At 37.9% G+C, this 136,398-nt stretch overlaps 1 protein-coding gene and 4 pseudogenes across 3 annotated transcripts; 2 read left to right on the top strand and 3 right to left on the bottom strand.

The window, feature by feature from the left end:
- Positions 1-13,008: 13,008 nt before the first annotated feature.
- On the top strand, positions 13,009-13,127 carry LOC118608753 (annotated as a pseudogene).
- Positions 13,128-17,735: 4,608 nt separating this feature from the next.
- Positions 17,736-118,900, bottom strand: ELOVL6 (ELOVL fatty acid elongase 6). Of its 3 annotated transcripts, none has more exons than XM_036227620.1 (5): positions 118,882-118,900; positions 118,050-118,170; positions 60,273-60,404; positions 29,503-29,654; positions 17,736-23,056 (listed from the first exon to the last, which is right to left on the bottom strand). In XM_036227620.1, the coding sequence occupies exons 2-5, from the start codon at positions 118,136-118,138 to the stop codon at positions 22,632-22,634; spliced, it is 798 nt and encodes a 265-aa protein (XP_036083513.1). In that variant the 5' UTR covers positions 118,139-118,170; positions 118,882-118,900; the 3' UTR covers positions 17,736-22,631. The 3 variants fall into 3 exon arrangements, with proteins under 3 accessions (XP_036083513.1, XP_015996311.1, XP_015996312.1); XM_016140825.2 differs by lacking the exon at positions 118,882-118,900 and adding an exon at positions 118,314-118,523; XM_016140826.2 differs by lacking the exon at positions 118,882-118,900 and having other exon boundaries at positions 118,050-118,523.
- LOC118609249 lies at positions 34,587-34,705 on the top strand (annotated as a pseudogene).
- LOC118609203 lies at positions 75,527-75,645 on the bottom strand (annotated as a pseudogene).
- On the bottom strand, positions 85,088-87,965 carry LOC107508818 (annotated as a pseudogene).
- Positions 118,901-136,398: the final 17,498 nt, after the last annotated feature.

Below are 136,398 nucleotides of genomic sequence, written 5' to 3'. Positions count from 1 at the left end.
CATTTTACTTTTATCCCTAATCTAGATACTTACTCCTTGCTAGTGATATAGCGATATAGTGAAAACACTATATTGTGTTTTCCCATTCCGATTGGTTCCAATGTTTTTGTTGTTGTTGTTGTTGTTGTTGTTTAGCTTCAAGTTCATAGGTAATTTCTAAAGGTTGGAGTACTTGAAGAAACATGTAATGGAGGGGGAATGACAGGAATACATGAGATAGGATCATAAGGAAGTTCTCTGGCCTGATATTGGGGAGGGTAAAGAAATTACTCCAGCTTCGGGGGCTTCAATAGAAATCCTACAGCAATTTATTTCAACCCTGGATTGTCAGAGTTGGTCCCATTCTTCACTGACTTTTTAAAAACTAGTCCTAGAAAAATTATATGATCCATTTGGGATTTGCAACAGGTCTTCCATAATTCAGAGCACTGGCACATTAATTTAATCAGAGGCTTGACTTATTTTCCATTTCTTACTTTTGTCAATTAAGAGGCATAGCCACAATGTATAAGTTCATTTTGGAGGCAAAGAAAATCAAAGCACTCTCAGAGATTTGTTGAGCCAAGGAGACATTCACCTGGGACCACTTTAAAGATCAGTTTTCAAAACCCATGAAAAATAAATGGAAGTATCCTTGTGTAAGTCTGGTTAGCATCTGTACCAGTGCATTATTCATGATCTTGGCCATGTTCACGGCGCGTCTATTTGTCACACTGTTTTAACAAGAGTTTTCCATTTTTTGCCAAATGGTAGATATCAATACCAAATCCAGAGATTTCTGACTGGTTTTTTTTTTTTTGCTTTTTTTTTGTTTTTTTTTTTTGTTTTTTTTGCAAGAGCTACTCTTGTCCTTTTTAGGTTATCTGTAATTTATGTTTAGTATTGCCATAGACATTTGGCCTCTTCACTAAGGGGCACTTTGAAAGTTTATAAACATTTCCCTCATTTAATATTTGCTTGATAATTTTTCTGTTTTGCATCACTCATTTTTTAAAAAATTCAAATAAACTTATTGTCATTATTCTGCCTAAAAGTAGATCTCATCTAAGTAATTAATAAATATGACTCTCCTGTAGATATTAGAAGAAAAAACATAGATTCAATTCCCACTCTCTGTTAGCTTAAACACATATACACAGAAATAAGGCAAATAACATTGTGGGGTTTTTCCTTAACAGCAATTAATTTATTTATGTAAAATAGAAGCTTGCATTAGAATTATAGTTCCAATAAACTGAGTCATTATTGCCTAATTAGAATGATTTCTTCATTTTATAGGCATTGAATTTCTGGATATCATAGCGAGTAGAAAGCCTATGTGCCATTTTTCTTTTCTTCCACAGTGTTAATATTTCCTAGTGTTAATATTTGCTCAATAAGTTTTCTTTTTGCATCATAGTTACTTTTTAAAAATTCAAATAAACTCATTGTCAAATTTAGCTATTCAGATTTTTTCAGACTGCTGAATATTTGTCTTCAGGGTTTTTTTTCCTTTTGCTCAAGATTGTCATCATCATTGCCAAAAAAAGCAATAACTCATTTTTTTTATTCTGACTACACTCCAAATCTCCCATGCTAATTTGTTTTATAGTGCTTGCTCAGCTGTTTGAAGCAATAATTTCGTCTGATTAAGGACTGTTGTTTAATTTGTGAATGACTGTCCTTAATTTATCAGAAAAAAATGTTTTAGCCCAAATCACTATTGATGTGGGTCGTCATTGGATTCAAATAGCGGATAACTGCTTACAACGAAACCTTTTCTACTCAACTTCAGCAGTATCTCTCGTGTTGGGTTAAGTGGCGGCACTTATGAAACTTCTGAAGTTCCGTGATTGTCAGCTTTAATTTTTTCCATCATGCCTTTAAGTAAGAGACATATTTGTGCAGTGACCAAGACTTTCAGAAGTCAAATCTCTCTCTTTTTCTAAAGAATGTCTTTCCTGAAGGAGAACAGGGCCCGTTTACAAATTTTAGTCAGTTGTTCCTTTGTTTCAGAAAAGCTTGGAATTGAGACAAATTGAAGGAAATGTGTAAATTTTGACATGAAAAGTGAAAAGATGGATAGGAAACTAAATCATAAATTTTTCTCTCAGCTTTGTAGACTTAAATAGCGCTGGGATAAAGTTCTTTTGCTACTCTAGACATCAAGAAAAGCAAGTTTCTGCTACAGTAATGTTTGTGGGCCATGAACCTGCACTAGTGGAGGGAGGTGAAGAGCTTTCAAGGGGTACCTATGCCAACAGTTCCTTTACTGGCTAGGTGTTTACTTTCCATCCACCATTTTATTGTGGAAAATTAAAACAATAATAGTAATAGCCAAGTGGACAGATTTCTACAATGAACACCCACCCCCTGCCACCTAGGTTCTCCCATTAACATTTTACTATACTCACTTTATCTCATATCCAACCTTCCATCCGTCCCTCGGCCTAGCCATCAATTCATCTATTTTTAATACATTACAGACATCAGTACGTTTCTCCTAAAATCCTCAGTATGCAGGTGATGATGAGAGTTTATTCATTTATAGTTCATTTTTCTGCATGAGTAAAATTTGCTGACTTTGGCAAAATGCTTACATACACCTGTGTAACCCAAGCTCCTATAAAAATAGAAAACATTACTATCACCTCAATAAACTCTCAGTCTCTGTCCTTATCCCCTACCTCTAACCAACCACTGTTTTGATTTGTTTTGCCATAGATAAGTTTCCCAATTCTAGAACCTCCAATAAATGGAATCATATGGTATGTACTCTTTTACGTAAGACTTCTTTGACTCAGCCCATTTTTTCTTCATCCCTGCTGTTCTACATATCAATAGTTTATTCCTTTATGTTACTGAATAATATTCTATTATATGAATATGTCGCAGTTTGTTTTTGCATTCTCTTGTCTGTTTCCAATTTTTAGCCATTGTTAATAAAGCTGCTATAAATATTCTTATGCAAGTCATTTTGTATAAAGAGATTTTTATTTCTCTTGGGTAAGACTATAATTGTTGGGTTATAGGATAGGTGTATTATTTCATTTTATAAGAAACTTAGAGGATTTTTTTCTAAAATGGTGGTGCCGTTTTATATTCCCACCAATAACACATGAGTGATTTAGTTGTCCTAGAATCAATGGTTTTAATTTTACCCTTTCTGGCAATAGGAGTGGTATTTCATTGTAATTTGAATTTAATCTTCTAGGTGTTTATTTTTAATATTTTTTAGGAAAAAAGACAACTAGAACATCAAGTCCATGATTTCAGGTATATCAGGCTTAAGTCAGGACTAAATAAAAGGTGAGTAAATTTAAGATCGAGTTAAATAAAAATACCGGGTAAATAGTAGTCAGGGTAGTATATAGAGGTAGCAAAATTAGTAAAGTGGTTTGTGAGTAAGTGAAGTCTGGAAAAGCTGTTATAGAGGAGGTCGTTTTTCAGACTTTATTTCCACAGCTTTTTTGGTCAAGTCAAAAAATCAACACGTAAAAATATTTAAGAAATTGCAATTACCATTATTCATGACAGAGTCGATGAGCTCTGAATTTAGAATTCTATGTAAGCCTGGAGTGAAAGAAGTTTTAGGCATTACTCTTGCTTTTGAGTTCATGCTTTAAACGGTCTAAGTATACAAAACGGAAACAAAAGAAAACTGTATTACAAAGGCAAAATAGCAAGATGGATGTTAGTACCCATTAGAGCCTGGGTTCCATCACTTACCAGCTGTGTGACCTTGGCAAACAACCTTACTTCTCTGTGTTCAGTTTCCTCACCTATAAAATATAGGTATTGATAGTAACAACTTCATATAGAGTCGTGAGGACGTACGAGTAAAAACATGTGACAAGCACACAGTAAGTACCACAGAAGGGATGAGCTATCATTCTTATTGTTGTAGAAACAGCCCACTGAAGGAAAGACTCTGTGGGCTATTGACATAAGAAATGTCCAAACCTATAATTTTTATGAGTTTACTTGAGCTAAACTAATGACAGTTGCTGGGATGCAAAATCTCAACAACTTAAGACTATGCTCCAGAGAATGGCAGTTTTGCAATTTATTTTATACATTAGAATCAAAAAAGGAGACATAAGGAGGGTTACATGAGGTCCATTGGTGGTAGATTAAGGGAGAGGGAGAAAGCAAATCAGGGCAATCTTAGATTGGATAAAAAAGTAAAATGGAGAGACACAGTTCTTTCACATTGGTAGGTACAGGATAGACAATAATTAACATTTACAGCACAGAGATGGTTTTCGGGACGAGATAAGGAGGGATTCTGTGGTCTCGTGCTCTGATGCAGTGGGCGTGCTCTCAGGGGTCTGGAAAAGGAGATTACTCTGGCATTCCAAAGGTATGTTATTTAGATACAAAAAGGCAATGGACAGGCTCACTTAAGGTAAAGACTGACCTTTGTCAAGGAAGCTACATATCTAGGATGTGACTACCCGCCATGACCCTCTTTTAGCCACGAATTTTTATGTTCAGATCATCCTATGTGGTTACTTTTGGCCTCTGAGTTTTGAAGGCCTGCCATTCAGGCTTCCCCTGAGCTTGTCAGGTTCAGTATGCAGCCCCTTTTTCATCCACAGGACCATATCCAGCTGAGGGGGTAAGGCAGGGGAGTAAGTACCTCCAGAGCAGAGAGGCCTGGGCCTTCTGGATCAGGCAGATCTTGTTGTCAGCCTTGTTTTCATCTTCCTTTCTCTGGTGCAGCAACTTGCTCTTCTTTGGGGAAACAGCTTTTCCCAGTTTTCAATGTGGGTGAGGCCGACCCTATTCTTTGCCATGTGACCCAGGCCTGGCCAATCAGCGTTTCTCATCTCTCGGTTTACATTAATTGGTCCAGAGATGGACACTTGACCTCAATCAGAATAATACTTTCCACCACGGATTTCTGCTGGTGCTATTGAGAAAGAGTAACTCTCTTTCTCTGTCAGTTATTAAGCTGATAAGACATAATGATAGTACTGCTGAGAGTCATTTTGCCACTCCCTGGGAAGAGCTTGCCTAATACTGAATTCCACAGAGAGAAATGCAGAACTGGAGACAAAGAGAGAGGGAGGGAAGAAAGGAGAAAAAGAGAGGGAGAGAGAGAGATTGAGAGGGAGAGAGAATACAACAGCATTTTAGTAACTGGCTTCAGCTATATTCACCTAACTTTATCAGTAGCTGTGGACTAACACAGAACATTTTTTTGCCTCAGCCTGTTTGAGTTTGGTTTCTGCTATTTGCGAGGATCCGGGTGAATACATCTTTTACAATCAAGGACACGCTTTTGCAAGATAACTTCCTTGAGTTAGGAGTACTCTGCTGTGCTTATGTAAATGCCTTTCTCCACTGAAACTTCTGTAGGTGGTTTGCATAGATTACCTGGACATACTGGCAGAGCCAGGTTTAGGAAGTTCCCTCAACAGATCAGGGGGCAGGTTTGGAGAGAAATGATGCCAACCAGTTTCTTGTGCAGCAGCTGTGGGAACCAGAAGATGGCTCACTAGTTCTCAGGGTCATCTGATTCCATGGTCTGTGTGAGATAGAATGGAATGGGATGGGGAAGTGTGGCAGGGTAGAGAACTTGGACAAATCTATGCTCTGGAGATATTTCCCTGGTGCTGCAAATGGGTCCTTGTCTTTTTCTCAGTCTGCCTCTCTCAACTGTTGCTACAAAGACTACCAAACCTCTGCCTCTAATCCTCAATACTTTTTGATAACTTCTCTGATAATTATCCTTCCTTATATCCCAGAACTAAGACTCATAGAAACATGACATAATTATGTGATGTCAATTGGTTCAGCCATCAGGAAAAGGTGTCTTTCAATCATCTGGTCGCCCTGGAACAAAGCCTAAGATTACCGCATCTATATTTAGTAACTTCCTAATCACAGTATCAATAACTATGGCATCTCGTTGCAAAGCTGGATAATTGCATTTATTCTTGTTAATATCTAATGTGCCTCAATGAGTAATTACAGATGAGAAAGTTTAGGTTCAAAGGACTGTGCATATTACTGAATAATGAATGGAGGATGCTTGAAAGGTGTCATAGGATTAATCGCTGAGGGCTAACACTGCGTGCTCAGGCACAGCTGAAGGAGAAGCAGCAGGAGCTCCTCCATGGCACACAGCCATTGCAACTCCACCTAGGCCTAAGTTACTGAACCCTAACCACTCAGGAAAATGAAGAAAAGTGGTGCTGAGGAATAAGTGGGTTCAAGGAGTGGGAGGAACAGAAGCCAATAAAATTAGCGTGATGATTAGCAAGAATTTTCTGGCTGTGGCCCATTTTCTCTTCATCTATTCATGTATTTTTATGTTCATTCATTAGAAAAAATATTGAGACTTGCGTTGTAGAGACAGTACAAAGGGCTGGGTATAAAATGGGGCTGCCCTCACAGAACAAACAGTCCATCTGGGGAAACAGGTGTTAAAGTGAGATGATGATGATTACTACAGAGCAAAATTATGGTGTGAGATGTTGACATTAAATGCAAGGGTCAGAACAGACTGAGGATTTCACATTTAAGTTGAGAAGGAAAAGGAGGAAGAGTCAGATCAGGAGAAGCAAGCAGTTGAAAGACCACTTCTGACCACAAGGACAAGTGAATGTGAAGGCCCTGAGATGGGGAGTAGCTGGCTCCTTGAAGGAATGGGAAAAAAAACTTTAGAATGGTTGGAGGAAGGTGAACAAGGCAGGTGAACAAGGAGATGTGGGCTGGAGCTGGATCAGGTGAGGCGTCCTCAGTCATGTATTGGGCTTTATCTAAAGGTCAGCAGTGCCATGACACTGACACGTTTAACAGGAAATTGCAAATCTACCGATGATTGGCATTTATCTCATTTTAGATGCACGTGAGATTCTTTTCATTTTATTCGGTAGTTTTAATCACAATAAATAAAAGCGAGGCAGAGGAATTTATAGAAGACAAAAGAATTTACCAGTAGGTCAACAAGGATGATGAACTTAAAGGACGTATGATTTTCTTTGTTCCATTATGCCATTTTAGAAGTATTTTTTTTTCTCTCTTCATTTGCATGTTTTGGAAAACAGCAAACAAAAGCTGTTGAACTGTCTTGTGGAACAGTTGTCTTTCCAAACTTTATTAATTTTTTAAAGGTTATAACTGACTGTGAGATTTAATAGTTTATTCTAGAATAAGCCGATATTTATAAGATAGTAACTGGAATTCTAGAACAATGTAGTAATTAAGACCATGAACTTTGGATTCAGATTAATCAAGTTCAAGTCTAGTTTTTTTAATCATTAGACGTATGACATTGAATGTGTTGTTTAACCTCTTTCTCTTATTTTGCCCATAAGCGGCGATAATAATATTAACTACTTTATAGGGTTGTTAGAAGAATTAGGAAATAATGCAAGGCGGCAGGTAAATAAAATATCATATGACCAATCAATCAATCAATCATTAACTAATAATACATAAAAATTTTAGTGGGAAATTATCTTTCCCACTAAAATAGATCATGAAAAATTCCATGTTTATTGTTATATATATAGTTTTGTAAATACATATGTGACAAATACCAAAACTAAGTTTACACACATAAATAGTAGATAACATAAAAGTTGTGGAAGGCAACCTGAAGGATTAGAAATTTTGGTAAAAATAAATAAATATAAGGTTAATTTAAGTTAAGCTGTGATATAATTTAAATACAAAAAAAAAAAAAAAAAAACCCAGAAAAGTCTAAATGGGTACATAAGTTGGAATTAAAAGCCAAGAAGTTGTTTCAGAAGATTCAAGATGCTATGGAAAGAATTTTAATGGCCGTTGGAAAGCAAAGAGGAAAAGAGAAGAGCAGGACAACTAACAAGTGTCTTCAGGGGCCAGGAAAGTAAGGTGACCCCATAAAGCCACCACATGTGATAGGGTGGGGGTGGGGAGTCTTGGGGATTGTATAAAAGTCTTCAAGTTAAAAGATATATGTAAGGGAAAACATGCTGACCAGTTTACAACCCCAGGAATAAAGTGATAAATCCCCCAGATGAACAGAAAATAGCAACAGAAACCCAGAAGGAATTGTTTCTACCATGGAAATAAGTGATGTTCTGCACCCCATCTCTCTTCTGGGCATCTGCCTCGGCTCCTGCTGATCCTCGTTGGCCTGGTCCTGTGGCTGCTCAGGAAGATAACCCCCCTCTATCTTTAGCATGCCCAGCAGCTCCTCAGTTAGGTTATGCTGAAATTGAGCCTAATCATGGGTGCGATGGCCAGGAGAGAATGTGGGGGACAGATCATGAGAAAGGCAAGCATTGTCTAGTGAGGCTCTTGAGTAAGTGAATCCTCTACCAGAAAGGGTGTGAGCTAGGGAAGGGAGCTCTATCTTGCAACAATGGGGAGTTGGCCTCTACTGCAGACACTCAGGAGTGCAAGAGAAACTAGGGGGCAGGGCGTGTCAGGGTTCTCATGTGCATCTACCCAGACAGCCCCATCTCAATTCTTAGCCATTCCACTTCCTCCCCATCAAGGCCTTGACTTTGACCTTGCTAACCTTCTCTCATCTTCTGCCATTCTTATAATTAAATCTTCCCGCTGAAGGAGATGAGGGTTACTATAAAAACTGTCAGAGTTTCCTTCCTTTTTACTTTTATACTTTGCTCTAAATTGTTGATTAATAGGTCTGCCAGTCATTTTCTCTTTTTATTAAATCCGCCAGTCCTTACACTTACTGTTTCCAACAGACCTCAATGCCTATCTCATTGCACCAGCTAATGCACCTCTTTTCCACTTGTTTCCACACGTAAAAGTCTTTACCATGTCGGGAAGTAGCAGCACTCCACCTCCCACTAGTGATGTGCCTTCCTTTCCAACCAGGAGGCTAATGATGCCGAGTTTCACCTTCAGCGTTGCTTCCTGGGACCATATGCAATGCCAACCTTCTAAGGCCGGATTTGCTAGAAGGAGCCTGATGTGGACTGGAGTTTCTTGTTCAAGTTCTTTATTGGGAGAGTGCTCTCTAGAAGAGAAGAGTGAGAGAAGCAGAGATAAAGCAGGGAGGAAAAACTAAACAAGAGTGTGGTATAAGACTAACTTTCTCTTGTGAAAGATCTGGGTCCAGGAAGTGCACTGCAGAATTGGCCCTACCTGAGGTAAGGTAGAGCCAGTCTTTTGTTGCATCAACTTTAGTCAGTAATTGATCATAGTCTGCATTGTCTTCTCCTCCCATCCCCCTCCACACCTCTCAACACACACACATAAGGATTGGGCAATTCTTCACTGAGTAGCAAGATAAAATTCTACGCCCAAAATGGAGCCACTCCCATCCAGGAGCTTAGTCAGCAAACCGAAATTCGGGCAGCTTTCATGTTTCTTTAAATACTCCCCTTGACCAGAAACCCAGTCTATCCAGCCAGCCAACCCCCAAACACCAAGCGACCACGGGCTCTACACTTATTTCCATGTTTCTTCTCATTCTGAACACGGCTAACCATGTGGCCCCAGCCCAGCTGATATATACATTTTCTAGTTTTCTCTTTCTTGTTCTCTATTCTTTATCCTATGAAAGCTTCCTGCCTTCTGCCCCGTTTTGCGGTTCTCCAAATAGGGACTGTCCGCTTCATGAAGCATTAAATAAAGTTTGTTTGTATCTCCTAAATTGTCTTCTTTAACCGTTTTTCAACACAGCCAACACACAGCAGCTGGTGCGCTCCAAGTACTAAAGAGAGTGGGCCACCAACAACTCCTACTCTAGCCATCGATGTCACTGTTGTGACGGATCGTGTCACTGAAGAGCAGTTTGCAGTTTTACAATGAGAAAGCTTCTTTTTAATGGTGGTTGTGAAGCTGATGCTATTCTTTTTCCTTCTACAAAGATTGTGTTAAACTCTGTCTAATTTGAAGGGAAACGCAAGTGAATTTATCAAATGGAGTGCTAATAAAAAGGTTTATTGTAATAATTTTCTCTTCTCATTCTCCACAAGGCCCCCAAACACATTCCCACACACACTACCTTCTTAAGAATGTCTGTCTGTCGGCTTTTGAGGTGAGAACACCTCCCCGCTGCCCGCCCCCCACCTTTTTTTTGGTTAGCCATAATCCAGGCAAAGTTTTCCAAATTGATGAATTAATCCACTGTCTCCTGCTTACAACCAGCTAAGAAAGATACAGTATCACATTATTCAGTCACAAAAATATACACATTAATATGTGAACCAGAGTTAATATTTTGTGTAAAAAATCCATTTTGCCTCAATCATTTTATGTAAGCACCTGAGAAATTGTTTCCTAAAAGCTGCTGGGAAACTTCCAGAGTGATTTATTGAACTGTAAATGTGAATATATTTATAATTTACAAGCAAATAAGCCTCAGGCATGTTCTTATAGTTTCAAGCTAGTCTGGTTAGTTCTCACAGCAGAAAAGAAAAGTACTTTTCTGAAGGTGACTCTAATTCTCTTCCCACATTCAGCATACGTGAAGGAATTTGGAGAAATTTTGCATTTAGTGAAACTCATTTATAAATTTTTCTTATGAAAATATTATAACTATCACAGCAGTCATGGGGACAGGAAGTACTTGATCTTTGCTCAAGTCACTGGTTATGAATAGTGGAAGTGAAAGCTGCTTAAGACCTGTGGTGTTGGAGTTGTGGGCTGAAGTATCTTGTTTAAAGGGAAAGACTGACACATTACAGTATTCACATACATTTCTAAGGCCACAAACAGATATGACCTTTCAGGGAAAAAAAAAAAAAAAAGCTGAAGACGTGGATTGCTTCCCTTGCCAGGAGACAGAACTTTTGTGCAGCTCTCAGGAGAGCAATAATGACCCAGCATGGGTTTGATTGATTTGTAACTGGATAGGTACTAACTTGAGGAAAGTGTTCAAGAAATATTTGGAAGTCATGGTTTCTCTATTGAACTGCTTTGAACATTTAACTGTCCCCATAGGTGTTTTGTGATCTATAAAAAATGTAGTGACTTGTGAGCTTTTGGAGCTTTTGATGAAGGGTGATGGTGATATGTTGAAAGAAATAAAAATTTTCTTTTTTGGTCAGGAATGGTGGCTGGGTTTGATGCATACTAGTTAACATTTATTGAGGACTAAGGATGTACCAAGCACTACCTAAGAACTGTAATGCATTTATTTATAAGGGAGACATACATTTCATAGATAAGAAGATTGAGGCAAAGAACGGTTAAGTAACTTGCCCATACTTAGCTAGTTAGCGATAAGAGTAAAGTTTAAACCTGGATAGTTTGACTCTAGAGCACATGCTCTTTACTATTTTGCTATAGAGTTTTCAAACTTATAACCATAACCAGGTCGAGGAATCTGTAGGCTCACATCATTCAAGCTACTTTGAAACAAGTGTCCTTGCAAAAAAAGTTAAGGAACTGGATTTTTTTTTTTTTATGCATTCGGTCAGTTTTATCTGGCAGCCTATTTTGAAAAAGTCAAGTTGTTGATGGTGGTTTCTAAGTCCTCAATTACTGTTTTTTTCAGTCAGTTTTCCTAAATCCTCCACTTAATTTTATTGATTGAGTTTGTACCAGCTGAAAAGCACAGTGATGCAAATGAAGACCATAGGCTGGATCTGACCTTGAACATGTTTCCCTTTGCCAGTGTGGATTTATAGACGGATTTTGGAGAGGCACATGTAACTTTATTTGAGAAAAAAGTTAGCGTCATTCTGATCTTCAGAGATCGTCTGGAGATGAGCAAACTGAGGGTCACTGAAGGTCAGTGACTTGTGCGAGATCTCATACAATAGTTCAGAAAGGAGCTTAGAGGGAGCTAGAATGTTCGCTTCCTAGAACAGGGCTCTTTCCATAATTGTGCCCTGTAAATTAATGAAGAAAGCTGTCAGGCAACACTTGAAAAGTAACAGTGAAAGTAACAGCTCTAGTGACAAGGTGTTTGTTGACAAAGACGCGAAATCCAATGGAAAAATTCCCCTGCTGGAAGTCTCCTGGGCCATTCCACCATGGAGAGTCCTCTGGGGAAGAATACGTTTAGCTCAGGTTTACTCCTTGGTACAAGAGATGCCTGACAATGAGGTGGCTGGGGCTGACTGGGATGGTGATAATGACAAGTTGGCAACCAAAATGAGAATAAAACAGATTTATGGCTTGAAAATCTAACCCAAACCACAATGAAAAACAAGAGACTATTAATTGCCAAGCACTGAGAACCTCAAGGGACTTGATATCTTGGGAAATGAGGCCAATTTCTTCTTCATATGTTTAAGATTTTTTAATATATCATGATACTGTAATCCTACCTTTGACAGTTGTAGAATAGTTCAATTGTGATTGATTTAAAGTCACAGGAAAAAGTGTCCTATCTCTTGAAGTTAATTTAAAACATCACAACTATAAGTACTAAATGTTAGTGTCTCATATTTCTAGACACATAAATACTTATTGACTGAATAAATGAATGAATGTTTGTTCTAGCCAGGATATTACATCCCTGGTCAATCCTTACCTATTTTATGTGGAATAAAAATTTTAAACAATGATCGAAATACTTCTTTTAAATTATTTAACTGAAATTTAATTAAATAACTGCCAGTTAATATCAATTGCATAATAATTTGGGGGCTGTTTTGTACAATTTGTTGGAAGCTTTGACTAGCTTTTTGTTAACAGTGAGAGAACACAGCTAATACCTTAAGGTTTACATGCATCTAATAATCTGTACAATTAAACTTCTGCTTTTCTATTCAGATCTCCTTGTTAGATGGGGATAAATCTGTCTTGTACCAATTTAATGGGAATATTGCAGAACCAGTGAGAAAATACCCAAAGTGCTTTGATAAATCTTACTCGTGTGTGTGTGCCTGGTGATTATAATTAAATGTCTTTTGCGAGCAGCCCCAAAGCGGGTTTTTGGTTTTTGAAATAAGTTGATTTTTAACCTGACAATGTAGTTAAATTCAGATTAATTTCGAAATATATGTTTTTTAGAGTAAAAAATAATTGATAATTTCCCCCGCTAAAAGAAACTCTGACTCCTTAGATAGTTGATTCTTGATCTGCATTAAGAAAAGCATAAGGGTCTACGGCCATGCCACCCTGAATGTTCCTGATCTCGTCTGATCTCAGAAGCTAAGCAGGGTTGGGCCTGGTTAGTACTTGGATGGGAGATAACCTGGGAATACTGGGTGCTATAGGCATTAAAAAAAAAAAAAAAAAAAAAGCACAAGGTGAACATCCTATTGTGCCAAAGGAAAAAAGAAAGGAAGGAAGCTATCAGAGATTTCTGAGGACATGCCAAGAGGACCTAGCAACCTTTGTAAAGGGCTTCCACTGCCCTTAAACAGTCAAAATGTCTTGAACAGTTAAAAGAAAATAGTGACTACAATTGGTTGAAACCTATTAAGTATATAAAAATCCATGAGTTCATAAAGATAATGAGAAAGGGAAGAAAGAGAAAGGAAAAAAATCTCTCAAAACTCGTTTGTCACCATTAGAGGTGTGGTGCACCAAACTGATACCATGAAAATTGCCATTTAAAGGATTAAAGATTTATCCTACCTTAGCTATATCGTTTCCTACATAAATTGTATTTTGGATGCCTGAATTGTCTCAGTTGATGAAGAATGCTTTTTAATTATGTGAAAAAAATTTAGTTAATAAATGTGGAAAAATAATAGAATTATAAAATCTCAATTTTTCATACCCCAATGAAATAAATGAGGTAAGCAGTTATTATCAAAATGGATGGTAAAAGGATTAGGTGAAAAGTTTATCAGGACCTGGATCTTTGAAAGATCTCAGAGCAGTAGCCTACATTATAACGGGGTGGGGAAGCACATTGCCGTTTGAGCCACTTGGTCAATCCCTAGCTTCCCTAAGAGTGGGACACTCAGGCATTGTGCGCGTCCTTTGAGAAGTAATGCGAAACACACAATACTGCCTAAAATGTTCTTGCCAAAAACCTTAAGCTCGGATCTAATCAAACTTTAAGATTGGACTCCTCCTCATTGGTAGGCAATTCTAGGGATGGGAGTAAGACAATCAGAAAAATCCAGAATATGGGATATATCATAGGACTATCACCTCTGTCTCTTCAGTAAATCACTCATCATGGAAAAAAAGCAGGAAGAGCTCTCTGTGAAAAGCTATTTTCGAGATAACCAGGGAAATTTTAAAAATGGTCAGGATATTAGATGGTAGTAAGAAATTATCGTTAATTTTGCTAAGTGTCATAATATCAATATTGTGGTTATGTAAGAAAATGCATTTTTTTTTTCTTAGCAATGCTGCTTGAAATATTTAAGAACGAAATGCCATAATGGCTGGGATTTGCTCGAAAACAAATATAAATATGGTAAAATGTTAGTAGATGTTAAAAATCTAGGTGCTAGGAATATGGGGGCTTATCACACTATTCTCTCTACTTTTATGTATGTTTAAAAGTTGTCTGTGTTTCTGAAGTCCAGCTTCATTTACTTGAAAGCCTCATATTCTTGACAGACTTGCCCATCAAAACGATGATAAAGAAAGCCCACTCTATTTTAAATTCAAATGTTTGTGTTGTATTACTGGCCCTGGCAACTTCAAATTGCATTATGCTGAAAAACTGATATTTATAGAAGTGAATTTCTATATCCTTAAGAATTCTTTTTATTACAATATTCAAGCTAGAAGTGGACCTATGGTGAAAAAAGACCTCTTAAGATAGGTTAGAATACTATCTGGGCCCATACTACACACTCAGGTCAAATATTTTTTTCTTCTCTCAAGGGTCTTGGCTAATCACGTATGAATACCAAAACCAAGAAAAAACAAACCACAACAAAAATGTCAGAAAGAACTTTACGTTTGCCCTAATTGAAAGCAACTAGGTCCATTGAGTTTTACCCATGGGCAAGTTTTGCCCAGAGCTAAGGAAGGAAGAGACATTCTCATGCTGTGCCATGGCTGTTCCCCAATCTGTCCCCTGGCCCCCTGGATGCATATATGGCTCCTGAAAAGAGAAGCCGGGGAGGGGGTGGTGGTGTTAGCTTTCTCACACAGAACGTCTAACCAAGGGAAAAGAGCTTGCTTGCCCCACTTCACAGCGGGGGGCGCCCTGCCTTTCTAAGGGGTGGTGGAGGCCGGCTGGGAACTGCTAAACCTGGTCTGCTAGAGATTTCAGGGCCCAGTGAAGAGAGGCAATAGCCGCTGGGCTTATGCGGATGGGAGTAGGGGAAGAAGGGTGGGAAAGAGGTAGGAATGGGGGCGAGGCACAGCAGGAATGCCAGAGAGAGGCTGCAAGGCTTCCTTGGCAATTTCCAGATTTAGCTTTAGAGGACTTGGCAGCAAATCCCAGCTCATGCCTCACTGAGAGCTGTACACCGGCCGCAGTTTGCCGGTGCAGGCTGGTGGGTCCGAGGGGAATTCGGGGTACATGTACATGAACAAACGATTTGGCATGGCGGCCGAAGTCAATCTGGAAACTCATTAGGTTTATTTATGTTGTATTGATTTGATTTTTCTAAAACTAAGTTGAAATTAGAACTACTTCTAATTCCGAGACAAAGTACTCATTTGCAAAAGTGCTCTGGTGTTTTATAGTAACTCACATATAACTGAGCGGTGGCGGATTCAGGAATGGGAAATGCTGCCTTCTCTTCGCCGACAGATATTGGCTGCCTTAAGAAACACTCACTGATGTCTTCATAAATATAACATAGAGAAATACCCAGATGGGCAGTTTTTCTCTCTGGTATGAAAGGAATTAGTGTAGTGGATAGAAAAGGAAGCTGTGTATAAAAACCACCAGAGTGTATAGCACAGGGTTTTCACCCCGGGAGTCTGAAAACACCAAAGATTGGAATCCAGTGGTGAGATCTCAGGCGGTTGTCAGGAGGGGGCTGTCACGCGTGCACAGGGGGGTGTGCCACACGTGTTTAACCCTTAGGCTGCAATGTGATTTTCATGTGTATGCGTTTAAGATGTTTTCTGTATAAATGCATATTCTATAATGCATATATAAATAAGACAAAATACCAGTGGTTACTTCCCTCAACTGTTATACAGGTGAAGAGCAATGAAAAGCAGAAACAAAATGTAAAGGTTACAGTGTAAAATGGGATCGTCTCTTTTAGATCAGTGGGATCCAATCTTCCCTGATCCAGAGCTTCTCGTCCTGCCTGCAGTCCTTTATTAGGGATACAATGTTTCGGGACATCATGAGAGAGCGCATGCGCAATTCTGAATATATATATATATATATATATATATATATATATATATAAAATATATATTATATATATATATACACACACACACATACGCACGCGCGCGCATGTGTGTGTGTGTTCAGTTTTGTGGGGTGGAGGACACCCCTGGAGTTCCCTGTGATCACCATTGCCTCTTCAAGAAGTGTTTGGCAGTAACTGAGACCCTGCCCCAGGCCTGCCAGGGCTGGAGATTATCAGCTAATTGACCCACAAGTGGGGAGGACTTCCGGTTGTTCTAACTGTCCTGACCATTGACTTAGGACCCTTACTGTGGCTTCAATTAATTTCATTCATTTTGAAAAAACAACCAACCAACCAAGAATGATCATGTTGCTGAAATATTGGTATTCTGATCCCATTTTTATTTATTTTTTTACTCCTACGAAGTCTGTTATATTTCTTGGTTTTGAACTTACATTAAGTACGGCATTTTTGTTAGCCAGACAATGATATAAAATTAATGCCTGCTTTATTCATTTCTGAAGTTTGTGTCAGAAATGAGATTGTGTTTCTATCAGAAGCTGCATAATGGCACAGCTGTTTCTGTTGGGTTCCTGAGACAGCTGCCAAAAACACAAACATCTCCTAAGGTTTGCTTCTGCTCTTCCTTCCCTCTTTCCTTCCGTCCTTTTTTTTTGGGGGGGGGGGGGGAGTGGCATTAAAAATACTTTGCGGGCCATATGAGGTCCCCCTCCCACATTTTGCCTGAGTTAAGAACATACATTAAAGTACAAAAGAATAGAAAGCTTCATCTTAATTTATTCTGAGATGATATGAAAAGACTCATGTTCATTGTAATTTGGCTGTGGAAATTCTCCACAAACAACAGGCTCTTGGTTTTAAACATAAATGTACAACTTATCGAAATAGAAATACAACATTCGGTAGTACACAGTGTAGAGATGCCTCAAAGCCATGAAGAATGCCATAAACCATTGAACCTAAAAAGTATCCAATAGAACACACAAAAACACCAGAAGCTGAAGGCCAAATTTTCCAAGCAGGAAGTAGATGGCAGGAGGCTCCTTGCTAATAGCCGTCAGGAGCCTGTCAGTAACTTCCTGCCCCTTCTTGGGAAGGAACAGCTGTGTTTCCTAAATATCTTCCCCAACATACATTTTGGCCTGAAACACTTTGTTCAGTGACATGGCAAAGTGCTTCCTAGTTCAGCGCTCAATATTAGAATTTTATTCAAAAGACGTGACTAGCGAAATGAAATCAAAATGAAGGAGATTATGTTCAAATCTCATTCCTTCTACTTCTCTGACATTTGATCAAATGAGCGAAGTTTCCTCATCTATAAAATGGGGATCTGACTTAGGGTGTCTGCCCCACGAGTGCTTCTCTGGTGAGCTAATACGTCTGGAGAACATAAATTGTAAGGTGTCACACCCATGATATAGCATCGAAGGGCAGGACACCTGTGGGATCGTGAGCAGTAGTATTGGGGACAACATCGTTTTTGGGCTCTGCTCCTTTACGAGTAGCCCTCAGTGCCCTGAATGCCCCCTTTGAATTGCCAAGAACAAGAGATAAAAGAAACTAGAAACATAGTTTATTTTTAAGTCAAAAGTTATGATTTTATTTTTAATTTAATATACCAGAAAAAAATATTTCTTTTAATGTCATGAAGTAAGCACTTGAAAATAACAATTCCAACATTGCTGTAATTTGCTCTGTGAGGCTTATATGGATGGGCTTCTTTCTGAACATAGGCCCTAGGGACCCCAAGAAGCTGAATCTTCCAGTGGTTTTCAAGTTGACCACAAGCAACCTCCTGCCTGAACACGCCCAGACTGGCAGACCTGATTGAAGCCAGCATGCCTGGGCAGCGCTACTGGGCTGCTTCTGGAGTGTTCTTGATTTCTGTCCACTGGGATAAAAAGTCTCAAGAGCCACCAAGTATTGGGGAAAACAATAGCGTTTAAAAACCAGCATGAATCAGGCCCCCTCAATCCTTTCCTTAAAGAGGCTATAAATTTGGCTCGACTCTGATTGATGGGACCAGTTTCTTTAATTTAACCAGATGCTTCAGGAGTTTACCAAGTATAGTTTTGGGTTTGGATTTCCAGTGAAGTGTATCTGACCGCAAGATTTTTGCCTGCTCAGAGCCCACACCTGGTGTGCTCCCATTGTCTGACTCTTCAGTGCTAGGACTTGTTTACGCTTTTTGAAAAAAGCATAATTCAGGATGAAGGGAAGCCTGGGGATTTTTTCTCCTTGATGATTCAATAGACTTGTGAGTACTCTTCAATGCTCTGCACGGGTATACTTCACTGGCCTCTTTAACTATATGGGTTCTGCCATGTGGCTCTGGGATATTTAGAATTGGAGTCTGTCACAACTGGTATTCAAGGAAATGCTATACTTGTACCAACACTTGTTTTGCTAAAGTATCGGTACCAGCACACAAAGGCTGTTGGTTCACTGGAAAACTGGGATCTAACACTTCTTACTGATTGTCGGCACAAAATAGAGTATCGTTGCTTTAAGCTCTCACTTTATTGTGGTGCATTCTTAGCAAAATCTTTTGATGGTAATGGGTCTGAGGCACAAAGAATCAGGTTTTGTATATAAATATAAAAGGGATAGAAGAACAACTTTAAAAAGCTGCAGGAGACGATGACTCACAGCATAGACATACGCTCTATTGTCATTCTGAACTGATAACAAAATATTATCTAAACAAAAAGAATGGACTACTGGAAAGTTTGGGGCTATCATCACGAAATTCTCAATTGTACTTTTCAGGCTGGAAACTTTTTCAGGGAAATACGTGCCTAAGTGACAGACATGGACCATGCACATACTACTCAAAGCACTGAACTCCGGGAGGCAAAGTCTGTTTGATTATTTCCACCCTCCTAACAACTCAACTCTCTTGAATCAGCATGTGGGAACTGACTCAGTTATGTGACACATAGAGTCACTGAGAAGAAGCTGTTCTACTGGAATAAAGAAGATAGTAACCTGAGCGTGTTGTCTCTCCCAGGTAATTCAGTGGTCTGGGAATGAGGTCAGACTTCTAGAATAGTCTCCTCCAGTGTAATAGACTTCAGGTGATTTCTTACTCTGATGTGACAGGTTTTATGTCATCATCTGATTTTTAAAAAACTTCTGTGGGTCTCTTTCCTGCCAGCGTCCTTCCATTCTGCAAAACCCCACTCAAATGGAGTTCCTGACTCAGTCCAGAGCTGTTAGCCAAGAGGTGAAGTGATGGAGATGTGATCAATCTTTTCTTTCCCCTTAAGCAATGTATATCCATGTATTGTCCCTCCCCCGATTTTTGTAGTGGAGTGCGATTAGAAGGATGGGAATAAATTACCTGGAATCACGTCAAGTCAATACATGATTCGTTTGGTACTTTAACCTGGCACTGAATATGAATACATAGTAGTTGCTCTTTCCTCACTCGTAAAACTAGAAGGTCCAGATAAAACCTCCTGCTCTATGAATAGAGTAGTTCTCACTAGAATGTTTTTCATTGCAAACTCATAGACTTGGGTTGATGCTCAGACCTAGTGAATCAAATTACATGTATTTATATATGAAATAAAGAATTTTTTTTTTCAGTGTAGGAATTTTTCACCATACTGTTATTGGAAAGCAGTGGAAAATCTTCAATAGAAACATAATTGATTGCAGCATAGTGGGGCAGCTATAAAAACGTGTTTGTCCGAGTTTTCCTGGAATGTTAACTGAGAGCAGGATTATCTATGTGGCAGTCAATTCTCCGGCAGGTTTCAGATTTGCCACGAACTAGTGGTCTGGCTTCCCATCTTGATACAACAAAGCAGCTAAGCTGAGATGTTAAAATCATTGTACTAAACCTGTAATACCAAAATTTTGTTTCTAAAATGTTTTTCTCCTTCCATGATAAACATCAGAAATGCCTTCAGATATATTTAGCTAATTTAAAACTATTAGACATACAACCTGTAAACAAAAATTCTAAATTATTTCACAAGTGAAAATAGTATGAACCTACATCAAAACGAAAGTACTTGGGAACCACTTAGAGTCTATTTAAGGTCTATGCTCACTTCCTTATTCTAACCTGCATTAAAGGATCGATAATAAATCAATAGATTAAACAATCAAATCAAATCAACAAGATGAGCTCCAACTGGTCCTTCGATTAAACTCAAGTCAGCTGTTATTCAACCTTTTCCTCATTTTAATAATTCTGCTTATTTTCTGTTATAAGAAAAAAAGCTTATTGCACAGTATCATGTATTTTCAAAGTTCAAAATAACATTGTTTGCATCCTAAGAATCTATTAACTGTTATAGCAGGACCTATCTTTTCAGCTCATGTCAGCTTTTGCCTTAATAATAATACATTCCTCCATCAATTGTTCCCCAACCAATGTCAAGACATCATAGACTTCACGATAATTTAACACAGGTGTAACAGCTTCCCTCCCTGCACACCCCCTGCCCCGTCCCTGGTCTGTCAGTCATGACTTGGTTTGCATGGATTCTTTGTTCACTGTTCAAACCATTCACACAGAATGGAATAAAACTTTATTCTTTTAAATTCCATACATAAATGAGATGCTGAGAAAGCCCTTGTCATTTCTGACAGAGAAGCAGAGCAGCTGTTTCATGAATGACAGCACAATTAAAGCTAAAATAATACAAAAATAATTTGAAAAATCCCTTTTACTGTACTCTCAAATAAAGCAAGAAAGATAAACGAGTTTCTTTTTCTGCTAGCCAGAAAATGTGTTTCTATTCATTGGGCTTTGAAGTTCTGTGTACCTCACATTTGTGTGCATACATGTGTGGTTATACGTTTGTAATCTATGCAGTGTAGAAGCCCCTAATCTTTTCAACTAGTTTGTCTAATCATTAAGCTACTTAACCAATTAGAATACTATTATATCACATTGAACAACTTCACATAATTGCTTCTTTGAAATACTAAGAACGTTTACACATTTATTTGGCTTGTAAAGGACTGAAATATTACCAATAAATTATTATCTAGCTTTTTAAAAAAAGTATATGGCTCTTAATAAATTGATTTTCTGAGTTCCAGAGTGAAAGTTTCTTTAAAAAAATTTCTGAAGCTGACTTGAAGCGTGAAGAATGTCTTCTGATTTGGCCAAAAATATGATGCGTATTTTATAACATTTAAATTTGAAGGATAAGTCTATGGGGGCCCTTTGTTGTCAACTGTTCCAGCCTAACTTCCCATAAAGTGTTTGGAGTATCTCCACCTGACCAGCAGAGGGCACTTTACACACCTCTACATTGCATAGGGAGCAAAAGCAGATGATGCAGAAACACAGTGTTCACCCAATATCAGGAAGAGCCCTGCAGATTTTTTTTTTTTGAAATTCACAAAAATATAGAAAATATGGACTGTACCAGAGGGTGATGTGTAGAAAGTTATGAGTATGTGTGAAGTCCAATTAGGGAGGGGTATATATCATATTGATCTTCGGCTCACTTCTTTTCCCCATCTGTTCCCTTTCCCAGCTTAAGAATGGTATGGGGTTGAACATTTTTACATGAAGTACAAATTCCATTTTCAAACCATTCAGCTGAGGTTTATCTTTTCTATCCTGTATTCTGTACTCTTCTATTCAAAAGCTTAGGGCACCTGAACCAAGGATAATGCTTCATATCTCATGTAAGAGTAGAAATTACAGTCAAACTATCAGAAATGTTCTTAGATGGAGCTGCCTCTTTTGACACTGAGCTGCATTATTTCGATCCTCCCAGGAAGAAGCTTGGAAAACTATTGTGCCCCGTTTGGTTTTGGCAAACTCATAGCCTGAGGCTGTATTATAAAGGGAAAAACAGCAGTCTTTCTTAGTCGAAATATAATTGTTTATGTCCATTTTCATAAGAGATGATTAAGACATCTTTTCTCAAGAGGACTACAATTAGAACTAACCTTTCTTAAAAGGCTTTAATTTTTGCAAAAGCATTAATGTTCCAGATATACAGCCCGTGCCTTTTTCATTTTTATCTATTCTATTGGCTCCAGTTTAGTTTCTAAAAAGATCAGAAAGGATTGTGTGCATGTGCTTGCACAGTTTTTTTTTTTTTTTAAAGTAAACTGTCATCCTTAGAGAAATATAACTCTTAGTAAATACTTTTCGTACAGTGTTAATAGCCTTCATTGGCCTTCTATTTTTCTCTCTCTGCCTCTGGCTCACTTTTGCTCTCATTTTTCCTAAAGTTGACAGATAAAGAGGGAATGGAGTCTTCTAGCAGCAGTCCTTTGACATAGAGGTGCACTCAGTGAAGTCTTTCCCAAAAAAGATCATAAACTTACTGGGTTAAGTCAACCTAATTATCCCTAAGCTGCCTTAGGTTTTGTGTTTGCTCATGTGTTTTGTTTTAGCTGCACCATATGTGAATCCTTGTGCCATTTTCTTTTGTCTATTATTTTTCTTGATGACCCTGAGCTATGGCTTCCTCCTCAGTTCCAACACTATTCAGCCTTCATGGTTTTCCTCATCTTGCCGATGTAGGCCTCAAAGAAGAAGTGGCAGAAGAGCACAAGGTAGCTGAGGTACATGAGTGAGGACCAGAAGATGTTCTGAAAGTGAGAGTAACACTGGTCATGCTGCATCCAGGAGAAGACCAGGTAGTTAACGACACAGCCCATCAGCATCTGAGTGATCTGGGACAAGGTAATTAACATGGCAAACTTCTGGGAGACTCGGAAACCCGCTGCTCGCAAGGCATAGTAAGAGTACATCACGGCGTGCACGCCATAGTTCATAGTCATGAACCAACCACCCCCGGCGATCATGTCCTTATAGGAGTACCAGGAGTACAGGAGCACAGTGATGTGGTGGTACCAGTGCAGGAAGATCAGCTTCTGCTTCCTCAGAATAATGAATATTGTATCTCCTAAAAGACAAATGAGGGAAAGACTGTACGTGAGTCCCTGGACCACGACATTTTATATTTCTGCACGAAAAGTAGATATCTTGAACTAGTCCTTGAGAGGGAGATGAACTGGGTTAGAATCCTGGACTGATATTTACTAGCTCTGTGACGTTGGGCTGGTTGCTTGTTCTCACTATTTTCCAGTTTCCTCATCTATAAAACGGGGATAATAATAGGGGATAATAATCCTCGGAAGTGTCCGAGGATTAAACAGGATAGTCAACATGCCCTTTAGGCACCTGGTAAGAACTCAATGTTACTTTCAGAGAGGTGTTTTGCACAAACTTTTATCGATTATCAACCTGGAAGGGACATTAGTGACCAAGTTGCCTGATTTTCAACTGTACCATGCATTTTAGGAAATATCACATGGAAGAGTCAAGTGACTTGTCTCAGGTCAGTTATCAATCAAGAGAAGCAGATTAGAATTCAAGTGCCCAGCACAATATTCTTAGACCTCTCTGGAGCAATAAACTATTTTTTCTTTGGTGCATTGCAAAGGTTTCCCTTAAAAACATATCTTTGTAAGCTCCCTATAAAATGTGATGCCTCTACATACGTCAGTTAGAAAAGTAAAATTTAAACAAAAGGCAAAACAGAAAAAGGGAACAAAAGTCATCTATCATATTTGCTCAAGAGGTAATAGGAATATTTTATCCCAATAAGTCAAGTGATAAAAAACTGAGATTGACATATATTTTGATGAAATTAAATTTGAAAAAGTTCTCCAGAGCTATCAAAAATTTTACTAACATTATCTCCTTTAAGAAAAAGATCACTGTTATTAAAGTAGGGCATTCATATTATAGAAGCTAGAATTATGCTCAGATAGGTTGATGTTATATATCTATAATCATTCTCTAAGAAGTCTAGGGATTCTGAAAACTATACTGTAGAATGCTTACATAAAAATGGATAAAGAAGAAATACACCCAGTTCCATCAATGAGTACCAAAAAAAAAAAAAAAAAAAAAAAAGGGAAGAGACACTGGAATGTGGGACAGAAACAGGGTTTATGCAGGCAAATGCTTCATTCTCTTTCTTATCTCTATGGTTCTCAGATATGGGTAAAACCAACTTCCTTCATAACTTTGGATGAACTTGACTTCTTTTTGTATAGCAAGGAGAACTAGGTGGCCTCTCTTCTTATTCTGAAATTTAATTAAGTACAAAGGGAACTAGTATTTATCCTTGTCTTATCTATCCTTCTTACTTCAAGGGTCCCTAAGATATTTGGCAGAAGGGAAGGTCAGAGAATGCTGGACTTTGGAATGACTTTTAATGTTCTGATGGCCATGGTTGACATTATAAAGGTTGTGCTCCATTCCATTCAGGAGGAGATATTAATTTATTTCCCTACTGAATTGTTAAACATTATTATTTCATATTTGCTTAGATTAGAAAAGTTGCCAGTTGCTGCATAAACCTATTAACAAAATTTTCTTTGAAGTCTTCTTCTCTCTTGTGAGATACCTGACATTATTATGCCTATAAATGTCAGACAGGCTGATAATGATCAATGGTGATGGTAATTCTCACTTGTATACTTAAGGGACAAAACGCAATAATTCCAGCCCACCTTTGTTCATAGTGGAAAGAAGGTAGAATTCCAAAGAATTGTATGTTAAAAACAAATTTAGTCATTCATAATTGACATATCTTTTATGAGCCTTTAAGCAAGAACTAAAATATTAATCTCACATACACTGTAATAAGTCATTTTCCATAAAGTAATAAACATTATACTTTTAACTCTATCATCACTTTTATATTAAAACTTTATTGTCTACAGAATGATTTCATTATGAAGAGAGTAGTAGGAGACAAAAGGCAGACCCTGTTAGGATGGGCTAATGTGAATGGAAAGTGGAACCGGAATTAAAAATCGCTTTGCATTTTTCCTGAGTGGCGGTCTCAGGCTGGAGTGTTTCCATTTAATGTGGGGAGATGGGGTGAAGGTCATGTCATGAGAGCTCCAAAATGGAATTACTCCGAATTCATTTAAGAATTTTTTTCAGAACAGAGATGTAGGATGGTAGATGGAGTAATAAAGATAACGTATATCTTTCAATGATAACTCTGGAGCCTCTCAGAAGTACTACTCCAATGTTGTATCAAGGTTACTGTTCCCAAGGCCACTGACCTAAAAAGTGGTAGTTTCTCTTGGGCGACAGGAAACTGGTGGGGTTCCAGAAGGGTTCCCCAAGACCTCCCATGGTTCTTTTGATATTGGAGCTAAGACGCACCAGTCAATGCCATTCTGGCATTTTTTTCTTCCCCTCTGGAAAAGCACATATTACCAGTCATGCCAAGTCATGGTACTTACTGGCTTGCCAAAAGCTACAACGTCCTAGAAATGCAAATTAAAGATGGGGATTGTGTATGTGTGTGTTGTTGGCCAACCAATCTTTTTCAGCCAGAGGTCTGGATGGCAGAATGGAAAAGATTTTGGTTAAGTATGGAAAAGATTTTGGCTAAGTATTTGGGACTTCTGACTTTTGAACGTTTCAGCCACGTCACATATTTTAGCCTCCCCTGGTTTGTGCTCTCTTTACAACAGTTTCACTAACATCGGGTTGAACTACTTTCATTCAAGAGGCAGGCTGCAGGCAGGGCACGGTGTTTTCATAACTAAGTATGTCTTCAGCATTTGGAATTCCCCAGGGCATGTGCATGGCCACCAAGAGTCACAGAGAGCTCGCTGTGTGTGTGGTTTGTCACAGATTACTGCATTCCTCTTCGCAGAGTTAGCTGGAGCTCTGCTGAGTCAGAGTTTCAAAAATAAAGACAAGCTCAACTGAGCAAAGACCTAGACTCAGAGCAGATGTTTCCGAATTTTAACAAAACCAAATCTCAGCAAGTTTTAATATAATTCAAACAGGAGGTGTTCCAGAATTTTGGCACACAGGGCAGGTTGGTGGTTCTCTTCCCTGCACTTGTTTTGTAGATTGTAGCCCTATAATTCACTGACATGAGCTCACTGATTTCTGCTGAAACAAAACAGCCTTCTAGCTATTAAGAGTTTAGTAAAGGGGGAATGGTGACATAGTGTTTAACGGGTAGAGAGTTTCGGTTGGAGAAGATGAAAAATGCTGGAAATGGATGGCGGTGATGATTGCACAATGCAAATGTTCTGAATGCCGCTAGCCCTGTTTACTTAGAAATGGTAAATTTTATGTATATTTTGCCACAGCAAAAAAAAAAAAAAAAAAAAGTTTACCGAAAATTGCAGGTATGTGGGTTTTGGGGAAAACATAGTTTCAGTATTGAACATGGAAGAACTATTCTTTTTTCTCTCAAAGGCTTTTCTTCCTGGTACACATAAGGGAGTCCAGAATCTTAGAGTAATAAAAAACAGAACTTGGGACCTAAAAATAAGGAAAGTTCTAAACAATTCCAATGGATACATCTTTCTTAATTAAATGGTTGTGACAATTTTTTTCTAAGAAGAAAAAACTGAGTAAGAATTTAACTTTCAAAACAATCAAAAAGGCATCCAAGCAAATATGTTTACTAAATGAGGGCTGAGGCTGGTTGTCCCCAAGATACTCATTGGCGCTGATTTTTGAATCTGTTTCGATTCAGTACTACCTTGGGAAGGCTGTTATCAAATGGGCTCCAGAATATTAAAAAAAAAAAAAAAAAAAAAAAAAAGTCAGACTTTAAAATTGAAAAAGGGTACTCTGACCATGGATATATCTGTATAATGGATCTGAAACTGTATGAAGAATTTGTATCACTAGCATCATTGAAGAACTGTGTCAAGATTAGGATTTTATTTTTTTCCCAACTCTCAGCCTATTGCTGAGAGTTGTCAATCCCATATTTTAACAGTGAGGGGATCGCTCCTTTTTCATCCAGCCTACAAACTACTGTGGTGAGGGAGGATTCTCTAGAAAAGGGGCTATCAAGCCAATGGCACAAGGAGCTGGAGTCCAGCTCCTTCTGAGGTCAAGAGGGAAGATGCCATGTCTAATTATAATGTTTGTACTGGGGAGTAGGGTGTGGCAATCTCAGGCCTAGATTAAGTTAAGACAGGGGGATTAATCTTCAGCATTAGGACCAATACTAACGAAAGAGAAGACAAGGGCATGAATACCTCGGAGGATGCACTGATAGTTCCTGTCTAGGAATCCTAACTCAGTATTCCATCCTAAAACTTTTATTTCAATATGGGATAGAAATCGTGAGGGCAGAGAACACAGGTCTAGACATGTCTTTGAAGGGAAGTGACCACCACAGATAGCTTGGAGTGGCTCCTCAATAAATTATTCCATCAAAAAGGTGGAAGGGACAATTTTTATTCTCAAGTCCCTCAAATACAACTGGAGAAAACTCAGACCACAGATAAGCGGTCCTTGCAGGTTCAAGGCATTTCTAGAAACAAAGACTGAGGCTGCTCCTTTGTAGTTTGAGGCTTAAGGTGCAGATGCATTAAGGCACCACTTCTGATTTTTTTTTTTAAATGTTGAGGGTAATAAGTATAAATTATGAAAATGCTGAGATGGCATGTAAGAGGGGTCACGTGTTTCATGCATTTACTGCTTTTACGCATCTGCAGCCAGTTCTTTATCAGAAAAGACAGGGGGACTCATAAGGATACTTACTATGCAACATAAATTAAAAGTCAGTGGGATATGATAATAATATTATGAATTTATTTTAAAGAAAAGTACTGCAAAACCCCAGGAGTAAAGAAGACATGCTCACATTCTCAGACCAACTCCAGTTTGAGACCATGTGATCTGACTTAAAAACTCTAAGTAAAAAAAGACTCACTGTGAAAAAAATATATCTGACAAGACAATCTTTTATTTTATCTATAAATAAAAACACAAAATCAGAATATTCTCATAGAATTCTAAAATTGCCCAAAATATAGCCACAGACTTTCAGGTACTGTCTATAGCTCCAGGTTTGAAAAAATACTTCTTGGGCCCAACTCAGATATCAAAATAGCCTTCTGGGGCCTGGTTCACAAAATTTGTATTATAAATTTCTTTTTAGATAAAGTAGCCATTCCATTCCAGTCCCTACTGAATGCACAGCTCATGGTAGGTGCTTAATATAAATGTATCGAATGAATGAATGAATCCATACTAATGCATTTCACTCTAAGACTACACAGCTTCTGCATGTGAGGATACATATATGACTGTGGTCTAATTATTGTGGACTGTGTAGAGGACCCATCTTCATACTCCTACCCCTTACTTAAGAAAGGTTTTCAGAAAAAGTTTTCTTCTGCTGCTCATTCCTTGTCTTTGACCTGGGAAGACACTGGTCAAACCAATAGTTCAAACCAACTGGCAGCTGCTCGTAGGCAGCAGGTGTGCAGCACTCAGTGGAAAGTACGTAGGTTGCTGACACATAGCACAGAGACCTCATAACCTTTGTGAATAGATACGAGATGTGAACTAGGGACACCTTACAGAAAGACCTGTTACTATCTTAGAGTGTAGGTAGCCTAGTGAAATTAAAACCTCTAACCCCATTTTTTGAGAAAATGGAAGCAGGAACACAATCTATAAACAAACAAATATCTGTCACTTAATACATATAATTCTCGATTTTGGATAAAAAATTAAGAAACCCAGAGGAGGGCCAGGTTTTCCCTATGGATATATACCAGTTTGTGAGACGGTGGTCAGCACTGCTCATGGATGACCTCGGAACTTATCATCACCAGCAGATCCTTATCTCTGGAAATAAAGATGTTTTCCAGGAGAACTGTGCCCATGTCAAATCATTGCCAGCTAATTTTTCAGTGTTTCTGTGAACCTGTGCCACAGTTAAAGTCAAGTTCATCAGAGTTGAAGAGAAAACCTTAGAAATCTACAAATATAGCCAGTTAGTTTAAATATTAGTTTCTAGAAGGTGAACTACATTCTTCTTCTCCAAGGCCTGTCTCTTTGATGATTAAAATCAAACAACACCAGAAACCAACCTTTAGTATATGTTAACAATAATATCCAAATGAAAAGTTTAATTTCTTAGTCTGAATCCTAACTCCAGAGATGGAAGGATGCTTTAATATGGGACTTGGAAGTAGTCATATTGCTAATTTTCCTCATATTCTAATATGAGCTGAGCTGCTCCTGGGTCTGAGAGAAGGGGCCATGTGTATTTTACAACCCCCCGAAATGCATATTCAGCAGTGCTTGAAAATCTGCATGTTTTATGTAAACTATATTGTTTTTCATATACATAATGCACAATTATTTAAAAGGAGAGATGGAAGGGAGAAAACTCAAGAACCCACATTCATTAATTGTAACTTTCCTGCAACCAATAAAACAGGACCTTCAAATTATGTTTTTCTGCGTGTGTTTTTAAATACTATAGCTATGTAGCTACAAAGGGGGAGTGGATGGGGAGGGGAACATGGAAGGAGACAAGACACTCACCTAGTTCGGGTGCTTTGCTTAGCACAAATGCATAAGCCCAGAATTTGGTGATAGGTCCATTGTAAAAACTCTGGTCACAAACTGACTGCTTCAGGCCTTTGGTCATCAAAATGTACACCATGTAAGCACCAGTTCGAAGAGCACCAAATATACTTCACAATGAAAAGAGAAAAGAAACAACATTTAGGAAAATAATTTCGCTTCTGACATTAACCATACTTAGAAGACTCTGCTAATGGCAGTGAATCAGCACGGATGAATCAGAATAATTTGCATTTACCCAGAAGCATCTTAAAATGTTCCGTGAACAAGAATAAACATAATACCACTTGTTCTTCTTCCTCAGTGTTCCAAAAAGAGGTCATGGGAAAGGAGTGAATCCAAGGCAAGACCTCACGAAGAACTCTGGTGGTGTCTGTGTTTCAGCTTGAGAACTATGCTTTGACAGGGTTGGCTGAAAATTCTTGGAATTATCTCAGTTTTGTGCTATGGCCAATCATTCTCCATGTCCCCCGGCTCTATTTCTGGAATATCTCTGTTTATTTCTTTCAGCCAACTCCTCCTCAGGCCTCCATGGCCTCTCCTAGGCCTGCTACAGAAGCCTCTAAACAATTGTCTTTGGTTATGTCTTTCTACTCCCTAATCCATCTTTCTCACAGAAGCCAGAAGCAGCATCCTTCAAGGCTTAGCTTTACTGTCATTTCGTCCAGGAAGTCCATCCAGGCTCACTGTTCTGAGCTCCTCCAAACCATGTACTAACACTGCTTAAGTACTGTTCTTCAATGCCTGGTTACGTGTCTGCCACCAGATAGGCAAAGGTACTCAAGGATGGCTGAAAGGGAACAAGATTGTTGAGAAATAAACTGACATGAAATTATTACCAAGGAACTGACAAAGAAGGTGGAGAGCTCTGGGATGTGTTGAGCTCACTGACGTAACCTCAAGTGTGACTGGACTTGGTGACTGTAATGAGGGGCCTTCACTGTGAAGTAAATTCCTCAGGCAGAGGTGTTTGTCCACCTTTTTTTCTCGCAGCATGTCCTTGTAGGTTTTAGAAATCTACAACCTACAAGTTGTATCTTAAGAGATACACTAGTGAACAACTATCGAAATGATTAGCAGCTCCACCAGACTAGGAAATAGGAGCATTTGTTTCTCTTCAGAAGCACCATCTTTTAGTTAAAATGTCTTAGAGCTGCTCCAGAACAAGTCATTTTACTAGGCTCCCCTGTCCATAAACACAATCCACCACTAGAACTAAAAGTAAATTTTGTGTAGAACCAAGGTAATGAAGTTGATTTCCTAGCCAACTGTCTGTTAAATTGGGGCTTTGTTAAGTAGCTTCTCTAATGACATATATCTTAAATTAAATGAAGTTATTCTTTCCAATATGCAAAATGACTCTGCATAGGATTATGGGTGTCACTGAATACTTGTCGATCCTATTTAATCCTTCAGTGGCTCCCCACTGCACTTCAAATGAAACCCCCAACTCCTTACCGTGACCTACAAGGCTTTAATTTTTAATGGCCCCTCTCTCCAGCAGCTCCACCCTCACCTCCTACGGTTCTCTTCCTGCTCCCTGTGAGCCAATCATTTCAGCACTGTCATATCTGATCAGTTTTCTATCTCAGGATCTCTGCATATATGTCCTCCTCTTGGGGAGCATTCCTCCCGTGTTGACTGTCCAAGGCTGTCCCCTTCTTCCTTCCTTATCTTAAAGAAATGCCTCCTCCTGATAGAATGGCCTAAGTCTTTTCAGTCGATAACCTGTCATGGTTTGGGAATAGGGAGTTGAATCATTGGTGACATCAGGTAATGGAGATTTTTCTGTCTTATCTGAATTTATTTTTTATGTTTTATATTTACCTCATCAGATAATGGCTAAATTTTAACATGAAACCACCAGATTAAGGTTACGAGCATTTGGGGCACTTTGATTCACCACTGTGAAAGGTAGTATGGAAATGTGAACGCGGCATCTCCACCGAGCTTATATGTAACTGGCACGGTTGGCTGCCTGTTCGAGAGCCAAAGTCCCTTCCTCCTTCTCCATGTTAAAAGAATCCTGATTTAGTTCCAGTTCTCCCAACACCTTCCCAAGGAAGGTAAACTCATTTTCAATTTAGGGGTAAATCTTGATTGCCTAATCAAATTTTAGTAATCCCATTTCCCTTACAATGATTTGTGATGATAGACACTGGCCTGAGACTTCTTGTTGAGACAAAGCTTCCTTACAGTATAAGCCATTTGCAGTTCTGTTTCTTATTATTTGCAGCCCAAAGTGAGACACAAGACACAAGATTTGATATTCAGTAGACTTTTGAACATTAGACTTTTGAACATGTGAACACCAGTTAACATTGTGTGGCTATCGAATGCATCTAATTGTAGATATGGCTGTTGAACTACTTAGTAGTACATCACTTACCTGCTTTTCGGAGACATGTCAATGACTTTCATACACAGAAAAAGGAAGGAAACACATAAATGACACACGTTCAATATGTATCAGTCTCCGCTCATTAGCCTCAGATTAATGATTTTTCTGAACCATCAGTACATTTTACAGAGCATGCCTCTTCCTGTTGACTGCAGCCTACCATACCCAGGAAGCAGAGCCTTTCCCTCTACTACATTTTGCTGCTAAGCTGCGTGTTTCACACACGATCAGAGTAAATCCAAGAAAAGTTCCTTTGGAATAGTTACTATTTTTTCACCTTCAGTCACAAAAATCATTGCACTTTAGCTATATCCAATTTCTTAAGTATTGGCACAACTTAACTTATTCTTTCAATTGTTAGAGATTTATTGGCACTGCCCTAGATGCTGAGGTGACAAGAATCAATAAGCCAACTCTGCAGCTGGTGGTAGTGGTAGTCCTGGAAGACTTCAGAGGAAGTGCCACTTAAGTTAGGGACAAATAGGTATTATACTGTGAGGGTTAGGGTGTGAGGAGGTCATTTCTGAGCATTGTGGACTAGGTATCATGGTGACACACAACATTGCTGTCAACAAGAATAGAGCACATATCATTGTCCCATATCTGGACATAAGCCTCACTCCCTCAATTCTGAATTAATAAGGTTGACTCAGAAAAGAAGATAGTGTGTTTCTCAGGGAAACTGTCAGTGCCAGCCATTGGTCCTATGTGCCTTCTTTGGGCAAAGGCGCTTTGTTGGGATGTGACAATGCTACTGCTGGGAAGCCATTGGTGAGCTGCATGGCCAATGGAATAATCGTTATTTGTGGGAAGTCAGTAGCTCTGTCCCTTGCACATCTAGGCCACTGCACACTTTGGAACCATGTGACTTTTTATTATAACTGAGTGCAGGGCCCTTAGACTGTGATACCTTACCAAAATGTACTTTAAGGGTTGGGAGGGTGGTGACTTGTTTTTCCTTCTTAAGTTATATCATCTTGAGAGACACTGTGATGCAAGAGTGCAGTTTACGTCCTGCTACCCCCAGTCCGTCCTTATACTCATGGCAATACTCGTGGCTAACCAATCCTGACACTCTTTTTGGCCATGCCTGGATATAGCATTGAAGTTCTTGACCACTTTAGGCCACTACCAATAAAATGGAGCTGCAAATGCCAATCACAGTGTGCTCACTTAGTAGTTTCATAAATGAACAAATTACTCAACCTCTCAGTCTTTCTTCACCTCGAATGATAATATTGCAAGACAATATTATGTAAATATTTAATTAGCATAGAGCCTCCAATATATAGGTGCTGAATATAAGTTATTAATATTTTTCGTCATTACTATTTTGTTGTCATTACTATTTGTTGTCATTACTATTGCTGCTTTACTTGGTCTATCCTTCATTGCTGACAATCACTTTACCTCTCTCATCTCTTTGTGTCAGACAGGAGAGGTAAAAGCTAATCAACCCTACTTAAAAGCCTAGGAAACTGATACACAGAGAATTTGATTTCACTGAAGATTACTCATGTCATTAAGTGTTTTATTGTTAAGTGTTTCATTTCATGAGCTAATTTTTCACAAAATAAGTGACAGCTACCAAAAGTTCATAATAGGATGTGAAATGAGTATTTTCCATAGAACATCTTGAAGGAGAGACTGTAAAAAAAAGATCTGGTTCATATGAAATTTATCTGTCAGTCAGATGATAAAGATTATTCTAATTCTAGAGGCTCAAAGAAGTTGAGTCTGGGCCATTGTATTTAATGAGGGCAGATGACGATTCCATCACATGCATTTTCTCAGTTGTAAGGTCACACCAGCATCCTTTTTTTTTTTTTTTTTTTTGAAAAAATGTGTCATTTTTCTTGTCGAAGCCTAGTTTTGATGGTAGCAGTTAATGGAATAGGAGGAGCTCAGTAAAGGGAGCAGTGGCTGTCTCTGCCCACCTTTGACTACATTAGGCGCCACGCAGCAAGATGGTCTGGAGTAAAGCAAGGCCCTGAGTAACCGAGCTGCTTCTTCTCAAATTAATGTTCTGGATTTCTAGTCTAGATGAAGGATGTTTTTTCATCATTAGCTATTTGCCATGCCATGTATGTACTCAAGGAGGTGCCAACAATGCGCATTGAACTGTTGTGATATTCTGGGGGTCGGGGAGGGAAAATTCTAGTTTGTACTATATACATTTCTGCACTGTTTGACTGTTGCAAAGAAAGTATGTATTAGATTGCCAGTTCAAAAAATATGTATTTTAAATAGTTGACTAGCTACAGTTGATTGATATAATAAGCAATCACAACGAAGCCTGCATGCACGGCTTTACCACACCGGCACTGGGATGGGTGGAAGAGACGAGACGGAGCCATTTACTGAATCAACACTTGTATCATCAATATCCACCAAGTGTCAGATATCATAGAACTCATTGGGCAGGGAGAGAATCTCTACAGTTGATTGCAGAAGACAATAAACATGTAAATAAGCAAATGTAAATGTATAATATAAATAAATTCAAATTATGACACATATGATTCATGGTGGTGACAGATTACTGGGAGAACATTTATGTGTTTGAGACTAGGAATCTCCTTTCAACACACCATGTACTTACACAGATGTTAAGACATCTAGAGTGAAGGTCTGGTAAACAGTCTATAGCCATGCCACCCTGAACAAGCCCGATCCTGTCTTATCTTGGAAGCTAAGCAGGGTCAAGCCTGGTTAGTACTTGGATGGGAGACCACCTAGGAAGACAAGGTGCTGTAGGCATAAAAAATAAAAAATAAGGGGTTGTAAACTGATGAGGTCCTTGCAATCTGTGAGGTCAGGTGGTAGTCAATCCTCCCGCCCCCTTTTACAGGTATAACTATTGAAAGCCTGTGAGAGACATGACTACTTTTCTTTCAAACCAGGCTTTTACCATGAGGTCTGACCATTTATCAACTTGAGAAAAGGTTGAATGACTGACTGTATTCTAGCTTTCCAATTTTATAGCCATCTGGAAGTCAAGGCAGAATATCTCAGTAATGACTATAAGATTTCTAGAATTCTGCCCTGGGAGTAGAGTGTCTTAGGTATAAACCATCAATGATACTTTCAATTATTTTAATATGAACACCGATGGCTGATAAAACTGCTTTTACATTGTTCCTTTATTGGCCCTCAGTTTAAATGCAAGGTATTTTGGAATCAAAACCAAGTCTTCTGAAGAATCTTTCATCTGAAGTACCAACCACTCTGAGTCCCCAACCCTGCTAACTCAATAACCCAAGGTGCTATTAGTTACTTCCAGGACTGGACAATAAAATTGTTTTATTACACTTATATCCTATAAACAGAAAAAGAAAAATAAAAGTCGTGAGATTTTGTTGGTTAAGATATGGCAACACTTGATCCAACTGTAGCAACTCTTAATAAACATAGGAGAGGTCATTGATTTTTCTGATAACAAAACTTGAACTGCCATTTGTCTTAGACTTTGACAGTTTCCACAGTAGGAAGAATGCGCCACGATCCCAGAACAGGTTAAACAAATTAAACGACCAGAAAAAACCCACACTAATGCCTCTAGGCTAGGATTACAGTGTTAAAGACGTCAGTATCAAGTCTTTACAAAGTGTGACTCAACTTCTAAAACCTTTTCACACCTGATCATAGGCATCTTTAATAGAAAATGTCTACTTTAATTTGGCCTAGTACCTGGTCTTTGCTGAAAACACGTTTTTTAATAATAATAATATGACGAATAATCAAAGTGTGGATTTTTCTGTCCTATAAATCAGCATTTAAATGGGGAAATACATTGTAGTAATTTGGTAATTTACTTCCTCTATTCTTCCACTAGCAATTCAGAGTGTTCGATTTCACTTTCCCTGACAGACAAACAGAAGGCAGGTGTGTACTGTGACTGCTCTCTCTACTCACCACCAATCACCTTGGTAAGTTAGAAAACTTCTCTAAAATAGATGTTCTTATTGAATGTTTGGTAAAATGGGTTGGCTTCGATTCACTTTCTAATGCATCAGTTTATTCTCTTAACTTGTGTGGTCACCCTGACTCTCAGACCGCACAATGCCAGCTTCAGTTTGGGCCGACAAGTACTTGACTCCATGCAAGTATTATGCTAGATGCTGGCGTTGTTGTTTCACGTTAAAAGAACTTTATGAAGCTTTGATATTACGAAATTTGATTCTCACACCTTCATGGCACACTGTTATCCTGGTCATATAAATAAAAAAGAGGCATGGAGAGAGAGGGTAGGGGACTGGCTCTTGGACACAGAGTTACTAAGAATCTTCTGATTATAGCTTTAGTGCTTTGCCTTTCACCCAGTGCTGAGCTCGAACCGTCATCAGGATTTCATTTAGAATAGTGGTTTTCAACCTGACTAGATATTACAACCACCAAGAAGCATTAAAATAATTCCAATGCCTAGGACCGATCTCATAGCATTTGACTCAGAACCTCACGTGTGTAAGAAATCTATGGGTCCTCGTTCTGTGTTAGGGACACCCTAGAGACTTCACCCTCCAAGATGCTTTCCTGCTGCCCTCCCTCCCCCCCCCCCCCGACTCCATGAATCTTTGGATGAAGTTGCTCAGGTAATTGAAGAATGTTGCCTGTCTATGCATCACTGCTGCCCTAGATGAGAACCCTTGTCCCTGAATTTTAAGTCAGAGTTCTGCTAAATCTTACAAAATTAATTTCTTCTAGTGGGTGTGCTTTCTTCCTTTGCCTTATCTTCTTTATTCAACCACCGATGAGATGCTACCTAATGCATTCCTGGGCCACTAGAGACCTGTCCTTGACTAAGGCATTATTGGCTTTCGACTACCTATGGAAAGAACAATGTGCTGGTTTCTGAACTTCTACAATGAGAAGAAAGACATAAAGTACTAGCATTAGTAACCCCAATTAAATGTTGCAGAAAATCAAAATAGGGGAGTAGTAGGAACTGAAAAGCACCTGAAAATAAATATGGGCAGTAGTAAAGATTAATGTTGAAGCCAAAAAACTAGCCAGGATTATAAAAGTGGCTAGTCATCTTGTCTCTACAGAAAACTTTGTTCCTTTGAGAAAACTTTTAATATCTTTTGAAATATTACCAAATTATTAGGACAGCGACAATTTCAGGGCCAAGATTAATAGCATTGCCCTATTAATTCCACTGTACAGTCTTAACTAGGTTTCACAGCTGCAGGAAGGAAAAACTCCTCGCCCCCCTTACCCCCCGCCAAGGACTGATTAATGAAAATTTCATTGGGAGACTACTTGAATCATGATATATAACATTATCTGTATACATAGCCTCTCCCCAACACAATCCAACTAAACAACCAAAAAAAAAACAAGCAAAAAACAAAACAAAATAAAATAAAAACAGAAAAAATAAAAAGGGAATGAGAGAGGGAAGAAGAAAGGGGAAAAAGTCATTATGAATCTCAGTTTTCCACATCCTTCTACTTGGGACTAGCAATGTCCTTTAGGATTCCAGTCCTAAACTTCTTTGAGCTCATATTACATGAAAAGGAGGACACATAGTCATAAATTTCTGTTCTTTATATGCCCAATTCCTTCCTTTAGACTTATCAACCTAAAAATCCATTAGATAAACTTTTACAACATTTTAAAGAAGCACGTTGGCATTTTTTTCTGAAATTTTCATAGCTGTTCACAGTAAGTGAATTACTATAATCATAAGATATACCAAAGAAAATAAAGTTGAACAATATTCATTTCACAAATATTAAGTATAAATGTCTACTAGGTGATAGGTCTGGGGCCATATATCATTCCTATTAAAAAGAGTTTATTTTTTAAAGAGATCACTCAAACACCACCACTCAAAAGAGACGGTAGAATGTCGGGAGCCATTTTGAGAAGCCATTATGAGGCACTGAAGAAGTCACGTAGCTAAAAGCCATGGTATGGCTGATGAGTTTAAAACAATGGTCACCTTGGTAAGCCTCATAAAGTCACCTTTATGAGGTGACTTTATGAGGCTTACCAAGGTGATGGAATGTTATATTACCATGGAAACAAGAACGTGTAGGATCTTATGTAATTGACAAGCATTGTTTTAGATATGTATGGTGTGCTTTGCTATGGTAACGTGGTGATTGATTATGGTATTCAAAAATCACATAAAAAGACTATGCTAAATAAACTCGGGGCTGCAGCTCTGACTGTATGCCCTCCCGGAAAGAACTTTTCTGTCTTCTCTTTTTGCCCTTAGGCTTCACCCCCCTCTTTCAGGTGCTGTTCAATCTCAGCCGGCTGGCTCCGGCAGTAGAAAAAAAAAAGATATTCCTTCCTAAATCATATTTTTTGTTAATAATGTTTTTTAAAGATAGAGATGAGACAGACCTCCAGGGACATTTCTTGGGGATTTCCCAAAGAATTACAGAGCCTGAAACACCTGGTGAGCTCTCTGGCAGGTGAACTTTATGATGTGGTAAGGGGAGAGTCAGTCTCCCTATTACTCAGGTCCTTTGCATCTGAAGTACAGTAGTTCTCAAAGGAGATCAATTCACCACTGCCACCACCATCACCATGAAATCAGAGGAAAGGACAGACTGATAGCCATCTTGACTGAAGTCCTTCAATGATAGCTATTGACTTGCCAGAGAGTGCCTGACTCCGTAGCTGACCAAAGATCTCAGAACACTGAGTCTGCAGGCAGTAAAGTGGCAGCTGTAAAAATCTTTTGTAGTGTTATTCCTAGAAACCATTGGGAATTTATCGTCCAGGTGAAACTCAATATTAAGCTCTTCAACTGCAAAGTGTTCACAGATGGTGCTTGGACGGGTCACACTTCAAATGTGTCGCACTGGCAGTGGATGGCAGTGACTATGTCAGAGTTCATCTGCTCCTCAAAAAAAAAAAAATGTCCCAACAAAAACCCCTAGGCAACACTTGCAATCTCTGAACTTGTAGCCAATTCAGATTCCCTTATCTTAAAATCACCAAGATGCCAGCTTGGCTATTCTGACATTTGTGAATATCCAGATGGTCTGCTCTAGGGCCCTCATTTCAAGAACTTCCTTTTGCTTAAAGGAAACCTGAGAATTTTCACTCTCCTGCACCTCAATGCCCAAATCAAAGCTTCTCGTAGTCCTGTACAATGAGGCGACAGGAACTCATTGTCCCGCTTTAATCACAAAATGATTCTGAAAACAAAAACCATAGCATTGATAAGCACATTTTTAATACATTTATGTATACCGGGTCTAATTAAAGAAAAAAAATTCACTCCTTTTAAAATTCTTCATTAGATCTTGGCTTGCTTCCTGTTTTTTTTGTTTTTTGTTTTTTTTTTTGAATAGAGAATTCAAACAGGACAACTTTCTTATCTACTAGCAGCAAAAAGTGGAGATGACCAAAATGACCGCCTTTAATTACTCTGTGTGTGTGTGTGTGTATAAAATTTCATCTATCTTGACACAATTAAACAAGGCAAGCACATTCCTCAGTAAGACTATTTCAGTAGAAAGGACTTAATAAGATGTTAATCTTTAATAAAATATATGCTATACATTGAAATAATACATGTGAAACTATTTCCAGTAACTAAGGTATCCTCCAGAAGTTTAAGGTATTATCACAGAGGCAGTCTGGTGTTAGGAAAAGAAAATTTGGCAGCTAGATTCTTAATCCTTCACTTAGCAAGTGCTTTTAGGCATGTCTCATAACTCATCTCACTCACTTTGTAAAATGGAGACAGCATTGACTAATATTCTGCCTACATTAAAGGTTGTCATGAGGATCACATAAAATGATGAATGTCAAAATTATTCACTTGACAACATTATTGATACCACTACAATCTCTCTTTTACCAACAAATCTTTTCCTGCCTACATCACTTTCATTTATAATACAAATTTCTGTCTAAGCAAACGTACTCATAGTAACTGCAGTCTGTGAATTTTAAGGGCTAAGAACATGCTTAAACTCTCCTACCTGTTTTGCTTCTCTTTCTTCCTCACAAACAAAATTTTAAGATCAATTGGTTTGATTTTAATGCCAACATTCTGGTAACTTTCAAGAAGACATCTATATGTATACATTTGTCTCAGTAAGAAATCGTATCTGACTACTAAAGATTAACAGTTGAAAACAACAATGTCAACCACAAAAATACAGAAAAGCATTAAAGCCCATTCAATCACTTCGTTGCGACCAAAAGTTCATGGAAATATTTCCATCACTTATATTTCCATACCACACGTGCTACCAAGTTTACAGGAGCTGAGAGTTAATAGACTTTGTGCTTGCTCTGGCCTGGCATTCTGTCAATCCTATCCTAGGAGTACAGTATTCTTCTTTACACAGAAGAATATATATGTATTGTTTAATCCTCAAGGCAGAAAAGGCATGATATCTTAAAGGTCTTTGGGACATATAGCTGGAAGTGAATTACCTTGGGCTCTATGCACTTATGAATAATAAGAACTCAATGGGTATTTTTGTTCTGACAGTTACGACTATGAGTAGAATTGGATAATAAAAACAAAGTTTCAAAAAGTCTGGAGACTTTGCTTTCTCTTCATGCCCAGGCTACTCAACTTTCCAAAGTGACCTCATCATGCACAGCTCAACCCTCCAGGGCTCTGTAAATTTCTTCGGGGGAGAAGGTCTTCTCGCTTCATTATCGAATGAGTGTGTTGAGTACTCCCTCCACCCTCAGCCCCTGACTTCCCAGCCATCCTATCAAAGAGGATGGGGCTCTTGAGGTTTTAGGGCTTTTTTTCTCTTGTAGAGGAGAATGCAGTTTCCATCTGATGATTGAGAGGAGAAATGAAAAGATATAGTCTAGAACACAAGTGGAAGGTAGTTGGTTTGTGGTTGGCCTTTCTGAGCTCACTTTCTAGCCTCCTCCCTTGTCCTTGTCCCTTTTCTTTGCCATTATCCACAGCCCTCAAAACTTTCGGTTTCTAAACACAGAGTCTTCTGTTTCTCCCTCTCTTCAGAAAATTTCCATAATTTCTCAATTAGACATCAGAAGACAAACACAATTAAAGGAAGAATGACTAAAACTCATTTACTCTTCCTGGAGTGGTAGGCAAATTTTCAACTGATAGAAACTGTAGATAGTCCTGGCCTCTAAAGAATTCCCGACGGAGGAGGGCCGGGAGTTTTAAATCATTCACTCATTCATTCATTCAACCAATTATTTCCTGGGTGTTTTATATGTGCCAGGAGCTATTTTGGGTGGAGAGGCCTAAAATTTTAGGGCCTGGAGAACTTTGGGTGAGACATTAGGTAATGGGGATATAGATAGGTCTTGTATTTCTTGTAGCTTGGTTTTAAGCAGGGAGAGATGCTATGTTAAGAAATTAATAATATATGAGACGATGATAAGGAGGATAGGAAGTGCTGGGTGCGGATGAGGCTTGCTGTTTTATACATGTCATATCAGAAACGTGATGACATCTGAGCAAAGACCTGAAGGAAGCGATGATGTTGAATCCTGTGATTGTTCCCCCTCCCATTACCCTGGCCTCCACTGGATCCCTAGGTCAAGTTGTGCTCTATTCCACTGTTTTTTGGAGCTCAAACTGCAACTGACTCACTAAGTCCCTTATGTCATCAAAAGCTTTATGTTCATGATTTCTGTCTCCAGTGGGCTAGAGTAGAATCAGAGAAGTAGACTCAAGCCCAAATCTTATATTGTCGCATCTTTATTACTTTGGGAACAAATTTACCCAAACCAAGAGAGTGCCAGAAGGGCCTTAGATGTCTCCTTGTCCAAACTCTCATATTCTGAGCAATCACGTCAGTAACAACAAATAAGTAGATTTCCCAGTTAACAACTTCTAAAATACTGGAACCAAAGACAAATCAAAAAGTCCAAACATAGGTGACATGTGACTTTGGTAAAAATGTTCAAACGACCTCTTGAAATAAATCAAAGTTTCGAACAATAAAGAGATAACAGAACGAAACCCAGCTAGATCAAAATTATTTCAGACATGGTGGTGCTGCGTGAAAGTACTGTGGCGCAGAGGTAGTGATACAGAATAAGTGGAGCCGAAAACTCAGCACCCCTTTCACACGGTCAGAGCCAGCAGCGACACCGGACAGAGCTGAAGAAACTGCCTGATGACGGCTCAGCGCCTGCAACTGTAAATTGAATCCACCTATAAGCCGAGATGAAGAATTAGTGATGACCGCTGAAGAAAGGAGAGCTGAACGTTAGTACAAATGTCGGAGACAAGAATGGTATGAATCACGAGAATGTGAAGATGACATCAGAATGCTTCTCTGTAATTTATTGTACATGACTATGTGTGATCAGCTGTATAAAGGTTTCATTATAGAATATAATGAATTCAACCACTATCCACTCGCCTCTTCAGTAGCTCCACAGAAATCTCAAATTAAGAAACCCTTTGGGTATTGTTATATGTGAATTTTAGAACTAGCAAGCCTTACTTAAGAGTTGAGACAAGTATCTGGTACCCAGCAAAATCAGAGAGCACAGAAATCCCTTTAGACATTTCTGATTTCATCAGGTTGTTTCTATCTGGGTTTACTCATTTAAAAAAATGTATTCTAGCTATGGCTACCATCTTATCCTTCAAAGTATGGATGTTCCTGCAACCTGCTGACAAATGCACAACTGCAGCAGGAAAAAAAGATGTTTTCTGAGACTTGATCCATCCAAACAGTTGGTTTATTTGAAAAGAAGAAACTATTAAGCCACCCACCAGAACTGCTACAGTTAAGAAAAACTGACAATACCAAGTGTTGGTGATGATGGGGAGCAACGGGAATTTTCACATGTTGATAGTAGGAGTGTAATTTGGTACAAACCCCTCAGAAAACTGTTCGGCAGAATCTAGTAAAGCTAAACCCTCTGACTGAGCCCTTCCTCTCTCTCCTAAGACACCCACATAATGCGCCTTAAAAAACAGGTTTAAAAATGTTCACCTTGGCATTATTCATATCTCCAAAGAAGAAACAACCCAAAGCTCTACCTAGAATAGAATGAAATAAACTATATAAACAAAGTATTATACAGTAATGAGGACAAAGGAACCAACACTACATGCAAAAACATGGCCAAATATAATGCTGAATGAATGAATCCAGACACACAACAGTATATACTGTATGGTTCTGTTCATATGAAGTTTAAATACAGGCAAAATTAATCCTCATCAGAGTAAGAGCAGTAGTGACCTTGGGGAAAATAATAATTGGGAAGAGACACAGAGGGAAGCTTCTGAAGTGTTGGTGATGTTCTATAGCTTGATCTGGGTGGGGATTACATGAGTGAGTTCACTTTGTTAAAAATCACTGAGCTCTAAACTTAGGATTTGTGGATTTTTCTGTATATATAATATACTGCAAATAAAAAAGTTTACAAAAAAATTCTATGTCTACTATAGGTGCTAAGTTCTTTTTGGGCAGAAGTTTTTTTTTTTTTTTCTTTAAGTTCAAGGGATTAAAAAAAGGGGAAAAGACAAGGAACCTATTGTTATGGAGCCAATATTCTAGTGTGCATGGGGGGGAAACAAATACAATAAAAAAAAATGGCTCGAAAATCAAACTGGGTGAGGTGATAATGGCTAGAGATGTGGAACAGGAAGATCTGCTGAGGTCAGAGAAGGCTTCTCATGTGACAGGTGAGCTGATGAGAAAAAGCTAGTCCAGCCAAGACCTGGGGAAGAGCATACCAGTAGAGCGATAGACAACTGCACAGCAGGACTGAGCTGGGCATGAGTGAGGACCGAGGCAGGGAGGTTGGCAGTGACCAGGGCTGGAGTCAAGTGATGGCCAGTGGGCAAGAACTAGATCTTCTAGGACCTGTGAGAATTTCATATGCTATAGTGGTAGTAATATTATTAATTAATAATAAATCATTGTAAAATTTTATTCTAATTGCGGTGTATAGGCGTTGGTGAATTTTAAGCAGGAAAGTGACATCCGATTTATGTTTTTAATAATTCAGGCTGCTGTATGGAGAATGGACTATAATGTAATAAAATATGGTATAATAATGAGTACTAATAGTTAATAATATACAATTATGGTTAATGTATAATTATTAATTATATTAAACAATGATAATAATTTATCATTCTATGGTATAAGAAATCCACTAGGGAAGCTACCTATAAGGATATTCTATCCTTCATTTCCAAATGAGAGATGAGAGTGGCTGATACATGGTAACAGTAGACATGAACAGAAAGAGGTAGACAGAGCTTGTGTGTGTTTGGGCAGTGGAGCTGATTAGACATCCTGAAACACTATGTGGTGGTGCCAAATAGCAATAAAGGAGACTAAGATTTTTGGCCCGATTAAAGGCTGGATAATGATACTAGGTAGTGAGATCAATAGGTTAATGATTACTATATTTGCAGGCTAATTAATCAATTAATTGTCATAGTGGGGGAGTGGGTAGAGAGGAAATCCAGAGTTCTGTTTTGATATGATAGATATGTGATATCTATCAGACATCCAAGTGAAGATAAAGTAGCTTTTGGATAAAGGGATATTTGGAGTTTAGGACTGAGATAATATTTGGAAACTTCAATTTGGAGGTCATCTGATATTCAAACGTGGCCTAAGGAGATGAGATAGTTCAGGCCGAGAATGTAAATAGAGGAAAGAAGGGAACACCTAACTGAGCCCTAAGACGCTTCAACTTTTCGAGTTCAGATCAGAGGAGGTAGAAGTGGACATTGTTGCAGGAGTCGTGAGGACACTATTACAAGGTCTGTAAGGGAGGTAAGCAGAGTGCTCATGGCGGGTATTTGAGAACCTTTAACAAAGGACTTATGGAGCTGACCTGAATAGAAGATAAAATCAAAGATTACTCCATGTATTAGGCCTTGTGAATAGAAGGTAAACAGGCTGGGGATTTTAATGAGTTTTATATAAAAAATAGTCATTAAATAAAACCATATATATTTTGGAAAATTCAAGAAGTAGGAAAAATCGATCATGATCTTATCAACATATTACGACTACAAAAATTTTTATTATCTCCCAGTCTTTCTCATTTTCTATTCACGGATGAGCTTAGAGTACCTAAGGAGTACAGCCTTTGTAGGTACATTGCTTATTTTTCATTAGCAGTTCATCCATGTTCCTGAATAGTCTTCATGAACCCCCTTGTTCATATCTGCATAATATTTCACCAAATCCTTTCACTCCCCTCTTTTTACATTTCTCTCTAGATTGCTTTTGATTTCATTTAAGTGTAAACAGTATTGCCATAAACATAATTATACACGAATGTCTTTCCTTCTTTGAGGTTCTTTCCTTGGAATAGGTCCCACGCCATGGAATTACTGAGCTAAAGAACTGGCTAAGAACATAAAATTGTTTCAAATCTTGTTGAGTTTGAACAAAACTGATCAGTACATCCAAGAAAGAAAAGGCACACTGATATGGAAGAGAGACTCAAGAGATTTGGCGAATTTTATGTGCATGTGAGTGGAGGGACGTGGGGTGGGAGAAGCCAGAATCATGGAGACATTTCCCCCACAGAAAGTCATAGAAGAGGCATCAGACATTGTTTGGGGGATTGCTGTCCTCTCCCACTCTGTGGACATGGATCGAAGCCAACCAGGAAGTCGAGTGACCAGGAAGCTGATTGACCAGGAAGTCTACTGAAATATGATGCCCTCGAGTGAAAGGTTACCAGAACACTGATATTATCTCAAGTGCAAACACCCAGTTAACCATCCATGTGCTGGAGAAAATGGCTGTAGAAAGGTTAGAGGCACAATAAGAAATGCATGAGTAAGAATCGAGTATGCCGCAGTTGGCCAGAGCAGCTCACCATGCACTTGACCTATTGAACACCTCTCGAAAGTCTTCAGTTGTTCATTAGTAGGGATTGTTGGTGTAGAGAGTATCCCTGGACTTAGGGGTGGAGAGAGAGTGGTGTCTAAGGGGCATATAACCCTCTGACATTACAGAAATTTTATTACTATAAACCATGGAGGTTAGTAAGAATGCTGATTTACAGACTCTACCACTGGAGGCTCTAATTTAATTGGGGGAAGACTCAGGAATAAAATTTTTAATTGAGATTCCAAATGTTTTGGTGCACATGGTCCACAGTTTGAGAAACTCGGCAAAGTTTTTCCTCTCTCTGGCTTATGAGATCATATTTCCCTCTTATGTAAGCTACTCATAAAGTCTTCCTGGAGTTAGGACCTTTCATTTTGACCTTTCCAGTTATGTAAGCAGCATGGTTTTGAGCAAAGAATACGGGTAAATCCAATTCTGTTACCTATAAACTGTGCGCCCATAGGTAAATGTATTAATTACTCTAAACATCAGTTTCTTCATCTGCAAAATAGGGGCATAGTTGTATTTTATATGGATTTGGATCATGGCAATTCAAAATATTGATATGTAAGTATTAATAAGGATGTACTTACTATGTAAAATATGAGTCCCTACATCTAAAATATACTCAAGAATCACATAACTTCAAAGCTGATGGACCAACTGATTTAACTTTTCTAATACTACCCGCCACATGATGGTGCCACATTAGTTGGGGGAAGAAATACACATATCACTAGTCATGCTCTGAATCACTCTGTTTAGCTGCCTCACAAATCTAAAGGTGATTCTGATGACTACTGGGCTGTTACTTTAACAATCACTGTTGCTAAACTGTAACCATGCCAATCAAGTATTTATTAAGTGTGAGTGCTAGTGGTAAAACAGAGAAAAGTGTCAGAAACCAACTTTCAAAAGAAGGAGCAAAAGTTATATATGATAAAAAGTGACTATTAGATATGTATTTATTCCTTGTGTTTAAAATTATTCTTATCGAAAAACTGATTTGGAATTATGAATGTTCTTAAATATTTAAGTATTTTACATACTCAAGGAACTCATCTATCTCAAAAAAGTGTGACCTCCCTGTAATAGTACTTTCTTCACAGGTGTGTTACAAGAATAATATACAGGATATTAGCTTTGGAAATTTAGAGCGAAACCTAAAATTTCGTCTCTGTTTTCAATAGAGTGGACCTATTCATGTTAAATCAAGAGTAATTTTTTAAAAAATTTGGAAAATGCAGTTTTCAGGACAATAAACATTTCCCATTCAGTCTTGAGCTACTTCCTGTTCCCCTCCCCCCTGCAAAGGCTTTCACGAATTACTGAAAGGCCCCAAGAATTAAAATCCTTAGCTCTCGGATTACTACGACAGCCTAAGAGTGGATATCAAGTCTGATTTTCTCCCTCTTTTATTTTCTGTGGTTTTGACCAGATGATTCTCGACTTTGCCTTCTATTGGTTAAAGCAAATGGATGACTTCTAAGAAAACTCCTCCCATAGAAATATTTTTTATAAAATTCAGTAACTTTTTTTGCACCTTGGCTCACATTTCTTTCCTACTACAAGACCAGGGTTATCTCAACAGCCTGAAAACTTTGCAGTCTTACAGGGTAATTACCTCATTTTGGACTTGATCCAAGACAGCAAACAATAAAAGGCTTCCGGAAGGTCTGCAAGCCCAGCTATCTCTGACACTCTTCCTCATTCTGCAAAAATACTTGAGCGAGTCTCTTAATGTGCACTCCTCATTAATGTCACAGCAGAGAAATCTACCCTTACCTTGTCTGTACAGTTACTTAAACTATATCAAGAAGTAATCATTTAAAACTTATGGTGAAATGAAAGAGTTAATTTTTAAAAATGAGAGTATATACATCGAAGGATTTGTGAAAGTTAGATAATACAACATATAAATTTAATACAGAGCCAGGCACCTAATAAATGCCAAATAAATGACATCTATTATTAGTGTTAGTGTTAAAAGGGCCAAGTCCAAAATTCTCTCAAAAAATTTTTTTTAATTCTACGTAACATTGCTTAAATCTTGTGTGTTGAAGGGTATGTGTGTGCGTGCGCGTGCACACACCTGTGTGTGTGTGGGGGGGTTGAGGATGTATAGGGAGCAGGGTGACTTTCCTTGTGAGCTTCTTCTGAGTAACAAGATTTATCATTTATCTATATGGGAACTTTCTGTATAGTAGGAATAGAAGTAGAAGTGTTCATATTCTGTCAACCATACCTCTTAAAAAGATGCAATTTGTACCCATCACCAATAGCATAAGAATACCACTCATTACTTATAAGATACATTATCCATCCAGTTATCATTTATATCCATCATTTATTGATTTGAATCACGTTTTGTGCTAGAGCAGGGGATGCTGGAGAAAAAGAGTGACACAGCTCCTCCCTCCCAGGGCCACGGGGTGTGTGTGTGTGTGTGTGTGTGTGTGTGTGTGTGTGTGTGTCCTTTTTGAAAGGCCGAAGAAAATTTCACTTTTGTTCTTTAGAAGTCAGATTCAATTCCCTTTGTAATCTTAGCTTGTGTGGGTACATGTGAAGGAAGAATTACAGAATGTATTATAAGGGGATGGCAGAAAGGAGATTAATAGGTCAGGCAAAGCAGGAAGGAATCAGACAAGGTAGGCAAACGTGCGTTTGCCTTTACTTTTAACGACTTCAAACCTTAACCTATTTCTACTCTATGAATTTAATGATAAGTCCTTGAGGAGCACAGAAAAGTTCACATACAGTGTGGAGGTGTCAGTCAGCAGGTCACAGACACTCGAGTGTGATTCCTTCACTGGTAGGTGTGATGAAAGATGAGTTTGGTCACAGCAAAAAATGAGCAAGTTGGCAAGTAACAGTTCGAGAAGTTAAGATAAAATCTCCTGTGCTGGGCTTGTCTGTTCAAGATGGAAAATTTTCTAGAGTTTTAATTTTGCTATTTTTAAAGGCAGATATTAGATTTTCTTTCCGGCTGTTCTCTCTCCTGAGCTCTGGGCCCTTGCCCTGGATCTTTTTGAAAATTTTTTTTTCTTTTTGCACTGTTAGTGTAAATTCCAATTTAAACCTAAACCTTTCGAAGAACCCAAATCCCTGCCTCCTGCATAAGAGAACTCTGAGTAGCTAATGATTAATACATTTCTTCAAATCATAGACAGTTCTACCGAACCATATTAGAGATTTGTGCTCTAGCTCTGGCTTAACACAAATACCTAGAATCAATGCCTAATCTCTCCTGGCTACTTTAAGCCCCCTGCACATCCACTTCAAAGCTGATGATGCTCATTCACTTCTCCAAACAAAAAAAAATTCAAAAAGCCACCTCTCTGTCCATGACTGTATCATTAGTAATGAAGCAAAAGGAATAATAATAATAAAAGATTGTTATGTGCTTAGGAAAAGGCAGTGTGTAAGCAAGAAAGTATTATTCCTCAAATCAATCACTTTAATTATATAGATTTAATTCTAAATCCCAGAGCTCCGAAAACTATTAAGAAATACAGTGGATAACAATGAATACAATGTGGATGACCTTCAGCAATCATGGCAATTTAGTTAATAGGTGATTATAAGAACAGATTGAACAGCCACCACTGACTTTTACCCTTGTGAATTTTTTTAAACAATAGGAAATGAGCTCCAAGGAGAGCTAGCTACCAATCAAAACTACCTACTGGAAGCACCGATTAAAAGAACTGCTGGTTACAAGGGAGAACACGGGCCTCCTATTCCATATGGAAAATCAAGTGGGATCTAGGCAACCTATCAATTCAAAACAGATGAGCGGTTACTATTTGGAATTCTTGGTTGAAACACAGAGAATAAAAATCGACAGCTTTCATCAAGGAACTGTAATACTTTCAAGAATGAGGTAAGAAGAAGCTTGCAATCCTTGTTTCATGTGAGAGAGGCATCGTATTTAGGAGGAATATTTTCGTTTTTCTAATGGCGGTGGGTTACACTAGGGTGAGTGACTAACACTTCTTTACTAAACCCTGATTTCCTGTCTTTTGTAGTCTTCCACTCACATCCCTGTGTTGAGGACACATGGGTTATGCAGGAAAGGAGGTTTCATCTCTCAATGTGTCAGTTACTCTCTGCTTGCTAACGGGCCTCTCCAGAATAAACTTCTAGTACTTTTCCATGTTATTCATTTTTATGTTTTCTTCAGCCAATCTACAATTGTGGTTCACTTCAATTTAATAATGTCAGTATCATCTGATGCATTCCAGATTATGCAGTTAAGCAATTTCATAAAAAGTTATGTCTGTAGATTTTTTTAAAGAATTTAATTTGTCATTCAAAATCTTCTGGTGCTTGTTTTGTTATATATTTTTTTAACCCTGCTAAACACAAAGGATCATTTAAGGATTTGTGAGGGAACACAAGAAGTTTATAAGCACAGTAATCCTTAAATCGGTTTTACTCAAAATAATCCTTAACAACTGCTTCAGGGGTTATTATACTTACATCCTGAATTACTGTTTAATCTCTTCGAGAATGCTCATGTTATTTCTCACACAAATTTTAGAAAAGCTATAGTATGTCAGCTATTTAAATACTAATTCATTTTGGTAAAATGATTTAAAATGTCTTACATGTTTCGAGTTGTTATAGCACCTGTAATACAAACATATTACTGAAGTCATATTTTTGTCCAAAGTGAAATATATTAGATTACAGAGAATTAAAATTATGATGAAAAGATCTCAAGCTTAACATTATATTATTGAAAGGGCATGCACCAAAATATTAACAATAAATATCTGTGATAGTGAGATTAAAGGTTTTGTATGCATGTGTTTTTCTGTGGTTTTCCGAGAAAGAACTTAAGCCCCTTTTACAGTTGCTTGGAATTCTCCCTCACAATGGATATTTTTATTTAAAAAAATAAAACAAGCAAAATATCATGCATTTAATTAACTAATCTAATTATTATTTTCTTGAAACACTTGAAAATCTAGTAATTTCCTGGATTTGAAGGAAAAGTAGAAACACATTTTTCCTATTCTCCCCCTTTGGAATGGAAGTCTTTCCAAAAATGGAAAGGACAGTTCCTAACAACTGTCCACGAGCCTCCTTTCTTCATTCCTTTTTAATTTTTAGAAGATAAATATTTCTTAAGTACCTACTTGGACACTAAAGACAGGGCAGAAAAGTCAGACCAAAATCCCACTGCTCAGGGCACTTAGTCAAACAGGAAGAGAGGGAATGAATGAGATTAGTAATACATATACAGAGTGGTAAGTGCCAATGAGAAAAATAAATGAGGCATGGGCAATAAGAATGTGGGTGGGAATTATTGTGATTTAGACAGGGAAGTGGGGAACACCTCACTGAGGTAAAATTTGAGCAAAGGTCTTAAGGAGATGAGGGACAAGCCCTTAGACTATCCGGGGGGCAAGGAATGTTCTGGGCAGAGGGAGCAGCAAGTGTGAGAGCCTTGAGCAGCCTTCCTAGGTGATTAAGAAAGAGGAAGGTCACTACTCTGGTGAGAGAGAGAGAGAGAGAGAGAGAACAGGATGAGAGGTCGGAGTAACAAAGGTTAGACTGTGGAGGACTTTGGAGGCCTCTGGAAGGCTCCGGCAATTACAGGATGTCAATTCCAGATTTCTTAAAGCAGGTCTGTACTTCCACAGGTAAAGCCTACTGGTATTAAAAGAAGACTGGGGTATGTCTGAGGCATGCGGTATGTTGATATGAGAAACACAAGAACAAACAAGTGAAATCAGTGAAAATGCCAATTACTTATGACTGGAGAAATGTCCAACTGTGAGATTTTTATTCATGAATTTAGAATTGTATATGCCAAGGTGTTCCAGGAACAGCCAGACACAATTCTGGCCCTAAGGAACTAATACGGTCTATGGGCAGGTATGTCGGTAAGGTAGTACACAGTCTGGTTAAACGATGGGATAGCAACAAGTTTGGGAGAAGCTGAGATGTGGGCTGAAACGATCAGAAACTTTTTGTAGAGACGGCGTCCTATGTTAAGTCTAAATGATGGCTACGATTTTAAAAACAGAGTGGAGAGAGAGAAGGATGTCCAGTATGCAAAGACATGAAATGAAGATGGGGTAAGTATGTTTGTTTTACAGGCAATGGTCAGGCATATGTTGGCTGGAATAGAAATTCTGCATGGGGCAGTGGTAAAAGGTCAGTCAAAGAAAGATCGTAATATTTTTTGGACAGAAGTTTTACCCTGTAGGCAAAGGAATTTCCAATAATATTTAAACAAGGAAATACTGTGGTATGTAGAGGAGCTTGGATAGAAAAAACATTTGAGAGACAGCAGTTGGTGGTTGCAGTACTTAAGACATGAAGTGATGATGAGTGTGCCTGGAGTGTCCAGTATGGAAAGGAAGAGTAGTAGATGTTAAGAAGAATCATACAACTTGGTGATGAGTTGAAAGAGCTATTTTTATATTTTAAATGACTTACAGATGTTTACTAGGAAAAATGGTGATAAATTTTGAGAAACTTTAAAGGGCTATCCAAAAAGGATCTGGTTTGAATATTTTAAATTTGAGTGATGCAACGTCAAGTGATTGGACATATTATAGATAGGAGAACAAGTTTCAGATGAAAGATCAATGCTAAAAATAAAGATTTGTTAGGGGTAAGTTGGTAAATCATTTGGATATTTGAAGTTTTTGTTTTATTGAGCCAACAAAATTTCTCAGTGGGTTATGAATAGACTAAAAATTTCACTTACCATTCAAAGTGGGACATTTTTAAGAGTGAAAGGGGAGCTATTGATAATTATACCAGGACAACGGGCATAATAAAACCAAGACAGTTTAGATAAAACCAGGATGTATGGATCCCAGTTTATAAGCTCTATCTTATGTTTAAAGGACAGCGAGTTGCCATTTCTTATCTTTATTATTGCTCTTGGTTTTTCAAAAGGAGTCGAGTGTTTCAATTAGTGTCACTTTATTATGATTTGAGACTGGAGCCTCTCATGGCAAAGGATCCAATTTTAGACATCTAAAAATCAAACGCAAAGCCAACGAAGTAGCTTGTCATATAACTCCTCTCTGTTACCTATTATTGATGCTCCTGGCATGGCTAACAAAGTGTGGAGGGGACAATCAGAGATACTCTGGGTTGGCATCAGAACCTCTGATGTAAGGTTCCAGCTGAAGCAGAATTTTATTTGAGTTGCATCTACAAACAGAAGCTGAGAGAGTACTTAAAGCATGGTTACGGTGTGTTGTGTACACATGTGTTGGGACGGGGTAGGCAGAGAAAGAGTTTTCTTTATCCTGTAGCTGTGATTTGTTAGGAAATTCCTTTGTTGTGTGCATAGGTGAACAGAATAATAAAGGTGATATTCGTATGGAGCAGAATTGTGGAGGGTGTCATTGCAGCTCTCAAAAAAAAAAAAAAAGATTCAAATACAACTCAAAATGCTAAACAACTCCACTGTCTTTCAGACTAGACACTGTCATCTTCATTTATGAAAATATCAACATGGTGTTCGTCATCAAGGAAGTAAGCCAATTCTCGAAGTACAACTACATGTAGGGATTATTTTTCTTATGGAAGTGACCTTTTTTGCCTTTATTGTTTATTAGACTTTTTGCCTTCATAGTTTACTGAGTTTTTTTATTCAGTGTAGATGCTCTACATTCCTCTTGGCGCAAAGGGAAAAAAAATGTGTTTTGCTGTTATTCTGTGACCTGACCTTTCAAACAACCTCGTCACTTGGTTGGTGTGTTATTCTTAGTTATTTCTTAGGTTGTTGTGTTTTATGTATTAATAAGCAAATGTTCCAGCAATTTCTGTTTTAGAACAATCTATTTGATTCTGCGAAGAGAACATTTATACACCTTGCCTTCAGAAAGGAAGCATTTTCTATATGTCCATTAATTTCACTTTAAAAAAATGAGACAGAAGCTGTAATTTAGAAATATGGCATCAGAATCAAAATGTTAAATGATTTCTAAGGTTCTTTAATAAAATGACACAAAAACCAAAGAGGAAGGAAGGCACAAAGAACTAATATAGATAAGATCATGTTTTACCTTTTCAAGTAAACTAGGCATAAAACGAAACATTTTTATAAAACGGGATGATCAACAAATGTTTAAATGAGCAACATCAGACATCTGTTTGTCTATGCCCACCAGACTGTATGTCTGTGTACAAGTTAGAAACACTAACAACAATCCTCCTCAAGAGCTGAACAACAAACAGATAAAAAAAGAAAGTTCCACAAATTAATTTTTCAAGTACACACTTAACTTGGTCATCGGCAGAAAAAAACCCCCCCAAAAACCCATATTAATTCTAACTATAAATCTGCTATTAGAAAGAGAGAGAGAGAGAGAGAGAGAGGAAGAAAGTGTGTGTACGTGTGTGTGTGAAAGGATCCACAGGGCACAGAGTTTGTGTTTTGATATAAACTTGTTCTATTTAATGTAAACCGGCGTTTCACCAGAATCGTACAAAATGACTGTTAGCTTTTCTTTTGAAAAATTAATTTTTTTCATCATTTGTTTTCAACTTTAAAAAATTGCTATCCATCTTTTGCATCAGAGTTATCTTTTTCTTACTTAACTTTTTCATAACGACATAAAATATTACAAAAGGAGTAGAAATCTCTTTTGGACCCTCTCTGGTCCCATCACTCTCCCTGCCTCCCCAGAAACCAAGATAATGACTAGTCTGTACTTTTCAAACATTATTTTTATGTTTTTACTACTATTATTAATTTATGGGTTATTAAACTTTTCTATTATTAATTTATGGGTTATTAAACTTTTTATCTTGGCATCACACTCCAAGCTTGCTTTTTTATTTCTCAGCACTATGTTTTTGAGAGGTATCTAGAGGTATCTTTTGCTTTATCCATTTTAGTGATACTTCTGAAAATGTAAAATTTAGAACCTGTTATTGATAAAATAGGAGCTTTTCTTCTAGGATATTTATAGTTTATCCATTTCTTTTATCTCGTTAGTACCACTGGAATCGTCTATAACGTTGTTCTCTGTGGACAAAGATGGACCACTTTTGGCAATTGTAGAACAAAAATACTAGATATGAGGTGCTTGAGAATAAATTGATTAAACTGTTCTGAAATTTGTCATTTTCAGTGTTTCATCATTTTACAGGTCAATGATGTACTTAATCCTTCAATATGGGTTTTTTAAATGTCAGAGCTTTCTCATTTGAACAGTTTCAGTTGATTTTATTATAGAGTTGTTTTCTTAAAAATAAGGCAAATGCCAACAATTCTTCCAATATTAAATATTGATATGTATGTATAAAGTGAGTAGGTTTGATTAAATACCATCCATTTGCTGCTCTGCCCTGTTAAACAGACTTTCTGAATATCTCCTGTGCTCTACTCAAACACCTTGTTCATGGAGATCCCATTCAAGAAAAAGAGTAAGTTTCTATTAATCTTGAATGTATTTTATATTTAAGATGATGATAAAATATAATGACAAAAATTTGGCCAGGAAATAAAAATGAGTTTCAAAGGGAAAAACTGCTGATTAATAATGAGGTGAAAAGTCAAACTGCTACATACGTAACATCTGGTTTTGCGCAAACAAGGCATAAAACAATTGAAGCCAGAGCGAATCACCAGGAAACAGGAGTAAGTAAATCTGAAGCAAGTGTGATACTGGCATCTATAAATATGCAGCACAAAGTAATTATCTTATTCTAACATGCGCTGACTAGACACCCTGCTTTGACCTGTTCTGAGTCAGAGACCTAGACGAGGGCTCTTTGGAACTCCTTATGCTGCCAATGGGAAGAAACCACTGCTAGAAAGATCCTGGGTAAAAGCTAATTAAATCAGAAGCACACACATCTGTACCCAATCTAGAAGGATTTTGGAGTTCTTAAATAAATACATAGAAAGTTCCTTTACAAATCAACTGTAGTAACACAGCTGAGATGTCATAGCAAATTGATTTAATGACTCAACAGAGTCTGACAAGAATGGACCACAGGTCCTTCAAAGTGTTTGATGTTGTCTGCCACGAGCAACAATCTCATCTAAAAGATTTACTAATTTAAATCATTAGAATATTTCAGCATTTACCCTAGGAAAATATTCAAACATTTAGGGCCAAATGATACATGGAATTATCTCAATCAAATAAGGAAATGCTTGTCCTTACGTTGGGTGGGATGTAGGTTGAAGTGGGGAGCTGTGTTATCATCCGAGTCATATTCGTAAAGACTAACTGACATCAGAGGCTAATGGTTTGGACCTGAAGGGGGGACTAAGTGCAGGTAATGGGGAGAAATTGTCAAAAATGAAAAAACAAACAAACAAACAAACAAATTATTCTCAAATGAAATGAATCCTTTGCAGGACTGGTGAAAACTTAGTTGATGATATTCTATCTAATCCATAAAAATTTATGACCCCTTTCAAAAAATTAAATTGTATATGGCCTGTATGAAGATTGCTATCATATTCAGTCAACATTCAAAGGGAAAGGGAAAGAAGAAAAATATTCTACAGGAAATTCTTGCTAAACTATACCAAAAAAACTTTACCATTTTCTAAACTACACTTGTAAGAAGATAGGATTTTAATTTTTGGTTAAGTACTCTGCATATCCAAAGTAATCCCCATCTCAGTTGTCAAAGTTCATAAGTAAATACAGTGTGTGAAATGCGGAATTTAGTCATAGTGGGGTCTCTGGCTACTATAAAAAGCTAATGGGCAGGTTTGACAAGTTGGGAAAATTATTCTTAAGCATCAAAATACAGGAAAAATCACTGAAAATTACTCCTTCAGTGATTCCTCCCCCCCCCCCCCCAAAATACCTTACAGTTCTTCTCCTCTCCTCATTTCTAATTCCTCTAATGAAAAGTTTGGTTCCCTTTCTTTATCCAAATCAATGATATCCCACAGTAGCAAAGAGAGGGGAAGTAGAGTAGATGCAGACCATCTAATAAAAGAATGACTCCTGAGCAAGGAATTTCTAAACTTCTGTAGCAGACACTATTTACAGATGGATTTGAAAACTTGTGAATTATATAAAGGAAAGAGCCATTCAAAATTTTCTATAAACACATAGCCTTGTAATAACAAAGTTAGAGTGTATGACCAAAATAGGGAAATTCTTATTAATATTCACCAAAGCATCTGTTTCTGAGAAGAGCTTATTTTTTGATTCTTTATATCAACTATTTGGATTATAAAATAAAAATAGTGACTGTCACTGAGATTCTCTAGAATTGTGTATGAGATCATGTACGTATGTGTGTATATTTTAGAAAATATGCAGAAAAACACAATGAATAGTAAACACCCCATATCCAGAATTGAGATTTGTCAACATTATCATATTTGCTTCATTTGTTTTAAATAAGATAACATCACAGAAAAAATTTAAATCCTTTTTGTTGCTAACCTGCCAGTCCATGAGAATCAAGCTCTACAAACATCGAATTTTTTTTTGTTTTATTTTCTAGTACGCAGCAGGCATTGAATTAAACCATGTCTTCTCTGCCTTTCCACCAATGTAAGAATTGAGTATATTTTTTCTAGTATCTTTTATAATACTTTTACAAATATTTTAATGTATTAATGAACATTTATGTCTGAAAGTAAAATTTACAAAAATATTATCTAAAAAATATCATGCTGTATTTAGCCTTTTTCACTCAATGTACTGTCGACCAGAATTCTGTAAGCACACAAGAACTTCAATGTACCATTCCTAACATGGAACCTTGCTCAGTTAATACAACAAAATTCCATTATCGATGCTTTCTAAATTACTGATTAGAATATTATGATCAATTTTTACAAGACCCTAGACTGTCCATGCTCAGACTCTTCTACATAGTTCTGCTTTCTAAAATTTTATACAAAATATGGCTTTGAAGGAAGTAAAGTAACAGAATTAAGGAAATGGAAGAGGAAACAAGACAATCTAAAAAAGATAAGGTATTCTTAATGGCCATCGTAAATGCACTGTCGGATAAAGTAAATGAGTAATTACTGGACAACCTTGGCAACTTAGATTTAGGCATGGGAGGAAGGAGAAATAAGAAGTTAATTAAGTAAAAACTCTCTAATCATAAATCTGAATTGAATGTATCAGTACCAACTCTGGGTGCATTTCTTTAAAAAATAAATGATTTTCTATTTCTGGCCTCTGAAAGTCCAAGCAATAAGAACTAAATACTAACTACCTGTATCTAGTACTCATATAGTGGTTTCTATATACTATCTCCCCTCCCCGAAAGGAACTAGACCTCTTTAGAGAAATGCCTAATTCCAATTCCAGAAAAGGAATATATAATATGCCTTGCTTGGAACATCTTGTCACCCCCGCCCCCCAAAAATACAAGCTATGAGCACTACTCAGTGCCTGTGAAAAGGATTCAGGAATAAACTTGAAGAAACTCCCACTGGCCAAAGATGAAGTAATTTAACATCCAAAAGAATTACAGCAATTGACTAAAATATACAGAAATCAAATTCATCTCAAAATCATCAACATATAAAATCTGAATCACGAGTTCATAATGATACTTAAGAAAAAAGAACAGTATTATTTACACGCTAGGAAATCAAATCACTTTTTCAAAAAGGGTAAATATGACCAAAGAATCAACCATTTATCCTCCGTTTGTTGTAATAACTATATATACTTCAAGATAACTGAAGAGTTGATAAAGGCAAGTTTCTACCTATAAGAAAGTCTTGTCAAATGTTAAATCTGAATATAATCAAATTTTAGATCTAACTACTAACTAATAAGGAACACAGGGGACTGAACACAATCAGCAAAATCCAGTCTGGGGGAAACTCTAAGGAGCATATGGTCTGGTTTGTTTAAAGATGGATTGGGTGGGGAGAGGAAGGTGGAAACCTCTAACTTAAAAGAAATCAACCAATGGAAATGTGTGGATCTCACTTTGATCTAGATTCTTCAAAGTAAATTGTAAAAACTATAATTTACGAGACAGTTGGAGAAATTTGAACACTTAAGCATAAAAATTATTACTAATTTAGGTGAAATAATGATACTCTGGTCAGTTTTTTAGAAGGAGTACTTATAGAAATGGTATCATTTCATTCAGAAATACTTCAGCTTGTATTAATTATTTTCCAAATAATTTGGGGAAAAAGGGGAAGTTGGTAGGGATACAGAGAAAAGAAGATGAACAGTGCTGATAATTATTTAAGTAGGAGTGCATGGAGGTCTCTGTACCCTTTCTTCTGCTCATATATGTTAATGTTTTAGAAAAACAAAAGATAAAAGCTTGAGGTTGTTGAAAATTTGTAAAATGCTAAAAGGCATCATTAGGATTAAGATAATTTTTTTCCCCCTCAAATATCAAAATCTTTTCAAGGAGGTATACTCTGTGAACCTTAAATGTAAATAACAAAATACTATTTTGTGTCAGAGAACCATGCCCCGACACAGACTGAATTGGAGAAGACTCTAGTCATAGATCCAAATCATGAGTACTTCAAATGCAGTGCCTTATAAAATGCACTAAAATAAAGCATAATCCATAGAAACAAGCGCATGAGTGGTCAGAAGCAGAGAACCAACATAATGGAAATGTACAGATCATTGGAGTTTATGAAAACCCTCTTCCTGATCATTTTTATTAAGATTTAAATGACTAATGAGGCTTTTAATGATACCATCTATTTCTGCTTAGCAGTAGAACAGTTAATATGCAATATTAATAAAAATTAATGCTCAAATATTAAAATGAAGAGTTTTTTATTTTGTGGCACGTCTGCATCATCTGCATCTGCTCCCCGTGCTCTCCTATTCCTCCGGCCTACTGATGAACTTGCTAGTATTGACAAGCAAACCACCAATAGCACAGGTACCTTCGTCAGTGCTGTAGGCAAATTCTGGTAACTGTTTGTATATCAGCCGTGTGCTAATTAGTCTTAGGATTATCTAAATCACCAAAAATTATACGATGCTCCTTCAGGCTTCTAGAATTGAGTCTGGATGTTGGCTGGCAGATGTCCCTGGAGAGACCAGGCTTGTCCTGTCAGCCTCTATGATGAGTACTACCAGATATAAAGTAAGAAGTGGCTGCGTTAACATATGCCTGCCAATCAGTTATGGGCTAGAGGGTGCTTTTGGGGATGCAGAAGAAAAGCATCCTCTGGCCTAATGATACTGACATAGACATCCAGTGTCCGGTCATGTGTCTGAGTGCCATTTTTTGATTAAGTATCAGTGCCAGCATGCCCATCACATTCAAACACTACACTCTGTCATAGCTTTAGTTTACTGCTGTGACTTTTCATTTATCCCTCTACCTACATTTATGCGACCAAGATAAGAGAACTGACATACTGTTTCACAAACTGAACATGGTGTGGCAACTTCACAGCAAAGGCTTTCTCTCTGGATATGGCTTGATGTCGTTAATCTACTCAAAATATGAGATGTAAGGTAAAATGCTCAATTGTTGTTTTCTTTCAACCAAGTCTGATGAAATGGATGGATTATAACAGGAAAATGAAAAAAAAAAAAAAAACATACCTAAAGACTGCGAGAGTCAGGGACCAGAGCACTAATGGCTTCCGCAGTTCAAACTTTGCCCGTTTGTTCATTAGGTGCCGACCGCCAAAGATAAATGCAGCATACAGAGCAGAAAACAGGAAAGATTTCTTCCTATGAGCAAACAAAAAAACAAAATCTTATGAAATAAGAATTTAAGCAATTTATTTTTATCCATTAGAAATTTGTTTATTCATTATCCATCGACTTTTATACCAATCCTCTCTTTTAAGCACTGAAAACATTTTCTTTGGAATGTGCCCCCTTCACTGAAGAGACTGTTGCAGGAAGCGACACTCAACGGAGGAATCAGATGCTCGGACAACTTCGTTAGGGGAAGGAGAATTTAATGCCGGCGGAGAGCGTGGGGCATTCAACAGACCCAAAGCACAATCTCCCCTTGGTTAGATTTCTTATGGCTTGTATACATTTGCAGTGTCCATGCAAGGGGCATGGGATTCTTTTGTCTGAGGTCTCATGTGCTCTTCATGACTCAGGATGGGAGGAGGAGCTTCGGGGTGGGGGGGGGGGGCGGTGAGGGGTGCTGTAAAAGGAGGGAAGAATTTCCAGACTATTGGTTCTACAGGTCATTTGTTTTGTAGAACCTGCGACCTGGGCGTTATCAGCATCATTATAGGATTCTTGAACAGAGACAGGACCTGCTCAGCGGATTCCTATCCAAAGGCTGAACTCTAATTGTAACATAGCAAGCAGTTTTACACAGTATTGTTATTCCCACACAGCTGCAGAGATAAGGAAGAACATTAGTTGGTTGGCAAGCCATCAATTAACAGATGTGAGCTGGAGAGCCCTTGAGGTGGTGGGGTGGGGGGTAGCAGTGGGAAAACATGTTAGCTGAAGAGCACTGGGCAGCATGGGGGGTAAGAGCAGTTTTAACTGGCTCAGTCGGTCACTTCTGTGGGCCCTTTCCTTTGCATTTTTTCAGATGCCTCCTCTCCTCTCTCCTTCCTCCTTTGAGATTCTAGACATTCTATTTTTACATTGGAGTCTCACATTTTCTATCTAAGCTATCTTATGGGATCTCCTGATAGTGGCGAGTAAAGTACATGTGGGCTGCAGCTCGCTACTGTACGATGGCTCCTACCATGCCTTTTAAGCTTTTTAATAGCAGGGGCAGCAGATACAGCCCTATCAGGTAGATTCCTAAGAGCAGTAAAACTGCTCCTATTAAGGTTTTAAACCTGCCAAAGGCTGAAAATGATCCCTCTAAAAGGCTATTGAGGTTCTATTTGTGCCATTACTTACACAGGCGTGTGCTATCTTCTTGACAAGATCCTCAACTGTTTGGTTCTGGTCATCTATCTGTACGTAACGGTTGGTGAGAATGAATTTTCTGCACATCTAGTAAAAGCCCAAGTGGGGCTATTTAGTTTTGGAACCTGCCTGGGTCCTGTCAGGCTCTAGTTAGCTCTGGGAATCTGGCCAATGGATTTTTCTGTCCTGTTTTCCTACTACACGCTTATTTGGAGGTGGTGTTATAATATCATTGGCTTAGGCAAATTAAGTATCTGACTGACTCTGTGAGATTTCCTTTACCTCTAGCCAGGCAGTATTGTCCTATAATAGTATGTTTTAAAATCTATCGGCTATCATCAGAGGTGTGTGGGGCCATTATATTTGGCGTTGTCTTGGTGGGAACTAATTCTGTAGCTTCCCACAGCTACTTAATCCTCTATTAGAGTCCTCCCCTCCCGCCCCCCACCCACCCACATATAAACAGGAAGTGATATTTAGGAAGAGAGCTGTTCCTTTAGCCAACCTTCCTTTGTTCTGCAGGTGTCCTCCTGGCCTGGCTGCAGGACTGATTAACACACTGTAGTCTCTGAATGTGGCTAGACTAACACTTCGATTTTCCCTGCCCCTTCCTTACACTATTTCCTTTCAGCGATTCTATTCCTTTAATCTTAAGGGGATGTTGAGGGAGGAAGGTCTGTCTTCTGTAACTTCTTCGAAGCTGAGATAGGGCTGTAGTCCCTGCCTATTGGGAACAAAAATCTCTGAAAGCGTATTCTAAGGGCCCCAGAGGCAGACAGCATGAGGTCATTCCAGCATGCAGAAGTGGAACCTAGAAGATACAAACTTAGCAAAAAGATAGAAGAGACAAGTCCAAGTTAATAGTAGAGGTAACTGACAATGAAGTTACTTTTCATGGCAGTTTGTTAATTCAAGGTACACAAAAGTTCCGATTCCCTGGGACATGTGGACTTATCTACTTTCCAGAACAAGAGCGTAGATCTTCCACGGGTTCATAGGAATAGGCTATACTTTCTGGTTTATTTTCTGGATGAAACTGTGAGGACTCATAAGAAAATTGGTTAAGACAAATGTACCTAGTTGTTCATTTCTTGTACTTTGACAGCATTTGGGAACTTTGAACCTAACAAAACTTGGTAGGGAGGGCCCTTTCTGTTTGCCTTGAGAGCTGTTTATTCCTGTCGCTGTGCAGTTAGCATTGGAGAGAGGCCCATGGGATGGGTCAAGACAGAGTAAATAGCTATAGTATCTAGTAAAAATTCAGTTTTCCCCTCTCGTCATGTCGAGGGTGACCTGAGGTTCCATTGTTGTGATCGTGGTGGATTTTTCTAGGACTGGAGCTTGCAAGCACTTGAGCTTCCGTTATTGGAGGAAACAGCAGCCCCTTCATGGGGCAAGGGCTTATGAGGTCCACCCCTCCCTGGCTCCCCAGGGCTAGATGAATTCTCTCTTTTAGTGCCTGTCCTTCTGCAGTTTGCACATTGATTATGCCTCAGTCCCAACAATGCCTGCAAGGTTTTTATTGCCTAGGGTCACCTCGAGATGGTCCTTGTATTGTGGCACCTAAAATTTGCACCCATTTTGTACACTGCTTCCTTCTCTGCCCAGTCCTAGTTATTGGACACCTTAAAGATCTTTGGCACCAAGTCGCCCTGCAGAGTTGGGGTCTAGGCCCCAACTTTTGGAGCTTTCTTTGAATATTAGGCACAGACCAAGTTATGAAATGTATAGCTAGGAAGGTCTGGCCCTCAGACTAATGTTAGCAGCATATTTTCTAAAAGTCACAGAAAACTGGTTGAGGCAACACAAAACACATAAATTATTTTGATTAAGCATGGAATCCTTGTTTTCTACTCAGAAAACTTTTCCATAACATCAGTAACAGACTAGTAGTCTCAGAAATATTAAAACGCAACTTTAATTTTGTATTAGTTTACTTTTGCCATTTAAATGTCCAATTTTGTTTAGCTTAATCGCGTAAAATTTCCTCTCATGATTTCTCTTTATAAAACTTCTACTACTTTCCTCATTCAAAAATAACCAACTTTAAGACAAATATCTTTCCTTTAATTTCCTTCAAAATAAATTTCTATACTTCATACATTTTCTTACCAAAAACATACATTTTCCTTTCTATTATAATTAGAATTCTTATTTTAACCATATATTACTTGTAACGCAGACAAATAAATCAGTGGTCATGCACATACTTATATTTTCCTATTATCAGTATTTGTAACTTCCTTGGGGGTGCATATCTAGTTTCCTCAGGGCGTGATGAAATAATGGGGTCCCTAGAAAACCTGGACCCCTTCAGAGTTTGAGGGTGAAGGAAGAGGAGAAAATTCCTGATTATTTTGAGATCTCCAGGAAGGTGCTCTTATCACTGGGTCATCTAATAAGTCTGCGTCTTGGTAAAGGAGCATAGAAGCTTGTATGTAGGGAACTTCCTCCCATTTTCCGGTTTCTTGCAAAAAAAAAAAAAAAAAAGATCTAATTGGAGGATAGTATTGTAGTTTAGTGAACCGTTTACAGGCTGAACTTTTTGATCCCCTTCCCACTGTTAGTTTGGAAGGCGGAGGGTCCCCTGTGGGTCCTTGCTGGGAGGAATTGCTGTGGCTGTATTTCGCTGACAGCTGGACTGTGGGGCTGAGGTTTCTGCTTTCCCCGCAGGGCACAAGCTGGGAAGTGCTTGTGCCACTGGTGAGGAAGGAGGAAAAATATTTTTTCCTTACTGAGAGTTGAACCTGGGCTGCCTGGTAAAAGTACTGAACTTCAACCCTTAAGATACCAGGGAACGCAATCCTAGCTGTGTCTGAATCTGAAAGCATGTCACCCACCCCTAGGATTGGGTGCGTGCCCCGTGGCATCCTGCTGGTGCCGCCTGGAAAGGCTGAAGAGGGACGGGAGATGGCAGCACGGGTCTGGGAGTTTAAGTCCGGGGGTGTTAATGAGCACCTGTTTGGTTTTTTTTTCCCCTCATCTTTCAAATGCCTTCTGTCGTGTAGATTTCCAGAGTAGGGGCTCCCGTTCTCCCTGCTTTGTGGCTTCATAGAGGGATTTGGTCACGTGTGTCAAAGGTACTTTGAGCCTGCAGTTTTCCTTCGGTCAACTTGACCCCATAATCAATCCCCTGAGAAGCTTTTCTTAAAATTTTTCAACATACAATTTAAGCCAGTTGGTTTAGAGGAATCTCCCCACCCCCACCCCCCCATATTTGCCTTAGGGAGCATCCTAATGGAGGGGAAAATAGACCTTAAAATTTCAAGAAAATAATATGACAGAGGGTCCCTATGTCAAAAGGGTCATTTGGAGAAAGACAATTCTTAAACTGAATTAGTAATTAATTGCCACCCCCCCACCCCCGCCCCATATCCTACCCTATGTCGGTGATGCGAAGACAAACAAGGGTGGGTGACTCCTCCAGAGAGGAGACCACTCAGGTGCTCATCTGGCCGTGTCCCGAAGGAGCTTGGCGATGCTTGGCCGTAGTGGATTCAGCTTTATGACCTATAATCGGACACTAGTCCAATGATGCTATAGACCATATGCCATACACCACGGAGCCGCTGATGAGCCCACTCGAACTCCATGGACTTTAGAGGACCTTAAGGGTGCCCAGCTGTGGAGCTCCAAATTTGTACCTGACCGAGTCAAACCGGCCAGGCCACTCATTCATTCACTCATTCATACACCAGGCTAAAACATTGCCTCCCTCCGCTTTGGGAGGCCCTGACCTTTGTCTTCCCGCCCTGGGAAGACCCTGACCTGTGGAGAGTAAGCAGTCGTTCCTCTTAACCTATGGAGGACGCTTGCTTACTCTCCAGAGGGGGATCGGGCTTTCCTTTTATGCAGTGTTAACCTAACACACTCCACCCTTCACCCTACGTACCTGTGAGGTCATGGTTTCCCTTAACAAATGTAGAGTACTAGGGTGACATCCGGAGGTGATCAGGCTCCCCAGGGGGGCAGGACCTGAGCTGGCTACCCTGTGCCTGGTTTTTCCTTATCGTGGCCCTGCCATGTCCTAGTTTTCTTGTTCCTCTGTTATCTGATCCTTGCAGGGACGGATAATGGGGCTTCCCCTTCCGTCCTGTGAGGCGTCCACACAGGGTAATCCCCAATGCGCACTCAGTGGATGTGTCTACAGGGTGGGTTGGGGTCCCCTCAGTGGGGTACCTGAATTCTGCCAAATGCGGGCGCCGTTCCTCCTTGCTTCCCAGCCAATGCACCAGAAATCGGTTGCAGGAAGTAACACTCGACAGAGGAAATTAGACGCTCAGACAACTTCGTTAGGGGAAGGAGAATTTAATGCCAGCAGAGAGCATGGGGCATTCAACAAACCCAAAGCACGATCTCCCCTTGGTTAGATTTCTTACAGCTTCTATACCCTTGGAGTGTCCATGCAAGGGGCACATGATTACTTTGTCTTAGGTTTCACGTGTGTTTCATGACTCAGGATGGGAGGGGGAGCTTCGGGTGGGGCAGGGGCTGTAAGGAGGGAGGAATTCCAGGCTACCGTTCTTACAGGTCGTTTGTTTTGTTGAACTCGCGACCTTGGCGTTATCAGTATCATTATAGTATTCTTGAATAGAAATGGGACCTGCTCAGCGGATTCCTATCCAAAGGCTGAGCTGTAATTGTAACATAGCAAGTAGTTTTACACAGTGTTATTGTTCCCACATGGCTGCAGAGATAAGGAAGAACATTAGTTGGTTGAGCTTGATACTAATCAAATATTAGTACCTGTTTATAGGAAATACAGAGGATACATCTAAACTGTTAAACATTCTGTAGGACAACCGAACTTATTTCTTCAACAAATCAGTAGCCTGGAATCAAAATCTGGGACCATTCTAGAGTGAAAATGACTTGAGACACATGACAATAAAAAATATAGAATTTTTTTTGAATCCTTATTTGTAAAAGACATTTTTAATCAAATCAAAAGTTGTTAGTCATACTTTTCAAAGTACTTAGTTAATATTTACAGATGAAATTATATACCTTGGATTCGTTCCCAGGAAACATGCAACCAAAACAATATTCAGGGTGGAGAGATAAAACAAGTTTAACAAAAGGGATGATGGAACACAGGGCCTCATCATTCTCTCTTTTTGGTAGTGAGGGTTAGATGGGGCTCTTATTCGGTCATAGCTAAGAAATATCAAATAGAATCTCCAGGTCCTGCTGGCTCACTATTATGCCAAGGAGAAGTGTCAATAGTATTGATAATGCCTCAAAAAACAAACACAAAAGGTTTCTATAGACCATGATTCAATAAAAATTTTAACAGAGGCCTTGTAAATAATTTAAACATCTGAATATACTTCCTGAAAAAGCAATATTTCCCTTAAAATTGGTATTCTCCACTCAGTTAGATTAAAATGGAAAAGGTTTGAAAGGTAAGTTACGACACATAATACAAATAGCAGAATGCATTAACCTGAAGATCATTATTTATAAAATGCTTCATACTTTTCTTTCCCCTAACCGCTGACAAGTATTGCTGACTCACGAGGGATCATACTATTTACATAAGCAACACACTTACTTCAATGAGTGCAAGAGACCTACTTGGCAAGTACAACTAAATAAAGTAAGTGATTCTGGAAATCAACCCATAACTAAGGGTGGAATAAATCTCTTCCACCGAGGTTTGCAAATTCTTCTCTTAGAAATAACACCTGGCACACAGTAGTGCTTATTAAACACCTGTCGAATGATCCTGGTCTTGTCATATCAGATTTTCTGCCAGGGAAAAATAATTATGCACCTGTGCACATGGGCGTTCAGCAAACACTAAGTGAATTAACAGTTGTACCTTCCCAGTAATATATTAACAGCTAAGGAATAAAATATTCAGAAGAAAACATGATCCATTTTCTTCCTCCAGAAAAAGACTATTTCTATACTTCAAAGAGAAATGAAAAAATGAGACACTTATGGAAACTTAACTATTGAACATATCAAAAAGAAAGTACTTTTGGCCATAAACTTATTTATCACTTTACTTCTCCTTTGAATTCTACGAGTGTTTGGCATTAAATTACTTTTAGAATCAGAATCCCTATTGCATATACACTCATATAAACAAGGACTCAGTAAAGAAAAACAAAATTCCATCGAGTTAATGGAGGCAGTAATAATAGGAAATAGTATATGTTCTTTTTTAAATTATAAAGATAATGATAAGTGACAATAATCATAGTATTATGATATAGGAAGTGATTCTTCTGGGTAGCAATTGAGCTTAAAACCGTTATCATTTAATCCTCCTAATCATTCTTAATGCAGGTAAAGTGTTATCTTTATTTTATGGCCAAGGAACCAGGCTTAAAGGTTAAGTGGCCTCAGATCCCCTTGCTCTCCTGTGGTAAACTTTGGGGACCAGGAGGAGAAAGGGTGCACCTGATGTGCTATCTTATAAGAATTTCTTAAGCCCTCCTACTGAATTCCATGGACATTGTATAACTATGTAGTACATTGTTTAACTGTGAAAAAAGCAAGAGGATTCTGGGCTTAGAATATTTTGATCCAAACTCCATTTCCTGGAGAACAAATTAACTATATAAACCACTGAAAACTTTCACTTATAATGCTTTCTCTCATTTGTTTAATCTAATTTAGGTTTTGGTTATGGTTAGAGTGATTGTGTTACTTGCAATTATGAACCAAGTGAAATGGATGTCTTTATGCGTCTTATCATTCGAGCCATTAAAGGCAAAAATAATGTGCCTCAAAGAACTAAGAAAATATTAAAATTTTCCCTCTGTATTTTTTTTATTCTAATTTTTCAGTTCCAGAATGAGAACTAATTCTAATGTACTGCTAACTTCCTGGCAAGGACCGTTCTCTTTTTCGCATGTTTTCTAAAGATTCTTTACAAACCCTCAATTTCACAGCTCAGGCAACCAAGTTAATTGATATAGACATGCAGAATTTGGGAATTGCAAAGGATTTTAGAGATGGAGCTCAGTTTCCTTGTTCTACAGCAGAGGGAATTGGGGGGAGGGGGTGCTAATGACACTGGTTGCCCATGGGCACACAGCTGCATATCGCTTATTGGTCAAAACTACCAAACATTGCCATGGCTACTCTCAAGGAAGTAGGTAAACATAAATTAATTATTTAGGCTATATCTGAGTCACTGGCCATTCATAATGTGAATTGATATTTGTTTAAGTATAAATACTGTAATAAAAATGTTGTTCATCGTATACTACATAAATCTGTGGTAAAATTCAAAGAATGGTTTGGGTTAATTTAGAATGAAGCTTAGGCTTCTATAAGAGGGGATCATCTTAAGGAAGTATTAAGTCTTATCTCTTCAATTAGGTAAACATAATATATCATTTATAGTTTAATGTATTAGATGTTTCCATTATGTTTAGAAGATAAACTTTTTCTTTAGCAAACTAGTTAAGTGAATTAAAACTACTTTTCCATCCTGGCATCTCTTTGGTAAAGATTCAATTATAGTCAAGATGAATAATGACTTGCTGCTAGCCCACTTACTATTTAATGTAGATAAATGGCTTCCCTAACATTTCAGTGGTAATCCAGTAAGACTTCATATTCTGGCAGGTCCCCACAGCTGGGTATAATGCAACACTATATTGTTTTATTATCAGATAACTAGTAATTTCTAGATGGTATGGACTCTTCTTATTTAATAAATCTTCAATGTTCATCGCATAGCACAATCCTTAACTGTAAATGCTTTATAAATACTTCTCAGGATGGTGATTCTGTGGCTATAATTATGAGGTAACCAACCAAATAAAGAATGCCCAAATGAAATACTGATGTGCTTTGGGCTTACTGCACTTGTATTTACCCCTTTCCGCTTCCATGCGTCATCAATACGAATAATGGAAATTAGTCCATAATTAATTAAAACAAATAATGGCTTTATCTTTTACCCTTAGAGATTAAGTTCTCTATCATGCTACCTTGTTCCAAAACATTCCTAAGAGATGTTTTTTCTAGTCTTACCACAGTAGCTGCTGAATATTTGTATTTGTTGTCCAATCAAATAACACTCTCAAAGAATGTGTATATATATATATATTTAAATGCTTTTTTTCCCCTCAACTCCGGGGATTCTACTGAAACTAGTACCTAGCTTCATTCTCTTTGATACATCAAGATCTCTGCCAGGAGACTTGTAGGCCATCAAGAGTCAGGATGAAACTTCCATTTGTGTAGCATTTCAACAGAGGATAATTGCTAATTACACTTTGGAGAGATGGCTGGAGCTCCTTTATGTTTAAATGACCTTGTTTTATGGCTACAGTTCATGCGTAAGTGCAGCAAGTTGTGAAAGTAAATATTAAACTGTGAGGTAAGAAAAGATCAGATCTAAAAGCATTTCCTAATTTGGCTGATATCCACTTAGTGTGCAACAAGTTTTCATGTTCTAAGTTGAAAAGTCCAAAGCTGAGCAAAATTGCTAACTGGTGAGGCCACATCTTTTTTAAGAATGCTCCTTTAGTTCAGTTGCTCATTCTAGTTGGAAACAAGACAAAAGTAATTTTAAGGCCACAAATAAATTGGAGACTTAGAGACTGAACAAAGTAACACATTGCTTATTGCCAACAAGAGATTCACTGGGTGTTAATGGTGGTTACAATTTGATAATATGAAAGAAGGTTTTCTTGAAAAAGATCTTAAAGTTGTGCTGTTGGAGTTCTCTAGCCAGGCCAGATTCTGTCACATTCTCGAGACTTAAAGACCCCCAATACTTCACGAAGGCATTTTTGTATTTTGAAACAATGAGAATTTTCCAGCAGTTTTTATTCCCAAGTAAATCATAACTGAATATGAATGACCACTTTATAATTGCAAGACAAAGCCATGACTAAAGTAAAGTCTTTTCTAATCTGTCTTATTCTAATCTGTTATGTTTGACTCAGGGAACCACATAATGTGTAATTTATGAGCTTCTTTGAGTTGCAATTACCACTTTCTCATTCTGTTTTCCACTCAGATGCTAATTTAAAGACCACAGGTTCTTCTTATTATTTTTTTAAAAGGCATGAAAACCATTTCAGTTTTCTATTGTTGAAGTAGGCCATGATCAAAGTAAAGTTACCTTTAGTTCATTCAGTAGATTGGCTACATATCTACCCTTTTCCAGGAGGGTACACTCCCTCTGTTAGATATGTTAGAGAAAGTTGCTTGTACTTATCCGTCACCATATAATTTTTCCTTTTGTCATCTTTTTAAAATTCTTGATAAATTCTTTTTTCTTGTTGGCTTTCTTTTTACAACTGGAAATAGGATCTTTGGGAAGAAATTACTTTCAAAATGTTACACACGCAGAGCCCCATAAAAAAATTATGTCTGTCTAAAACAGACACACAGACCAGTGGAAAAAATCGAGAGTCTAGAAGTAAACCCATGTTTATATGGGCAAATAATTTTTGACAAAGGAGCCAAAAATATACAGTGGAGAAAGGAAAGCCTCTTCAATAAATGGCACTGGGAAAACTGAAACCCACTTGCGAAAGAATGAAACTAGACTGTTGTCTATCACCACACATCAAAATTAATTCAAAAGAGATTAAGGATCTGAATATAAGACCTGAAACAATAAAATGCACAGAAGAAAACATAGGAACTAAACTCAAGGTCCTTGCTCTTAAAGAGGATTTTATGAATTTGACCTCAAAGGCAAGGGAAGTAAAAGCTGAAATAAATGAATGGGACTACCTCAAACTAAAAAGCTTCTGCTCAGCAAAAGAAATTGTCATCAAGGTAAAGAGACAACCATCTCAATGGGAAAATATATTTGCAAGCAATGCCTATGATAAGGGCCTAATATCTAAAAGGTACAAAGAACTCATACAACTCAGTAACAACAAAAAAACAAATGATCTAATCAAAAAATGTGCAGAGGACCTGAACAGACACTTCTCCCTAGAGGACTTACAAATGGCCGACAAACAGTAAAAAACACCATAAAGAACATATGATTATTTACAATGGAATGGAAACTGGATTTCAGATTTATAAGATTAAATCCAATTCAGACATAGAATTTTCCCAGATTTAAATCAAAATGACAGCTGCATAGACAACTATACAAACATGCATAAACATATCCAAATCTGAGTGCTTTCTTTCTCTCTACTCAAGAGCTAAACGTTTGAGCTACTAGCATTGGTGTACAGAGGCCATGGAAACTGCGTAGGACAGCTCTTCCCAACAAAGAATTATCTGGCTCCAGTGTAAAGAGTGTCAGGGTTGAGAAGCCCTGGCCAAGAGAGAGAAGAGAGAAAAAAAGATTAAGAAAAGGAAGATTGCAAAACTAAAGAGAATGTATGTTGAAATGTGAAAAAGGATCAACAAACATGCTCTCTGGTTGGGATGACATCACCTGAGCCTCAGATACACTCAGGCTGAATTGCTTCAGATTCCAAGCATAGCATAGAGTAAAGTTCTCATTTCAAACCAGCAGTTCTACTTAAGATTGTAAACTACACAACACAACCAATTTAGATAAACTTTTCCTTTTATTGTTCTAGAATTAGGTTCACTTCTGCTTGCCATGGAACCACGGAGTGATCAGTTCTTACAAACTGTACATCTCTTGTAATGCCTCCTTGTCATGAATGTTGCCCAGAGCTGCATTTTACAATCTCTGACCATGCAAAAGAAAGAAAGAATCTGAAATAGAGGGTAGTTACTGTCAAGACAACCTCCACCCCACACAAAGAGTTCGAATTCTTCTTCTTGAAGTGGAATTCCAGTTATTTCCAGTCATCCCTCTACTAACCGATCTTATAGTATATGATAATTCCACGAAAGCTAATCCAAACCTAGCCCTGGATCGGACGATGTAGTAGAAACACGTTAGACTACCAGAACTTATGACTCATATTGATATTATATGTTGTTAACCCATCTCTTCTTCTCAATTGTTAAAACATGATAATTTGGTACTAATGAAAGTTTCTATGACATAAACTTTTTAAAATTAAGAGTAAGAATAGCTCTATTTTTTAAGTCTCAGAATAATATAAGAAAAATAGGTGTTATCCATATGATAAAATATACCAATTGTAGGAAACAAAATCAATTGCACTGTTTTCTAAATCTTAGAACAAATTACTGATTATTTTTATTAGTTACTCTCAGGCCTTTGCCTCCCTACACTTTGCCATATTGGGAGACACTGAATCTCCTGGGATGACTGTTGAAAGCTAAAACGAGCTGAACGGGAAGTGGCTCTCTACCATGAGCCTGTAAGTCATCAGTGCCTACAGCAGACCCAGAATGAAACCTGCTAGGTAGTGTCCAGAGCTGGTCAGGAGACTTTTATCTTTCTATTTACAGCATTTCCCACGGAGACTTTAGCTTTGCTGTTTTTTCCCTTCATTTACAGTTTCGAAGCCAGGAAAAATGATAAAAATTCCTTTGGGGACAAAAATGTTTAATAGAAAAAATCTCAAAATCAAAAAATATGGAATTTAAGAACACAGCTCTCACTTCTCCAAAGAGGCAAAGGGGAATTTGTTTTATCATTAAAAGTTTCCTTTTACTACTAGATTGTGAGATAAGAATAATTTCTTCTTCACTAGCATGTCAGGTGAATCCTGGGCCATGACTAAGGTATGGCTGGGATTTATCAAGCATGGGTTCTGAGAGGAGATGTTTTCAAAACAGCTCTGCCTTCAGCAACATTTTCTTCAATCAGATAGTTTCAGAAGGAAGTAAAAATGTTTAAGGAGAGATGAGCCTGCATGTGACTCATGGTTTCTTTGAAAGGCAGAGGCTGCTTGCTGTGTCTTCCCATTTTCCCAAGGGCATTCCCCTTGGGAGGATGCACTAAGAGGGAGAGTGTCCTTTAGTTTACTCATGGGGACACACACACACAGCTATGACGATAGCAACTGCTCTGTACAGCAAACATGAGCCTCTGCGTTTACTATTTTCTTTTCTATTTGTCTTATTTGCCAAGAGTGATTTACTAAGCAGCAAGACTTAGGAGTAAGAATATTCTTTATTTAGCTACGCTTATACAGAAAGGTTTCCCACCGCAAGAAAAGAAATAAGTGAAAAAATAAGGGACTCGACAAGTGTTTATTCAAAATGCAACCTTCAGTAAAGCATTCTTGAAACAGTTTGAGAAATTCAAGATGCCTGAATGCTATAACATTTAAGTGTTTGAGCATCCACAGGTTGCAGCTGTGCACATAAATGTCTGGTACAGGGACTTGGCGCTCCACGACAGACACCAGGCTGAAGGCTGGCTTGGAATGCACAGCTCTGTTTGAATTTGGTCAAAGCAATGAGAACTTTTAAACTGAGCACTTACAATATCTCAGACACCGTTCTTAGTGTTCCAAGTACTTGAGATATATCTAATTTACGGCTCACAGAATCCACCATCATCCCCATTTTGCAGACAAAGAAACTAAGGAACACGTTTAAGTGACTTGTACAGGAACCCACTGATTTAAGTGACAGTGCCGGAATGAAAACCCAAGCAGCCAGTGTCAGGCCCTGTGCGCTTAACCACTACATTGTTGTCTTACCTAGGATGTTACACTACTTCTCAGTTCATCTTTTCAACAGTGGTTTTTATCATTGCTTTTACCAGTTCCCTCTCACATCCCATTGCTCTCTCTGACATTCAAAAACCTACATAATCATTATACTTAAAATGCATTTCTTCCCCAAGAAAGTATTTTCTTTATGTCATATTCACAATGCTATTGATTTTAATAGGGAGAAATAACTTGAAGAAAAACTATAAAAGAGTGCCCTTAAGAGGTCGAAGTCTGCAGACTACTTCCCCAAAAGTCACTGCATGCCGGAAGCTAGCAAATCCTTTCCCAGTCTGATGTTTGCCTACTTTTTGTATGCTGACAGCTACACTCCCTGGGTCCCTTAATGGTAGGACAAATCGGAAGATCTTTGGCATGTTACACAGGTTTTTGTGACTCCCCGCTTCGACTTATTTATTCTGTAGTTCTAGCCGTCCAAAAGGACATGCAATGTTCCTGTTTTTTCAGATCCTAAAATGTAGTTTGCACAAGACTAGATATAAGGAAATATAAGCATTAAATAATACGAAGGTGAGTGCTTTATATTTTCCAACTACCTGTTTGTTTGTTTTTTTTAAATAAGAATGTCATTAATGTCATGGGGAGAGGCGGGGGTCCAGGTCATAGGAATTTTAACAGATCTGACACTGTTTCTCAGACTATGTCCAAATGCTTTTACATGATTTTACTTATGTCTACTCTGGAATCATGTCTTATATCTTCCCTTGGAACATCCTATGCTACAGCCACACTGTGACTTGCAAAAGACATCACACTCCTTTGTCTCATCTTGCCTTTAAATATGCCATTCTCATTACTTTGAATGCCATTCCCACCTAACCTTGTCATTTTGTTGATCTGTGAAGGTATTCCCTTACTGCTTCTAGGTCAAGTTGATCACCCCTTCCTACTCTATATGCTTTGTACGCCTCTTATAGTGCTTAATTCCTTATATTTCACACATAGTTTTGAGGTCTGTAATCCTAAAGGGCACTGTGTCTCACCCGACTTTGTATGCCCAAGGCCTCATACCAAGTGCTGGCCTTAAAGTGGGCTCCTGACATATGAAAGGATAAATGATATATTGGATATTTTTAAAATTTTGTGATATGGAAATACTTTAAGGGAAAAAATATATTACTGGGAGACCAAAAAAGATAACCAACGGTTAAGTCATCTATGAATCTATAGTTCAAACCCACTTGACTCTAAAGTCTAATCAGCAAGAATTATGTTTATTATAGCCACCTCCCTCCCCTAAGAGCTGAAAGAATCCTACAAATTAATATGAATTGGCTTTTTTTTGTTTTTGTTTTTGTTTTTAAGGTGAGGCAACTCTTGGTTGACCTCACAGATTGCAAGGACCTTGTCAGCTTACAACCTCATAGTTTTAAAATTTTTTTACACCTACAGCACCTGGTCTTCCTAGGTGATCTCCCATCCAAATACTAACTAGGCCCAACCCTGCTTAGCTTCCAAGATCAGACGGGATCAGGCTTATTCAGGATGGCATGGCCAAGACTGAATTGGCTCTTTTGAAACCTGTCTTTGGATCACATTCCCACTGATGCCTGCTGCTCCTGGAGTAGCATACTGTGCCACGTAGTGCCAAAGAATGTTGAGAAGCACCATTTCTTTAGTTCCTGGTGGCCAGAGATCAACATATTGCTTTCTCAGTGTAATTATTTGCATAAAGTAAGCAAAAGATGCAATAGACAGGTATAAAGTAAGACTGGCACTATGATAGCACACTCTCTACCTAATAACTATACCCCCATTTATAAGCAAGGAATCTCTGAAAATTCACCAATACATTTCCAGACAGAAATCAAAATAAGGCCCACAATAACATATTAACATATCGATGATTATTATACTATAGTCAAAGGATTATTATACTATAGTCAAAGAAAGTTCTCAGATACTATTTGATATTTACCAACAGGCGAAGAGGAAACTGATAATATTTGATTCAGGTGAAGGTACAGTGACTCATGTTTTGTTGGTGGAAAGGTAAAATGATATATCTCTTGGAAAAACAATTAACCAAGAACCTTAAAACATTCGCGCCTTTTAATCTTGCAGTTCCATTTCATGGAATTTGTCTAAAGCAAATAACCTTAAATACAGTAAAAGCAATATATATAATCACTGCAGTACAAGAGTGAAAACGTAGACTAAGTCTCTAAGAGTCAGGATTATACTATGGTATGTCCACTCAAAAGACTATATACATTTATTAGAGCTATGTAAAATATATATGATTTTAATAACTATGGGAGAAAAAAGCAAGATGCGGTATAATTATGAACCGGAAGAAGAAATACCTCCACCCCAAATGTACGGTAGCTATTACTGGGTGGCAAAATTATGTATGCTTCTTTTCTCCAATTTATTTTTATGTACTATGAGTTTGATAATGAATAATGGAAATTTCATAATAAAATTATATTTAAAAAAGTTTTCATTTTTAAGTGTATAAAATTCTAACCAACACACCAAGCATTTGATAGTGGTTGCATGAATATTATATAAAATCACACAAATTTTATTCCATCTATTTCTGCATATATCTTATTAGAAGATGCTAGAGCAGTCACTCATGACTATACTTACCAGAATCAATAGATCTGAGTTTCGATCCTGCCTGTTGCATTGGCTCTGTGATTTTCAGTAAATTACTTTACACATTTTGTCTGCCTCAGTGTCCTCCTCAAAAAAACTGGGAAAATATCACCGACTTCTCAGGCTTCTTGTAAATTATCAAACCCTGGCAGCATCTTATACATCATAAGTACTTAATACAAGGTACCTCATGCTATTTCTTATTGTCAGAAAAAAAAACAAAAAGCAAAAAAACCCAGAATTGTAAGAATGGAATCAAACAGAAAAATCAGGCTAATTGGGTCTTTATGGCCAAAGGCATTTCAAGTTCTGTTAGTCATTCTAAAGGTATACATGCTACTAGAATTCTTGTGAATTTAACATCAGCCTTTTATGAGTACTTTAAAAAGCAATAAACAAGCTAAATAGCATGACCCAAGTCTATAAGTAATCAAGAGCTTTGTGAAAACAAGTCATTTAGATATCTCAGCTTGAATATGGAGAGAAGTAGCATTGTGAAATAATAATCTAGACCCTTTATTCTTGTAAAAACTCCTAGACAGGATGTAGGACATAAGTTTCTTAGTTTATTACATGCAGGTCACTCTTGAACTGAGCTAAAAAATACTGGTCCACCTAAAAGCAGTATGTTTAGGAACAGTAGCAAAAAATGGCTAGAAATAAGCCTTCCAAATTAGATATTTCTAAAAGAAAATTATAAACATGTTATGGGCAGATACTTTTTTTCTGACCTACTTATTATGGTGGGAGCAAAAAAGGTAACTTTTATAGTCATTTAAAAATTAGGAGAGCAGTAAAGAAAGTAAATATATTGACTCATTTGGCTGATTTATGCTGTAGTTAAAAGTCCCATGGAATGCTGTGATTTAATGTTGCACCCTGCTCATTGTTTTCACAACTTAACAGAATTTTGCAATCAAAAATTTTGTTGCAGCAAGTCTCAGGAAAAATGAGCATGTTTGAACAGATCTAGACCATAAAAAATAAAGTTTATTAATTTGTATAAGTAATCAAAATCTTATTTAGGAAATAATTATAAATCTGAGTTACTAAGAAATCACAGAACTTTTGAGTGTCTGATACCACTTCTTGTGAATTTGGTCTTTAAGATCAAAGATTAAGAGGTACCATAGTAGAGCCTTAAATTAAGACTGATCTAAAGTAGCTTGACCCTAGAGATAAATTTATTTAATCTTTCCTCATAAAGAAAGTGTGTTCTTTCAGGATTTCGTCTTCCAACACCAAACTTGAATACGTGAAAAGCTAAATCTAGTTCATCAAGAAATTTTAGGATTATTCCCCAACTAGAGACAGAATTTGATTTTCTATAAGCACATGAATTCTGCTTCAGTGGCAAACTGATTTTAGATCTAAGCTGCAAAAAAGAAAAGAGAGAGAGAGGGAGAGAGAGAGAGAGAGAGACAGAGAGAGAGAAGAGAGAATTCCTGACCAGGACAGGAAATAGGTTTTCAGTTTTCTTCCTGAGTCAGTAGAGGGTGTAGGACACAAGTTACTTTTTAATATATAGTTCTTTAAATGTACCTCTTAAGAAGCAAAGTCTAATGGCACAGTAAAAATCAAAACTTCAGCCAAAAATAAGCAAATGAAAATGAATAAAATGACTTTTAAACTAAAAAAGGAACTAAGTCAATTTTCAAAAAAATACACTGTAGCAACTATTTCTATTAAAACATTATACACACACACACACACACACACACACACACGCAGGCTTAAATGAACTGAGATAAAATTTTAAATTTTTGAACAAGGAATAACACTATAGACACTATAACCTGATCTCAGTTTTAAGAAGTCATCATAAAACAGAAATGTAAACACTTCAAAGATAAAGTATAGCTGTTTCTTTAAACCCAAAGACTTACAGTAACTTAATTTTGCCCCCTTGGTGGCTTTCTGGAGGCCTCCTGAGGAAGTGTATGTGTGGGTAATAGTGGGAGAACAGATGCCAATTTTCTCTGACCTTCTAACTTACTCACTGGTGCTGTGGAAAGTTTTAAGAGGACTAAAGCTGCAGGTCCTCTAACATCTATGCAAAGGTTCACAGACTACAGACTTTCACCAGCAAATCTTAAGTGTTTCTCAATCTGGCCTACCTAAGAAGCCCCCGGCATGCTTGTTAATTAAGACTGCAGATTCCTCCTTCTCAGACCTTCTGAATCCAGATGAGTACCATGAGTACCCCTCAAAATTCACGTTGAAATCCTGATCTCCTTCGTGATAGTATTAGGCAGTGGGGCCCTTTGGGTGGTTGATTAGGTCATGAGGGCAGAGCTCTCCTGAATGGAACTATAGCCCTTATAAAAGAAGCCTGAGAAAACTCCATGAAAGGTTGAAGAGAAAAGGCAGCCATCTAGGGCCTGCTGGTACCTTGATCTTGAACTTCCCAGCCTCTGGGACTGTGAGAAAAATTTGTCACTTAAGCAACTCAGTCCATGGCATTTTGTTAGAGCAACCTGGACAGATCAAGAACAAGGAGTAACCCTTAAAGTCTGTAATTATAATTCTTAGGAGACTTTTAGGCTTGAGCTAGATCTACTTCAAGATCATCATGATTATTTAGTTTTATATCTTCAGGTACCACCATTCTTCTGGATACTTTGATTTCCTTCCTCATAGATAACATAATTGCAATGCATATTAAGTTCAATTATGTCCTACAACCAAATAAAAACTGATATCATCTTCACCAAAAAAAAAAAAAGAAAAAAAAGAAAAAAAAGAAAAAATCAGTGCATTACACCTAGCAAGGACTTTGATAAGAGAAGAAAACGAAAGGGCAGGTAAAGTGGTAAACATCTCTTGTATTCCATATTGACAGCAGAGACAGGACAAATGCGCTGAGTCACCCCAGGACCATGACCAGGAGAAGGTAAGCCTGTGCCTCGCTAAGCTTCTAAAGCTCATCTTGATGTGAGAAATTAATAAAAATTAATCGTAAATTAATTTAAGATTCCTTGACCTTTTAAACAGAAAACTGAAACCTAGGAATAACATTTACATTTTGTTGTAAGTAATGAGCTACTTACGAAGATACAAAGATATAATTTTTACATATAAGAAAAGAAGACTAAAGATGCACTTTTTCAGGAATTGCTTTGAGGATGATAGTTCACTCTAATACTAGAGATCAGAGATATTTACTTACCTCCTAATTAATAAAATTTTGCGAAGCCTTTTGGCTTATGATCCAAATTTTGCTGAATTAGTATCACTAAGTGTTTATGTGGTCTGAGAGTAAAGAGAATTGTGATTCGTTCCTTCTTTCATTGAATGAATTTCAATGACTATTAAGTGCTAACTGTGTACAAGGCCTTGAGGAGAGTTAACAAAACAGACACATCCCCTGTCACCTGGAGATTTTTTTTTAAAAAGTCTTTTGGGGGTAATAGACAGGTAAATGGAAAACTGGGGGAGTGGATAATAAAAAAGCACTCCAATAAAAATAACAAAGATTCACTCTAACTCAGATTTAGCCAAGAAGAGTAGGGGAATGCGAACAGAGCCAGAGGCAAGAAAGAGAAGGCACAATCAAACAAACTGTAAGAAATGGGACTGTTTTGACCTTCAAATCTAAAGAGTATGTTGAAGAGTATTGAGCTGAAGGTCCAAGAAGTAGGTGGAAGCAAGAGCATGAGGGCTCTTACAGACCATGTTAAAAAGTTTCTTTTGATTCTAAGAGCAGTGGGAAGCCACTGAAGAGTTTAAATGAATGAAGTCGACATGCTTTTATTTGCTATTTAAAAGATTGCTCACTGATGAAATCAAAGTGGGAGCTTCAGTGAGTGGCACAGGTTTTAAATGAGGGCAGGGCCTGGAGCCGAAGACAGAGAAGGTATGAACGGTGCGGTCACAGATAGCTCCCAAGTCTGCACGCTCCCAGGTGGGGGGTGGAGGGAGTCATTTCACAGTAGCTGATCATATGGTCATATATTCTATGTACTGGTGTAGGAGGTTAGTTAGGTGCCTTCTGCAAATGATTTCACTCAAACACTATCTTTGAGTGTAGAGCACATAGCAACATGTAATATTTCCTCATTGGTTTTGGTGTTTATCCTGCTCTTAAATATATTATGCTCCCTCCCATCGTGTCAATCACTGGTGTGCAAAAATGTCAGTTTTGGGACTAAGAAAACATTCACCCACATTCCTAGGCAATGAGACAGAACCTGTAAAGGTAAATTCTTAGCTCAAGTGAAATACGTTTTTGAAGATCCAAGAAAGGCTGCACTGATGAGGATAAATAAGTGTGTGACTTGAGTTACCAAGATTTTATACTGCGCCTCAGAGGGGAGATAAACTTTTTTTAAAGCACAGGCTTATCTTGCTTTATGCAACAGATTTACTCCAGGAAAACTGTGTACAATTTTGAGTACATCTGGGAGCTTCCCTACTTAAGAGGAATTTAATGATTATTTGTAAAGACCAAACCTTGTTATTGTATTATACATTTTCTCAAGTGAGGCACATCTATACTGGATTGTTCTCTCTCCTTGTCAGTGGAGAGAATAGGATGCCTATAGTGCCATCTCTTAGAAAGTCCTTGAGTCCCTCAAGAGATGCCACAACACCAGTGCAGACATTGCAGTAAGCAATGTGCTCCACAGTTTTTCCTTTGATTGGAACCCAGTTCCAATGGACCGGGTCATTAGTGAGGCTACCTGAGTATACTGGTATGAGTGAACAGCCACCAATAATTATCTTTCTCCCTAGCTCCATTCTATAGATTGGTCTAAGGAGGCAATGTGATGGGTTCTGGCAACGATATCCAATTGGAAGCGGCCATATGGGACCTCTTGGAAAGTTTAATTGATTTGGCTGACATGCTACTTTGGAGTTTTACTTCTTTGCGTTTCTCTTTCCTGCCTAGTCACAGATCTGATGCCTGGGGTAGCAATCATCTTACAGCTATAAGAAAAAGGGAAAGAAAGTGGCAGAGAAATATAAAATGAGCTCGATTTCCTGATGGCATCCTGGAGCTCCTTATCAGCTCTAGAGTGTGTGCTCTGGACTTTCGTTAAACGAAACAAGAAAATCCCTGTACTTAGGTTCTATTTGTTGATTTTACTCTTAATCAATACCCTAAGTTTCAATGTAAACTTCTCTGAAAATGACATACCAAGTTTCATTGCTTGATATGTGGAATTCCCTGGTGATTTAATAACAAGAGTAAGAAACAGCAAGCCATTACTTCCAAAATGTAAATGTTTTTATATAGTGACATTTTCATAGCTTCCTTCTATAAAAGATGCTAAGCTGCCTGATCTACAGAAGCTGTGTTGGTACCAAAAAAACAGTAGGAAAACAAAAACAAAAACTCCACACATTTCCTGGGCATTTTGGCCATAATCACTCTCATTTAGTTGAGCTGGATTGGTCAAATATTAAAAAAGACTGAGGCCTGGATGCTAAAGCAGAAGTGACACAGTGGCCCAAGGGAAAGTAACTATCCAGAAAAACAGGACAAAAACAGGCAATTTCAAGTTACACAATTATAAGCATGAACAAGCAGCCAAAAGAGTAAGCCAGTAGGAAATGGATAGTTTACTTTAAGCAAACATAGCATGTGGGCTAAAGATTGCAATAGCTATACTACTCAAAGGTGAAACCTGTCTGGCAGGCTCCAGGATTTTCAAACTAGTTTATATACACATGACTATTAATCATTTTAGCATATCCGAGGCAATGAATTATTTACATTTGTGCGTGCATGTGTATTTATATCAGATAGAAACATAGGTGAGTAGTCATTTCTGTTCAAGCCAATAGCATGTGAGTTTAAGACACAATAAAGATCTTTAGTAACTTCTCAATCTCATTCCTATATAGAAGCTCTAGCTGCACTGTTTCTTAGTTTTCTTTGTGTACAAAAGTTTCTCTTATAGTTAAGGAAGACTCCTAAGTCATTGATTCTTATATTAGGTGTAAAGGATACACCTTGGACATCAAATTGAAAACAATGAAACTCTTATAAAACATCCACCACAATCATTTTCAAATCCCCACAAACAACCAGATGCCATGCACCATGGTTCACATTCCCACAGAGAGAAATTGTTCCAGGATCAGGGAGATGGCGTGTTCATCAGAAGACCGTGGAAAACAGTTTGCACTGCTTAAATCAAGTCACGTGCATTATTTCTAAATCTGAACTGTTGAAATTGTTTGCTTATATTGCTTAAAACTTGCCACAGCATTTCTAAATCCCCAGTTCATTTCATGACATCTAGGCAATCTTTCCTACAAAATTAAATTGCCTTTTATAAACATGATATGTATTTACAGAATTATCAGCAACAAATCCCAGTTACTACAGTGTATGTGAATAAGAAAAAAAAGACTCAAAGGCTCCAGCTGATTTGTTAATTCCAAAACATTTGTCGAATACAAATATTCATAAAAAATACCTAGGGAGTCTACTTTTTTAAAAGAATAGAAATTCTAATTCTGTAGATCCTATGCGGGAGAGATAGCACGTGAGAGTGAGCAACAGCCCAGTGATTCTGACATAGGCGGGCCCGCAGACCCCACTTTGAGAAACGTTGGTCTGTACTATTTTAGATGCCAGGGTCACAAATCTCAAACTGCTCAGTCTAGTGAGATAGAGAAGTAAACAACAACTTTACAATGCTCTCTGAAAGTCCTGAGAGATGTGAAGGGGATAAGAGAAGGCATAAAAATGAAAGCAAAAGTGAAATTCTCCTACAGAAATAACCAGTTCTAAAGGAGGACAACCAGAGAAAAATGGGAGAAAAGGTGCTTTGGGGAGGAAGCAGGGTGGCGCAAGCGTTCTGTGGGGCCTGAACAAGGACTCTGGAATGACCCTGGCACTGGATAGAGGAGTAGGAAATGAGTTTGGAGAAGTAAGAACGAGGTGGTGTCCCGAATGATTTTTATGCCCCGCGGGGCTAGTTTTAACTCCTGAAGGTACAGGAGGCCCCCGAGGTTCTTAAGTGAGCGAGGAGGGTCATAGTTAGATTCAATTTTTAACAAGCCCACCAGGCAGTGGAGGATATTTATCTAGGAGAAATGTGACCTAATGGATGTGGAGAGGCCAGGTAACTGCGATTTTCATCAAGAAGATGCCTGTCCTGGGGAAGACAGACAAGGTGAATGTCATCTGAAAAATGACATACCATCAGAGCAATCATTCCCTATTTTACTAAAATGAATCCAACAGAGCAGGTACAACAGACAGGTCTTAACAGTCAATTTAATGTGGGGAAAGAGGCAAAAAAGAGAGTGAGTGATGATTCTTGGGTTTCTGGTTTGTCTGATTTGGTAGCTAGTGTTACTTTGGTGGGTGAGGGGTAAAGAAGTGGCATTTAGTATTTAGTAAAGATAGTTGATAGGACTGTAGAACTTACTGGTAGAGTTGGAAAGAGATTGATAGGGGGTCGGTCTTAAATGTCTGGGCTGAATGAAGATATCTATTTGGAAGGCACCCATGTCTGGGTGGTGGTAGCCGAAGTCATGAACATGAAGGAGGTCATCCAAGGGGTATAGTCTGAAGGTCAAGGTGAAGCCTAACTGGGAGGGGCCATTACCATTTCAGGGGGAGGTGGAAAAGTAACAAACAGGAAAGAATAAGAAGAGATAACCAAAAGATCTAAGAAGAAAACCAAGAAGTGTAAAAGAAAAAAAGGTTAAAGAGAGGGCCAAGTGTCACAGAGGACTCAAGTCACACAAGTACTGATAAGGAGAGTCCCACTATGACCTGAAGTGGCCTATCAGTGCCTCTTCTGTGAATGGTTCATTCATTTCTTCAACAAATATTGACCGAAGTCTCCTGGGTACCTGGTGCTGTGCTGATAAACCTCAGATCTTAAGGACTGCCTCATCCTACTCAGAACGCATAGCAAAAGCTATGCTTTCCATTTCCTTATAAATATTATACTATGTAAAGTGTGAACAGAAAGTGAATTTGTATGTAAAGCATTTGTTGATACTGCACTTGGACAAAGGAAAGAGACCAGGAAGGGAGGATAGAGTGTCACCAGAGCTTGAGAGGAAAGTGGAGAAGGGGAACAAGGGCCTGCCAGCATGACCTTCTCATCCTCTGACCTTTTATCCTGCTTAACTGTTTAACTCTTACATCTCTTTAGGGAGTAAATTCCTAGGCCGAGGAGAAGCAGTTATTTCCCAATACATTCTTTAGGTATTTTGGAAAGAAGAAAATAAAGACACGAAAGAAATAGTTAAACTCACCAAAGTAAACTAAAATGTTTCTGGGCCCTGAATGTGCTTTCGAGAAACCTCATCTCACAGTTACTTAGCACTGACTAAATGTCCCTCCCACCCCCCACTTCCTTCCTTCCTTTCTTTTATTTCCTTTTTAATATAATAAGCCTTTTGATTTTTTTATTACTCAAAAAAGCTTCATATTTTTATTTAGCTTTAAGATCCTGTGCCTTCAGCACTTTTGCAGTGATTTTCTGCCCCTCAGTAAGGAAAGCACATGTGAGCTGGCCATGGCCACATTTAGTAGATATGGATCCGCCACAGGCTCCACTGGGCATGTTTCTTTGTTCTAGACATAAGAATGTTAGATCTCACAGCACGAACTCCTCAAAGTTGGCCTGGACACACGCTACAAGTGGATTTTGGTGCCTTCTCAAACTGCTTGGTATAAAGGTAAACAATTCTATTACTGAGGTTCTAGATAGCTCTGTTTTGTTAGAGGATGTATTGCAGGAGAGCCTACGATGATATGTCAAACTCTGGACCATGCTAAATGCTTCTAGACACTGTCCCTAGAAGAGTGTCCATTACTTAAAATTACTCTAAAAACTTAACCTCTAAACCTTCAAAATAATAATTATTAGAAAGCTTATTTATATAGCTTTTGAAAAATAGAAATGATGACAGAGTAAATCCTGCAATTATTTGATTTATCCATTCACTTATTCAGAAAACACTTATTGAGCTTTTGCTAAAGATTACAAGTGTTAAAAAAATGAAGTCTTTGAGCTCATGAAGCCTACGATCTATCGGGACATGGAAAGTAACAAATAACCCAAGGCTTCCCAACAATGTGGTAGCAATGCATGCCGTGTACAGAAACAAAGCCTGACAAGTGGCCAGGAGTGATAGGATTTTATCAGGTATGGTGGCGAGGGAAGGCCTCTCACATATTAAATAGAAATATATGGAAACACATGTTTTAAACAATTAACGAGAACATCTTTGACTTCACAACTGATACCTGGTTCTGATCCCTGCAATGTGTTCCTTCCTTCAGAACTCCGACACTGAGACCTAGCAGTTGTCAAGCACTATGCTAAGCACAGTGGGTGACAAAGGCATTAAACCATTTCTTGCCCTCAGCCTATTAACTAGTAGGAATTATCACACATGGGAGAACATGGTCGATCACAATAAAATTATTTTAAAAATTATGCTAAGTCACCTGATGCAGTGGTCAATTCAGGCTGTAAGAGAATAAGGCCTCTGGTAGGACCTACACCATAGCAGAGAGGAAATGGTGGAAATCAGGACTCTGACATTCCAGAATGAAGGAAGAGTGTGAAACAAGAGCTAGAGAGGGACTGTCCAGAGAATGAGGATTATTCCAGTTTGATAAATGCGTTCTATATTTGAAAGCGATAATATGAGAAATAAGGCTGAAGTGGGAGTTTGGGAAAGAACAGTGTAAGGCTTTGAATTCCAGGCTAAAAATGTGAGGCATTTACTTTTGTTTACATTCACTGATAGACCTGGAAAATAGAACCTAGGACACGACTTTAGTATGTGAATGTACGACTGGGTGAAGATGAGAGAATCTCCTTATGGCATCAAGGAAATCACGGAAAATAATCTAATAACAAGATGTTTTAACTTCTACCAGAGTCCAGTGTTCCTTAGGACTATTCTGGCCCTGCGCTAAGAACTTGATGTGGATTGTTCCTTCGATATTCACACCAACTCCACTAGGTGTGTGGACCACCCCCCTCTACATGTGAAGAAACTCGGCAAGGTTAAATAACTTGCTCAAGTTTGCACGAACAGTTAAGTAACGGTTTTCTGGGTTCAAAGTGGCCGCTGTATACTCGAAAGCCAAAGTCAGCACTGTGGAGGACAAAAATTGTAACCGAATTAGCAAATGTGTGGAGTCAGAAACACATGTAATGAAGCTTAATAAGGGCAGTTTAAAATGGCAGAGTCGTAGCCAAGGGAAGAAGAAAAAGCACAAAAATTTTTAAATTTAAAAATAGATGAGCTCAGAGGCAGGTGAAGGCTTTAGCAGGAAAGAGGCCAACCAATGGAGGGACTGCAATATAGCACTCTATTGCCTTTCTGCATTCTTAATTTTCTTTCTCTTATAATCAACCTCGCCAAGGCTGCCCAGAAAAACAGTGAAGTAATCTACTTGTCTTCTGCAGGGGTCTGATCCACATCAGTCACCAGAGACAACTTAGTGTTCAGAAGCTCCTCAAAAATGAACAAAAGTTCAGAAAAATTAGATCTGTGAAGAAATATCAACAGGAACCAGGGAGAAGGTTGACCATAATTTAGTATGAGGTTTTCAAAGAACTGACCTCTACTTTCATTAAAATCACCATAACTGCAATTAGACAAGAAACCGTGAGTATAAGAGAAAATGAATTTTTCTTCTAAATCTAGATATGTGGTTAAGATGTTAACTTAAACAATATATATTGATTAATGATAATGTAAATGGTTAAGCCTGAGTTAATATGAAAAGTGTCTATAGTAGGCTCCTTAAAGCACTGATCATGAAGACTATACATTCACAAACAGACGTACTGATTAAAAAATTTAGCTCAACACATTCTAGTTTCTCTATTAATATTGTTTCACAGGATTCTAGATATTTTAAATTCTAAGTGTTATTTTAGTCTTAATCTTCTAGTCAGTATCTCAAATTTCTCTTTCACTTTTGACATACCATGAATGCCCTCAGACGTCTTCTCTGGAGCTGAGACTCCTTAATTAGGAATAGACACATAAGTAAAATACTTTAAGTTTCATATTTAAGTTCGATCAATTGCAAGGTTAAAGGCTGTGTGACAGTTCTGGGTAGAATTCCCACAAACAGGTTTAGAAGGGGCAGACAGGCAGTCACCAGAGCACTGCTAATGCAAATCCTGCTCTGTAGGGTCAGCTCCTCCATTAGTCATGGCCAGTCATCACAACCCATCAGCTTGAGGGTCAATCCCTCCCACTGATGAGCATACAGCAACCAAGACTCAACCACAACAGTAGGGCACACACAATCCATATAAGAGACATACCTGGAGCACTGGCTCAGGTGACCAGAGAAGACTGTGCCATTGGGATACACAGCACACCCGTTACATAAGGCAACTCTACTAAGACCAGGAGACATATGTGTAAACTAGAGGACAGGATAAACACACCAACAGAAACAAGCTCCTAGATGCAGAGAGTACTTTGATGGTTGTCAGATTGGACAGGGGGTAGATAAAGGGAGGAGGGGATTAAGAGTTACAAATTGGTAGTTACGAAATAGTCATGGAGATATAAAGTATAGATAGCATGGGGAATACAGTTAGTAGTATTGTAATAACTATGAATAGGGTCAGATGGCTACTAGATTTTGGGGGGCGATCACTTCATAAGTTATATAAATGTCTAATCACTGTGCTATATGCCTGAAGCTAATATAATATAGTATGTCAACTATAACTATAATTGAAAAAATTTTATATATATATTTATGTATGTGTGTGTGGGGTGTGTGTGTGTGTGTGTGTGTGTGTGTGTGTATATATATATATATATATAATTTAAAGAAATAAAAAAGAAAGAAAGAGCGTCCTGGTACAGAGTTAGGGCTGACTGTGTTGCATTTGCTGACAGGTACGATCACCTAAATTAGGAGCAATCAGCACTTCCTCAAAAATTGAATTAAAGATGGGAAATGTAGTCCTCACATCAGCTTATAAATATTTTCTTATTTACCCAGAGTAACTAATTTGGTAAGATCTGCCATTGACTTCTAATTACACCAGCTGCACCCAATATACACAATGAACATTATTTTACTCTCTGAATAGCTGGCTCAAGGTCAGCTTTGGTTTTCTGAGTCTCACATCACCTTTGTGTTTCAGGTCCTCACAGGTTAGTTTACTTGCAAAGCTGTTGTTTGAGGCTGAATTAACACAATTAGCAGCTACATGACAACCACACCACGTCCAATATGTATCCTAATATAGAGCACATAGAGAAGTTGGGAGAAGAGAAGAAAAGATGAAAATTGAGAAGAAATAGAGGCCTAAATAGGAAACCTAGAAATGTCCAGGTATCTTCTGGGATTGTTAATGAAAGACCTGTGAACTCACATCAATGCAGAAATTATTCCCTTCCTTGTAAGGCCAAGGGCACCATGGCAATAAGTATACACATCAAAGCTTGGCATCTGTGAAAATTTTATGGTTTGGTATTAAATATATAGGTCAAGAAGTATAATAAAACTAATTTCTCTGGTTGTCTTAGAAGACTTTAGAATAGACTTTTGGGTTAATAAGAGTAAATTTTAGTTCCCTCTGGCACTAGAATTTAGTCATTCTTTGACTCAGTCAGGATTAAATCTATCTTGGTTAAGTGTAAACCTGATTACCGGCTGGTTGTCTTTAGTGACTCCCCACTTTATGGCTGCTTCCTCTTAAGAAGTTCACTGTTGTGACTAACTTTTGGGGGGGGGGGCGGGGAAAGTTGGAAAGCAGAGGTCAAAGTCAATCAAAAATGGAGCAAACTCACTTTCCACTACCTGGTGGAGGGCAAATTGCTATGAAGCATTAGCAACTATCCTAGGTTTTATAACCTTTTTTTGACTTTACTGTAGATGTGCTACCCATGTCAGCTAAGTTTATGCTTCTCTTAAGTCTATCTAAACTAAAAATGGTAAGATCTAACAGTTGCTATTAACAGATTTCTCTTATTAATCTATTGTTTTTTTAACTCTTAATAGAGTCGTGTTTTTTTAACTCTATGATAAAAGTAATATATACTATTAGTATATGAATTTATATATCCCTTCGGAATTCACACGACACTCACTAACATTACATAAACTCCTACACAAGTCACCCTGGGGCAATAACAAACTTGTGGAAATAACACAACTGGCAATTGGCTCACAGCGGTTCAGGATTCCCAGCCAGCTAGCTGCAAGCATTCCGACTTTCATTAGCTTCAAAATAAGAAGACTGTGCACACTTATTTATATAAATATGGCAGAGTTTAACTATCTCATGTATCACCTACCTATTTCTGAGATGAAATCATTGCCATTTACAGATTAAAAAAACAGGCTCTTAAGAACTTAACTGATAAATGACTAATAAATAGCAGATCTAATCTCAAAAGTGCAATTCTTTCTTCTATCCACTTGACTTCTGCTCCAGTCATTATAGAAATGCATTAAGCAACACCCTTGGCCCCAATGATTGGGTTTCTCAAGAGCAGTGACCTATTTTAGCAATACAACATGCTCTGTAATTTACTACTGATGTAACTACTTCACTAGGGATTTACTAGTTACTTAATTTGGTTAAACATGACTCATAAAAACCAGTCAAACAGTAACCTTCTCTTTCTTCATGACCTCATGGTTGTACAGCTAGTAATATAATGTTTGTGGATCTGGGCCAATGATACGTATACTTCACTAATTCCACAAATACTTATTAGACACCTATTACCCAGCCAGACCCTATGCTGGGTGCTGGATACACAGTTCTGAAAAAGATGGACACTGTGAGCGCTTCACGGAGCTCATTTTGTTGAGTAGGGAAGCGACAGACGTGAACCAACAAACAAAAATTACCACTCTGATGTGTTTTGAAGGAAAACTACTCCTGGGAGAGACAATGTTTGTTGGGGGGGGGGGGTTCTTTTAGATGGAGGATGAGAATGTCTTCATGAAGAGTTGGCACATAAATTGAGATCACAAAAATGAGAAAGAGCCGGCCTTGAGGAAAGAACATTCCAGGGAGAAGGAACTGCATACTGGAGGGTCTGAAAACTAGAGTTCAGTTTGTATAAGGAGCTGAAAAATAGTCACTTTGTGAGTAAGATATAATCGAGGTGGGGAATGTATGAGATCAAAATAGAGTCCTGAGGAGCTCTTAAGTATGTGCCCCAAGGCACCTGTTTGTCATTTATGGGCCTTCAATCAGCCATGACTTGAATAATTGTGTTGTAATCCAGAAACTCTTACAGATTAAGCACATAAAACTAAAAATATAATAACATCAATAGACTACCTAAACCAATAACAGTGTTCCAACTTTTTAAATGAAGGTTTACATTAAGTTAAATCATTTTAATTATAGATAGTGATGACAATATATCCATGGATACATAGATATAGATACACATCTCTAGTATTTTAGAAAAAAGCATTCTCTCTCAATGTTGGAGGGAGTGAAACTTTCACTTCTTGTAAATTTTAAGGAAAAAAGGTGAGATTATAGGGACTTACTTTTTTATGAGTGTGTTTTTTTAAATTTAGAAAATAAACAACAAAATGAAGAAACCCTTTTTGTTTTTATGAAAGCCTGGTTTTAAGAAAAAGAAAATCAGCTGGTTAAATTTAGGAAGCTAGAAAAAAAAAGTCAAATCCAAGAATGTTCTCTGGAATCAAGCCCAATACATTTTTACTTGAGTAAGAACTGGATATACATTTTTATCCCTTTGGGGGCTCTGGGCTGTCAATACTTCACTTTTAAGTGATAGGCAGACACGTGTAGATAATCATGTGAGCTCAGTGACACTCCTTTCCTTATTCAAATTTTTCTCTTTCCACAGTATTTTTGCCTATTAAAGATGATTTCTTTTATTTCAGCTTAGAGATACATTTTTAGAGAATAACTGTGCTCATAAAAAATCTTCTCATTGCTCGGCTGGACCTGGACTTTTTCTCTTACATATCTCTTCTTTGTCTCTTTTGAGAAGGCATTTGGAAGCACTGGGAACAGCTGCATGATTGACCCCACTCTATCCAGTGTTTTAACTTATAGTTTTTAAGTGGAAGTGAGCTTTGTTTATCTAAGATTTTTTTCAGGTTCTTAAATTAACTCTCCCCCTACTCCCACCCCCACCTTCTCACTTCGACCAAACCTGTCGTTCAGCAGGTAATGATCTCCAACAGAACTGCAACAATCTCTACTACTGCTGAATTTGCAGAGCAAAGAATCTCAAAACTTACCAATCTGTTATAATCTATTTTGTAATATCTAAGCGTTTCATATGGCTTTGTCCTGTCCACTCCCTTCCCTAGCAGAACCCCTTACTTAACCTGCCCCTTAAACTTGTCATTAGGCACCTTTGGGGACAGATGTGCCACCATGTTTGTTTGCATCCCCTACACCCCAGCATGTGGGGATTCTCTGAGACTTCCGTAATCTTGGCTGCCCTGGACGGGTCTGCCTCACTTGCTCGTGCACTGGGTGAGTGCTGGGCTCACTCATGTATTTTTTTCCTCACACTTTGGGGATGAACAGGGCTAACATCCTTCTATAAGCCCCAAACTTGATTGTGGTTCACAGCAAGGTGGAAAAGCTGGGTCTCTTTTTTCATTTCTTTTTCTTCCAGAGGAAGCCTGTGCTCAGTCTTTATTTCTATAGTTGCAATAACCAGCTGTATCCTGTTCACTTCTAAGTTTTTGTGAACTCAAGTATCAAATCTCAACCAAACAAAACCACTTATTCTGGCAAAAAAAGAACAAATGTCGACTCTAAGGTGCTAGTTCTTTTTAATTTTTTGGATGTTCTTCTGACTTAATTGCAACCAAGAGATAGTATTTTTACAAATTCTTAAAGCTATCGACAGATACTCAAAGTTTTAACAATGTCTGAGTGATACTAAGCATGTCCTTACTGCCCAAGTGCCTTCGATGACTACTTGTTAATTGCAACCAAGGGTAATATTTTTAAATAAATATATTAAAGCCTTCAAGAGGTACCTAAAGTTTAATAAAACATGAATCATACCATACATATCCTTTTATTACCTTTAAAGGTCATCTCTTGAGCACCATAAAAATAAGAAACTCTTGCAGAATGACCAGTTTTTTCCAATATTCTTTAGATAAACTTTTTTTATTACGATCTTAATAGATAATATGTAAAGGGATATTTAACAACTTATTGAGAGTATGTATGGTGACAGAAGAAAATTTAACTTGGGTGGTGAACATATACACATGATGTATTATTGAATTGTACACTTGAAACCTATTTGGTTTTATTAACCAAATAAAAGGAAAGAGAAAAGAGAGTATGTGAAGAAGGTAAAGCCTTCGGTTCTCTTTCTGCAATTTAGTTTAAATGAAATAGTGACCTAAACTAAGTTCTGTTATTCCAACTTAGACTATTAAAATATTTGTTTCTTTATGCCCCGCCACCAGCATTAAAATGTCATATTCATTCTCATAACTTAGTTTAGGAAAAACTCAGCCCGTAAGAACTAATTCACCCTGAAGAATGAATAACTGACAGTTCTCGTGTTTAATCTTAAATATGCATGGTTCTGAGTCTTGAGAGCACATAAGAAAAACCTAGAGTTTTAAAAAATATAATATTTGAAAGCTACCTCTCCTAGAGAATCTGATTTCTCTGAAATAAGGTCTAGGACACTGGTGTTTTTAAAAAGCTGCCTGGGTAACTATAATATTCAACCGTAACACATCTGAAGGATGCCCACAATGCACATGAAGAGTACAACAGAAACAGCATTTCAGTGGGGCCACATACTCAGAAAAGGGTACATCAGAAGATCTGGGGACGGGTGGGGTAGGGGAGAGAGAGATCTGAAGAAGCACTACAGGTGACTGGTAAGTACCCACAGGGAGTGGGGGAGTGGCCCTTAATCTTGAGACTCACTGGGATCCTTATATTAGAGTTTTACTAGTTTAAATACTAGTGTTTACTAGTACTAGTGATTTATTAGTATAAAAGAACCTTGCAGTGCTCTTGGAATTTCTGGCATGTTTTTTAAAAATATAAGAAAGTCAGTTGGAGTGGGAGAACCCAGTTGAAGTAGAATGACTATCATAGATAGCGTAGCACTGCTTAAGTAGCTTCACTTCACAACTTCTCCATAAGCTGCTTCTACCTGTCTGATCATCTTCCCTATGTCCTCTTCTGAACCAGCAACATGCACCCCAACTACCCACATTTCTTTCGGGGGCTCAAATATCGGCAGCGACATGGGTGTGGGAAAGTTTCCTATGAGCCATGGTTGTTACTGTCCTCATCCAACCATGTACGACTGGTGGTACTTGTGGTTTCTTACCAAGTGCCAGAGCCCTTTGTGTTCCACAGCCCAGAAGCACTGGCAGTCTGACAACCAAAAAGGAAACTTGATAAGATTAGAGAAGCACTTTTGCTTCTTGTCCAATTTCTTTCTCTTTGGAGTGATGCTTCCTTTTTCATTCAGACATCATAACATTACTGATTCCGAAATGAGTACCTATTCTCTCTAACAGAATTTTTGATATTCAAAGGAATATCTCCTGATTAAATTGCTCACATCAATTATTCCCATTCCAATATTAACCAATTTCTTTCTTTCTTTTTTTTTTAAACTTTCCCCACAAAATAAGTTATCACATTCCCAGAGTTACTATTTCTGCTATGGCAGGTAGGGAATGCAAATCTCAATGGATTGTTACAGTACTGGTTATACTCACTTCCCTAGGAAGTACTTCCTGTCTCAGGAATTTCATTTCCAGAGAAACAATACATTGCTGTATGAAAACAGTTTAAACTGTGAGTGTAAGAGCTGCACTTTTCTGGTATGTGTATTTTATTTTTTAAAAACTTATCACTATTTAATGTGCTTTCTCTTAACCTATTGCATTGTAAAAACACAACCACCCAGATGTTACCATACCAGTTCTAAAGGGAAGGAATAGACTTACAGCTATGCGACCTGTATGGTATGGAAATTGTGGTGTTGGAGCCTGTAGCAAACATCACTGTCAAGTTACCTTCTTCTTACCAGTTCCCAGGCCTGTGTTTAACAGCATGGTACTGGACTTCAAAATTGAAACCACCAATTAAATGCTAGTAACTTATCTCTCTACCATGTGCCTATCAAGTCTGCAGTTATTGTAGCCTAGACCACGGTGTTGGTGACAGACATCAAACTCCTGATCTCAGGATGTCATGGATGCATCATTAAAATACAAAAACAAACAACCTCATCTGCCATGGCTAGAGCTGGCATATCTATCTCATCAATGTTAGCTCAAATAAATAGAAGTGAAATTTTCATACAAACTAGACTCCAGTGCTGTTTTTCATTTCATTACTCTATAAATGCAAAACAGGTTCAGAAGAAAAGAGCTGGATTGTATAGAAATAAACCATTCTGAGGAATGTCAGCCATCTCTTAGGATGACTAGAGCTTTGCTACTCAAAAGATAATGACAACCAGCATCAACTAGGATTAAGGATCTATATTACTACATACTGACTTGCTGAAAAAGAATCTATTTATCAGGATTTCCAGGCAATTTGGATGCACATTAAATTTTGAGCAACATTTTATTAGAAAGTTTAGCTTTCTAATAAAAAAACAACAACAGCAACAATTACAACAGGAACATAAAAATAGTTACTTTCATAATGTACGAAGAATAGTCTTGAGGAGAATTTAAGTCAAAGAACTGACAGCAATTTCAAAACAAAAATATCGAGTGTAATAGGTGGGCATTCTCAATGACCCACTAGATAACAGTAATACACAGTCTGTCAGTTTCTATTACAGATGAAATAACCCACAAAATTAGGTAGTTCCCTGCATTTTGATTCCATCCAAGTTCATTACCCTTATGTAGGTACTTTCACAAGAAATAAAGAGCCATGGGGAGTAGTTATGACTATTTTAGATGCTAAAAAGGCTCTCTTTCACTGTAAATCAATAAACTTGGCACAATGCTTACAGTATATCCATATACTACTATGACATTAAAATCATATTTGCTTATGTGCATTTCCAATTTTTTCGATGATGAACATAACAATTTATATAAATACCCTCTTTTCCCTATTTAGAACCTGAATAACCAACCAACGGTGAGGGATGAGCCTACGAGTTGCAGCTGACTCACATGGTCCTTCCTCAGGAGTCAACTGTGGCACTCCTCTTTCCAGCCATTCACTGGTACCTAATCTGCAGAAAGGATCCTTAATTATAATACAGTGCGCTAGGATGGATGCAGTTTATGTCTTCCTGTTTGGGTGTTTCACAGGAGTGACTTTACCAACAAAAATACAGTTTGTAGTTAACTCTTCCAACAGGATCTCCTTGCTTTGAGGAACTGTGCTAGTTCCAAATGGAACAACTGCAATCGCTACGAAGAGAAGGTCTGCCAAGAAGTACATCGTTAAAGATGGAAATCCCAGTGCTTTAAAAGATTTAATTTAAGATGCAAGAATCCACCCATTGTGGAAACTCTTCTTGCCTTGTCATCAGGCTGTCACCTCTCTGACTTGCGCTCTCATTTTCAGCATAAGCACCCAAGAAATGCGTTAAGAGCCTCATCTGAGTAGGCTGGTGTCCAGTACGCTGTAATGCGTGAGGGTCTGTGCCAGCTGGAGGAGGAACTTAGGGTGGTTCAAGGTGGAGAGAAACAGGTCAGCCAACTGGGCAGAGAAAAGCTGATGGAAGAAATAGAAACTGTGTAGGATGGTTTGAACCCATGAGGAGGGACACAGAACCCAGTACCTAGCTAGGAGGACTGACAGGAATAAAGAGGGGATACAAATCTCAGCCAGCCAACTAGCACCAAGAAAGGGCTGTTTCTCAGCCACTCATTCTCGCCCCCCAGTACACAAGGTGAGAAACCCTAATGCATCCAGGCAGAAGGGGCCCTGGCCAGCAGCCCCCTAACTGAGGACACTGAGGGTTAAGAATGTCGCCAAAACCATTCCCAAACTGAGCAAGCAGTTTACCATAGTTAGGGCTTCTGATTTGGTTTTAGAAAAGAGGTGAATCAATCTATCCACTTCTAGGTGATCATAAATCAGGGTGATGATGAGATAGAAAAAGACAATTTTTAGACACAGAAAAAAGATTTTGGAATAAAACAGGGCTTTGAATTCTATCTGAACCACTTCTTCTTCTATTTTCCTGTTAGTCATCCTAATACTGATATTTACCTGCCTACATAAGAAAAATCTCCATTTAGAAAAGATTTACATATGTTATAAGCATCCCAAAATTGATAAACGAATATATTATTTTAAAAGACTAAATCTTATAGATTTTAGAGAGCTTATTATAGTCTTAATAAATTCTTGCTTTTATGTATGTATGTATGTATGTATGTATGCACATCATAAAGCCAAAGAGAGCAATTGTGTTGTTGAAAAGTAGCAATCTGAGTGAAAACTTTCTCCTTTTCTGTGTTAAACGTCATACACTTCCAAAATAACCTTGAAAATCCATGCATTTAAGTTCTCATTGCCTGCACTGCCAAACTTGAACATAGGCAGCAAAAGTTAAACTCTTATACACTTTGGACTCTTTGCTTATGTATTGATATGGATTTGTTTTTGATGGTTCCATATAAATATCCAAACATGCTGGCTCATTTCCATATTATTGTACATTACTATAATTTTGTCAGGCAAAAGGGAGGCTCAAACTCATTATCAGCTGTCAATAATTAAGGAAATTAAGTAAATACTTTCAAAAATTTTCCAATACATATTTTAAAAAGCTAAAACTGTTAAAAAAAATTTTAAAGCAGAATATTCTTGATAGTCTTTAATAAATGATTTTGGATACTCAGTCATTTTATGATCCTTTCATTTCTATACATTTATTATTTTGCAATAATATACATTGATACTTTAAAAATAAAAATATAAAACTTTAAAATGACACTTTAAAATTCTTAACTGAATTTTTATACCTTTTAGTTGCATTAAGTTCCACATGGGAAAAGATTTTTTTTAGGCCTTCTAATACTATTATTATATTGAGTTACCAGCAAGATCGGTATTTGGGTGTGACCAACAAGGTAAGTGCTTGGATGTGTCAAGATTCGTGTAAATATTTACCAAAGGTATTTTTACTAACTGGAGGCATAATGATGGGATTTGATATAGTTACTCATTCCAAAGAGACAGTGCTTCTGGGCATAAGGAAATCTAGAAGGCAATGTAGGTCACAATTAAGAGGAATCCTTAACTGAGATATCCTGGATTTACTATTTGCCTCTGCCACTTACTAGTTGTATAATTTGAGGGAAATTATTTCTTGGTTTCTCAGATTCCTCACCAGTAAAAAGAAGAAAAGAGTTGTTACCTATGAGTACTGTGAAGATTAACTTAATGGATTGTGCAGGATACAATTTAGTCATCAGCCAATGAATATTAACCTTATTAGAGAAGTTGTAGCAATCGACAATAAGAAGTCATTACTTGAAGCTATAAATATCTTTAAATTCTAAGCTATATGGAAATCCTAGTGGTAAAAGGGAGGTTTGTCTCAAACAAGAGAATAGTAAAATGACTGTTCCTACGAAAAATATTCACTTCTAAACAATTGACTTATTGATTTGGTTTTTGGCACTCCCACATCCCCCCAAAATATTTTTAAAGCTTAACGCCAGTTGGATCCCCCTATAGCAAGAACCAGTTTTCCTTAGAGACTGCTGAAGAGTCACACCTATGTCATCCTGGTCCATACTGTGGATCCTTCTCTGCAGACCATGACATGAAGGCATTGTCAAAGAGGAAACTGCTGAAGAAAAACTCAGCTGTCATAACTGATTCTCAGCAATTATCTCCCTGGCATTTTTGTACAGCTGCCACTGTCATACCATCAGAGTTGTAAAACCCTTACCTTCCCAAACCTCACCTCTCAACCACCCAGGATCAGGAGCTCCCCTGAGTAAAGGACTCTCTCAAGCCAAGAGAGAATTCTTTTAGTGAAAATACAGATAGTGCCATGCTTGGCCTTTCTGTCAAGCAGTGAGTGATTCCTGCTATCAGCTTTTCAAATTGTGAATATATCTGAATATATGAAACACCCAAAGATGTTTGTTAAAATGCAGATTTTGATTAATTAGGTCCGGGAAGGGGCCCGAGATGCTGCATTTCTAGCAAGCTCCCCAGAATGCTGCTAGTCCACACTCAGATCACGCTTGTAAGTAGTGAGAATTAAGAAAACTGGGTCACTATAGTGTGTGTGTATTAGATGGTTAAAAACACTTCAGAAAATTTTAGGTGAAGGGGAAAGCACCTATTTATTGTACTGTCCTAGAAATCTTATTTCAAAATGAACATTTGGTTCTTTCAAAATTTTCTTTTCCAAATTGGCAAAGACAATTTTTTGTCTCTCAGAGTGGGTATGTCAAACCTATACGACCCCTTCACAAGTAAGGATCCTGGAATGACACAGTAGTTGATATACTTCTCTAATATACTGTTGGTCATTTTTTTATGTCACGATCAGACTGTGTTACTTTGTAATTAAGAAGCCAGAACACTGGCAGATGTGAGAAATACTTATAAATAGAAGATATATTAGGAACATTTCCTGGTGTCCTGGATAAGACCTTTCGATTTTAATAATAATAATAACTATAATACAATAAAATTGTGGAAACTATACTACTCTGTAGAAAGTAGGTGGCTAGTGTCACTTCTGAGACATCTATCACTTGCTTCTTACACAAAATGTTTATCATTAAAATAGAATGACAGCATTTATAATCTACCTATCTCTCTTGAATGCTTTAAACCTTAATAGATAGTGGGATAATTCAATAGATAGTTATTGGACAGTGTGATAAATCCCACAGATGAGAACTATCCTCTATAAGTGTGATAATTTTTAAGAAATTCGTTTGTTGATATTAAATCCACAAGGGTGGTCAGATGAAAGCGCCATGTAAAGAAAATAATGCTCTTTCAATATAAACTGTTGAGATATTTTATCTTCCATCTAAAGCTCATTTTTCAAACAGACAGTTTCATTTTTGGTGTCTTAAAAATTGTAACTTTTAACCCTTAGGCTTCCATGTAAATATGGAATTGAAAAGTACCATAATCTTAGAATGGTTTTACAGATCTAAACAAAGCAAACAGACCTTTGTTTAAAATGGGATCTACTGAACTTTCCAGTGCCATTCCTGAAATAACTCTAGGGATGGAATAATGGGCTGTTTCTTACTTTGTAGTTTCTTAGTGCAAAGTAAGCAGCTTTACAGGGCTTAGCTGTCTCTCCACTGACCTAACAGCATTCTTTACCTCATTTGCAGTGAAACAGAAATGTTTTTTTTTTTTTCAAACCACAATTTTATACCAAGGCACATACTTTGTCTATTAAAAATATCAATTCCTTTTTTATTTAGGAAAGTTAAGGAAATATACAAAGTACCAGGCATTGTGTCATCAATATTAACTTGTTAATGTAAAATTTAACATCTGATTTCCTTCCCTCCAGTTATTTTTTAAGCTCTCTCTGTCATCATACCCAAACACTGTCTGAATCACTTCTTCGCTGCCAACTTCTGCCTCGTGCTGTCACTGCCGGGTGGAGATGGCTTGTACTGCACGGAAATTGCAGCAGCGGAGCGACGGCCGAGAGAGAGAACCATAGGCCAGATCTCTCTCCAGCTACGAAGCCCATCTCCTAATTGTAACTAACTGGGAGCAGAAATACGATTTGGCTGCCGTAAGGCCTAAACTGTGATGGAAGAAAAGACAAGGGCTTCTCAGAAAGAGAGCTCTGAGTCCAAACCCTACCCTTCTGACAGCTACTAATTCTGTGATGGAGCCTTAGCTTCCTCATCTACACGATGAAGGTAATACTGGCCCTGCAGCATTACTCTCAGAAGTAAATAAGTAACACATTTTAAGCACATGAGAGGCACTTAATATACTTCACTTGTTCCCTCCTCATGTTATTACTAAGGGAAGCATAATGGGAAAATAATTCGGTATATGCAATGGGAAGCACAAGTACCTGGTTCTTCTACCTTCAGCAGATGCCAAATAATATTACACAGTATTTGGGATAGGAGAAAGGATAGTGCCAACATAATCTATAAAATAGTTCTTAAAGATAATTTATCTTCCTTTAAGAAGAAAACCAACAGTAATTCAATAAACATTTCCTGAGTACCAGTCACCTTGAAGAATTATACATCTGCTATGGAGAATATAAAAATACCTTGATGGAGTTATATGTGTTGAATTAGCCTAAAGGGCACCTCGTTTCACTGTTAAAATAAATTTTTAAAGGGAAAAGATGTAGCAAATATATATTCCTGAATGTGAGAAGTGAACTAGAGATGAGAGCTTTATATTTTGACATCTAATTGCAAATCCTTTTCTAGGAACAGAAAGGTTTAAACAAATACATTTAAATAGTAATTGAATGAATATTCAGTTACTTTATATATAAACACAAAGGTAAACCAAAGTTCATGGATGGAGCACATTGAAAACCAAGTTTGCCAAGTGAGTTAATTATGCTTTAATACATAGTTTGTGAAAATCATTACATTATTTTCTTACAGGTATTTATGATTGGGTGCATTTAGTAACATATGTATTACTTAGGAAAACCCAATCACAGAATATATTCTAAATTTACTTTGTGTTATAGAAGGGTGCATCTTTCCATGTCAGTACATATACATCCATCTTCACCGAAATAGATGTAGTTGTATGGGTGGTCCATAATTTAATTAACCTCATTTTGAATACCACAAAAATTTTAAACCAATCACGATGTAATTTACATTGTGCCATCTATGAGATCAACATATAAATTTCCTCTAATTATGGTCTGTTTACTGAAATAGGAACACGGCTCTGAGGAAGAAAAACTCCACTCTCATTAACATTTTTCTGTATTCCAGGGGCACTATCCCTTCAAGAACCAGGAGAAAATGTAGTAACAATTCTCCAGTTAGCGACCAAGAAGTTGGGTAAGACGTTAAGTTAAACAAATAGTCACGACTCACAAAATCTTAGCCTCAGTTCTAACACTCAACTCACTTTTGCACTGTTGCTTTATTATTCTAATCACTTCTAGACTTAACTTTGCGATTTGCACATTTTTTTCCTTTCCTTTATTGGTAAAACTGAAACAATAATGTACGTGCCAGAATGATGGTAGTACTGAAATATTGGACATTTTATTAAGCATTATTTTCCTTTATTTGTTAGTCTACAAACCTCTATGGGGTACCTACTATGTGCTAACACAGCAGGGCATACCCAGGGGAACAAGACAGACAAAATCTTTTATTGTCAAGTTATTTGCTTAGGCATATGAAGTAAAATAAATGCTTTTCAATTTAAATTGGTGATAAAGCAGCTTTCTTGTGACCATGAAGAAAATACTGCTAACAGTATTAAGGATGGCAAGACAAAAACTCAGATAGAACCTGGATCACCGATGATGTTATTAAACCACTGAACAACTAAGGAGGTTTCCAACCAGACTTATCATTATATGAAATAATATGTTTAAGTATATTTGCTATTTGCAGTTGAAAGCACCTCAACATAGTTCCTTGAATGATGGGTATATTCTGCACAGCAAACGGATGAGTATTACCCACAGAGGGTTTAATCTATGAAGAAAATAACCTGAAATTTATTGCATTTTTATTCCACCGGTCAAACCGGAAACCATCTTAATACCATCATTCAGTGTATTCTTTTGCTCTTTCAAAGCTACCAGTTTTCTTTTTCCTTCTAAGAAAGATAGAAACTAATAGGCTGATTGAAAAGAGTGATATGAATCTCCCCAGACTTTTCACAGGTCAGCTGGAACATTAAAGAAACAATTCCCCCATTTACAATTTGGTGAAAGTAACAACATGGAAAAATGCCCCATCTATATTTTTTGAAAAGTCAGATTACTGAAAAATATGGTATGAACCCTATGATCATATTTTTGTTACAAAGAAAAACAGAGATGGATAGATGGAAAGAGAGAATTTTAAAAGGATTTGCACTGAAATGTTAGTGTTAATCATGGTGACACTTATTTTCTATTTTTGTTTATTTATGTTTCTTAAATGTTCTACAATATATTATTTAAAGTCACTTGCCCCAGGCTTATCCATTGAAATCAGAAACTACAACTGATACAAGTTAATTCCTTCTAAAAATGTTTCCGTGACATAAAATGTCTTTGCTTTATCAAAATGAATTGTAATACTTCGCTACATTAAGTAAAATCTTATATATTTATCTCCATAATTCTAGGCCTCTAAGTGCCTAAAATTGACGAAACAAAATGTATACATAAATTTCAGAAAATGAGGTAGATAAATATTAGATCTTTAAGCTCAGATGAACTCACAAGAAAACAAGAATATGGCTTTTCATTTTCACATGAAAAAAAGAATTTAAGCTAACTACTGATGACAACTAGCAAACTATTGATGGCAAGATTAATGAAAACATAACTTATAGAGATACTTCAGAAAATGACTACATTCCAAATGTCCTAGACTTTGCATATAGACAAGACTTTTAGGGCTGTTATACACAACTACCTATGGAAAACATTTTAAATCTATTATAGTACCTCTAGATATGATAAACTATACACAAAAAAAAGAGCCTCTATAGTCTTTTTCCCTCTAAGTAAAATTTAATCCTGAAGGGGGCATCCAGTTGCACCAATTTTTGTTATTTTCCGTGAGAAGGCAGGATAAGCATAATTCACCAGCTTCAGAATCCCTATACTTTGTTTCTCCAGCACTGCTGGGAAAAAGGAGCCTCTGAGCAGCAAACGCTTTGCGGGGAAGAAATATTCTCCATAAAAAGTTTAGTCAGATGATGAACTCATAGATCTCTGAGGCCAAGCTTTGTACTCCTTAACCATGACATAATTCTCAAAAACATGATGGAGTCTTTTTTTTCCCCAGTTTGTTTTATTCAGTTTTCCATTGTGTTATTTCATCAACTTAATGCAAGTCCGAAAAAGCAACTCTGGTTTGCCTGAATTATCCACATGAAATAACACTCACAATCAGAGCCGAGACAGCAGTTACTGTGTGTTGACCACTTTTAACTGTCACAGCAGAACTAAAGATATTAGTATAAACATTTTCTCAATTTAAAAAAAAAACAATAATTAATAAAATTTTATTTTTAAATTACAATATTTATACTATAAAGCATTAAAACTGAAACCTATTTCAAATAAATTAAATATAAATATTTGCTCAGCATTTATAACACATATAAAAATTTGAATGTTTAAAAGTTTACAAGTTTATAATGTAAAAATTCTTGTTTTAATGTTATAAAAAGCCAAGTACCATTATAGAGCCCATACTTTCCACTGAAAGAACTGCACCTACAGAGATTGTGCTAGTCAGAACATTTTATGCTTAGCTATTTGTAATTATGGGATCAGACTGATAGAAATAGGTCAAATATAAAACTACGTATAACTTCTTATACTTTATTATTGGAGTAGTTTTCAAAATTTAAAAAAAATTAATTTCTACAATAGGAAAAAGCTTCACTTAAAGAATATTGCCTGGAAGGAGCTAGATCTATCTTTACTTGTGATGTTACAGAAGAAATTCACAAATGCTTAGCAGATTTAACTCTAAATTTCCTTTAAGAAAAATTGTCTTTTGAAAAAATATTTTTAAGACAGAAAAATCAAGCCTAATAGACTTAAAACTTATTAAATGTGCAATATTTTCCTTAGTATTTAGTATTTTCTTTTTTGCTCCTCTAGGGTATTTCTAACCTATCATTTGTTTTCTAGCATCCAAAAAAAGTACTAAAGTTGTCTGTGGCTAAGGGCAGAACTTTTTCTCAACCTACAGGAAGGATAGAGCCAAAAGATCATCACACTGATTCGTTTAGAGATATCGAAAAAAATTGTACCCGTATGATTTGTAACTACTTCCTCCAACCTCCCTTTCTCTCTCCTGTGCCCTTTTGTTTGACGGCTGAGACAACTGAGGAAAGGAAGGCGATGAATGACAAGCTTCCCTGGAAACAGGTAAGGTAAGAACCGCAAAACACTATTAACAAAACAAAACACTGCCTTGGTGTACTCAATGGCAATCCTCTATCTCTGTCTCTTCTAACAGTTAGTCCAGAAGAAGCAAGAGTCCAAAGTAATGCCCAGGACAGATAAGACTAGCTATACAAAGCAGTCCTGTGAAAAGGCCCTCGTCACACTGACCCCAACCAGATCCCTGAGACTTCTTACCAGATCAGACACACCAGGTCCGCAGGATCCACACAGATTGGCCTCTGGACTATACAGGCCCCCTGGAACCTTCATTTCAAAGAATAACAAAACCCTCTGGCTCCTCTAACTCAGACAATGTCTCAGGCATTCTGCAGCATGGGATCATATTTGGTAATGAAGTATTCCAGGGATGAGTGCAGCATCTGTTTCCAGGTGCCACTAGGGCCCTGAGCCAATTATCCTATTCATCTTTCTCTCTCTAGGGACAGGTTTATGTTCAATCTTTTATTTCTATTAGAGTAGGTGACTACTGTCCTTGGGGAACCTTTGCCCTCTTATATGCATTCCTGAAGCTCATGCAGAAAAGTTGTAATGTTAAAGTCAAATTAATGTTTTATTCCCCTCCTTCAAAGAACTATAAATTTTTCCTACTAAAAAATAATCAAACTATATAATTTATGAGCTGAGAAAGAGACAGAAATTTTTTGTGACATCAACACTATGACTTATCTCTACCTTAATCTAAGAAAACATTAACTTGGAGTAGCAATGTGTAGTTTAGTGGTGTCACAAACTACCTGATGTTTAACTGTATTGCTTATTTTCATATTTATTTTAAAAATGCACTTTTTTGAAGTGTCTGTTACTTGATACCAGATAACATACCATTGTAAAATGAAACTTATGTTTTATTATAAAAATATTAAGTACGTTATGGAATAATAACCATCATTTTACCACCTTTAGACAACTACTTTTTACCTTTTTGGTATTATTTTCTTCCTGTTTTTTTCCTCTTGTGCATGCAATCTACCTTTCCTCCACTTTACGGAAGTCTGACTAAGAATTAGTCATGCTAAATCAATACCTTTTACTCTTAATAAAAAAATAATAGAATTAGGTGAAGAGAGTAAAATAAGCATTCTTATTATTGTTTCAACAAGGAACTGAACAGTCTCCCTTGATCCACTTAGGGATAATATAAAAATACACTGGATAATAAACCACATTTGAAAGTGAATGAATAGCCTGTGTATCCATGCATATGTCATTCATCTATTCAACACACTGTACACGCAAACAAGAAAATGTGCAACTATAAGCCAAATTCTGCAATAGGCACTGACTGGAAAACTAGAAGAGAAAATATGAATCTATTTGAGTCAAGTGCCAGTAAAGCACAAAAGAAGGCACAAAGGAGGGCACAATGGATCTTGATGGGTGGGAAGGAGAAAATATTTGGAATCTGCATTTGAATAGGCTGGCATGGGATGAAAGCTTTCAAGAGGTAACACTAAGAAGGTATTTTGGAGCCAGATTTTGACTGGCCTTTCAAACTAATCAAAAGAATTTGGATTTGTCCTGTAGACAATAGGTAGACAATGGGAAACCATTGAAGGTTTTTACCACCAGAGTGACATGATCAGATCAGTCAGTGACTAATACTGAAAGCCCAGGAAGAGAATGGAGGTAGAAAAATGAGGTGACAAAAACCAGTGGTGGGGGCCCAAAGGAGGCCAATCGCAATAGGAATGAATAGACAGAAATGGAATTTAAGAGCCAGACCACACAGGACTTGTGATTTAGAGCTAAAGAAGGAGAGGTGTGTGTTGGCCAGATGACAAGAGACAGAGAGCAGAGGAATTCAGTTTGTGAAATCAGTGTTTTGAGAAGACAGACCCAAAAGGACATGGGATGGAATTGACATCAACAGATACAATGCTTCTCCTAGGGTAAGTAGAAGAATCACTTGGGAAGATTTTTACAGTACCTGGGCCCCCCATAGATCTGCCAATTCTGAGTTTCTGAGACAAACCCTGTGTGTATGGATGTACATTCTGGGAGAAAGAAACTCTCCAGATGAGTCTGGGTCAAACATCTGGTTAAGGATCCAGGAGATGGAGTATAGTTCTCAAACTTTTTTACTCCAAGAGAACTCGATAATTACAAAGAAATGGAAAACCAAGTACTAATCGAAGTGGTGCAATCACAAAATATCAGAAATCATAAAATACAGGCTCGAAACACTCAGTGAATGTAGGAACAATCACCGAAAACCAGCTACAACCAAAGACAACCCTGGTGGTTCCCTGATGACAGAGAGTCCTTAAAATTTCTGGAATGTCATGTACAATACGCTTTGTAATGTTCCGGGGCACCATGTGGCAGACCTTTTAGCAGAATACTAAATTAGAACTCCACCTGCCAGCGTTATGTCCTAACACAGACATATTCATCTAAATCTACATATGCTACATTTTAGTAAGCTTTAATAAATTTCTTGGTATTTTCCTGGTAGGTAATATTTATTTGTTCAAACTAAAGGTGTGGGAGTCCTACTTTTTTAGTTTTCAGAAGTATCCATGTGGATTGCTAGTGGGCTGTATTCCAATGATATTTGAGAAATGGCTTAGGAAAAAAAGCAGAGGGAGGCTATAATATCCTTTTTTTTTTTTTTTTTTTGCTCATGAGCCACCCTTCTCTTGCTTGGGCCCGCTTTCACATCTAGAAGTGTACTGTTACTTTACTCTCCCTTCCAATAAAATGATTCTTTTCTGCTGCAAAGAAAAAAAAAAGGAATACATTTTCAAATGCATACAAGACGGTTATGCAGAAGTGGGAATAAAATACAGGTAGAGTCAAAACTGGAATTTAAAAAGGACTGATGGAGGGATACAACCTTCAGGTCAATATGGAGAACAGTCTTCAAACAATCATAACTACCCCAAGTGGAATGGGCAGAAAGAAGCCTCTTAAGGAAGTGCTCGGGTTCTGCCAACAGATGACCAAGTCAAGAATGCTTTATCTAAGGAGGAGAGTAGTCCGAGTGACAGCACTCAGAAATGCTATCATCTATAACCTTCTCTGCAGTCAAGAAAACATAGTTTAAGAAACTTGACGGCCTACCCATCCCTCTCTCTCCTTCTAGCTCCAAATAAAGTACAAATGAACAGTGATATTAAGACAGAATGGTAATCTTCATTTTTTTCTTATTAGACCTTCTACATTCTGAATATTTGGGTGTTCTTAATTCAGAACAACTAGACGCAATATAGATTAGTGACACCGATTCTTTTAAATGCATCAGTGGAATGTGGGATGTTTTTGGAGACACCAAATAAACCCATGGATAAAAATGTTTTGTGACTTCAGATTCACTGTGCATTATTAAATAAAGTAGATAAACCTGTATTATCATCATGTCATGAAATATGTATTGTAATTAGCCAGTCCTCACCTTATTTATTTATTCTATCCTTACTGAAAATTAATGTATTTCAACTTATGAAAAATTTTAAATGTGTAAGGTAGTACATAGTTTTTCAAACGTTTTTTAGGAGGGTATGAGCAAAAAAGTTTGAAGAACACTCCTTAAAGTCATCTGTTTAAACCTAGAAAATTCTATAAGCCATCTATTTTTTCTGATTAAGCCCATGTTTTTTGACACCTTCTTAATCTTTTCTTACTTTCATAGTCGGTACCAAGAGTTGAGCATAAAGTTTCCATGTCTTTGTGAGCATTCCTACCTACCAGGCAACTAGAGGAAGCACAATGTTAACTGTTCACAAATAAATGCTTCCCAAATTTGACCTCAGCAAACCAAAACAAAAAATTGCCTCATTTCCTGGATCTTTAGGGTCATTCTCCAAGTCAAAACTGCTATTGTTAGTATCACAAACTCCAAGTACCCACAATACTAGGCCTGAAAAGAGGATAACCCACAGTTGACAGAGGCCCAGCAAGTGAGACAGCCCACCTATGACTTAAGTGCTACTGCTTGGATGCTAGTTACAAAACACCTCCAATCACTCATGTCCTGTCACAAAGAGGCGGCGGGGGGGGGGGGGGGAAGCTGCCAACTTAATCAGACTTGGATGGAGAACCTAATAAGCAGTTTAATAAGCAAGAGAACTTACATACGGGCCTTGTCTTGGGTGCTGCATGACAAGTAGATCTCCACACCCACCACCAGAGTCTTAAGTGTTTCACAGAGGACTTAATGTAGTTCAGCCATATATACTGTCCAGAGTGCTCTCTCAAGGCATCCTTGAAGTGGCTGCTAAGACGGGAATAGTGGGCAAGATGGACATTCCAAGGACAGAGGGGAGGAGGGGACAATGTTTTCTTTTGCCAGGATCTTTCAAAGTAGATTATAGGTTTCCAGCAAGTGGAATCCATGCTATACATTTTCTTTTTTTCCCTGTAAGTGCCTACACTGTGGTAGTGGTTCCTAAGTAATGGGGCTCTTTATGTTTTATTTGGAGGATCCATTGCAAGGTCATTTGGGGTTACCTCAGGAATTTGATTCTATAGTCTCCCTCTTCCCTCTTGATGCCAGAGTCTAAGGTGCAGACAACAAAAAAGGTATTAAAAAAAGTATGTGCTGTGCACTGTTTAAAGGGCTTAATACATAATCAATCGTTTAAACCTCACGATCTGCTATGGTAGATTCCATCAACATCATTGTCATTATCACCGTCTCCAATACTATTATCATCAGCTCTCAACTTAGAGACGAGGGAACTGAAGCAGACAGGCACTAACTGACCTGTGAGCAAGGTCATATAGCTATGTGGTAGAACTGTGGCTTGAACATTGCCACACAAACTCCACAGTGCATGAGCTTAATTACTACACTATAACACCACAGTGAATATTCATCACTACACCTGTAAAAACAATGAAAAATCAATGCAAATAAGAGACTAAAAATTAGCAGGATGTCAAAGAGACTAACACCTCCCTCCCCACAATGAGCAGGAGCCCTTTTCTCCTTCCTTCCTCTCTGTGGCTGTTGACCTCAACAAGCATAAGTCGAAAGTACAGGTATTTCTTAGTTTAGATGGAGATGGAAAATCGTGTATTTCATATACTACACTAGTTGCTAGATCTGCTCTGCTCTGAATATGGAAGTTAGTGTAGTAGAGGCCACAGAAATCATTCTAGAGAAATTATTTGCAGCTAGTAGTCATGCTAGCTGACTGTACCTTTATAGTTTTTTAATGTTTTCATTTCTTTTTCCTGTAAGATATTTTTTACTTTTAATGAGGAGAAAAATTAAAACTAATTAAAACAAAAACAAAAGTACTCTTTAATTCTTCACATTGTGGAAGCTTACTTCTAAGAACAGGGACGTCCCCAACCCACACATTTTTTTTCCTGTCAGCTACTGCCGGCTCTTTTTGCCAGTGGCTACTAAAACCTGCCTGGCAGAAGGCCTGCTGCAGGCAGCACCAGGTGCAAACAAAGTCCCAGAGTCTAAAACCAAGCCGAGTATATGAAGCTAACAGTTTGGAAAAGCAGACAGAAGCATATTTTATAAGAAATGTCCCAAGTCTGGGTGTCATGGTTTGTCTGAAATGAAACGAGTCTTTTATGATAGGCGCATCAATAAAGGTGGCATGGCTTTCCCCAGTTATAAAAATGTTGATAGATACTGAACAAATAATATTCAGAAAATAATTACTTAATGATTAAAGTATTTATCCATACAGTTTAATGTTCATTATAAATGTTAATAGGTGTTTTTGTAGTTGTTCTGGCCTTAAGTGTTCAGGATCCACTTGGTGAGAAACTAAAAAACAGACACTTGTGAGATTACTCCAAATATAAACATGTAAGGCACTTGGCATGTTCATAGTGCTGCCAAGTTTTCAAGTGCATTGTTTTATTAACTGAATATGTATTCAAATAAAGGATGATTGGGACCCAGGCGACCAATTATCCTTACGTGGAAATCCCAGCTTGTTTATCCACACTGCTCATTTCCTGTTGTATGAAATTTGAAAAAATAATGCATCAGAGTGGTTGGGAGTATTTAACAGCTAACATATGTAAAACATTTTAAAAGAATGCCTACAATCGCTAAATAACTATGTAAGTATCAATTATTAGTATCATTACTCCAGAAAAAACAAAACCTACCATATTAAGATCTTTAAGTCTATGACAAAAAGTCATAAAAGTGGGAAGAAACTATAGAATCTGATATTAGAGTACCTTTTATTGAGCTTCCTACCCTTTTATTGTAAGGATAGCCACTGATAGTCCAGCTTTTAAATCCTTAAGGTGCCAATGGACTTTAATAAAAGTCTCACATATTAAAAAAAAAAAGTTTTAGGAATTAACCTTTCATCAGGCCTCCACGCCCCCGCCCCCACCTCTGAGCCTCCTAAAACAAGATCATGAAATTTTCAACTTCAAAACATTCAATTCCACGGAACTCACTTTACCTGAAAAAATCTATCATCTCAGTCAGAGTGAGCCTCGCATCTTAAAAACTTTTACATTTTAACACCACTTCTATGGAGCTAAGCAACTGGGCCTAACACAGGAAACTTGAGGGTTTCAGCTATGATTAACGATGCTGAAGATTTTTTAAATTAATAATTGGCATAAATCTAAAGTATTAAATGATCAATTTTAAAAGACATTAAGTCATATTATTTAACTAGTTCAAAAAAAATTGACAAGATCATCAATTAAATTAGGACTTATTTTGCAGCAAATTTTAGAAATATGTTTGGCTCAGCAAGATACTCTTCGAAGAGCAAACGACAGATAAGCAATGGTATTTAATGGGGTATCAGTTTTCATTTTTTTAAAAAAAGTCACTTTCACGTATGTATATGTACATGCAAGCATATACACATATATACATATACGTTTTTAGATAAATGCCTGTACTCTCCTAACAAAGATAAATGATAAACATGAATTTCACTCATCTTTTCTTGTCTTCAAAGAATGATTTGTATATTATCCATTAAGAGTTAACAAATAGTCAATTCAAAAATTCAGCCTCAGAACTCAAAGGATCATTTAAAAAGAAAAAGTAACTTCAATGACAGGTGTTAATAAAATTAAAGGTTGAACTAGAATATCTGAAATTTATCTTTAAAGAAATGGTGTTATACTTATTTCACTTAAAATGTGTGATCATAAACCTGATTAAAAACATAGGGTTCCCCCACCCCAAAATACATTATAACAATGATAATTCTTATCATATTGCAATTAGAAACTCTTCTACAAAAGCTTTAGAAAGAAAAAACTAAATTATGACATCCTAAAGAAAATAGAATAAACGTTTTAGGAAACCATGAGTAGCCAGTAAAATTGCTTCTAATCAGCATGTCTTATTTATCTCAGCAAAGATAAGTGTCAGACTTTTTCACTTGTCCTTTTTTTGGTGCAAATAAGCTTAAAGTTAAATTTCAGAAAGTTCACAGTAGATGACTACATAAACAAAAGGTTTCCTAAAAGTACTCATCACTCCAATAACGTACAGTAGGATAAAAACCCTTAAAACCAAAAATTATGAGTACTCAATATAGAAATGAATTGTGATAAATACATAATCTTGAACTTAACTCGTACTTTGGGATTGTTTTTGTTCAATAAACTTAAAAATACAAATTTCATTTATTACTCTAGGGCAATAGTTTTTTTTTTTTTTTTTAAAAAAAAGAAAAGATTAATCTATTTCTAAAATAGAATTAGGAATGCTGTTTTTAAAAAAATTCTCACGGTAACTATGCCAACACTGCACATTTGTACCTACCTGTATACAAACACAATCAGAATACGATAAAGGAATAAAGCTATGAGTTGTACTATTTCAATAAAGCCGTATATTCTCATTCAAATTTCCTAGGGTTATCAATAGAACTAATATGTGTGATATAGGTAACTATTCCAGGTAAATTCCTATGCTCTCTTAACAGAGATAAATGGAAAGTAAATGGGAGCAGATAGATTTGGAGATAATAAAGGTAAAGAGCTAAGGCAAATTTGTGGACTGTTGTCTGGTTCCTATTAATAAAGGGCTCAGCTCACCTATGTCCACACATTTAGCGAGCGGGTCGCGATGATTTTTGGACAACTCATCTCAGAAAATACTTAGGTCTAAAATATCCAGATCACTGGAGCACAGATGAATTCTTGAATTGGCTGAATAGTGCTACGCACCTTCATTTTACTTTGTTGGTTGAAAACTGATTATGATAGTGATTTATACTCTCCTAAGTATTTCTAAATCTCCATTCCCCTTACAGCTCTTCCACTGGACTACTTGAAAGATTCTTCTTTAAAGGAAGTATGCAAAGCAACTCTTAGATTTGGAGCGAGCTAACTTTGGAGTTAAATTTCTATGTGACACTGACACCATTAGAATTATCGTCTAACATTACAAGCAACAAGTAGTCTTCCCTAGACCATGAATGTTAACTCCCAATTTAAAGAAAGGCCTTACGTAAAAATTTTATCATCATATACTATTTATAACTAATGTAAATATAGAAATGAATAATATAATCATAAAATAATTCGCATTATCCCTGGGAATCCTTAAAAAACCAAGGACTGCATAAATATACTTCAATTTTCTAAAGATGCATGAAAGTTTTCAGATCAAAATTCCCACACGATCTTTTGTATACATTTTCTCAGTCTTCTCATTCTTAACCTAATGCATGTTGGCCAGTATCCCGATGCTCTCTGATGTTTACTGAATGACAGGCTAAGTTCTTCACTCTCTGGACTTTTCAAGCTTAAGGCTAATATGAGCTGTGATTCTCCAAAATAATGAGTACATAATGAGTACAATTGGACACAGTATTTTCCTAGACAGCTGACTAAACTTGTATTTGCCAGTGTCATTGATTAAATGAGGCTCAGGCCTTTTCTGTATCATGACCACAGACTGCACTATTTTCCAGGCATTCTTACTAATGTATGCAGCAGGTCACAAGGAGGACTTTAGGGATCAATGCAAAGCAATTGTCACAAGAAAAACAACAGCCTGCATTTTAAAGTTTGATAGACATTATGATGCTGTATTTTGGGTAAAATATTAATATAGGCTTATAATACTTTTATGTTCTTTAGTATTGAAATTGTTCATCATGTTACTTTCTAAACTTTATAAAAAGAAACAAATATGTAGATGTACGATTCTTTTAAGTGGTGTTTCTTTTAATTTTTTTCCTTACTAAAAACAAATTTAGTGGATAAAAACGGTTCCTTAGCCAGACGGTATTTAATTCTAAAAATTCCTACACTATCTTATAAACCCTATAATACAGAACATGAAATATAAAAACAGTAAAACCCTTATAACCATCACCACTGGAGGAGGGAGGGGAATAAGTCAGGAAAACATACAAAGCATTGAAAGGCTGGGTGTGGAGGATGCCTGAGGTGAGGGGGGGGAGGGTTGCATGAGGTTCTAAGCAAGCCATGTGATGATGTCACCTCACAAACATAATGTTACGGCAGTCAGCACAGGCCTCCCGCTTTCCTATTGGTGAACATCATGTCAGCCGACATCAGAAGATAATCATCATTGGCCAGACAACTACAACTGGAGCAACTAGCATCCACTGCTGTGAGCAGACCTGGGAGGCTGCTGAACGAGAAGGCAGAGCTCAGCTGTCCTTCTCATTCAATGAATTTTATGTCGCCTTACCAATCAGTAGGTATTTTGTTCCCTTGCTAGCAGCCTTTATAAATTAAGTCAGCTATTAGTGAGAATAGCAGGTAAAGGCCAGACATCTCATAAAAGAACAAAATGCCTCTCTTCTCAGTGTTGTAAAATCACAAAGGATTTTCAGTGTAAAATTGGAACTCAAAAATGCTATTGAGCTAAAAGCAGGCATTTTCCTGTACCTCGTGTAAAAAAGCTCTCGTTCACCAGATAATAATAATATCCAATATATTTTTCACTTGACATGTAGTTTCAGATGAGGCTAAGGATGAGTTTCCAAAGAAGTATATTTACCTTGCATTTCAATTGCTTTTCTAATTTATTATATGTGAAACTACTCACTAGAAAAATAAATAAGTCTATAGTATTTATCCTGCGTCTAGAACAATGAATATAGGGTTAATCATTTGTTAAAGCAACAATAAACTTCATAAACTTGCCTCAGCTGAACCCTTTAGTGTTTATACACCACCCCAAAAGAGGGGCCCCATTACGTTAATATGTAATAAGGTAATGAATATGGATTATAGGATGTTTAATAAACTACTTATTTAAGGTCCTCTTAAATGATACTAGGTAGTGCAGACAGCATACTGAAGAAACAGCACTCCTGGTAGTCATCACAATTCTTTAAAAGACAGTGTCATTTTTGAGAGATAAATTATAATTCTCTAAATTAACAAGTGTTGTTTGAGGCTATGTCTAGGAGATTTTTAAGGACAACTGTAAACGATTTCTCAAGACGTAGTACAAGCTTCACAAGCTTCACCTTGTATTTTCCTCCAGAAGCTATTTCAAATCATTTTAAGGAGTATGGAAAAGCGAAGAGCTTGTGGTTTCCTAAACTTCCCCTGCCACCAAGACAGTCTAAGCCTTGTTGTGGAGCTCCCTTCTGTTCAACAAGGGAACCGAAAAGAAAATCTTCATTTTCTTAAAACATCTGATTCAAGACTTTTTGTCTCCTGGGGTTACATGAAGGAGGTTTATAAAATTGGGACCTCTGGTATTGGAAAGAATACACATGCTCTGGAGCAAAAGAAGCAAGCAAGACAGACAGGGTCAGGAAGAGTTGCAAGGAAAGGGTAACAGCCAGCAGGGTTTTGTTGGTTTGCCAAGAAGAACATAAAGTTAACAAAGAGAGGAGGGCAGAAAGGAGATAATCCTAGCATGGGACATAGTGTTCAAAACGCAGGCAGAGGCCAAATATGTTAAACTTCATTTGTTAACAGGTAGTGCTGGCCATAAGATCGGCACCATCATTTTAACTCACTGGACAAGTATTTTCTCCATCTTCCATGCACAAAGCATTCTTTGAGGTGCTCTGCATAATCTAGAGTGGAATGAGACAAGAACTATGCCCTGAACAGCTGATGCTGTGGTAGGAAGCACAAATACATATGTAAATATCTACGTATACAGAAAAAAAAGCCAGGAAAGATTGCCTGAAACGTACAAATGAGAAAGGAAGTAGGAAGAACTAGACAAAAGGTAATAATCTGGCACATTTTTGCCAGTTACAGTCCCGTGAAGGATAGGCCCTGTCTGGCTTAGGGTGTACTTGCTGAGTGCATTGAGAAAAGCAGCGGGAAATGGTACCTGGAGGAGGCACAGAAAAGTGACCTCAGAGAAAAGGCAAAAGTAAATAAGAGGCAGTCTCGGCGGCGGTGGTGGAAAGCGGGGCTGGCCACAGTGAATGGGGGCAGCCGACGCGAGGAGAAGCCGGCTCCAGAAAGGCAGGTTCAGCACGGTGCAGCAAGCTGGAGACACGCCGACTTTAGAAAATACAGGGAACACCAGGCTAATGGTGGAGGAAGATGGATTCGAGTTCTGAGGCAGAATAGGACACACGACGGCAGAGAAGAGCCGGGGCCTGCGCGGGCCGCGGCGCCGCTCGGGCCCCCGCCCCGCCTTCAGCACCACCCCCTGCGCGGGAAGAGGAAATGCATCTGGAGACAGTCCCCGGCGGCGGGCCCGAGGGGCTCGGCTTTCAATGTCTAGACTTCCACGGGATCAAGCCTCGCGGTGTGCAATCTCCTTCCACCACCGCCTTCCTATCCCGGCGATCTCGGCCTCCAGGGCCCAGGAGGGGCCCCAGCCCCGCGCCCCCTGGGCCCGCCACACACCCGGCCTTGCAGGCGGGTCGCGGGCCCCTCCTGGCTTCCGGGCCTGGCCCGGCGCGGACCCTCCGGCACCCTGCGCCCCGCACCCTCCAGCGCGCGCGGGCGGCGCCGGGGGCAGGCTCGGCCCCGCTGCCGCCGGGTGGGAGGAGGCGAGAACGTTGGCCGAACCACCCGAGGCTGGGCGCGACTCCTGGAGGCCCGAGAGAAGGAAGTTTAATCCCCTTCTCGGCTCCGGCCCGCCGCAGTCCTCCCAGTGCGATAACCCTCCCCAGCCCCCCGGCGCGCCAGCCTCTCTGGGTTCCCACCCCCGAGATGGGGGTGGGAAGGCAGGTCGTGAGACTAGGGGCACGCGGCGGGCTGGGTCTCTCCGAGCCCGCGTCTCCTTCCCCCAACATCGAGGCGCTGGGCACTGCCCTGGTGCGAGTGTGCTGGGTTTGCACTTTATCGATGGCCAGACCCGGGCTTAATGCGAGGAAGGGAATGTCTGCCGCAGCATGGTCTACAAGGAAGAGCGAGATGAGCACGCCCTACCTACTCTGTTAAATGTTGCAAGGTGACACAGGACCGCCTCCCACACAAGGATTTTCAAAAGGACTGGCGGAAGGAAACACAGTAAACAAGAAAGATGCTTTCCCTGATTATAAGTTTGTCCGGGGAAGAGCCCCCAAGGACTCGGAGGACTCGGGGGATTTTCTGTATCTCTACTCCAATCAGCAGCCTCCCCCTGAATTAGAACTAGTGGGTGCAAAAGGCGTTTCCGTAAAACAGAAACTTAATAATGGCGTGGCTCCACTCGCTTGGGTTCATTCATTTTTATTTGTTTTCATTGTCCCCTCCCCCCTCCCCCGCCCCCGCCTCTTGATGAAACCGGAAAGGATCCGCGTGGGGAAAGGGCTCCAAGAAAGGAGGAATCCGGCTGGGGAGATCAGAGAGGGCAATGAAGCGCGAGAGCGGCAAGGAGAAAGGAAGGACACGAGGGCTGGGGAAAGCGCGAGAACCAGAGAGCCGATGACGGCGGGTGAGAGAGGGTTAAACAGGGCTGGAGGGAGACGGAGCCCTCCTCCACTGCCTTGCACACTCCGCTTGCCTGTAGGAGGCTAAGCAAGAAAACCCCACTCTAGATGAAAGCCAGGAGGCAGCACAGGTAGGGAACCTGAACTGTGGCATCTCTCCCGCCTTCCCTGCCGCGCAAACATCTATTCTATGTACACACACACACACATAAATATATATGTATATGTATGTTCGAGGTTATACAATCTGTGTTAAAGATCCATGTGTAGCCGCGGTTCACACAGGGACACACAGACCTATGCGCTTCAGGCAGCCCAGGGGCTCAACCGCGGGCTGTGTGTGCGGCCCGCGATTCCCCCGCTCTATTCACTATTCACGCCCAGACCGCGAACACCGACATTAGGACACACGGGGAAGACGCGCAGGGCTCGCGGACGCAGGATCACGCGAAAGCATCACCTACCAGTTTTCCTGCATCCATTGGATGGCTTCATTCTCGTTGAACTGCTTTTCGAATTCATATTCTTGTAAAGTCAACACTGACATGTTCATTGGGGCTGATCTTCGGGGTCGTTACGTGTTTTCTACACAAAATAAAATAATCTGTAAACCTCTAGGTTTCGAGTGCTATGCTTCCCCCACCCACCCCCCAGTTCTTCCTCTGGCCGCTGGGTCGCGGCGGTTGGTCGCTCCCAGACTCTCAGCTACATCTAGGGCTGAGCATTGCCTGCGCTCCGCTCCCAGCTCCGCGCTCTGGGGCTCTCCTCCTCCCGGCGTCCGCTTCCACCGTAGGAGGAAATGAATGCCTTGCGGTCTTAGTGCCCGCACGTTTGTCCATCACCCTTTTTACTTGTCTACAGGGAAATCTCCTCCCCCTCGACTGATCGGAATAATTAACCCTTTGAGAGGGGGAGCGAGAGCGCGCCAGACCTCTCCAGCCCTGAGGACTAGTTTTGCCTAAGCAGAGGTGACTAAGGGGAATAAGGGAAAGGACGAGGAGTGGGGGAAAGAAAGAGAAAGCGGCCTTGAGTTTAGCCACCGCCCCAATTCCGGCCTCGTGGGCCACCGGCTTAACCTCTGCATGTAGTTTGGGCATGCAGGGCGCAGCCAGGAGGCGCGCTGACCCGCGAGCTTGGCGATTAGGCAGCAGGGAAACAGTGAAATCTGCTAGCAGTGTTGAAAGAACTCCAGGAAATTTGCGCTGAGATCGCACGTGAAGAAAACGCGCTTCCCACCTCTTTGTCCCTGCCGTGCCCTCCGGGTCCCCCGCCCCCAGAACTAAGGCGTTGACTCACTTAAATCTGGAGCCGGGTGGCGGATAAAGTTCCTCAACCACGTGCGTGCTGGGGATACCGAGGAGGAGGATGATGGAGAGTGGAGAGTGAACAGGGAGATGGGTTAGGTGGACGGTTTGGGCACGGGGAGTGGTAGAGTTAATGAAGTGAAACACGGGGAAGGAAGTTAGCAGATAGGAAAACTGGATTAACTAGTCCAATGCGAAAACTTTATTTGCGTCCCTGAGAAATTTCGCTCTATTTATTGTACTGGTAGGTGGACCAGAATTGTTTGCAGAAAGGGCTAAATGTAACATTGACTACTACTGAACCCCCAGTCTCACAGCAATGTTTTAGCCCCAGTTTCAATATACACCCCTATTTTCTCAGAGGAAAAAGTATTTTCTACTGTGCATTCCTCCCCTCATTCCCCACAAGTTAGGAAAAAGGAAATATCAGACATGGAGGCATCTAATAATATAATCTATAGGTGTAATTTTAAGCTTAAAATATAACAAGGAACCTATGCTTTAAAAATTAGGTGGACATTAGGAGCAGGAAGAAAATTCTGTTTCTCTTGTGAGCCTCTCCCCACCTCCCTGGTCAGCCAAAGACAGGGTATTTTCATTCAAAGTCAAGTGCCTGGAACCACTGAGAAGTGAGAACTGGGAAAAACATCTCTGTCAAGGAGGAAAGTATAATAAGAAATTAAAGAGCGTTTTAAAAATCCAGTACAAGATTATATAATCAAAAGGCTAGACTGCCTGGTGATTAGCAAATTAATTAACCTGTAAATAGAGACTCCCAAAGATTCCACTTTTCAAAGGTTATCATGCTAGACACTTCTGCAGTACAAGTCTCAGCGAAGGTAAAACCCAGCCCTACTGGACTGGAAGGTGGGTGTAGCCCAAAGAGATAAGCAATTTAGCACAGTACCTGGGCCTGTGAGCAATTAAATATTTCTAAAGTGAATAAATGATTGATTAAAGAAATGAAAAAAAGGAGGGAAGAGAAAAAATCCTGCAAACGATTTACTGAGTACAAGGATAAGTCCTACTTTTGTCTTTAAAGGATTCAATTTTTAAATTCATTATTCTTACTAGTTATCACATCACTTTCAAACTAGTATGAGAAATTCTCATTTACTTACCATGTTTCTTATTCAAATGATGTCTGTGATTGCTCGTTTATTTTCGAAAGATGGATTTGGGGTTATTTTAAAAACAAATATCTGATCTGTTCTTAAGAGTGTCTAAAGAAAAATTACTCCAAAATGGGAGATATTTTTGACCTTAAAGCAAACAATTATAAAAAATGGTAAATGCTTGTTAGTACTCAGAGCTATTGATAAGTATTCAGAACATGGTATGTCCATGGCAGTAAAAACTGGTGACTATCTGGAAAGCAATTTGGCAGCCTATCTAGTATTTTAAATCCATTTATCCTTTGACCATTCATTTACCACATATTCCTGGAGCCTTTGCTCTTCCAAGTTCTTGGTACTCGGGAAGAAAAGAGACAGGTTTCCTGCTCTTTGGGAGCTCTCATTCCAAAGGGGAAACAAAACAATGTACTAGAAAGTGAAGTTCTAGGATCAAAATTAAACAGCATGATGTGAAGGGGTGGGGGTTGTCATTTAAACCTGAGAAGGTGACTTTGCTTTGAAACCACAATGACAAAGAGCCAGCCATCTATTGTAGAGTGTTGCAAGAAGCAAGATCAAGTCCCAAGGCCCTGATGTAAGGAATGAGATTGAGATTGCAGGATTGAGGGCAAAAGTTTGTTGTGTCTCCAGGAGAGGCAGATTTTCACAGCCTGGTAAATCAGGACAGAATACTTAGAATCGAAATGAGGTAGGGGAATATTAAAGAAATTATACCTGGGAAGGAGCATGATAATTCCTAGTAACGCCACTATTGAGATTTCCTCTATGGACACATTCATGAAAACATTATATATATATATGATGTTGTTCAGCACCGTTTGTAGTAAAAAATCACTGGAGATTATAGAGGCCTAGTTAAATAAATAATGGCACGCCCTTATAATGGAATATTATGAAGCCTTTTAAAAAGAAATGCTTCTGTAGGTTGCTATATCCAAAGAGATTTCAGATGTATTTTTAAGGAAAATTAAAAGGCACAGGACATCGTGTATAGTATTACATTAAGGGAAACATCCACAACTGTACACAATTTTTACCTTTCTGGAAAGACAGACAAGAATTATCTTTGGGGAAAGACCTGGGAGCAAACTAAAAACAATTCCTACTTACTATTTATACTGTTTATCTTTCCACAGTATTTGAATTTTCTTATGATGTATTTGTATGTCATTTAAAAACAAGTCCACAAAAGTAAGCCAAGTAGTGAGATAATGGGTCATTTTTCTATTTTTGATCTTTCATATCAAAAAACTTAATGTGTAATATAATATTAGAAATAACACATTTAAAATGGTGATTTTGCTAGACTTCTTTTAAATTACGAAGCATATGCTGAGTCCTGGCTATTTGCTTAGATATCTTCCTGCCTAGGAAGCTATAGAAGGTTAAGAAAGTTGGAGGGGAATGTTGGGAGGGTGCCCAGCAATGCCACTAGGAATTTGTATGAAAAGATTTATTGTGTGTGTTTCTAACCAATATCAGATAGGTAGTTAGTATTGCCTATAAATAACTGGGGCTCAAAAGGTAACAGTTAATCGATATTTAGTAGTAAAATTTTTAAAATTAGGCCAGAGAATAAGGAGTATATGAAAGAAAGAAACTTACTGCAAAGATACCTTGACTACTAAATGAAAGATCTGGATTTTAGTCCTGACTCTATTCCGGACTGAACTAATCTTAAAACAACCAGCTATAATTTTCTGGTTGTTTTAAGATTTAGCAGACTAGATGTAGCGGTTAGCACGTCTGCTTTACATGCAGAAGTTCCTGGGTTCACACTCCAGTAGAGTCACACTTCATGGTCTATGGCCATGCTACCCTGAACAAGTCTGATGTGTAATCTTGGAAGTTAAGCAAGGTCGGGCCATCGTTAGTACTTGGATGGGAGACCACCTAGGAAGACCAGGTGCTGTAGGCATATAAAAAACAATGTGTGTGCACACACACACACACACACATGCACACACACACGCACACGTGCATATATATATATATATAGAGAGAGAGAAGGATGTATGTTCTTTTGTGTATATTATTTAGTTTTCACATTTATTGTGTGTGTGTGTGTGTGTGTGTGTGTATATATGTATATATATATATATATATATATATATATATATATATACTATAGTCTAATAAACAGCAGAAGAGTTTCAAGTCTGGCCTTAATCAACACTGGCTTTGGAATATGTAAAGTAATTTGAAGGTTTCTGGGAAGTTTTCTCTATCACAAAATTCTTCATTTAAAATTTTTAGAAGCATTACCATTAATAATTAATTACTTTATGCTAAGTTTTACTTTCTAATATTGTGCTGGAGTATGGGGCAAGGTAGGAAGGTGGGAAATTCTATGTAGATTTATGTTGATATGCTAGTAATTGTTCAGTTTAGGTAAGACAGAGCTCAGAACTAATAACTAATATGGAATTTGTATTTAGTTGAACCTAAAGTTGAATGCAAAAGCTAGCTGTCAAAGCAGAGCCAGAGTTCTAGAGTCAGGTGGGCATCTTAAATAATGGTGTGTACTAAAATTTAAATTTAAATTCAGATTTTGGATTTCTAAAGTACTGAGGGCTTGACAATACAGTGCTCCAAACTTGGTCACCAAAAAAAAAAAAAGAAAAAAATTTAAGACGTGCTCAGTGTAGTCAAACAAAATTTTAAATGGATATCTGTTTTCATCCCCCCCCCACCCCGCTTTTTTTTTTTAACAATGATACAGCTCATGATCTCGCATACTCCTAGGGTCCTGGGATCTGCCAAAGGGTTTGAGCTCAGCATCACCTTTAAAATTTCCACCTAAAAGTGTTAGCCTATCTTTAGAGGCTTTGTGTCTTTTTTTTCCTCATTTGCGTAATGAATGTACAGCAAGATACAAAACTTGTTTTGCAGTATGACTTCTTTCGCCAATGGCTTTATATAATCCACTGGAGAAGAGCACTGAGGCCTCATTGTCAGAGAAAGCTATAGACTTTTGAAAATCTGAGGGTGATTGTAATTTTCTCCTATGCCCATTCTATGTTGGGTGTGGGGCTGGGAGCATAGGTCCCTTTAGTGCACAGATATCTGGGTAGAGAGGAACTGGACAGCAGGAGCTGTATTTAAGACACTAAAATTGAGGTGTCACTTCTGCACCTGAGCCTGATTTAAAAGATGAGACTCTGGACTTAGAGCTGATGCTGTAATGGGATGAGACTTATAGAAGCCTTGGGAAAGAGGGAATATATCTTGCATGTAGAAGGGATATATATATATAATGTTAGACGGCATTCTGTAGTGGTTTTTAAATATGTTCACGAAGTCTTAGCTACTCTTTCCTTCCAGAAGTGGAGCTTAATTTCCTTCACAGCTACTAAGCCTTCTCATTCAGAGGCTTAGTAGCTGTGATAATCTTGGGCAGTTAACTTCTTTCAAGCCTCAGTTTCCTTGTAGAGAAAGGCAAGGTAAGTTTTATAAACAAGGCAATTGAGGTTCTGAGCCCGAAGTGGAGCTGGAAGCTGGATTAGAAAGCCTTGGGTTATTGTATAACTCTCAGATTTGGACTCCATTCAGCTGTTCTTTACTTCATCAGAGTTACAGAGCACAGATTTTAATTGTTATATTTCATTTTCTTGAAAAAAATTGTGTGTGTATCATTACCCAGTTTTTATTGTCAATAGTGCAAAAAAAATATTTTGAGAATTTTGCTAGGGCAAATAGACATTGTCAGTTGTATGCTTCAGAAATATTCATTTAGGAATTTTTATTTTAAAATAATTTTTTTCTGTTAAAAAATAAATGCAATTATTAAAAAAAAACTTGGAAACATAGGCAAGTAAAAAGGAAAAAGAATTTACATGGGTTCTTTTCAAGTGCATTTTCTTCCAAGCTTTTTACTTGGTAATAGCTTACATATCACAATAAAGAATTAGTAATTAAATTTTAGGAATTAATAATTAATAATTAATTAATAATCAAAATTTAATTTATTTTCAATTTTAAACCTTTTTTTCTCTTTAGTGTGAATTTTCACATACAAAAAAATCTGTGGAAAAATACTTAAAAAAAAATAATGATCACTCAGAATCCCATCACATATTTTTCCCATATCAAAGGACATATGTGTTTGAAAATAAAACTTTTACATCTTATGCTTACTTCCTCTTTCTTTACCTCTTTATCCCATTATTCTAAGCAGACAAAAGTAAATTCTGTTCCAGGAAGCAAGGCTATTTTAGGAATCGACAAAAGTATATTAAAATAATTTAAAGATTCCTAAATCTTATGCAAACACAACTTTCTCTTGTTCTGTTTTCTCTTTTATAAAACTCAGAATTTGGACTGAAATCAATCAATACCCCATAAATAAAGAAGCCCATAATAGAAGATTGTAAGACTCAGGGCCTCATTATTCCTTGCACTAGTTACTGTAATACTTCTATTTTACTTGTGAGAAAATCCATGGGCTAAGTGTGAAGGTTTGTCCAGAACCTATAAGCAATAAAAAAAATTGCTATTCCTTGACTCTGTTGTCCCAAGCACTCATATGTGACTCATGTCTATCTCCTCTGGAAGCGAATTCTTTACTGTAACTAACGTATGCAATGCATTCTTTCACATTCCAATTGGGGAAGCTAGCCAATACCTTTTTGCCTTCACTTGGGAAGGAAAACAATTGACCTTGACAGTAATGCCTTGTGATTTTACCAAGAACCTTTCTTATTTCTGAAGGCTGATCTGGATGATATAAAGTTCCTTAGGGGTTCCTCTGCTTTGTTCTTCTTCCTCCCAAGTTTCCTCAGAGGAAAAGCTTTTAGCCTCTGAGGGACATAAGGTTGCCAAGAAAAAATTGCAGTTTGCCTAATAGGTTTCACAGTGTCCTAAGTTTCCCAAAACCCAAAACTAAGTGTCAGCTATGAGGTCTTCTCAGGCTAGTTGTTTCTTGTGAAATTGAGTCTCAGATCTCTCTTACGACCAAACCTCTGTGTGCTTTACTAAAGAACAATAACCTGGATTCCACTTCATAGAAAGAATAGGAGTACATAGTCTTTAAAGCCTTAAAGGAGAGTTTAACAAACCCCCCTGACCTTGGTCATCCCTATGATCAGAGTGCCTTTTTCCTTTTTGTATATGAAACAGCAGGTCATGCCCTTGGGGTACTCACCTAAACACATGGGGACCACTATCAACTTATAGGGCATTATAGCTAGCAACCGGACCCTGTGGAATGGCCATTACCGCCTCTGCCCTTTTGGTTAAGGTCACCGAAGAATATGTTGTAGAAGCCTCTCTAATCATTTTTGTACCCCATGCAGAAGAAGACTGCCTGAATTCTCATCACACTCAACATTTTTTAGTCAGCTGCCTCATCTCCTATGAAATCCTTTTATTAACTCCTCTCTTGTTGTAGTAACCTTAAACCTGCTACTCTTCTTGCCATTATTACCAACAAACCCCCTCAAGATTACTCAACACTGAAGAATCACCATCTTGTGATCTGATGATCTGTAGAAACTCCTTTGAGTAATGCTGACATCTCATGGTTTACTGGTGGTTTTTGTTTAAAAGTGTGCTCCAGAGAGATAAAGGCTTTAAGCAACAAATTTTGCAACCTGGAGATTTTATCTATCGGAAAAGATACCTCCAGAAAGACTCTCTTCAACCTCACTGTGAGGCCCTGTACTGCTAATCAACTGTTTTGCCACTAAACTCCAGAAAACAGACTCCTGAATTCACATGACACATCTAAACCACCTAACCCTGACTGGACCTGCACACCAACTGGAGACCTAAAGGTGAAGGTTTCCTGAAATTGAAGCTGATGACACCTGATGAGACAGCTTTCTCAAGATGTTCAGACCAGGCCAGTTTAAAATTCACAGAGATTTCTCTTTCATCTAGACTATTAACTGACTCTGGATTCCTATCTAAATTCACAGTCTCTAAATTTGCAATCGACCAGTTGTACTATTGGTGAGATACTTTGTTCCAAATAGTTATAGTTTGTTTTGAGATAACAATACTGTTTAATTGCTTCTTGTTTTATTTCTGCATTACATCTCCCCAAAGTCCTTGTTTAATTATTTCACTTCAGAGTGTACCTTAGTCATAGTCACTATTCTAAGATACAGACTTTAGGTGAGAAATGCCCGAGTAATCTCCTTGCTACTCCTTGTTACTCGAATGTCCCCACTGTGGGCTTCCAATCTGTGCATTTCCCTTTGGTGTGGGATACAACCTTCAGGAAGGTTCCTTCCTGCCATCGAGGGACAGAAGACCACTGAATCAGGAAAAACCTGACGTTTGATCAGTGACGCTTTCAGAGAAAGATCTTGATAAAAAGGGGGAAGTGTGAAATTTAAAAACAGAAACCTCATTTAAAGTGGAGTGGGGAGGCTAGACGGGACACAGGTCTCTCAATGGCACACTACTGACCCCAACAGGAAGAGACATACCTTGCATCTCTGACAGGAAGTGATATTTACTACCTTAGCAGGAGAAAAAAAAAACTCCTTGTCCAGTAACAGCTCAACCAAGTGCCATAACTCAGCCAATGAAAAGTTGTTATCATCAAACTTTGTTTTTTCAATGAACTCTTTGTTTACAGTAGCACCTTCCTAGACAATAAAAGATCATGCTCCTCCTGTGGTTGAAAAGTTAATGAATCAAAAGTGCATGATGTAGAGTGTGAGATACATTTATGGGTGATGTGCTTTACTAAATTAGCTCAAATATTTTTCCTCTGTTCCTGACTACAGGGGATATGCATATTATTTCTTATACTTAGTCAATTTCTTGGTTAGGTATAAAACTAATTTTTCGTGGTTTGTGATTTTAGTTGTCACCACTTTTAATCTGATCTTTTCTGAAAACCCCCAATTTAAAGCTGCCTTGTGCAAGGCAAAAGATATTATTCTTCAAAGGAGAAATTTTTGATTTTTTTAAAGCTAGAATTTCATAGTATGTCTCATGATTAAAGTTATATCTCTCTGATATGTCATTGAGAAAGAAAAGTGACACACTTATGTTCTTAACCAGAATTTAAATGTTTTCCACTGATTTTTTTGCTTCTCAAGTTTTTTTTGATCACAGTTCAGTAAGATATATTTCCTAAGCTGGGTGTGACTTACCCAAAAAGAGGCAGAGTGTAGCCCTAGATCTTATCACTGAATACAATATAAATACTTTAAAATTGATGATATTTATTTGAAATTTAGTTACTAATTTTATATCAAATATTTACAAAGAATGAAGAGGTGAATGTGCTTCCTACCTTATAACAAAATAATATTTCACAATTATATTAACATAAAGACTTATAAGGATCACAAAGACAAAATTAACAAAATTTTATATTTATAGGACTAGTTCAGTGTCTTAGAGACAAATCCTTATATTTCTTATTCTCCAAAAGATATAATGTTTCTGTTTTTTTCTTCTTTTATTCAATATTACCTTTGGGGAATCCTTATATACCGCTGGTGGGACTGGAAACCGGCACAGCCATTATGGAAAACAGGTTTGAGTTTCCTCAAAAAACTAAGAATTGAGCTACCATATGATCCAGCAATCCCTCTGCTGGGTATTTACCCCAAAGACTTGAAAATTCATATCTATAAAGATATTTGCACACCAATGTTCATAGAAGCACTATTCATAGTGGCCAGGACATGAAAGCAACCGAAGTGTCCTATGATAGATGATTGGCTAAAGAAGCTGTGGTACATACATACAATGGAATATTACTCAGCCACAAGAAGAGATGAAATACTGCCATTTGCGACAACATGGGTGGACCTCGAGATAATCACGCTAAGTAAGCGAAATTAGCCAGACAGAAAAAGTTGAAAATCACATGATATCACTTAGATGTGGGACATAAAAGCAACAAATGAACAGGACAAACAAACAGAGACTCATTGACATGGACTACAGACTAGCAGTTACCAGAGGACTGTAGAGTAGTGGAGAAGGAGAGGGGAGGTAAACGGGGTGAAGCAGGTCAAATATAAGGGGTTGGGGGAGGGTGAAGTTGGTAAAGGGGATCAAATATTTGGTAGATGAAGGAAATTGGATTTTAGGTGGTAAACACACAGTAGAATATACTGATGTCAAATGATAGTGTACACCTGAAAATTATATGATTGTGTTAACCAATGTTACCCCAACAAACTTAATTTAAAAATTTACCTTTGTCATGGCTATTCAGTTTAAAATTTATTCATAAATTTCCTGGCATTTTGCTATAGTTATTACATTCTATTTTACATGCCATGACTGAAATGTATACACACTTCAAAGTGTTTGAAATGGCCAAAATTTCTTGTAGTATTGTCATTATTAGGAAAGTTTATTGGTTAAAATGTCTTAGTGGAAAATGGTAAGAACGGAATCCCAAATGTAAAGATGTCAGTGTATTAACATTTGGGGAGGGGGTGGTTAACATTAAACATGTGCAACAGCTAATTTAAGAAAAAAATATGAAAGATGTAGGTGTGGATTAGTGTATCAGTTAGGTTTTGATCAGAGAAGCAGAAACTCTAGGATATACACACATGTGATATATATGTAGGTATGTGCGTGTGTATGTATGTATGTACATGTATGTGTTTATGATTTGATCTTACACAACTGTGAGAGCTGATTAAGCAGTGTCTGCAAGGCTGTTGCCTTCCTGTCAGATGTGGGAGTTTTGAGGCCTACACGGCAGGAAGTTGGGAACGGAAGATGAAAGTAAAGGGGAGGAAAAGCAAGGACCAGCTGGAACCCATGACCTTAAGCTTGATGGACCCCATGAGAACCGATTGAAATCTGTCTCAGATTCTGAACAGCAGCCTGGGCCCCTTGACATGGTGCTGAAAAGCTAAGGAGAATCCAGGGGAAGGCGGAGAAATTACAGGTCTGCTGTGACCTCACATCAACAAGGTGAGCAAGCAGATCAGTTACAATGCCTGTGAGCTGCAAAATAACTCCTGCTTCACTTTTGCCCTTCGAATCTCCTGCAAGAACGTCTCCTGTGATGAACCTAACCAAAAACAAACAGGAAAGTGAAATCTGAGAAACGTAGGTCAGATTAACCAAGTTGACACATGACAAAGCCACCAGTCACCAACTCCAGTCATTGATTGATTCACTCAATTATTCATCAGCCTGAAATCTTGAACTTCAAGTTGAGCATTCCAGTTGTTTACCTAGTATGGATCCGACCATTTCTCAAAGGACAGTGTTGTTAATCTCTCTCTCTCTCTTTCTCTCTCTCTCACTCTCTCTCTCTTTCTCTTTCTCTCTCTCTCTCTGTCTCTCTCTCTCATATATATATATATATATATATATATATATATATACATAAACTTTTATGTTATTTATAAAATTATATATACTGATAATATATGGGCTAAATTCAGGGTAAATTTTACTTATATTTTATTATAAGTGCCTTGTTTTATACTTTGATGTTATAGTCAGTCCCTCTTTGACTACCAACACCATTCTTAGACTGAATGAAAAAGGGGCTCTGTAATAAATCTGACAAGCACAGTGACAGAAAGTAACCTCACAGGGTGATCTGATCATGAATTCCTAACTGGGCAGGTCATGGTGGGTAGTCACACCACAGGCTTATAACTTCTTAGTGGAAGTTTTTAAGACAGCCCTGTCCATTGTTCTTGTGCATCTAGGTTAACACCCTTTTGAGATGCCAAAAGTAATCCTCTTTTCCAGAACCTTCAGAGGTGCGCTCACCTTCAGGGGAGCATGTAATCCTGTTAACTATCTTGTAATTCAATCCTAGATATTTTCCTGCCTTGCTTTCTCCTACCTCCATGTAATCTTCCTTATGTTCCTTTCTTAATTCAATTCTAAATGTACAAAAAGAACTGCAAAACTATCATTCACTGGAATATCCGTGATCTTGCTTCCTGGTATGTCGCTGGTTTGGCGCAATCATAAACATTCTCTACAGCTTTGGATGTTCTTATGTCAACATTAGTACAGATATCTTGGGCCAGGTGGCAAGTGACTTTCCCTCTTCTCCTTAGCTTAGACATAGTGGGTTGCAGCCCATCTGCTTACATACATAAATGGACTCATGAGTGTAGGTGGGCTGGGAAGCTTGAGATTGAACAGGTTCTACTCAAATTCATCTCTTATGCTTCATACATTGAAGCAATTCTTATTTATTCTTATTTATTTAGATTTGGGCATTTGAATTTCTTGTGTGTGTGCGTGTGTGTGTTTTTAAAATGTTCTTTAATATCCTGGCATATTAGTTTTCTTTGTTTCATAACAAATTAACATAAATTTAGCAGCTTAAAACAATACCTATTTGTTTTCTCATAGCATGGTGTGGCTTGATTCTCTGCTCAGGATCTCATGAGGATGGAACCAAAGTGTTGGCAGGGCTGCATTTCTTTCTGGAAGTTCTGGGGGAGATGTTGGTAGAATTTAGTTTTTTCTCATGCTTTCTATGTGACCCCTGCATTTTCAAGCAGTCAGCGCATGTAGAGTTCTCATGCTTTTAGTCTGTATTAGATTTCTTGGGACCGCTGTAGCAAATTACCACAAACTGGGTGGCTTAAAACAATGTAAATTTATTCTCACAGTTCTGGAGTCAGGAGGTCTGGAATCAAGGTGTTGACACTCCCTTTGAAATTCTAGGAAGGAGTACTTCCTTGCCTCTTCCTAACTTCTGGTAGCTCCTGGAAATGCTTGGCTTTACTTAGCTTATAGCTGAATCACTTTAGTCTCTGCTTCCATCGTCACATGGCTTTCTTCCCCCTGTCCCTGTAGCCAAATCTCCCTCTCCTTTCTTTCTTAGAGACAACAGGCACTGGATTTAAGGTCCGTCATAATCTAGCATGACAGCATCGAAACCTGGTTAAATCTGCAAAGATCCTATTTCCAAATAAGAACATATCTTTTGTGGGGACACAGTTCAAATCACTATGGAACCTCTTTGCCTTTCTCTCCTGCCACGAGCTAGAGAAACATTTCTGCTTTTAAAAGCTTGTGTGATTAGATTAGGCCAATACAGATAATCTCCCTGTTCTGGGCTGAATTGTGTCTCCCCCATCCCATTCATATATTGAAGTCATAACCCTCAGTACCTCAGAATATGACTATATTTGGAGGCAGTGCCTTTTAACATGCGATTAAGTTAAAATGAGGCCACTAGAGCGGGCTCTCATCCAACTTGGCTGGTATCTTTATAAGAAGAGAACATTTGGTCACACAGAGATACCAGGGATTGGCATTACAGAGAAAATGCCACGTGAGAACACAGAGAGAAGGCGCCATCAGCAAATGAGGGAGGGGGGCCTCAGGAAAAGCCAAACCTGCCCACATCTTGATCTTGGTTTTCTCTAGTCTCTAGATTGTAAAAGAAAAAAAAAGAAAAGAAAAAGATTTCTGTTTAAGCAGTCTAGTCTGTAGTATTTTGTTACAGTAACCCTAGCAAACTACTATGCTCAATTCTGAGGTCCACTGACTAGTTACTAACCTTAGTTACATCTACAAAGTTCCTTTTGCCATGGGACATTCATAGCCATGGGAGTGGCAGCAGCGAGCAGAGATCATGGGTGCCAAAATTCTGCCTGCCACATATGATTTGAAAACGACTCTTGGGATTGAAAAATTCAAAGAAACTACTCAAATGTTTCCTGTGTAAGTGAAGAAAAAAATAAAAGTTGTATAGAAGACCACTCAGTTTTAGACCAGTCAATTTTTTTCTATTTGTATCTTCTCTACTCTAAAATGAAAGTAACCTGGAGTTAAACGGTCTGGAATCAAGGTGTTGTTAAGGTCACGTTCTCTTTGAAATTCTAGGAAAGAGTACTTCCTTGCCTCTTCCTAGCATTATTTTTGTTTGGAGAGCAAATGATTTTACAAACTTAAAAATCAGTAAGAAAAAGGCAAATATTTCAATAGGAAAATGAATAAAGACTGTAACAAAGCAATTCCCCATCACACAAGTACAAATGGTTAATAATATGAAAAGTATGTTCAACTTTATTCTATTTACCTTGGTTTCACCCCAGAAAGCAGATGCTAAATCAAAGTCTTGTTTCAAGTCATTTATTTTGGTAAATGATTATAAAGAGTATGATTGTAAATGAGCTTTTTAACAAGGTAGACAACTGGGACTCGATCTTCCTAGGGCTCTCTTAAAAGTTGTATAGAAGAACAATGACCAATAGAAATGCAATGTGAGACACAGATATAATTTTAAGTTTTTAGTAGCTATATTTAAAAATGTAAAAACAAACATTAATTAATTTTAAAAATATATTTTATTTAACCAAATATGTTATAACTATTAGCATTCTAACATTAAATATATTCTTGAAATTTTGTCATTTTTTTAACCATATTATCCTTAAAACCTGGTGTTTGTTTTACATTTACAGCATAATCAATTTGCTCTATTCACATTTCAAGTGTTCAGTGGTGTGGATGCTAAAAGGGGTTCTATGGTAAGTAACTTCACAGGGTGATCTGATCATAAATTCCTAACTGGGCAGGTCATGGAGGGTAGTCACACCCTAAGCATATAACTTTAGTAAAAGGCTTATCTTTACCTTAAACAAGCCCTGGCTACCGTTTCTGTATGTCTAGGTTAATTCACCCTTGAAATGTCCCTTTCGGATCCCTCCTTTTAATATTACCCTCAGTAGAGCACCTGTAATTTGATTTCCCAGTGATCACCCCCAAGAATTTATTCTGTAATCCAATTCCACCTTGCTTTCTTCCACCTTCATGTAATCTTCCCTACATTCCCTCCTTAATTTCAGAAACATAAAAGAAACTACAAACTGTTATTTTCAGAAGCATTTATCTCAGTCTGTTGAGATCTTGCTTCTTGGTGTAGCCTTTGCTTTACTCAAATAAATTTTAATAATTCTCTACAGGTTTGGATGTTCTTAAATCAACAGTGGATACGAGTGCGTGGTGGTTACCATTTTTGACAACATAGATGTAGAAAGCACCTCAAGGATCGAGAAACATTTATCCACTTCTGCGCTCACTGGTTAAAGGTTTCCCCACATAGGCTAACTCTTGCACTTCAGTTTTGTACTTATACTGGTAGGTTCCTGTACCATCTTCCATTGTGACACCAGAGAAGTTCCAGAGCAGAGAGAGAGAGAAGCAGTGAGGGTGAGGTAGGGTGCTGCTGAATTGCATTTGCTCAAGATAGACAGCTTAGCGAGATTAGAGTTAAAAGTGGGCAGAGAAGAAGTGAAGCAGTTTACGAGAGGGGTCCGGTACTCCCAACAAGCTAAGAAATTTAAATGAAAACAATAAGGAGAAACTATTTTGTACCCTATCAAATTGGGCAAAATTTTTAAATGATAATCCTATATGGGAGGCTGTTGTAATAAGAACCTGAACAAAAGCGCTGGTAATGAAAAGTGCTGGAATCAGAATCCGTGGGGAGGTAGGATGACAGGGTGTGGCTACTGATTAAATTTGGGAAGTAAGGGAAAGGGAGGGGTTCCAGGGGACTCTACAGTTTGAGCTTGAGTCCTTTGGAGGGATTCCTTGGCATTTAGTTTAAACAGGGGATATAGGAAGGAGAGCTGGTTTTCCAGAAGCAAGAAAGGGTTTGGAATATTGAATTAGAAATTTGTATTTGGAGATTGTTAGTGTGATATTTTGTGATTTACTACAAGTAAGTAGTAGCTGAAGCCTTCTCCAGAATAGTGAGATTTTAAAAAGACTTAGGGGAACTTTGCCAAGAGCCAGTATTTAAAGGTGGTCTGAAGGGTGGAGCTGGTAGAGGGCGACATGAATGGAGAAGTGGGACATGTGGACAAGAAAGGGGTTCTATGGAAAATGACCTCACAGGCTGAGCTGATCATAAATTCCTGACTGGGCAGATCATGGAGAGTAGTCACACCTCAGGCATATAACTTCTTAGTGAAAGGTTTTAAGCCAGCTTGTGCTCTGGGTTTGTGCATCTAGGTTAACGTACCTTTGAAATACCAAAGTAATACCCCTTAAAGGGGGTATTAACCTTCCAGAGAGCACACTGTCTTGTTAACTATCCTGTAATCCATTTCCCACCTTGTTTTCTCCAGTCTTCCTTGCATCCCCTCAATTTCAAATGCATAAAAGGAGGTGCAGAACTGTTATTCATTTGCCATCTTGCTCCCTGGCATATGTCATCAGTTTGGCTCAGATTAACTCATAAAAATTCATTACAGATTTGGATGTTTCTTACGTCAACAGAGGAAAATCAGAAAATTGGGTGTCATGAATTGGGGAGACAATTTCAAGGGAAGAAGTTCAATAGAGTTAAGTGTTGCAGAAAGGTGGAGTAGTCATTCAACTTAATTTATATAAAATTATTTGAGAACTTTGAGGGAGTGATGTCTATGTAGTGAAATGGGCAAAAGTCATATTGCACAGGGTTGAAACAATAATACCCCTTCATAGTGAAGTAACCTTCATGATAATGAAGATAAAGAAAAATGACTGTCTGTAATAGTAAATAAGATCAATGATGTGGACATAAAAGGTGTGCCGTAATAAATGATAAATCTATAACTGAGCAGGTCATGGTGGGTAGTCATACTCCAGGACTATAACTTCTTTAGTGAAAGGTTTTTAAGAAAGCCCTGTCCATTGTTCTTATTCATTTAGATTTACATACCTTTGAAACATCAGAAGTAACACCCCTTGAGGGCAAACCCCATGTAATCTTCCTCATGTTTTCTTCTTAATTTCAAACGCATTAAAAAAAAACAACAACAACTGCAAAACTGTTATCCTCCCAAGCATTTGAGGTCTTGCTCTCCTGCATATATCATCAGATTTGGCTCAAATAAACTCATAAAAATTTTTCACAAGTTTGGACTTTTCTTACTTGGACAATGAAATGGATATTAAACTCTATCTAGAATTGTCTTTTACTTTTTAAAAATTTAATAAGTTATAATTAAATTTTTAAATAATTAGAAATTAAGTTTTATTTAAATTATTTTGGTTTAAAGTTTGATATTATTAATTATAACTTGGTTTTTAATTAAATAGGTAAATTGAGTGTTTTAGAAGAAAATTACTTTTGCAGAAACCTATGACAAATAATTAAAAATTTTGCATTTTAGTTTAATTTACACTTTAATGGTAATTTATTAAAAATTTTAATACTTTGAATATAATGCATTTGATTTTATAATTCTTTAGATTAGCACTATACAATAGAAATATGACGTGAGTCACAAAAGTGAGCCACATAAGTAATTCTAAATTTTCTAGTAGTCACATTTAAAAGGTAAAAACAAAACAAAACAAAAATACAAAGAAACAGGTGAAATTATTTCTAATGATATATTTTATTTACCAATACATTAAAATATTATTTAGATATATAATTAATATAAACATTACTAATGAGGTATTTTACATTTTTGCCATATTGTCTTGGGATTGGTGTGTATGATTTGCTCACAGCCCACCTCAGTCTGGACAGGCCACATTTCCAGTGCTTGGTAACCACATGTGGTTAGTGGCTGCCACGTAGTGTAGTGTATCCTTAGATTATTGAGGTCAATGGAAAACAAAATATGTGGCAATCTTTGTTATAACAACTTAAATCATGGTTTTGCTAAAGGGAAAGCAAGACAATAACATTTTTTGAAATAAATGTCTAATGGTTTATAAAGTACATGTGTCTTTGTTTTTTATTTATCTAAACATTAGCAGAATACCCACTAGTATGAATAAATCAGTTGTCTTTGACATTTTTCAGGCATATAAAAAATCATAGTATTTTACATGTTTTAAAAAAATGTCATTAAGAAGTTATCAAATAGTAAACAAAAACATTTTACATTTTATTTAAGAGTTTGCTAACTTTATTTATAACTTCAAAATATTTAGACATGATATGTGGGCCTCCATTTATCCTCTTGTTTCAGGCCCTACAAATGTGCTGTGTGGGCTTGGCTTAGATCCTTCTTCCCTAATTCCTATGCATATGAGTTCGAATTTCACTTTCTGATGAGAATTGGAACCATATACATCCTCATACCTTAGCTGTATATATTAACAGGACTTCATTCTATGGTTTTCATCAACGTAACTTTACTATTCTAGGAAACTCTTGCTGAGGAAGATAAAAGTTGTATTACCATTATTGTTCATTTCAAGAACTCCCTGAAATGTCATCACTTCTTTATGGAAAGTATCAAATAATAACTTATACCCAATGATTACTTGAATCCAAGAGTCTCTGAAGACCTTGACTTAACATCTTCCCTCGCTATGACTACTAATCCAAAACTACTCAATAATGACCCTTACACAATATTAACCAAGGACTGCCATTGAAAGACTTGCCTTAAACTGACTCAGGGTCTCGAAAAATATCATGACATAGCCCTCCCCACTTTCTG

Source organism: Rousettus aegyptiacus, unplaced genomic scaffold, assembly GCF_014176215.1.
Source record: "Rousettus aegyptiacus isolate mRouAeg1 unplaced genomic scaffold, mRouAeg1.p scaffold_m13_p_10, whole genome shotgun sequence".
Taxonomy (NCBI): Eukaryota; Metazoa; Chordata; class Mammalia; order Chiroptera; family Pteropodidae; genus Rousettus; species Rousettus aegyptiacus.
The sequence above is the reverse complement of the archived record's forward strand: the minus strand, read 5'-3'. Positions and strand labels throughout refer to the sequence as shown.

Coding starts and splice junctions, on each gene's coding strand:
- ELOVL6 (XM_036227620.1), bottom strand. CDS start 118,138: ATGAACATGTCAGTGTTGACTTTACAAGAATATGAATTCGAAAAGCAG. Junction 60,405..118,049: donor CAATGGATGCAGGAAAACTG/GTAGGTGATGCT, acceptor GTTTGCTCATAG/GAAGAAATCTTTCCTGTTTT. Junction 23,057..29,502: donor AAGCAAAGCACCCGAACTAG/GTGAGTGTCTTG, acceptor TTTGTCTTTTAG/GAGATACAATATTCATTATT.